This window comes from Biomphalaria glabrata, chromosome 8 (genome assembly GCF_947242115.1).
Source record: "Biomphalaria glabrata chromosome 8, xgBioGlab47.1, whole genome shotgun sequence".
NCBI lineage: Eukaryota > Metazoa > Mollusca > Gastropoda > Planorbidae > Biomphalaria > Biomphalaria glabrata.
The window spans coordinates 669,718-813,896 of NC_074718.1; the positions used below are offsets into that span (position 1 = coordinate 669,718).

The window sequence follows — 144,179 nt, forward strand, 5'->3', positions numbered from 1 at the left end:
GGGAGGTTCTGGGTTCAAATCCTGGTGAAGACTGGGATTTTTATTTTGGGATCATAAGGCACCTATGATTCCATCCAGTTCTAATGGGTACCTGACATTAGTTGTGGAAAAGTAAAATCAGTAGGTCATTATGCTGGCCACATATCACCCTCATTAACTATGGGCTACAGAAACAGATGACATTTACATGATCTTCCTTATAGATCACAAGGTCTGAAAGGGGAACTATAAAATTACATAGCAAAATTATGAAATAACTGTAAAAATATTTAGCTAGATTATGAACTAATCCTAAAAATACTTAGACTAGATTATGAGACTTGAGTATGATTACCTGGCTAGGTATAAAAACAAATGCCAGGGCAATGGTTAGAATCATTAAGAGTCGGCCCAGCCAAATGTCAGAGGAAACATCTCCATAGCCAACAGTGGAGAACGTGACAACAGCAAAATTGAAAGACTCAAAAATGTTGAAGTTTGAGCTGCTGCTTCCTCTCTGAATGTGTTGAATAGTGCAGATACTTGAAGGAAGGAAATCAAAAAGAAAACTTAACTCATGTAAACCTATGTATATTTATGTTTATTACTGACAAAAAAATAAGGCAAGCTATTAACTCAAGAAACTGGGTCAGAGAATACATGGTCACTTAATTATAACTAATTATTTATTCAATTTAACTCACACTCTGTCAAAAACTAACTCTACAGCACAATTTCTAGAGGCTATATTTTAGAATCTGATAAAAAAATTTTTTGGCTATATTACATTTTACACAGCACTATATCTAGTCTAGGTTACATAGCACATAGACACAAACAGATTTATTTATTATTGTTCTTTGGAATATACATATTATAATTAATAAATAATAGCTTTTATATAGCGCTACTTTCATGCTTATAGCATGCTCAGAGCGCTATGTTCCAATCTCATTTGTGGACCAGTGGAGGGGGTATCTGGGAGAAGGTTTTCCGTGATGCCTTTAGGTGCTTTGCTCAAGTTGGGTGTCGAACCTCGAGCCCACTTAATAGGTAGCCAACACAAACGTACTTAGCCTCTGGGCCATGCTTCCCAACATATGTCAAGATCTGTAAGTCTGTTAATAAGAGTAATACTATGTGTACAGAAACAATCAATCTTCTGATCAACACAAACTAGACAGACCCAGATTAGACATATTATTGATCTAAATCAGACAATATGAATAATAATAACAATTGCTAGAGTTCTTAATGTCAAACGTGAAAAAGCTAATGAAAACATTGTTGCTTATGTAATGTGTCTAGAAGAAAGTGGACTCTTCTAATAAACTTGTTCTGAAGCAAATAGTCAAACAAGTTTGTGATACTCGCTATAGCTCTGCATCAGCAATTGTACACAAAATAAAACTAAATGAATCTGAAAATTGACACAAAGAGATGCAGTGATAAAGGAACAGCAACATCAACAAAATACAGATGACATCATATGTAGCATCACCTTGAGTGATAGTTTAAAAAAGGACAGATTTGATTTTGCTGTGTTATTAGAGATCACATTAATGTGAGACACTAGAGACTTATTTAAAGAGATAGGCAACTCATTTATTAAATTTTCCTGAGTTTAATTATTGTGCTTTGGAATATGTGCTTTGTAGCCTAGATATAGTGCTGTGTAATATGTAATATTCTGTTCTACAGAATCTAAAATATAGCCGAAAATAGTGCTATAGGGTTAGTTTTTTATATATATTGAATTGAATACTAGAAATACAGATGGATGCCTGCCTGTTCATATGGTAATCGATCAGGCTGACTGTGTATTTTACATGTTTCTGATATTTCTTCAGATTTGAATATTAAATGTATTTTATCCAAGCCAAGGAGATGATGACAGGCAGAGTTTGAACCCAGGACCATTAAGATCAGCAACCAGGCAACCATCCTGTCATCTAGATGTTGTTCCAAGTTTTAACCCAGCTCATCCTCTGCCATCCAGCGAGAAGTTTGGGCTTGGTTGAAGAAATGGTTATTTCTGAAAGATGCGATAGGGTTAACTGTGTGCGATAACTTGACAAATGTGACCCAGGCCAGTAAAACAGTTCAGCGTACTGTGTTGGTGTACAAGGGACAGTACTGGTATAAATGTTACACATAAATATAACCCATGTGATTTTTGGGGACCAAACTGTCAGTCTACCGTGTATGAAGACCCACAGATAGTGACGGAGATAAAAGGCTAAGGAGAGATCTGAATGGAGGGATGTGTTGAAGCTAGCTAAAGCCCTCCATGGGCTGTAGTGCCATTGGGATGGATGGATGGATGGACAGTGTTTCCTGCAAAATGACTGAAAAATAATGACATTAAAAGAAAAAAAAATATTTGCACTATTCATATTTTACGATGTCTTTTAACAGTATTTCTTTCAAAATAACTATTTTGTATTAAATAGGTTAAATAAGATCTAGATGTAGTGATAAATTTCATCATCTTGACATCATATGTGATAAATATACATGACTTGATCATCATATACATAAATCATACAGGAATGGACTGGATTTCTGGATGCACTAAGATTCTAAATCATGCAACAATACAGGATTACAGGCAGCACTTTGGCTTTCTTACTGTCACAAATACCGTAGTCTAACTGTAATACTTGATCTAGATTCAGATCTAGACTCTAGTAGACTGTCACTTAGTTTACTCATAGTCATAGTCACCATATAGATCTAGATATATCATAGTTTCGGTCAGACGTGAAGACCTCCCGCAGGAGAACGGGGGAAGGGAGCGGGCATGGTTTGAACTCATGACCATCGATAAATTCAAATGACAGTCCAGTGCACAAACCGCACGACCAGGCAGCCATCCACAAATACTAGATCTAGAGATATAAATATATATAGAGAGAGATAGATCTAGAAACTAGAATCTATATACTAATAATGTAATATAGATCTAATATAATATATATAGAGAGAGATAGATCTAGAAACTAGAATCTATATACTAATAATGTAATATAGATCTAATATAATTATATAGAGAGTAATTTATTTAATCCGGACATTACATGTATTTGGACACTAGCTGTTTTTGTGGTCATTAAATCTTTATTTTGATATTTAATATGAAACTAGCATGTCCATTTCCAATGATTCTGACCCAATTTCCTTCCATTTAGTTGTCTTTTTATGTGAAAGAAAAAAGAATTTCAAATGTCTACATCATGTTTTTGTTTTTCCTATGATGACTTTACCTCTTCCTAGGGTTAAGAGAATATTTTTTGGTTGGCTAAGTCTATGCTAATGAGCCCGGCAATACTTATTCTGTTTTTGGAGCTGTTTTATTTGATTCATAAGCCAAGTTGTTTGATTTTATACAACAAAAATAATAGGGTGTTTGAATTAAATTATGATTTATTTCAGACAGCCAGTTTTGGACATCAATGTTAATGATCTTATATTAAATTTGTTTGTTTTTTTTTTTTTTTGTTTTTTTCATAGAGAATAAATGGGCAAATGTTTGTAGTGAGCTTGGTACATTGAATGTAGTTAAATGCCTAGATCCTAGATAGATTTATATAGAGAGAATATAGAGGATTCAGCTATTTAGGCAAGAATGGCTAACCTGTACCTGTATAACCTGTACTATACTACAAAAGATCATCTGTATTTGAAATTATTAAATTAATAAACAAAAAACAAAATGTAGTTAATGTTAATAGTTAATATAGAATTAAAATCGGAGTTTATTGATGCCTAAATATAGAGAATGTCTGAAATAAATTATGGTCTCCGGAATAAAATAATGTGGGTCAAATTTGTCTGCATTAAATGAAAACACATGGCCTCTTTGCCCTTAAATATAATAACAAATATAGGGTAGGGGTACAAATATAAGTAGTCATCCTTATTCTCCTTAAACTTAAACTAAAGAAGATTTTGATACTTATTTCTTTTTTATGTCGAACCATTGTGAAATAATGCGCTGTCAAAGTCAAACTTTGAAATTTTAGCCTATAGGTGTCTGAATAGCAAAATAAACTATTCTAGATCTAGATTATAATAGATCTATTATAATTTATTATTATATAAAATATATTACTATAGATCTAGACAATCACAATAGTCATTATTATCGTAATCATTATACTATGACTATCTCACACTATCTGTCTATACTTTTATACTTTTAGTCTGAGTATAGTCACTATAGACTAGTCACTAGACTATACTTAATTATAATACTAAAATAGTATGACTATCTCACACTATCCGAGTATCTGTCTATACTATTTGTCTGACTATACCATCACTATAGTCACTATAGACTAGTCACTAGACTATACTATACTTAATTAAAATACTACTATTTTATACTATATTTTTTTCATACTTAATAAAATTATAATATAGTTATAGTTATGGACCTCATTCACCAATCGTAAACAAACAACATTTAGCCATGTGATTATCTATATCTTCTATACAAAGTATGCCATCCATAGTGGCTGTCACGTGATACATATTTTTTTATTGTTTTATCCATATTATGCAGTGGCTAAACATGTTTATTTACGATTGGTGAATAAGGTCCATTAATATTATTTATACTATATTTTTATATTATATAGCAACAATATAGTTATAATAATATAAGTTTTATATAGTTTATATATATATAGATCTAGTACTTATAGAGTCTATACTTTATTAAATTATTACAGTATTAAATTATAGTATTATAGTTACACTACTAACTAGTAATAACTAGTTATAGATAGATCTAGACAATATAGTCATCTAGTCAGTAGATCTACATTATACACATTATAAATAGTATTACACCGTTTAGTCAGTTTAGTATAGATTTCTATAGATCTAATCAATCTAATCTAGATCAGATCTATCTCTAGTGACTAAACAGTTGTCAGAAACTATCTATCCCTAAGAAGACAGGCTAAGTCGTAAGAGAAGGGATATTCGGATATATAACTTTGAACGTCTTTGTATCAGTTATTTTAAAAAATCAATTTTATGACTAAATTCACAGGAAAAAACTAATTAGATCTATAGTAGATTCTTATATTAGGCACACCGTATTCGGGAACTAGGTCAAATTTTTATTTTATTTTTTTATTTGGTGACGGTTTAACTTACAAAAAAACTGAAAGCAGATTCTTATTCTGCAACTAAAGGACTATAAAAATAGCTGTGTTTCTTTGAATTACCACTCATAGTCAAGATTTTATTTTAAAATAAATCAGGTCACTTCATGCTCCTATAATAAACGCAGTTTTTGTGCTTTCTCCTTCAGCACACATCGAGCACCGTTAAGAAACACCACTATGTTATTGCTAATAAATTATATCTGTGTTAATTAAAAATTATTTAGATTGTATTAAAAGAAGTAGATTCACTTCTGCAATATGTATTTATAGTATATTGCCTCTCTCTCTCTCTCTCTATATATATATATATATATATATATATAGGCACCCTATATATATATATATATATATATATATATATATATATATATATATATATGCCTACCTATATAATCTATGTGTAGAAACAGAAATAAATCTATATAATTATAGATCTATAAATTAATTATTATAATTTAACAAACATGATATTTTCAACTAGGCTACATGTATTCTCTGTCTCTTTCTTTTAATTCCCATCCAAGGACCCTCTTCTTTTCATAATTTGGATGTTCGTTTTGTTACATCCCCTCCCTCCCATAGATGCTTATAATTCTTTTCATGACTCTCTCCCCCTTCCCTCCACTGCCTGTATGATAGGTTGTGACACTACACGCTTAGTGTATACCTCTCCTCACCACCAGCGCTCGCCTGGCGTGATCACCTGCAGTGGGCATGGTCTCTGGCTTCAAATTAGCAGCCCGCACTTTTTCTTTCATTCATAAATTATGATAAATTATTTATTCTAGATATCTCGATCTAGGTCACATTTATTTACTGAAAAAAATCATAGATTTATTAATCCCAATAATATTTCTTATTACGATTTTGCCTTGTGCACTATAGGAGAATGTGTTTAATTCATTATTATTCATTGAAACACCTCCTTTTTTAATTTTATTTAACAGCTAACAGTATGAATGTGATTGGAATGTCTTTCTAAAGATGTTTGGAAGCTTATTTTGATAGATCCACCAGCCTACGATCAAACAGGCTCATAATATAGCCTTCATCCCTTATACGGGTATGAATTGCCGGGGGAGGTTTAAACAATAGCTTTACATACTTGGTTACCGAGAATCTAAAAAACTGCCATCTGCTTTGGAAAAGCGGAACAAAAATACAGGAACTTATCTAAAATTGGACATGCACTGTCCCGAAACATTGTTTTTAGCTCCAAACATAAAAACAAATTAATTATAAACAAAAAAAGCGACGTGTTTCTAAAAGGAGAATTTGATGAGCTGTGCCTAATATAAGAAGCTACTATAGATCTAATATTAATTATTTCGATAAACTGACCTAGATACAGTGTGAGTGATTCATTTATCATTACAGTTACTAGATCTAGATCTAGCTAGAATTCTAGTAGAATCTAGAGTACTCTAGAGTGACTAGACTACCGTCACTAGAGTTAGTCAGACTGTTAGAGTGACTAGTCTGACTAGACTTTACTCTTAACTCTAGTCAAGTCTGTCTAGTCACTCTTGACTCTAGACTAGAGTCTAGACAAGACGTCTAGATCTAGATCCATTTTTTTTGCCCATTACTTGCCTCAATCATTATTTATATCCATATTCTACAGCTGAAACATTAATATTCCCATTAGAATCTTATTCTATTAAAGCCTACACATATGCCTAAATATGTTCCATTTTGAAGGCTAGCAAAAAAAAAACACGTAATTTTCTAAAAATCTTAAAAAACCATTCCAGCATGCTGCAGACACCTAAAAATAACTTCACTATCGCTCTTCTAGGTCAGAGTTAGTAAAGATATAAATAGTTTAAAAAATAGCAGTGCGTTCGTAAACGAAACAACCCAAAATCGGCGCCTCTAGTGGGCGCCTTCGACATAGAGGTCACGCTCTAGTTGTCTACCTTCAGTGAAGTCCAGAAATATAACAAATATTGATCAATAGTCTAGTCCAGGCCCTAGCATTGAAGTGCATATCACTCGAACAGGCGGCCACCAGGGGCGTAGCTAGGAATTTTCCATCGTTGGGGGGCCCAGGGCTTGACCTCTTGTGAGGCCTCTGTATTTTGCGTAATTTTTTTTTAATGTAAAATACACACTAACTTGGGTGTCCTCTCAAGTGGGGGGCCCGTGGGGATTTTCAAATACTCCCTCCCCCCACCCCCATTTTTTTTTTACAAAGCTTATATCAACTCTGTCTGTTTGGTCAAAAAGTTTTGTAGTTGTTTTTTTTTTCAAAAAGTATTTTTTATATTTTCTTGTTCATATTTTAATTTTTAAGAGATGGGAATTTCAAGTCACTGTCCACTGAAGGAAAACCTAGATAAAAGTCAGCGCTATTGTGTCTCTAGTGCAGTGTTTCCCAAACACTTCGCACGTTCTGAGTATTTAGCGAAACTTTTCGCTTATTTGTTTTTCACTTGGTGGCCTTAATATGGATTGTGTATGTGTGTGTTTATATTGTTACGATCTTCTCTATCAGGCCTTCTGCAAACACTGCCAACAACACAACACATCTAAAACAACTTGACTACAAGAGCTTCAATAAACAAAGTGGCGGTTTAATGACAGATTACAACAACAGCCAATAAACACAATTGGCTACACTAACTGAAATGCTTTTCTTCACAACAGAACTGCCTAACTAATCCCTACAAGTCTCTCTAGCTCGTACAGCTACATCTTCGAGGACTCTCAAGGTACTGCACAGTTTTTCTCTTGCTGTCCTGGACTCAACTGTCCTTTCTTTACATCAGTGTTTCTCAAACTGTGTGCCGCGGCACATTAGTGTGCCGCCGAAGATTTGCAGGTGTGCCGCGGGAGTTTTTAGAACGCCGCACGTGCAGCGTTACACAGGTCTGCTTAATATTAAATTTTTATTTTACGTTGCGATGACATCTCCACTTGCAATGACCAGTAGTAGTAGTGGATCTTTCCATTATGACGGAAAGGGGTGTTAGCTATTCAGGTTATGGAATTGTCCACTATAGGCCTACATATATTATTATAATGAATAAAATGTTGGCCGCCTTAGCAGACGAATTGGTAACGATAATAATAAGCGATGTGTTTCTTGTAAATTGTTTAGGTGTATGCTAATAATAACAAATTATCAATAAGCATTTTTCATTGTTATCCATGGAGAAATACGTTAGCAAGAATGAAACTGCGAAAGCGTTAAATGAAAAGCAAGGAACCAAACGAAGATACAAAGAAGATTACACCAGATATGGCTTCATATCTTCTGAACCATTGCCATTCTGTCTGATCTGCAATGCAACTCTGTCGAATGAGGCGCTTGTTTCAAGCAAATTGAAGAAACACTTGGAAACTAAATATCCAGCTGTAAAAGCGCAACCGAAGAAATACTTTTAAAAACATCAGGGCTCAACAAAATAAACAAGCTAAGACACTTACGAACTACCTAAAGCTGCCAGAAAAGGGATTTTCTTCTTCTTCTTCATCGTTCTCATTGTTATGTTGGAGTGTTCATATGACTAGACCAATACATGAGATGAACTGCGCAGTGGTTTCCAAATCAGGGAGCTCTGAGATTTTGAATTTCAGGATTTTTTGGGTGCCCCTTAGTCTACCCAGCTCTAATGGGTACCTGACATTAGAAAAGGGATTGATTTCAAGTTGGATTTTCTATTCATGACGAGATCTGGTGGTTAATGTGACGTTTCTCTCTGATTTATTTGACAAATTAAATTCAAGGTCCATCGGAAACCATCATCACTGGATCCTCAAACTGAATCATTTGGTGAAAAATTGTCTTTGTGGCAAAGTAAGATCTCGAAAGGAGTCTTCGACTGCTTTCCTACTTACAATGAATGTGCTTCAACTAAAGAAATCACCCCCGAAATTCTGGACACTTTGACACACTTGCAGTCAGCATTGTGGCATTAATTTTCAACAGTTGGAAGTAATGAATATGGATGGGTCAGTTATCCATTTGGAAACAATGAAGCTACAAATTTGACAACTGAAGAAGCAGAGAAGCTAATTGATTTAAAGAAACGATGCCGTTCTTAAGTCAAGTTTTGCCGAGAAAAGCCTGGATGTGTTTTAGATTTCAATCAACAAGTTATATCCTGCAATCAGTTTAAAAGCAATCAAAATAATTCTTCCATTTGCATCTTCATGGTTTTGTGAGTTTGGATTTTGAGCACTGACTGAAATCAAGTCTAAGAAAAGAGTGAGACTTCTTACAATAGACGATGAAATGTGAGTTTGTTTGTCGACTCTGGAGCCTCGATTAGATCACATTTGCTCTAAAGAAACAGGCACACCCTTAACATTAAATATATTACTTAAAAACAGGTAATATTTTTTTTCTTTTTATTATAAAACAACTGTTGCTCTTCGTGGTGTGCTGAGAAACTTTTGTAGGTTTTTTTTTACTGTGCCGCCAGACAAAAAAGTTTTTCTCGCTTTAATAACACACTCTTACATAACACGCACAACAATAGGAGGTTTCTTACCATGGGGAATAACTCTACATACAAACACATACACATCAACACAATGTCAACATCTCTATATTTTATCTTTCTGTCTTTGTGTTTCTCTTCCTCTCTCTCTCGTCGTTTGGTATGCTTTGATTCTAGTATCCTCCCTTTGTTTCGACAAAACTGTATTTAAAAAAAAAAATATTGAAGATAGCATTAGGGGCACGAATATTTGTACAATGGACTGAAGGTGACTAAAGATTCTCTCTTTAGGCACTGGAAAACATTGAAAAAAAAACATAACAAAAACATAAAAATAACATTTTTAAAAAGCACCAAAAAAAAACCAGAAAAAAAAAAAAAAAAAAAAAAACAAAAAAAAAAAAAAAAAAAAAAAAACAATGTTACAAAGACATTAAAAAAAAAAAAACAATGTTACAAAGACATTTAAAAAAAAAAAAAAAAAAAAAAACGGACAGAAGCGAGGATTTCTACCCACTGTTCGCCTATCCGCTTCCACTAACATTTCTACCGAGGCTCCACCTTAAGGTCAGGGGGATCTGGAATTAACTCGGTGTCATTGAACCAGCTGTCTCTGCACCATTTGTCGTGGCGCCTTTATTGACCTCAACCTATCCCTTGGTTTGTTAGCCCGTTGGGGCACCACTCATGATCGCTCAACCGTCTTCCTCCATCCCTGTCTATTCTTTCAAAGACAAGCCCCTCCCATTCTTTTATGTTTGTTTTCTAATCGCTTTCTCTGTCTGCCTCTTCTTTTTTCCTGGTATTGTTCTCTGAATGAAGGAATTTGCAAGTACTGAGGACATAATGGTATTGCCATAATATATTTTTTTACAGTGGTCAGCAGGCCTTCATTAACCTATTATAATGTCTTGACTTACTTTCCTACGCTCTTGCGCACGCTCCATTGGCTTCCCGTGAAAGCGAGAATCGATTACAAGGTCGCCACACTTTGTCATCAGTATATATAACAATGAGATGCCCTTGTACCTTAGCGAACTGATTACTCCATATGTCCCCCAGAGAGCCCTGCGCTCAATGGACTCAACGCTTTTAGTGGTGCCACGTTTCTCCCTCAAAAGCTACGGTCTGCGTGCTTTTTCAGTTCACGGCCTACATTTTGTTTGTTAACAGCGCTTTATAAATAAAATTATTATTATTATTTCCGACCCAGTGCAGTCTTGCCAATGTTGACATTATTTTGACGAGAAACTCGTGCGCTAATGGACACACGCGATGGCTGTGTAGAAGCACGGATATAGTTTTGGGCTGTATGACACGTTGCGGGTTTGACTGCAGACACTTGGTAGGCCTACTAGATTGACACGTAATGTGATATTTGTAATATATAAGATAATTTTTATCGACCCAATCAAATGAAAATTGTTTGTCTAGAACTGACCACCTCAAGTAACTACTGTAACAATAACAATATAGATGCACGATATAGATACACATACGAACAACATTCACACACGAAAAACACATACACACACATAACCAGCGCTTTATAAATAGACTTCTATGAGCTTCTCGATGACAGAATGTTTATTTTAAATGAGGCCAAACATGGCGGGCTCCCTTTAATTATTGTTAACGAAAATCAAGTAAAAATAATTGGTATTTTGTTCATTTTCAGCTCTTATTATGAAAAGATGACCATTATTAAATGTATTTTTTACATATTAATTTTTTTTTCAATGTTATCATTAAGTAAAACACGTGCAAAACATGTTGAACTATTTGAAACATGTAAAAACTAAAAATCGATTTTTTTCCCAAAACTATCATTTTTGAGTGTTTCTCCTGCCCTTAAAGTGGCCAAGTAGACCCAGTTGCGAACTGCATATTTTGCCACAACCTTTGCATAAAAAGCAGGTTATCTGGGGTCTAAGTTCTTTTTTTTTTTTTGCGTCGACTGCGCCTGTCTTATCTGATGAATTACAGACGTTACTTCAAAAGAAAATATAATTACGGCCTGTGAGAATACAGTTATGCTAGTTAATTAGTGATTTAGTATTTGCTAAGTCATAGCTTTTCCTGGCTGATTCAGACAACCCATTCCATGCTCTAGTAACACTATTGAAAAAGGAGCACTGGTACACATTTGTCCTAGCATATGGAACAAGTAATGTGCTTTACTCATCTGTCTTTCTGAGTATTTTATTATGTTTTGTTTTCAGACAAGATAATTTTTATAGACCCAATCAAATGAAAATTGTTTGTCTAGAACTGACCACCTCAAGTAACTACTGTAACAATAACAATATAGATGCAAATACGAACAAGATTCACACACCGAACACATACATACTTACAACCAGCGCTCTATAAGTTAGACTTCTATGTACTTCTCGATTACGACAGATGACCTTTCATGTCCCCCTTTTTTTTTTTTTAACATTTTTATCATCACTGACATAGACTTTGCAGTGGAATAACACAATGGTAATAACCTTATATAGAACACTAAGGCTTTTTACATACGAATGACAAAACAGTTCATAACGATACAGTACACACACACGCTGACCTATTGTATGACTGTGCAGCTGGATGAGTCAACCTTGCCTGGTATTGGTAATGTAGCATTACTTTTTATTTTGGTCGCATGGACATATGCTCATTTTATTAGGATCAAGCTTCACTCCCCCCCCCCCCTATATTATTTTCTAGCTCTGCCAAGCGCATTAAATTAGATCCATTGATTTCTATTTCCAAAAGACTTTTAAGCTAAAATGTCTGTAAAAGCTAAGAAACTTTTAAAAGGTAGATTTAATTGAAAAAATTATTTTGGGTAAGGATGATTTTGGTAACAGGATTTTCTATTGGCACAGATAAAAGCAAACAACTGAAGACAAGACCTCACTGAATGTAGCAGGCCTATATATAGCTGGATAGTCCATAAATTAATAAAATTAAATTAACCATTTAAAAAATGTTCCACTTAATAAACAAACATGCTCAAGTCAACATATGTGAAACACAAACATATATATATGCAATAAATAATATATCACATTTATTATTGTGCGAGCTATGAAACTACGGATGGCTGCCTGGTTGTGGGATATTGTCTAGTGATATGTGTCTCGAAAATCCCGGGTTCAAACCTTTCCTGGCATCCCGTGGGAATTTAGTTAATCCTCAATATAAAAATTAGGAGAGGTAAGATTTTTAACTGGGACCATGATAGCCTACACTTTCTTTTATGCAAAGACCGGAGGCCAACCCAGGACACTCCATATTTCTATTATATTTATAGTATACCAGCCATTAAATACAATAAGTTATGTAGTCATGAATGCATCAATTCAAGTCTCTCTACAGTATCCTGTTCACCAAGGCTAACGAGCCCTATCTGCCTGAAGCTTACTAGTTTGTGCGGTCTATAATATTATCAGAGAGTCGACTTCTGTGTCATCTCCATCAAGTTGAATATAAATAGATATAAATATTAATTTATTATACTTTAAATGACCCGAGTACAATAAATATTTATACTTTAAATGACCAGTACTCATTGCGCTATACATTTAGTATCACACCCATAATTCTTGCACAGTTGATTTTCTACATTTGAGGGCATGGTATTATACCCCACTAAGAAACAAACCAACTTCCACCGGACTCAAATATATGAGCCACACATGAATTAGACTGGTTGTCAAAGGCTATTTGAGATGTATGCCATTAGGAAGCAGATATAGGTAGTGGATTGCTTATATCCATTACCACTTCCAACAATTACAACTTTGCGGACCTTGAAAATAATTTATTGCTTAACTATGCAATGTGATTCTAACTGAATGAGAGTGGATTTGAATGCCTGGATCATATAATTTCAACTGTATAGAAACATAGTCTCATATTATTTTCTTTCATGTGTCAGAGAAGCTCAATGTATAAAAATTGTATTTTATTATGACTAAATAGAAATTTTTATAAAGAATTTTTTACTTCATTTTTATAGTGGTAAAAAATATAATTATCTTAAAGTAGTTAAAGACTTTATTTTAGTGATATGAACACAAGATGTTCTAGATAGTGATCAGAGAAGAAAGTTGCTCACTAACATATCTAACATTGTGTGAGCCTACAAACAAACAAACAGGAGAACAAACACAAAGTAATAACTAGAGAACCATTTGTAATGGACATTGTTTTTATTGTTAAATGCTTTACAACTTATCTGTAAGCAAAATTAATCAGAAATTTGACATAAGAGTGCTGCACCTTTGGCTATCCAGTAATCTTGTGTGTTGCTTGAAGGAAGGTGGACAGTTACAATAAAGTTAGTAGAATGTCCTGCCAAATAAACAAACAAGGAAAGCTATGTCAAAACAGTGGAGTACAAATATTTATAGATCATACTATACACCTAGGGTGCAGCAGCTAAAAAAAACTTTTATTTTTTAATTATCTCTAAAATGTGAATATAATAGACCAGGGCAGAGGCTCCTAACACCATTGCATAAAGAATATTACTGCCTATTATTATAAAATTACATCTATAGGGTTATTAAATCAAAGCCTGAAGCTATGGTCTTGGTTAGGAGATTTTGTCATTCACAAAGAAGCCCCTCACCTGGCAGCTGCTAGTTCCAAAGGAATGACGGATATATACAATTATAACGACTCTATCCAGGATTTCTGCCAACACAACATAACCAACTTAACTTCACAACTCAGGCTCCAAATAATGTAACACTTTAATGTCTGATAAATACACAGCCAATACTGAATACTGAACAATAAATGTACTGCAGTCTAAACTCTGTACAGCTGCACCAAACTCTACAGGCCTTTCCACCTCCTCCTGGATTGAACTGTTTCCTATTGCCTTCACAATGAATCGTGAGACCCTCAATCATGAATCATCTAGATTGACACCTTTGTTCTTAATATAGGGTTCTCAAAGACCTTCTAGAAAGTGATTGCTGATCATAAGACTATCATCATGAATTGCATATGTAGTATTCAGAATACAGATCATTCCTGAAGTGTCATCCCTCATCACAGTAGAACACTCACCGAGTTCTGGCCTGTGCTATCAGTGTCAGCTGATTGCACACACAATTATCCCTACATGAATCAATAATAACAATATTCTAAAACACAAAAACACCCCTAGATGTCAGCCAATCTGTTTTGTATGCTGCAATCTTACACAAATAAAACACTTTTTAAATCTACTTAATATTAAAAACCAATCTATTGAATGGTCAAAGGTAATCTTAGAAATGTCAATGTGAACACATTTCGTCATTAACCCTAATAAATTATTGCCTATTTTAGCCTTCTATTATAATATATAAATATAACTTTATGCTTATTATTTAAAATCAGAAAAAAAAAGTGTAAAATAAAATTAATTATGATGAAATAAGAACATAAAAAATTAGACATTAAATGCAAGCAATTAAAAAATAAATGCTCAAAGCAGGCACTGAAGCCTGATCATAATTTTAAATTCAGTAATTTCTACTACTAAATCGTTGATTTTTTTTTTAAGTTTCTTATTTTTAGCATTTTGTTAACATCATTTCTCAAAATAGTACATCTCTTGTTTCAGTCAACATATAGGAAAGAATAGGAAACATGTCTTAGACTTAGGTCCTCCTGCGCCGTTCGGCGCATTGGGCGGCAAGCTGTCTCCATAATGATCTGTCACTGGCAATGTCTGAAGCCTCCTCCCACCTGGTGTCCACTGTTCTGAGGTCCTCCATGAAGGTGTGTCGCCAGGTAATACGAGGATGTCCCTGTTTGCGCTTTCCTCGTTTTGGCTTCCATGTTATCGCAACTCTTGGTGTGCGTAATTCATTTTGACGTAGAACATGTCCCGCAAACCTCATGCGACGCTCAGTCACAACCTCACTAAGTGTTCGACTTCCAGTTCAGCATAGGATTTCCTTGTTTGAGATCCAGTCTGTGTAACTGACTCCCAAAATCCGTCTCAGCCATCTCTGTTGAGCCACATTTAGTCTTTTCTCAATTTTGACAGATGACTTCCAAGTCTCACATGCATATGTAGCAGTTGGAATGACGATTGTGTTGAGAAGGTGTATTTTTGTCTCGAGTCCAATGGCTTGGCTAGTCCAAATAGGCTGCAGCCTTTGGAAAATGCTCCCTGCCTTTCCTATTCGGCACGCTACATCATGGTAAGCATCTCCATCATTTGTTATGATGCTGCCAAGGTACATGAACTTGTCCAGCTCTTCAAGCTTTGACTCGCCAAGTCTGACGGGGACAATTACAGTTGGTCCAATCCATACTACATCAAAGAAAGCTTCTTATCAAACTTAAACAAACAAAGAAACCAGATAAGCCTACTATACCAGTATTGAAATACATAATCTGATTGAACAAACTGAAGTCATTTTCTGGGCAAACATGTCATCGGCCATTGTATAGAAGTAATGGCATATTGCTATTAGAAATACACTTAGCTCATAATCATAACATAGGAGGCATGGTGGATGACTGGGGTCCAGGGTTCGAAACCTGGTGAAGACAGATTTTAATTTTTTGGGATCTTCTGATGCCTCTGAGTCCACCCAGCTCTAATGGGTACCTGACATTAGTTGGGGAAAAGTAAAGGTGGTTGGTTGTTGTGCTGGCCACATGACACCCATAGGCCACAGAAACAGATGACCTTTACATTATCTGCCCTGTAGACCACAAGGTCTGAAAGATGAACTTTACTTTACTTTATAATCATAACATATACACTTTTTCAGTTTCCTTGAATGTATCCCAAGCAGTGGCATCAAATAGATCTATACCTAACTATTGTCAGACAATCACAAAAACTATGTGCTGAGCTGAGATCTGGACATATATTAAAACTAAGCTGTAAAGAAAATGGACAGCTTCAGGAAACTAATCATGTTAAACCAATGGATGTACTAAAGCTAAAAAAAAAACAGAAAGCAAACAGGGACTTATCAAAAACCTCAATTACAATCTTTACACTGGAAAACCACTAGAAAGATCACATGCACTCAATATACTGTGACTGGCACAGCCAAAATGCAAACACCATTATTGATTTGATGAAACCAATGAATAAATCTGAGAGTTCCTGAAACACAAACAACACGGCTAGAAGCCTCTTAGTAATACTATGACATCTTATATCTCTCTGATGCAGGTCTATTCAACACACAGAGACTGAAGACTAAAATATTTCTGCATTAGAGATTGGCTATGGACTGATGCTTGCACCCTGAATGCCTCAAATGAAGCAGATCTTATCCCTGTACACATTTTGGCTTCACAAACACAGTAGGCATAGAACCAGAAATACTATGACCATAAACTGCCTGATGTAAGGTCATTGATTGATAGGTTGAGCAGTATGCACTTTGAATAGTCATCAACCTAGTCCCGATTTCAAAGCCTGCCAGCTGGCCGTCATGCAGGAGGAATGAGCTAAGGGGTAATAATCTTCATTTCTAAAGGAACATCCAAAACGTATAAAACAAAGAGTCAGCATGCAATAATTTGTCCAGTTGGGGAGCACTGTAACAATATATGCTAATATAGATGATTAAACAAACTTTGTGTTACACATGCTAGTGCAGCATTTGGTAGACTTCAAGAACAAGGAGGGCCAAGGCGAGGACTCAGCATCAACAAAGCTGAAAGTCCACAGTTCTTCCCTCACTTTTATAAGCCATGGTCTCTATAGTCTTGACACAATTAATAGCTGAACTCTTTTTTTGATCTGTGCCTCCTAAGAAAACAGGTGAGAGCTATATCTTAAAATAAACAAGTTAGGTCTTGGAGAAAATAAACCTGTGAGAGCTGTAGCAAGACTTAACCAGACATGCCCATGAAAGCTATGGTAGGAGTTAACAAAAGATAGAAAGTGTTTTGTGAGAACATTGATCCCAGCTGTACAGAAATTTGTTAGCTTGTTACCTGTAGTGGAAAGTGTGCCAGCTCTTGCAGCTGTTTTGTAGAGTGGTGCTGGATAGAGAGATAAATCTGGTTCATAGTCTAGGCGAGGATCCATGTGCATTACAGGCAAACTGGATATCATTTAGAAACAAAGAATTAAATGACTCAATTTGTATTGAAATAATGAAAGCAGTAATTTCTTTTTTTCTGATTTGTTCCCCTCAATATGACTATCAAAATAGAAAGTTGTTTCTTTTTTTTTTTATATTATGGTCAATTGATGGAGGTCATAAATAGTCCTACATGTTTCATACTGCATAGTTCTTTTTACACTTTTATAAGGTTAGCCTGAGGCCAGTTTCTTATGAAGAAAAGCACAGATCTGAACAACATTTTTTAGAACTATTCTACTTGGGTCTGTGTCGCTGGTTCAGATTTTCATCTTCCAGGGAATGCATTTCTAAATTACATTGTCCTATATAGTTGAGTTAATTTTATTTTTTTTTCTTCAGGCTGAATTTTTTGTAGTGTGTATAAGAGTCATGTTCACATAAATTGTGACGAGACTAGAACACTCTTGGTTTCATTTCTGTCATCACTTTCTCTAAGTCTAACAATATTTATTTGCATTATTTTGGATCTTTCATTTTGTCAATCATTTTTTTTATAGTTGAAACATGTTTTCAAACTTGCTTTTTGAACTTCAACGAGCACTGAGATATGACTTCACTTTAGTCAGTAGAAGACAGACAAATTCTATTCAGTCAGTAGAAGACAGATGGCTTCTATTCAGTCAGTAGAAGACAGATGACTTCTATTCAGTCAGTAGAAGACAGATGACTTCTATTCAGTCAGTAGAAGACAGATGACTTCTATTCAGTCAGTAGAAGACAGATGACTTCTATTCAGTCAGTAGAAGACAGATGACTTCTATTCAGTCAGTAAAAGTTAGATGGGTTCTATTCAGTCAGTAGAAGACAGATGACTTCTATTCAGTCAGTAAAAGTTAGATGGCTTCTATTCAGTCAGTAGAAGACAGATGAGTTCCAGTCAAGAAACCTGTAAATAAATACAAGATATAGTCTTCAATAAGTTTTGATTTTTTTTTTTTACTGTTTTAAAAAAAAAATGCTTAAGTACAAGTGGAATCTTTTACACATTTTTCTTCCACTTCCCATTCTTAAACCAAATTGAAAATGAGCACAGTTATTGATTGTTGATGACAACACATGAATCAATCACAAAATTAAGCAAATAGTTATCTTATCTTATATAATACAGACGTTACTTCAAAAAAGAAGATGATTACGTCCTACGTGTCATGCATTTAGTCATGCATATTAACCAATGACTTAAATTCTGCCAAGTCACTGGTTTTCCTGGCTAGCTCAGGCAACCCATTCCATGCTCTAATAGTACTAGGGAAGAAGGAGTATTTGTACAAATTTGTCCTAGCATATGGGACGAGGAATGTGCCTTTATCTTTGTGTCTTTCAGAGTATTTTATTAAATTTTGTATTTGAAGATTATGGTTCAGTGTTTTATGTATGATTGCTACTTTACTTTTGAGCCTTCTGTCCTGAAGGCTTTCTAAATTTAGTGATTTTACTAAGGGTGTTACTCTAGTCAAATGTGAATATTCATTTGTTATGAATCTCACTGCTCTATTTTGTGTCTGTTCCAGTTTCTTAATGTTTTCTTGAGTTGAGGGGTCCCAAACGGAGGATGCATATTCTATTATTGGCCTAACCAAGGTTAAATAACATTTTAGTTTTATGTTCTTATTTGATTTATAGAAATTTCTTTTAATAAATCCTAATGCTTTGTTTGATTTTTTTGTAGTTTCATCAATATGTGGATTCCATGACAGTTTTTCATTTATTATAACACCTAGGTATTTTGCGTTTTTAGTCTGTGTTACTGGTTTGCCATGAATAAGATAAGTGGAATTAATTTGTTTTAGTTTTTTTTAGTTAATTAGCAGACAGCAGGCTTAGTGTGAACAAGACAGCAGTAGGTCTGTTACAAAGGCAGGAAGGATACATGATTTGAGATCTACAGGAAATCTACAGAGGACAGACGTAGACTACTGAAAGAGAACCTAAATGGATCACAGCAATGTCTACAACAATTATGTCTGCATTGGGTGTGGCAAAATATGTAGGGCACAGCTAGGACAGCCTAGCCAAGTGAAATGCTGCACTCCTCCTTGAGACTCAACTACAAGCCTTCTCATTATTAGTCCTAAACGTACTAAGCTAAGTGAGATAAGCCTTGTGTAGAGAATAAGGTGACACATTTTTTTTAAGACTGTAAAACCTTCTATTTTTTATCAGTACTTGATCAGCTCAGTGACTAGTACATTAGCCTTTCATCCTAGATACTTGAGACCTCCATTTCAAATACAGAATCAAGCAACTTTCTTACTTTAAAAAAAAAAAAAAAATTGGTTTTGAAAGGGCAGCACCAAAACTTACTCCCAGATTCAACCCCCTTCCCCAACAGAAACTTATTGGACCATAGTGCACTGAGCAAGCTATTAGCATTAAAGTGGCAATAAACAAAAACAACTAATTAAAGTATTTCCGATGGCACAACTTTATTATTATTAGTCTAGCTCTGTTAAAAATTAATTAGATTATTGATTCAAAATAAGTAATGCTATTAGTTTTTAAAAGTACTTTTTATATTCCTGACATGATTTTGACACTTTAGCTTTGTAACAGCAATCATCTGCAGTTGCCTTAAATCAAGGTGATCATAAATGGGAAGATCAAAACTCATCCTTTAGTATAGGGCAATAAAGTCATACCCAATCATGTTATGTTACAACTTAAGAAACATAATACTCCGAAAAAACAGGTAGCACAGTAATTTATTTTCAAACACATTTTCATGATGTTTATAGGACACATAAAACTTTGTGAAAAGATATTGTAAGTATCTGACATTTAGATCTACAACTTCCCAACAAAATTACAAACCTTGTGGAAAGAAGAAGCCAGACAACCAAAAAGACTTAGGAGGTCCATTATTGATCCAATTGTCAATAAAACAACATCTCATTATCAGGTCTTTAACCCAAGATGCTAAAGACTTTAACGAAGGATAAGCGTTTCTGGCCCATAATTCTGGGACCTGAAAATGTGTATCAAATATACTAAAGTGCTTCTAAACATATCGTTAAAACTATTTGATTATTATTGTTACATAAAACACATTAGTGATTTGAAAAACTCTGGATTAGTTTAAACCATTAGTAAGCACAGTTGATTTAAGATATTCCATAATTTATTTTCATTGAAGTTCTAATAATTTATTTTCATTGAAGTTCTATTTTTCTTTTTTGTTATAATATGTGAGATGTGTGGCTGAGTAACAAGAATTCCGTGGCAACCCATCGAGAGGAGGGGGGTGGGGGGCTGAGTTTTATTCCAAACTTGACCAGACTTGTGTTTGCTGAGTGCCTGAAGGCAACCCATTGTCTCCCCCTGATCCACAAAAGGAATTGGACTATTCAAGAAGCTTGCTATAAAGCAAGAAACTTGTGCTTTACAAACAGAAAGAAATAACCCTAACCAAATTAAAAATCTATTGAAATTGAGTAAGTCATATAATTTACACAACAATGATTTTGTTAGAAAAAAACATAATGAATGGAAATACATGTGTCAGGCTGTATTTTAAAGCCTTGCCTTATCTGTCCTGGCCCCCTGACACAGTTACTCAATTATGTCAAACAAGAAACACCACTACAACAATTCATATATATTGACTTGATGAATGTTTAATCTTATGATACATTGAATGAAGAGTGAGGACTAGAAACTCAAAATACCTAAATAAATGAAAAGCTACCAGTGTCTTGGAATTCCCATATTGACATAATAAAGAAATCAAACAAAAGACTATAGTTTATCATAAATGTTTGCAAATCAGACAGTAATATCACAACAAAATTCTTTTTCACCTTAAACCACTATGCAAAATTGCATCTTAATTTGGGGGTTCCTTCAACATGTGATAGATAAAGAATCTAAAAGATGTAATATAGAGCTATGAGGCATAACACAAATGGATACTTACATTAAACTAAATTAGCACCTTAGGATATCACTAAACATTTAGAGGAATTCCAAGACAAAACACTAGAAAACAAAGTAGTAGTTATACCCAAAAACACTAAACTGTAGCTTGCAAGTACAATAACATTACCTAATATAATAAATACTCAGAGACACAAGGCTAAAGACACATTTCTTATTCCATATGCTAGAACAAATTAATATAAATAATCTTTCTTTCCAAGAACAATTTGAGAATGGAAGGAAGGAAAAGAAAAACAATGAGTTAAAAAAGAATTTTAAGCTCTGTTTCACATGAGGTATTTGAAGCTGCAAATACCTCGGAGCTATTGTCTCAGATGAGGGAACAAAACCCAAACTATTGGCCCGAATAGCACAGTCCACAGCAGCCCTTTCAAAACTTAAAATAATATGGAAAGATAAGGGCTTAGCCCTCGGCACCAAAATCAGACTGATGCGCTCTCTGGTCATGGCCACATTTTTATATGCTTGCGAGTCGTGGACGTTGAATGCAGAGCTTGAGAGGAGGATCCTAGCAATGGAATTGAGATGCTACAGAAGGATCCTAGGCATCACATTCAAAGACCGCATCAAAAACCAAGAAATCAGAGACAGGGTTACTGTAGCAATTGGAGCCCATGACGACCTGCTAACTATTGTAAAAAGATGAAAGCTTAAAACCTTTGGCCACATTACAAGATCTATGGGGCTCGCAAAGACCTTCCTTCAGGGAACAGTGCCAGGGTAAAGAAGAAGAGGCAGACAGAAAAAGCGATGGGAGGACAACATTAAAGAATGGACGGGCCTGCCATTGAGAGAGGTTCTAAACAAGGCAAAAAAAAAAGTGAGGAATGGAGAAAGACGGTCGACAAATCTTGCCTGGTGCCCCACGGTCCAACAGACTAAGGGATAGGTAAAAGGTAAGGTTTCACAAGAGCCAGTGGGTAACAGGATGAATTCAGGTTGGAATTATTATCTTCTTTTTGAACTAAATTTGTATAAGAGAAGCTGACTTTAAGTTGAAGCTTCCAATAAAATGTGTGAAGTTTTTCTGGAAAAATAAAACTAAAATTTAACAGATAGATCTACGTTCATTCTAAATGTAAACAATAAATTACTTACATGGTTATTTAAAAAAGCATTGTATACATTCTCCAATTCCTCACTCATCACTACGAAACCTTTGATGGCTTTTTTCAGTTGTTCTAATGATGTCTAAAGGAGTAAAAATAAATTTTAAAAAACTTGACCAAATTATCTCTTAAAATGAAGCTCTGACTTACTATCATTTCACCATTATCATGAAAATTCCAACAATTATTGCTGGGTATTTTCTATTCTGGTATCCATTGAATAACAGTTTTTTTGCTGTTGTTGAGCTTTGTAAGTGCTGTTCTGAGGTTTTTAATACAAGAGGAATCAGAGTTTTGCAAGCTTTGGAGGGTTGTTTTCGCATCAGTTAGAAAGACAATCTGTGTGGGGAACTTGGATGATTTGCTAGCATGGTAGCAGCTAGTGCTAGTGCTTCCCTTTCTGCTCTGTGACTGTCAGAGAGCTCTCCAGTTGCAATAGATTTTTCTAGTTTTCCTCCATATGGCTATTCGATAAGTATTCCAGCTCCTCCATTTGTGGTGGCTTTATGGGATGAGCCGTCTGTGTAAACTCTGATCCACTGATTGCTAGGATAATTGGTTTGTAGAAAACAGTTCACTATTTCCTTGAGCTCTGTTGGTATGTAATCAGATTTTCTTTTTATGTTTTCAATATGGTCCTTTATAGTAGGAAGAGGGCTTTCGTCCCTGGGTGGAGATTCATTATAGTGTATCGAGGATTCCAGAGTAATTTTTTCAAGTTGTTGAATGCATTGAAAGCCTAGAAAATTGAATGGAGCTACCAACTTGCTTTTACAAGAAATGGCCAGTTAAGAATTTTTGATTTCACCACATGAGATATTGAGGGCGCGGTGGCTGAGTGGTTAAGTGCTTGGCTTTGTGATTTTTAGGACGCCCCTGAGTCCACAAAATTCTAATTTTAATTTAATTCAAATTTTAATTCTAATCCAAATTCTGACTTTAGTTGGGGAAAGAAAAGGCAGTAGGTCATTGTGCTGGCCACATGATACCCTGCTCATTAACCTTGGCCAGCAAAATAGATGACCTTGACATCATCTGCCATAAAGATTGCAAAGTCTGAAAGGGGAACTTATTCTGTGTCAATATCATATCATAAGCAATCTTCTTGTAATTCGCCTCATGAACTATTCGTTAAATAAATCTAGACTTCAGATTTCATTTACATTAAACCTTTTATAATATCAGTAAGGTCTTTGTATACAATAATATAAAACATACTCATTAATTATTCTATATTTAAATCTTATTAACATGTACCTTGATTATTATAAGCAGTTTATTGAATCTTTCAGTTTCTTGCATCAACATTATGGTTAAAGAGTTTATGTGATCTTTGATGTCAGGCTAGTGAATAAAGAAACAATATTTTGAAATCAATTTGTCAATTACTACTAAGCGTATCTAATATTATTGAAAAAAACAACAACATGGTTTTTGATATTTTAAAAAATATTGTATGCACTATTATGTTGTTTTTCTTTAAATAAGAAGCTTTTAATAATGTAGTAGTTTTCACATTCAGCCAGATGTAAGACTGACTTTTAACAATTTTGTTTCACTCAAATGTCATAAGATGTAAATAATAAAACAATGACTTAGAATTTTTCAATGTTTAATACAGTCAGATATTTGATATTTTGGGGTTTTGGCACATCAGCACAATTTAAGCCATGTTGTGCCCATAATCCCTCAAGGGTTATTCTCTCTTCATATTCAAAGAGCTAAATTGTATACATATAAGTCATTTGGCTTTTACATTAGAGTCATAGTATTTATGTTTTTTAAAGCAGTTAAAATAACTGAAAACAATGCTGGGAAATCAACTGGTATATCTTAATGTTATTGTTAATCTATATACTTTGTGTATTTAAAGTCATGGATATTTTTTTTCTTCCTTTTTCAAGAATACTATTTTTGTAAACTATCACAAGGCTTATAGATATATATTAAAAAATTAATCTTGCTTAATACAAAATAATGGCCATACTACAGGTTTCTTTTTTTACAGGTTTTTCTATGATTAGCTTAACAGAGCTATGATTCTACTAGTTAGCTTGTCTATCAAAACTTGCACATTTTAAGACTAGTCTTTCTAAACAGGGAAGATAGTAACATTCTACATATGCATCACACATTTCGACATATTTCTTAAATGCAAATAGGGCTTAGTTTATTTTTTTCCTTTTTTTAAATTTTATTTTGAGTAATGGTGCATCTTTTTTGTCTAGTCATTGTCAACATTCCAGTACAACAGAGACTCATATCCACAAGTTGTACAGAAGTGCTACATCAAAACAATCTCACTCGTACAATAGCAATCTAGAAACTAAGCAAAGTTCAGAACTATGACAATAAATGTCACACTAAGAACTTTGGCATATTAAGAACAAAGAAAGCAATCTATTATGTTAGGTATTATTGCATGCTAAGAACTACTACTATATAAAGCTAGACACTAAAGCATCACAAGAACTAAAAGACTATCATGTAATACTAGGAACTATGGAATGATAGAATCACTAACAATATTAGAAACAGAAAGGCCTACTAAGAATTAAAAGGATGGCCCAATAAATGGGAATATGGAAATCCATTGCTGGTGGCCCATACTTAAATAGGGGTGATGGACTGTAAGTAAATTAAGTACTAAGAATTGAAAAGTACAATTTTTACTTTGAACTAATAATAGTACATACTGTTAACACTCTTTCAATATCCAGTTTGTCAATCCAGGACAGATTCAGCAAGTTCATAAGTAATATCATCAATTGGACATCCCACCGTCAGCTGCTATGATTCTCGATTGAACATCAAGTATTTTAGCTAGATAAATATTAATTTTACTCTTTTAGTTATTATGAACACAAATTTTGTCTTAAATTCCAAACATCTCACCTTTTTTTGTTAATTTATTTGAATACAAAGAATCATTTGATTTATTAGTGCTGCTAACAAACAGTAGGCTCAAGGTAATACGAGAAAAGAACAGATATATAAAGCAAGAGTTAAGTAAACTCAAGTTTTGATCTGGTTTTAATGTTCTTCTTGAGCATAATCATATGTGGTTCTCCTGAACTCAACAAAAAGCAAGTTCCAAATCTCAGTCTCTTGTAATGAAACGGCCCACAATCTGTATCTTTTTAGAGAGAAAAGTGGCACAACTAGAAGAAAGTAGTCCATAGAGCACAAGACTTAATGATGGCTACAATGTTGTAAGCCATAATAAAGCAGTGTAAAAAAGACTATATGACAATGAATTATTTTCTAAACTAAAGTATTTCAGAACAAAACCAGTGTAAGTGTGTGTATATTATAATATAGCAGTAAATTGCGCCTGTTTATGCTAATCTGGTCTGTGGTCCCACATGAAGCTGCTTGAGAATGGATAAGAACCTAGGTGGGCAAACGAGCCTGGTCAATTTCAATGACTAAATTATTCATTCAGTTATCTCAAACTATCACAATAATTCTCTTTAAAGTGACTCTAATTACATGCTTATTACAAAACCTAGAAGAGTAAAGATAAATATTTTTGGCTTAGTGTTTTATAAAGAAACTAAATATATCACACAACATTCTACCTCTGCTGTTATATAGACCAGTGTCTCCCAAGAGATGTAACCACCTTTACAAAACATTTCCATGTTGAGCGATGCACACTTTCTGTCAGTCACTATCACTAAAAGTGTATACAAATAAAAATAGATACAGCTTATTTATAAGAAGAATTGTGAATAAGCAATTTTTTTTTCTAAAAAAAAAATATTTTAAAATGAATTACTTTAGAAAACCGTTGGTGTGACACACCCCAAGAAGAACATCCTTGGGATAAATGTGATCATCCAAAAAGGGCAGGTGACATTCAGAGACCCTATTTTATGAGAGAGAGTGGCAAAGTCAAGACAAGTCTGGTACGGTAGAATCCAGTCCAAATTCAGAAGAAGAGAGTCCAGTACAGGTTCAGTACAGTATAAATTTAGGAGAAATTTAGTGTTGCCAATTGTACAGTATTTTGTAGTCAACTCATTAGACTCAATAAAGTATAACCCTATTTGGAACCTGAGTTGCTATGTTCTCCCAATTGGTGGCAGCTGTTGTAATTTCAATCAAGAAACAAAGGAGAGAGACACAACAATATCATTATTTTAAACTACAACAATATCATTATTGTAAACTATGTTTTAGGTTTCATACTCTAATTTAGTGGGGTTTTTTGTTGGCCTAACCAAGGTTAAATAACATTTTAGTTTTAAGTTCTTATTTGATTTACAGAAATTTCTTTTAATAAACCCTAATGCTTTGTTTGATTTTTTGATAGTTTCATCAATATGGGGATTCCATGATAGTTTTTCATTTATTATAACACCTACACATTTTGCATTTTTTAGTCTGTGTTACTGGTTGGCCATGAATAAGATAAGTGGAATTAATTTGGTTTAGTTTTTTTGTTACTCTTAACAACTGACATTTTTCTGGGTGGAAAGACATGCTCCAATTTGATTCCCATTTCTGTAATTCATCTAATTCTCTTTGTAAAATTTCTGTAACTTGTCTTGTTTTTATTGTTCCATATATTATGCAATCGTCTGTGAATAATCTGACTTTTGTTCCTGAACTAATGCAATTTGGTAAATCATTTATGTAAATTAAAAATAGTAGTGGACCTAAGACTGTTCCTTGAGGTACACCTGAGTTTACTGTTATTGGTGTTGATTTAGAGCAGTGGGGGCGTTTTCGAGATTTTGGGGGGCGCTGAGAGCCAAAGGGGCGGTAGGGGGGGCGCTGGGCACAAAATGGGGCGGTAAGGGGGCGCTGGGCATAAAGGTGGAAAGAAGAAACTAAAGGTGCTCTAAAACAAAAAAAAATAAAAAATTCTTCAACATTAAAGCTGGGAAACTAAATATAGACAAATTATAGTTAACCTGCTTCTAATTTAAGAACAGAAACAGCGTTAGAAATTGAGTTCGGGAATCCCATTTTCTATTTTTAAATTCTTACTCTTTTGCTGTGATCGGAGAGTATTTATTGTCCTTGGATCTCGCGCGTCTAAACGTTTAAGATTTGATAAACAAAGTAGGCAATAGGTCTTTTAGATTATAGTTTATTTTATCTACATATGTTAATATATTGATATGTAAATGTTAATTGCAAAAAACATTAAAGGTAACATTTTATAGAATAATTTAACTTTTTAAAAACAAAAAGCATTGATAAAATGTTGTTACGAAAACTCACTGGTATGTCATGTAATATTTCCTTGAGATTTAGTGAATTGCCACTAGAAAAAAAGTAAGTTCTACTTTGATGGCATTTTCAGATGAGGTTATGAAACCAAGTCGGCTTCACGAACATATTATATAGCGATATCCAAAAATAGTTTAAGAATATTCATGAACAATTATAAAAATCTACAATTAAAACAATATTAAAAACAAAACAAAAAACGGCAAAGCAGGATATGTTTTAATGGCTTATTAGAAAAATGCATAGCTTTTTTAAAATACTTGTGATATTGTTGAAAAATTGATTAAAACTAAATTTATTTTAAAACATATGTAACACAAAAAGACTATTAACTGTTAGAGATGAAATATTTTTCAAAATTGTCTAGTTATGTAGCTTATGAGGACATAAAGGAAACCATTAGTGGTTGGACGATACAATGACTTCATAGGTGATATAGAATAAAGAACAAATCTATTCACATTGTGAGTTATGATACACAATAAAAGTTTAGCCTGCAATTTCAATTCTATTTGAATCTAATCATAAAACTGTAAATAAAATACAAGCCCATGCCGAAAATAGGCGCATCTTTCAACAGTTTTATGAAACAAATGATGAAAAAAAGTGTAAGATTCTAGTTGTAAAAAATTGTTGTACATGGTAGGCATCTAATTTAAATGAATGAAACCAACTTCCGACTGCTAGGAAAGATATTGACTTTTATTGATAATATCATTTTCTCTTTTATCGAGATATTAAATCTATTTTAAAGAGTTTTACAATCTCACATCACTTGTTTATTGACAAATGAATTAGTGCCCAATGACACCTATATCTATTCCATTTACAAAACAATTCTATAAAGAAATTAAGATTCGCTTCGAAAATTAAACAAATATATATATATATATAAATGACAATTATTAAACATCTGTTACCTACGTTCAAAGTGAGTTGCATGAAAAAATAGATTTACAAAACTATGTCATCAGTAAAAAGAATCTAAACATAGGAGGCACACAGTGGCGTATCTAGGGTGGGAGGAGGGGGGGAATTGAAAATCCCCCAAATTAGTGCTTTTTTAATTAATTAAATTAAATATTACGCAAAATGCAGCGGCCCCCAGAGATGTCAAGCCCCCTGGCCAGATGGAAATTCCTAGCTACGCCCCTGGAGGCACAACAGAGCTGTGGCTGCATTTAAATGTTTCAGTAAAATTCCAAAACTGTGGTCGAAATTAGAATGATGTTTTAGCTTTTCAGTAAACATACATGGTTAACATAGATTTAGTGCGAAACAAAGTTAATGAATAAGCAAAGAAATAGACTGGATGTAGCCAATAGAGGAGACCTTCGCCTTGCCTTGGCTAATTTTAAGCTTGAAATTTCTAATATTGTCAGACTGAAGGAGGCACAAGGTTACCATTAGCTTAATTTCATTTTGTATTGAATTCAGTAATAGTAATATTTATATTAAAAAATAAAACTAAATTGACAATTAAACCTAAAAACAGTAGGCCCAAATATTCTTAGAATTTGAAAGAAAGTCTTTACAATTAATTTTTGTGTGTAATCACTGCAAATTATTTGACATAATGTTTGCATAATGATAATATTGGCTGTTTTTGCCTTTCATTCCGAAGATTACGACTGAGTCCAGTGTTTCACATAACTATGCAAACCAAACTGCGACCTACATATTTTCCCGAATTTTATGCAGACAAAGCCGTTGTATCGAATGTTTGTCCCGCAGTTTTTGTAAGAGCTCTCGAACTGTTTCTCTCAGAGGCTATCTGCTGCCAGAGAATGCTGCCAGGTACTTTCCTCTATGCCTGTGAGAGAGAAATGGCGCCTGAATAAATCTTTATATCGCACACGGGGGAGGGGGGCACCTCTGTAACTCAGTCCTCCTCAAAGCTCGTCAGTCATAGGCCAAGGAGTTCACAACAATCGCCTTTGGCATGCGGTCGTCTCCCAAGCAGGATAAGTGTTATTGACAACATAAAACCTAATAGATAGATGATATTTTGTTCAAATTTGCTTTCTCACGCTTCTTCATAACTTTTTCTTAGAGGGGGGCGGTGGCGGATTTTTTAAAAGAAAACATTCGAAAAGGGGGCGGTAGGCCAAAAAAGGTTGAAGACCACTGATTTAGAGCCATTTATTATTACAGTTTGTTCTCTCCCTATCAGAAAATCTTTAATCCACTGATGCAATGGACCATCAATGCCAAAGTATTTTAATTTTTTAAGCAAACTATGGTGGTGAACTTTGTCAAAGCTTTGGAAAAAACTAGTAAGATAGCATCTATTTGCTCACTGTTATCTAAACCTTTTGGAAAAATCATCAATTAGTCCTATTAGTTGTGTTTCACATGATCTATATTTCCTAAAGCCATGTTGGTATGGAGTAAGGACATTATGACATTATGTTTGTCTAAGTGGTTAAGTTTATGATGTTGCTACATATTATGTGTTCTAGGATTTAACATGTAATGCTGGTAAGTGATACTGGTCTGTAGTTTCCTGGGTCAGATTTTTCTCCTTTTTTAAATAGGGGGGGGGGGGTGACATTAGCTTCTTTCAAGTCCCTTGGTACTTTGCCCTGGTTAAGAGATGCCTGAAAAAAGTATTTTGAACACTGGTGATGACTGGTGCTAGCTCATTGCTTAGTTGTTGTTTTTTTTTAGTAATCTAGGGTTAGATTAGATCTAGATCTATAACAGTAATATTATTTTAGGTGTAGAATATTCTATAATTTAAAGAATTTGATGTAGATGTAATTACTAATAATTACTAAGACTAAGGCCTAAATCTAGATCTTGATCTTAGATCTCATTCTATAGTAGCCTTTGCCTTTACTATTAGTATCATGCTATGATTTTAACGTATTTTAAAAAATCCTTTTCATAGAAACAGGTTAGATTACTGTTAGATCTAGACTATAGATCTAGATCTAGTAATTAAGTAATCTAGTCAATCTAGAATCTATATAGATCTAGAATCTAGATGGTAGATCTACTACTAGATAGACTAGACAGTCTAATATAATATAAGATTATAAGATCGATCTAATTATCTGAAAAAAAAGCTATGTTAGCTTGTGAACTGTGTTACCTATACATCTAAATCTAGATATATTCCGCCTTCTCCAAGCCACCTGGTTGACAAAAAAAAAAAAAAAACGTATCTTCGAGCACGCTCAGTGCCTGTCGCACACACATACAAAAAGCATCAACGTACCAGCATGCTTAGTGTTTGTGACCTAATTAACGGCTTGACCTTAGCTACTTGGTCGATCAATAATTGGCTCCTCCCCCTTTTCTCTCGTCATTGTTGTCAATAAAACTAGAGCAATGTTTTGGGGCTGTGTAGATGGCCTAGTTTACAAAGTCCAAGAAGGAACTAGCAAAGGAGGGAGACATGAGAGGAATGTATATGAAAATTAAAGATGAAAAGAACGGATTTCAAGCTAGATCACACATGTGTGAGAACAAAGATGGTCAGCTCATTACAGAAAACAGCAGGGTCATTGAGAGATGGGCTGAATACTTTGAGGAGATCCTAAATACCACTGAAGATGGAGACAATGGAGAATATAAACTGCCACATGGGGGACCAGATCCCTTAGTGAACCCTCCAACACTCATTGAAACATCATAAATAATTAGGACCATGAAGAATCACAAATCACCAGGAGAGGACTTACATTCCTAAATACACAGACTAATATCAAGAATTTGGGAAGAAGAAGTAATACCAACAGAATGGGAAACGGCTCTTATAACCCCAATACACAAAAAAGGATCCAAGTTAAAGTGCTGTAATTACAGAGGAATCTCTCTACTAAATGTGACTTATAAGATACTGTCTAGGCTTATAACTAAGAGACTTGGAAAATATTCAGAAGAAATATTAGGTGACTATATACCAATGTGGTTTCAGACCCAACAAATCCACAAACGACCACATCTTCACACTAAGATGTATACTAGAAAAATGCCTACGGTTAGCGAGGGTGTCATGTAGCCAGCACATAACGACCAGCCGCCTATACTTTTCCCCAACTAATGTCAGATTCCAAAGTTGAAAATCCCAGTCTTCACCAGGATTCGAACCTGGGACCCCCGGTTCGGAAGCCAAGCACTTTACCGCTCAGCCACCGCGCATCCCCTGGCCTAACTGATGTCTTATAATTGATCTAATTGTTTTGAAAAGGCTCAATCTCTTATTCGAATCCTCAAATAAAAATTAAAAAAAAATAATTTCCGCAATATATAAAATGTTCAGAAAAATGGAGTTTATAAGATTACTACTCAATTTAAATTAGGTCTAACATATAATGCATACTAATTAGCTTTTTCTCTTAAAAAACTGCTTGCATAACTGATTTTAAAAATTAGATTTTTCGCTTTAAGAAAAAAAAAAAGTAGCCGTTGCATCAGAACTTTGAATGGTCTAAAATATTGTGATGTCGGATTTTCAATATCTTTTCTAGTTTACGATATCTAAACGGGACGGACGGACATACGGACAGACATTTCGCACAAAAATAATAGCGTCTTTTCCCCTTTCGGGGGTCGCTAAATATGACTATGACAGTATCAGAAGGAAATACCTATATGACACTCTACAGGATTTTGGAATACCCAACAAGCTGACAAGACTTATACATATGACATTAACAACTCAAAAAGCAAAGTCATAATACAAGGAGAACATCACGGGAATTTAGGATTAAACGAGGATTAAGACAAGGAGACGCACTTTCCTGCATGCTTTTCAATTTAACACTGGAGAGAGTTATAAGAAATATACACATAAACACAAGGGGAACTATTACTAACTACTTCAGGAGAGAAAACACGGGTCCACAGCCAACCTCTACAATACCTTGCTTATGCCGATGACATTGCCCAATTGGGTAAAGAAACCTCTGACATTGCTAGAGCCTTCATACAACTAGAAGAAGCATCTCGACCAGCAGGACTTGAGGTCAATGACAGTAAAACCAAGTGCATCACAATGACAAGAGACAATCAAACAGAGGGACAAAATAGTGCGGTTTGAGCGCTGGACTGTCGTTTGGATTTATCGATGGTCCCGGGTTCAAACCCTGCCCGCTCCTATCCCCCGTCGTCCTGGATTAGGAAGTAAACTTTCTTCAACTTTCAACTCTGAAGCAACATCCGAAACATGTAAAACATTTTTACAAACAAACAAACATCACAAACAAACAAATATCACAAACAAACAGATTCAAATTGTTAGAATTAAATTAGATCTAGATGATAGATCTAGTAGATCTGGATCTATATAGCTAGATTATAGTCGTTGCGTCAATTGCTTACACCTGACTTATACAGGTCAAAATAATGCACAAAGTTATGTGACCCTGGTGTAAAATTGATTTTATTTTCGCATTTTAACTTTAACATGCATGATGTAAATGGAAATAAAATAAATTACCCTCGACTAATATAAAAACTGCGATCACAAGTTTCGCCCATCCTAAAACTGTCAACATCCGGCAATTTCACATGTGAATCTAGATCTATATTGACTATATAGACTATATAGATTCTAGATTCTAGATCTACGCGGATAATCTAGACAATTCAGACTCTAGATCTATATTTATAATATTACAATAATATTTATAGATATAGTAGCTGTAATAGTGTAATAGTTCTTGCAACATGTCTAGTCATTTGTATTATCTCATCTTTGTGTTTTATTTGACACAAACTTTTGCTGATTTTCCTTATAAGAAAGGGTTTTTTGACCAATATGTGGACCATTTTAATTTGATTTCATTCTCTAACAGAACATTCAAACAATACTATTTGTATCAAGGTTGGTAGTCTAGTTATAAATAGACATATACTTAATTCTATTAGACAATCTAGACTAATCTAGAGTAATTTATTCTGGACATAGATCTAGAATCATAAAAAAATGATAAACATAAAGCCAATAAAGTATAAAGTTTATAAAGGATCTAGAAAAATCTAGATTCTAGATCTATTATAATCTATATTATTATAAATCTGTTTGGTGTTTACAATTTTAAAGATTAAATTTACTAGACAACTTGGTGTTTTTGTGTTTTTAGCTGGAAAGGTGATCTAGATTAGTAGATCTAGAGATCTACCGCCTTAGTGTCTAATTTAGCCTAGGTCCTAGGTTAGGTAAGTCACAGAAATTTTGGGCTAAATCAGTCACAATCAGTGTAATGTGTACACTAATAAATAACATGACAGTATGATAGTGAGTATGATGAGTATGAGTTACTCAGTATCGTATGAGTAGTCAGTACTTCACTCTCAGTCACTCTGTAAAGTGTAATGTAAAGTCTGTACAGTGACAGTCAACTGTCAGAACTGATACTACTCCAGTAGTAGTCTGAGTAGACTACTGTCTACTGACAGTCACAGAAGACAGTACTGTACTACTGACACTACTGACAGTCACAGACTCACACTTCACAGTACCACTACACTTCACTAGTAACTAGATTTTACTAGATCTAGAACTACTTAGTTACTACTAGATCTAGTACTGTACTATTTAACAATTAACTACTACATTTTAGATATAGAATATAGATCTAGAATCAGAACAAATCACTGGCCACTGTTTTGACTTTTGTGGTCATTACTTTACATAGTTTACATTAATTACAATACAATTATTATAATTATACATCTATAGATCTAATCTTTATTTTGCTAGTGCACTGTGACTGTATTAATAATATTTATTAATATGTAGATCTATATAATGTGCTTGTCCATTTTTCAATGATTCTGACCCTATTTCCTTCCATTTAGATCTAGCTGTCTTTTTATTTTTTATGTAAGAAAGAGTTTTAAGAGGAATTTCAAATTTGTAAGTCAGGTTTTTTTTTTTTTTCTAAGTTACCAGGATGACTTTACCTCTTCATAGGATTAAGACTATATTTTTTCGTTGGCTAAGCTAAGTCTAATGCTAATGAGCCCGCCAACATTTATTCTGTTTTTTTGCTGATTTATTTGATTCATAGGCCATAGGCCAAGTTGTTTGATTTCATTAACAAAATTTAATAGGCCTTATATGGTGTTTGTATTAAAATACGATTTTCTTACCAATATTTATTCCTAACTTGACAACCAGTTTTCAACATCAATATTAATTATCTTATTTAAATGTTTGGAGTGAACTTGATACATTGAATGAAGTTGAATGCCTAGATCTAAACCTACTAGATAGATCTAGTGATCTAGATTTATATAGAGAGAATATAGAGGATTTAGCTATTTAGGCAAGAATAAGTCTAAAAGTCGGTATAGAAGTCACTATCTAGTGACCTAATTTTGGTAGAATAAGTGTGTTCAGATTTTTATTTTTTGTGTTCGTATTTATGCATAATTTTAAAACACCTTTTATGAGGGTCTATGACTGGGGATCTGAGTTTATTGATGCCAAAATATAGTGACTGTTTGGAATAAATTTTGTTGTTTTGAATCAAATAAACTGTGAAAAAATTATAAATTAATTTCTCCATAATAAAATCAGTAATAAGGAAGATGTTTCTTACATAAATAAAATAAAAAAAAAAAAGTTGTCTAAATAAAAAGTATGTATGTTTGTATTTTTACATTTAGAAAAGAAGTACTTTTTAAAAAAATTATTGTATTCTAACTTATTATATAACGAGGAAAATGTACTTATGCCAATAAAGTTTAAAATCTCATTAAATAAATTAATTTTACATTTAGATAGATATAGATATCTAGTAACCAAAGAAATAGAAATGAAATTGCTAGAGTTTTATGAAACATTTGACCTGTATAACTATTTTAGTGTAAAGTACATGTATGCTTGTCTAACCATGTCAGTGTGTTATTTTCTTGTCTGACCACTCAACATACAACTAACAATATTGCATAATATTTAAACACGCAAAAAAAAAACATGTGGTGGTCTAGTCATTATGGAGTGCACACTACAGTACACTAGGCCTACATGTGTATGTCTTATCTGACTAGGTTGTTAAAATCAGTTGGACACACAGTCTATTTTTTGTTTGGGGCAGGGAGGCTGTGTAACTATTTTAGTGTAAAGATAGATCTTCTTGACTAACCATGCCAGTGTGTTATTTTCTTGTTTGAACACTCAAAATTGAGCAAATACTATTGCATAATACACATTGAGAACAAATGCAGGGTGGCCTTGTAATCATCTACTACAAACATGAATCACACTAGGCCTACATGACTACGTTTATCTGACCAGGTTGTTAAAATCAATTGCACACAGTCTATTTATTTTATGAGCAGGAAGGGTGTGGATTAAGATGTTTTTTTTTTCTACATTTGGTTATCCTATTGCTTTTAGATTTATATAGGCCTAATATATAATATTATATGCTTAATATATCACCATCAAGAACTATGGGTATATGAAAAACATAACAAAATTATTAACTTTAATATATAATATATGTATATATATGTAATCAAGTTTCATATTGGTTTGACTTTTGCTGATGTTCTGTATTTATAAAGTTTTTATGTCATCAAATTTTATTTTATTATTGAAATTTATTGGATTTATGGAGAGAAAAAAATCAGTAAGAGTGAAAATAATTTGTGATTAAATTTTAGATGAATCCTGGGATCCTAAAGGAGGACCAATTTTTTTCTATGCTGGCAATGAAGGTCCCATTGAAGGATTTTGGACTGCCACAGGATTTGTACATGAAATTGCTCCACAGTTTGGAGCTTTTGTTGTCTTCCCTGAGCATGTAAGTTTTGTCCAAAAATTTGTGTTCTTATGCAACTTTCATGCTTATAACAGGCTCAATGATCTATGGCCCAAACACTGGACCTGTGAGTGGAGGAGTATCAGTGAGAAGGTTTCTAAGCTGCCTTAAGGCGCTTAGAAAACATAGCTTAGCTTGAGTAGGGTATTGAATTGGAGTCCACTTGATAGGTGCCAAGCGGTTTAAGCCTCTCAGCCACACTTTTTATGAAAGTAATTTGATTTCATTTACTTCATTTTCTACAAATCAGATTTACTGTTAGTCTAGATCAGTGATGCCCAACCTAATTCGACTTGCGGGCCATTTTCATTTCCGACAATCATATCACGGGCCACATGAACGAAAAGGTACAAAAAAAAAGAATCGACATTGACCTGAAATTATTTTATTACAAATCCGTGGATCTAATACACTAATTAATGAGATATTTGAAGTTGTCAGAAAATGGCTTCATTCCTCTACTTCAATTAGATCTATGAACAGCATTGTAGCCAGCTTTACAACCGACTCATTTTCTAGTCGCTATTAGGTTAATATTCCCATCAACCCCCACCATCTAGGCTTTAAAAAATTTAACAATCTTTTATTCGCGACTCAAACCAAGAAAGTCGTCAGATTCTTTTTTATAAAGCCGTTTATATGTTGTTTTTTTTAACATCCACACATTCTTTACAAATAAAATATGTTGGCTTAATATCCACACACAAAAAAAGTAAAATGAGTACGTTACACTCTTCCTGTTAGATTCTTAGATTCTACATTCAGAGTCCATTTCATAAACGCACAAATTTTAAAGGTCATTGACCAATCCATCAGAGAAGATGTGAGGGCCTTAGCGTAATTTTTCTTTGGAGGGGGGTGTTTCTACGCTTTGTGCCGACTTCTCGACGGGCCGGATTGAACCACGTCGCTGGCCGGATATGGCCCGCGGGCCGTAGTTTGGGCATCACTGGTCTAGATTGTTTGGCATCATTAAAATTTATCCAGGCTAACTGCAAACTGCACATGTCCAATAAATCACAGCCGATATGTACGATTGGCAACATGTAACATTTGACTGTACATCGTACCGCCATATCAACTCTTGTATCAAAATCATCCCGGACTTGCACTGGGTTTAAATTGTTCTACATTGACTTTGCATTGGACTCGCAGTGTTCGGCCTGACCTTGAATCATGACTTCATCTCAAATTTTTGAACTGTCTTGACTCTTAACTCCAAACAAAACTACCTTGACTCTGACACCTTTATGCTTTTATAGTGTCCCCGAAGGCTTTCTCAAACCAGCTAGAACATTGCTTGACCCTTCTGGATATCCTGACTATATCTGACTTGACTGGCATGAGTATTATTCACAGAACAGATCTGCGTCATCACTCATCATAGTTGACCGTTGCCACTCATCAAAGTTGACTGTTGCCACTCATCACAGTTGACCATTGCCACTCTTCACAGTTGACCATTGCCACTCATCACAGTTGACCGTTGCCACTCATCAAAGTTGACAGTTGCCACTCATCACAGTTGACCGTTGCCACTCATCACAGTTGACCTTTACCACTCATCATGGTTGACTGCTTGTCTAGTGCTGGCCTGTGTAATTCATGTCAGCTGGCTACACACACACACATAATTACCCCTATCTGCATCACCACTAGAGTTATAACAATATTATTATTTGTCATATAAAGTGTGTTTCTTTTAAAAATATATATTCTATTTCCATCATAATTGGTAACAAGAAATGACAGCTTATTTAGATGGGTAGGGTAGATCCATTCATCATCTATAAATGTATGAAATAAATTACACATGTAATAATAGTCTGTGATCTGTAATGTTTGATTATGAACATATATTTCCTTGGTTATATTTATGACCTTTTTCTTGTATGTATTGCCTAAATTGTAAGACAAATTTCCTCATGGATAAAAAAAAGATAACTAATTATGATTATTATTATTTCCGTAGTTATGTGGTTTGCACTGTTGACTGTCATCTGTACGGTCCTGGGTTTGAATCCCACCCACTGCCATCCCCTAGCGTCCCTACTGTCTTGCTGAGGTTTGAGCTAGGGTGTAATAATCTTCATTTTTAAATGAATGTCGTAACCTACAAGCCAAAATTCAAAAAGCTACTTCTCTTGTTAGTGAAGCGAGGCTATTTTTTTAAAGTTGCATATATAAGTCATTTTAAAAATCTAATTTATTTATATATTTTGATTCATAAAATGTTAACATTTAGCTGTTAAAATTAGATTTTTTCAATTAATTTTTTTTTTCAAAAGAGATTTTATGGAAAATCTCTACCATTTGGTGCAGATAGTTTTAAACCACCTTATCTGGGACTACTCACCATAGAACAAGCGATGGCTGACTTTGCAGTTTTCTTGACAGCATTGAAAGAGCAGTTAAATGTGACTCAAAGTAAAGTCATTGCTTTTGGTGGCAGGTGAAGTTCTACATCTATAATTTTTTATTTCAATTTAGGTCTCACTTTCACTGTCAGTTATGGGTGGTAATAATATAAAGACTTTTGTATATTTCAGCTATGGTGGTATGCTAGCGGCCTATATGAGATTTAAGTATCCGAATATCATTGATGGTTGTCTAGCATCTAGTGCTCCAATACACATGCAAGATATCAATAGTCCTCGTGATTTTTTCTTTCAACATGTAACTCAGGTAGTAGAAATTCACATTGATATAACTGAATTTGTCATTTATTAAATTAGTTCTATGGTAGTATTTCTCTGTCTCAATACTAAAAGTTCCCCTTTCAGACCTCGTGGTCCATTGGGCAGATGATGTTTCTGTGGCCTACAGTTAATGAGGGTATCATGTGGCCAGCACAATGACCAACTGCCTTTACTTTTCCCTAACTAAAATCAGGTACCTATTAGAGCTGGGTGGGCTCAGGGGTGCCCAAAGATCCAGAAATTAAAAATCCCAGTCTTCACCAGGATTTGAACCCATGACCCCTAATTTGGAAGCCAAGTACTTTACCATAACCCCACTGCGCCTCCAGCCTGTTGTGTGGTATATTATATTTAGTCTCTGGGGTATCACTAACAACAATCTTATATTTTGTCTAGGCTTGTACTGGTTTACTGTACCTAGGGGGAGTATTATTATTTCTCATAAAACTTTTGTCTTCATAGCTCAATTCATGATGTAAAATTAACTCTTTGCTAAACATTGATTGCAGACAAAGTAGACTAAGGCATCTATTTTCATTGAGCTTAGTTTCTAGGCTACATAGGGAAAATTGAGAGGTGAAGATAATGCATTCTCTAGCACTTGAAAAGTTGGAACTGTTACTAAACAGGCTAAGGAGTCTACATTGATTTTCCTGGCTCTGTCTCAGTGAAAATTTTCGGTAATTGTGGTAGTGTTTGCAGTTTTGATGTGGAGGCCAAGGGGAACCGTGAGGCTTTGAAAATCACTTACTCCTGACTTGGTGAGGTACATTGAGAAAAGGCTAAATGTGGCTAAAAAAATGGCCGAGACAGATTTTGGGAGTCAGTTACACAGATCGGGTCTCAAATAAGGAAATCCTTTGCCAAACTGGGAGTCGAACACTTAGTGAGGTTGTGACAGAGCGTCGCATGAGGTTTGCGGGACATGTTCTATGACAAACTGAACTATGTATACCAAGAGTTTCGATGACATGGAGGCCAATACGAGGAAAGCGCAAACAGGGACGTCCTCGTATTACTTGGCACCACACCTCCATGGAGGATCTCAGAACACTGGTCACCAGGTGGGAGGAGGCTTCAGACATTGCCAACGACAGATCTTTACGGAGACAGCTTGCTGCCCAATGCGCTGAACGGCACGGGAGGACCTAAGTCTAAGTCAGACTTGTTAATCTCTGTCTTGACAGGTCTGGGAAGCTCTTGACTTTTGTTACATGTGTGCACAACGCACAACAACAGGAGTAATCTCCAGAATTTTTGCAAGAGTGAATTTGAGTCCCCCCCCCCCCACATGCCCTTACTCAAATAAAGAGTTTTGATGATGATGATGAAGACTAAACAAGTTGATTATTAAACTTTATTTTACACGGAGCCAAGTACACAGTAAAGATAACTTTTCTTTTATTTCTGATCTCAGCATCTAGTCAATCCATCTTACAGCTAGTCTGACTATAACAGGCTAGTTATGCTTGTGTAACACTACTAAAATGTATGATTGTTTTCATTCTTAACTGCAGCACACCTGAATATTATTTGTGTGATTGTCAACATTTTTAAATGTGATGAAATGTCCTCTAAAATTTTAAGCAGCTTTGTTACATCGTGACATAAATCAATCCATATTTACTTTAAAAAAAAAAGACATTTTAATTTTGTATGTCATTAATTTGTACTTATAGAAATATTTGTATGTTCTCCGCTCATGGGCATAGCCAGGATTTGTTTATACAAGAATTTAGTTTTTTTGTTTTTTTTCTTTGCATATATATAATTATAATATTAATTTAGCAAGACACTGCTTTTACCGATCTTGTATGCATTATGTATTATAGTCATTGAAATATACTATACATCTTCCACAATATTTGCATATAAGAATTTCAGGGATATTAATGAAAAATGTTATGATTCTGTCAAGATGGCATTTCAAAAAATGAATAATTTGTCAGCATCTGGTCCCTCTGGTAAATATAATATTTTGCTTTTCCCATCACAAGTTTTAATACACTTCAAAATTTTAAAAAAAGTGTTTAAACATTGTGTTTGGTAAAATTCTTAAGTTGCAAAAAAAAAAATTTCAATGAAAGATCACAAGGTGGTTATATTAAATTCTGTTAAAGTTTGACTTGACTTATTTCTGTTAACCCCAGGGGAGCATAGAGTGTTCTTCATGTCATTCCGGTATCCTCAGCTTCACTGATGACCGTCCTATTCCAGGTTTGCTCACTTTCCCTGCAAATTCCATTCAAGTACCTGCATTACATTGGTAGTTGGTTTTCATAAGGTGTATCCAGCTGCACTTTCACTTTTTAAACTTTGTGTTAGCAGCAGATATCTTTAGGTTATCTGTTTGTGAAGGTCTGGAGTATATTTCTATTTGTTTTCATGACTCTCTGTGGAAGCATTTTACCTCTTTTATTACACAACATTTTCATGCTAGAAGCAAACCACTAAGTGTTAAAAGAAAACTTTTGTGTGGGTAGTTATGACAGTTTTCTGTTAAAAACTGGGTTATTATATAATATTATAATAATAATAATAATCTTTATTGTCCGTATGGAAATTTGTCTTACAATTTGTGCATTACACCAAACAAAAAACATTATAACTATACGAAACCAAAGTGTACATTCACACATACACACACATGTATCAAATAAAGTAGTGGAAATATCCTTCTTAAACCAAATCATTTGTCTTTAAAAAATTTAAACAATTTACATCTCTTATTGTTTAGGTCTGCGAGTAATCAGCGAAGAATTCAAATTATGCACTGCACTTGAAGATGACAAATCCTATCAACATTTACTTGGTTGGATAAGAAGTGCATTTACTGTAATGGCCGTGTTAAATTATCCTTATCCAACAGGATTTATGGGCAACTTGCCAGGTTTTCCTGTGAAGGTTTGTTCAATGTAGAATAAATGTAGACTCTACTATTACTGCTGTAACCTTTTCCAGTCGCAAAGTGACTATGGATTTCATAGAAATGAAATGAATGCCTGTGTATTAGTTATGGTCACAATGATTTTAATTACACATCTCTGCCCCTCTACCCAGCTGCTAGGGTGCAGCATTGTCTGCTGCAACCTCATTAAGGGTCATTGGCTCATGATTTTCCTCGGTGTTGATTCCATATGCCTTTGCCATGTTTGTGTATAGCTGCAAGGCAGCAGAGGCTTGAATTTTAATTCTCCTTGGTGATAGCCAGCCAAGGCTAATGAACCTCTCCTGCTCATAGCTTACTGGTTTTGGTACCAGTTACTTACACTGGCTTCTTCTCCTTTTAGTGATAACAGTTCTGCCAGACTCAATATCTGAACCACACACGAAGGCCAAGAAGAGTTGGACTGGTAGTCAGAGGCTGTTTGAGGTGCTTGCCATTGGAAGCGATGTGTAGGTAATGGAGTGCTTATACAATAACAACCTTATGGAACTTATTGTATATAACAGCTTTATTGAGTTTTATTTAATAAGATCCTAGAAAAAATATTCTCAAGACAATCTTTATAGCTGTAAAAATTAAATATAGATTTACATATACATGGGTGTAGCCTATTAGGGATTTAAATATTAACAACAATTAAAAAAAGTGTACTTTATATTTTTTTAAAGCATATATTTATTCAGCATTTAGAACATTTACAGTTATAATTCTCAACAAGGAGACTTGTTTGTTTGCTTGTAAATTGTTTTACATGTTTCGTATGTTCCTTCAGAGTTGAAGATAATTTACTTCCTAGTCCAAACCTCCTGCAGGACGACAGGGGATGGCAGCGGGCAGGGTATGAACCCAGGACTGTCAAGAAAGAACGACAGTACAGCATGCATACTGCATGACCAGGCTGCCATCTGGCAAACTGGCCTACATCTGATGTTAAGTAGACATTTGGAATGTCTTGTTCTAAGATATATGCTGGACTGTTCATACCCTTCACTGCCATCTCTGTTGCCTGCAGGAGGTATGGACTAAAAAGTAGATTTGCTGTAACTCTGAAGCAACATGTAAAACAAACATTTTATATGTATCTCTCAGAGTTTTAAATCTTTGCATAATTAGCTAATACAATGTTTAAATATTTTATGATGAATTATCTTTGCAGGTTGGCTGTGAATTCATTATGAATTCAACAAGTTTACTGGAGGGGCTGGCCAATGCTGCAGGTAAGCAAAGAAATGTTATATGTATAAAGATTAGGGGAGCACCAGATAGTACCTTTTCTTATTTGTCAGGAGCCGGATATGACCAGATAGTAAAATATGATATTTGTCCAAAGCCAGATACCTACATGACTTTTAAATAGCTCATCTTGCTGAACATTTTTCAAATCTTCAAATCTAATTTATTCTTGTTACTTTTATTTACCTTATTGTTTTAAACTCTATTAAGAATGAAAAATTAAAGTTTAACAGCATTTATTAACAGATAGGTCTATCACAAAATTTACCGTCATACCATCATCAAACTTCTGTTTCCTATATAGATCACGCTCAATAGCAAGAATCACCAAAATTTTCAATCTATCTTCGAGAATTATTGACCTGAAGTAATTCTTGATTAGTTTGAGGCGCAAGATGCTTCTTTCACTAGATGCCAGTATTACAAGTATTGTATTATGGCCTTTTTTTTTTTTAAATTGCGTGTAGGATTGGGGTTTTCCATGTTGATAACACCCAATAATGACAATTTTGTATACATTTCACATGATTTTTATGAGGTTTCAGGAGATTTTAATAATTTCAGATATCTAGGAGCTCCTGGAGAATCAGTAGGCAGCGGGAACCCTGTTATGGTTTAATTTAATAATTTACACCTAGAATTAGCGCGGACCTATGAAAGTGCGGTGCCCACTGTGGTCGCATAGGTTGCAGTGGTCTAAGGGTGGTGCTTTCTTCAATCACTAATAACAAACCTATTAAAGACTTTTTTCTGGCAGATAATCCTAAGTAGTCATTGAACTTATCTCACATACAACTAGCAGGAAATGAGAAGGCTGACACACTCGCCAAGAGTGGGAGAACAAACTCACAAGTAAACTCTGCACTCTATCCAGAAGAAATGAAGAAATTAATTGTAGATAAGATAAATGAGAAATGGACGAGCTCCCATCCAAATCACAAGAAAGATGACGCTTACTATAAGCTATCCCGACAAGACCAACGTCTAATCTTTCGACTCAGGACCGGACACGACAGAATGCGACAACACATGTTCCGGAAGCTCAAAATTGGAACCAGTGAAATCCGCCCATGTGGAGTATCACCAGAAAATGCTGACCACGTCCTCCAAAACTGCTCTCTCTACCAAGAGGCCCGTATAAGACATTGGCCCCAAATCACCCCAATAGAAAGAAAACTATATGGAGAGCTCCCTGATTTGGAAACCACTGCGCAGTTCATCTCATGTATTGGTCTAGTCATATGAACACTCCAACATAACAATGAGAACGATGAAGAAGAAGAAGAAGAAAATTGAACTTATTTTTAATGTAGAAGTTGGGCTAAATAGCTGTTGTAAGATAAAGCTATTTATTCTGGTTTCTAATACTTGAAGTTGTTTTATCAAACAAACAGATGTGTTGAAGGAGGGGGCAAGGAATACAAAAATTAATAACTTTTGTCAGCATTAGAAAATAGCACACTCAGCCGTGAAAGCCACTGACTTCATTCTTTGAATTTCGACATTCATAAGTAATGGAACCTAGCAAGTCAGTAGTGACTTTAACAGTGGCTTTAGATCTGCCACAAGAGAAACGTTCTGCAAGTCAGGGAATATCAGTTTGATTTCCTTTATCATGCTAAGAGAAAAAGAGATTAAGCTCAACCAAAATGAAACAATATTTCTTCTATTAAAACCTCTGCCCTTCTCACTTTTATCGTAAAAGAACTCTTTCTTGGATTTGGCGGTTTACTAAAAATCCAATCTAGATCTAGAACAGATCTATCAGTGTAGTACACACCTGGTCACATCTAGACTATTCTAGAATCTAGGCTAGAATTAGATTTAGACATTTCTAAATAAAGATTTACGTAAATTCTGATATCTTAAAAATATTTGTAGTTCTAGATCCAGTCTAGATGAATTAGAACTAAATAATCAATTAATTCCCACTCAGTTTGAAGACTTTTAAGTAACTGACACTTTTAAAGGAACTCCGCTTTATTTAGATCAGTAAGATCTAGTTAACATTTAAATCTTCACGCATCAGCGCTTAAAAGAAAAAAAGCAATACTACATCCTGGTAGATCTAATACGAAAAGTCCATTCCCAGACAGTGACGCACTGATTTACATAAGTCATTAGCAATACTACTTGTTTTTTATTTTAATTATTTTTTTTTGGTTTCTTTTTTGCTTTAGAGGAGGAAATGCATATTTTCAGGTGATAAACCTTACTTGCATATTTTCGTGTCCATTTGGGTACAAAATAGGTTAACACCAAGAAAAAGTCATCACACACTCTAACTATTTCAACTCCAACTCTATTTCTTTTAAAGCCCTCTCTACAACTCTGACTAACTTTCTCAATTTCCTTGCCACCAACTCTGATTAACTAAATAAATCATGTCAATTGTAGAGTGACTATGGTTCATCTAGTGTAAAGTGAGATAAAAGACTATAGACATTTTTTATGGTCGGATCGATGTTGTCTTCGCAGCAGTTCTCTCCATGCAGCTGATGTGTCCAAGAAACAACAAATGTCCAATAAAGTTTGGGATGCAGCACCATATACCTCCACACCCATTCACATGCTCCTGTCTTCAGGATCTCCTCCTTCATGATAGTCATGGTCCTCATCTCAATCACTGAGGTCTAGTGAACCTCCAAAGTTTTAACTCTATCATTAATATAAACAGGAGGCTGAGTGGTCAAGCGCTTGGCTTCCAAACCAGGGTCCGGGGTTAGAATTCGGTGAAGACTGGGGTTTTAATTTCAGGATAAAGGGGAACTTTACTTACTTTTACTTATTAATTAATATAAACAAATATGGTTTATAACCGGCTTATTCATTGTCTTTTTTTTTTTGTTTCAGGTGTTTTCTACAACAACTCTTTACAATGTTATGATATTTATTCTGAATTCATTGAATGTTCAGACCCATCTGGCTGTGGATCTGGACCAGATGCCATTGCTTGGGATTACCAAGTAAGAGCCACAGTTGTGACAATAGTGTTGTTTTTTTTCCTTTTAATAATACTTGGAGGTGTGGTGGTTGAGCGGTAAAGCACTTGGCTTTCGAACCGGGGGTCCTGGTATTATTTTTAAAAAGTAAGTTCCCCTTTCAGACCTTATGATCTATAGGGCAGATGATGTAAAGGTCATCTGTTTCTGTGGCCTACAGTTTACAAGGGTGTCATGTGGGCAGCACAATGGCCAACCGCCTTTACTTTTCCACAACTAATATCAGGGTAGACTCAGAGGCGCCCAAAGATACTGAAATTAAAAATTCTAGTCTTCACCAGGTTGAAGCCAAGCGCTTTATCGTCAGCCACCGTGCCTCCGGTCTGTTGTGTAGTATATTATATTTAGTCACTGGGCTATCACTAACAATAATCTTATATTTTGCCTAGGCTTGTACTGAATTACTGTCACCCAGAGGAAGTAATAGTGTTACAGACATGTTTCCTGTTCTCCCCTGGAACCCAGAGCTGAGAGCAGCTTATTGCCAGAAGAAGTATGGCATTACACCTAGAGATAACTGGACAGCTGTACAGTTTTGGGGACAGAGTGAGTGAGAAGATTGTAAGAGTTAGAATTATAAATAGTTAATGGACACTAAAAAAAGCAAAAACAAATTGTGTGCAAGCAGAATTGTTTAAATTACTATTCATTTTAGCTTTGTAGAAATTGTGGGAATAATTTTATATTAACAGGAAAATACATTTGCATTTAAAACATTAACTATTTTTACTTCATTTTCAGATATTAAGAGTGCCAGCAACATTATATTTTCTAATGGAAATCTGGATCCTTGGATGGGAGGAGGGGTAAGACTCAATTAGTATTTCCTAACATTAGGTCAAATTAAGTGTATAGTTTGTAACAATAAATGATGAATTAGCATCACAAAGCCTAAGTATTCAGATTGGAAATTAAATTACTTAAATGAAATAGTAAATGGTCTTTTGAATGCAAGAATAGACATTTTTGCACTCAAGGAAAATCCATAATTAACAGATAGAAATCACCCAAAAGAAAACAATCCATTTTTTAGCTGCAGTTAGCCTTCATCTTGCATTAGAGAACTTGGAGTATAACAAGACTAACTTTAAACTTTGGTATTATCATGATACCAAGTTTGCAACATTTAAATATCATCAGCAATATTGTTTTTTTATACTCAATGTTATAGGTCAAGCAAGCCGTTTGTTAAAAAATTAGTAATGCAGATGACAGACGTGAATTTAAAGTTTTCCATCTCATTAGTTTATTTCAATTTGTTAGAAATAAAAAAATCATTTTTTTAATTTATAAATGTTACAATTCTATGGAACAAAATTGGTTTCAGTATATATAAATATATTTATTTGTACGCTTTACCAGGTAAATGAAGATCTTTCTGAAAGTCTTGTATCTGTGGCAGTCATTGGTGGAGCACATCACTTAGATTTGAGGTTAGTATTTAAACAAATAGATACTTTTTTTTACAATATATAGCTTTATAGAAATGTGAACTCCTTATCACAAAGAGTGAATGAATCAAGTTTAGGACAGTCAAACATTTGAGGAAACAGCATAATATTTAGAAAAGAAAATGTGTATTTCATGAAATTGGAATTATTGCTGCAACAACAACAATTAATTGCTGAAATAAAAAAGAATATTGCACATATCTTGGTCAAAAGCAGGACTCCTAACAATATAAATGCTAGCTCAAGGGCAATAACTCCAACCTGGGGGGGGGGACATATAAAATTCTGTTAAAAACAAACAAACCAGTATCTGACAACCAACTATTTCACAACTAAACCAGGACAGTACATACTGTACTCCTTACAATCTTTATTTTATCTTTAGGTGCCATTACTGATTAGTCTATTTTATAAAAATATTACGCACTCATCTCATATTGAGACATTAAGAATAAAAACAATTATTTTCTTAAAATAAATTTTAGGAAGCGTACATTTTCAGCAGTAATCTCATTTTTTTTTAAATCTATAAAATAATAATTACAGTACATATTTAAATTTTGAAAAATAACACAAATTGACTTGATGACTTAGTCCCAGCAGAGCATAGGGCTGCAACCACATTTCTCCTCCGAACTCAGTTCTGACCAGCTTTCTTCATCATTCTAGTACCCTCAGCTTCACTGATGACTAACCTCTTCCAGGTTTGCTTGGGTCTGCCCAGTTTCCTCTTTCCTTTTGGATTCCAATCAAGATTCAAGTGCCTGCCTTGCAACATTGGTAGTTGGTTTTTGCAGAGTGTGTCCTATCCGTCTCAACCTCTGGTGCTTTTTGATATCTTGGGCTTTGGGATTTTGCCTAGATCTTGCCCAAAAATTGACAGTAGTTATCTTTTATGGCCACCTGATTCCTAATCTGGCGTAGGCATCTATTAACAAAGGATTTTTTTCAAAATTTGTTTTAGTAGCTCTCCATGTCTCTAAACCATAAAGAAGGGCATACTCAAATAATTGTTTTGAGTGCCAAGCATCGGTTAAAATTACTGTCATGATTGTTTTTTTTTTTCTATGTTGCAGGTCCTCCAATCAGCTGGATCCTCCTGGTGTTGTGTTAGCCAGAGAAAAAGAAAAAGCTATCCTCAGGCAATGGCTTAGTTGACCTAAAATCATCTAAGTTTCATTGTACTTTGAATACATGACTGTGAATGCAGAAATGTTTCATGGAATAAATTTCTTGTCTTGAAACTTTAAAATTTTCATAGAAAATATGTTTGTTTGTTAGTCAAATCTAAGTTTGGGAGTGGGATAAAAGGCAAAGGGTGCCCCCATCAGACTTGGCAAGTCAAAACTTGAAGAGCTGGACAAGTTTACTTACCATGGCAGCATCATAACAAAATGATGGGGGTGCCTACCATTATTATTATAGCTTTTATATAGCGTTACTTTCATGCTTATAGCATGCTCAGAATGCTTTTGGTCCAATCTCGTATGTGGACCAGTGAGGGGGTATCTAGTTGGTTTTCTGTGCTGCCTTTAGGCACTCAGTAAACACAACTCTACCTCGGGTGTCTAACCTTGAGCCCCCTTCTAGGTAACCAAGCCAAGTTCAAGCGTACTTGGCCTCTCGACCACGCTTCCCTCATGATGTAGCATGCCGAATAGGAAAGGCAGGGAGCATTTTACAAAGGCTGCAGCCTATTTGGACAAGCCAAGCCATTGGGCTCGAGACAAAAATACACCTCAACACTGGGAGTCGAACACTTAGTGAGGTTGTGACAGAGCGTCGCATGAGGTTTGCAGGACATGTTCTACGACAAAATGAGCTACGCATACCAAGAGTTGCGATGACATGGAGGCCAATACTAGTAAAGCGCAAACAGGAACGTCCTCGTATTACTTGGCGCCACACCTTGATGGAGGACCTCAGAACAGTGGACACCAGGTAGGACGAGGCTTCAGACATTGCCAATGACAGATCTTTATGGACACAGCTTGCCGCTCAATGCGCTGAATGGCGTGGGAAGGTCTAAGTTAGTCAAATGTTTTACATGTTAGCAATATTCCAGATTTGTGAAGATAATTACAACCTAGCTCAAACCTTCATCAGGATGATAGGGGATGGAGGTGGGCAATCTTGAACCCGGGAACATCAAGACCACCAAACAACAGTCCAGAGCACATACCAAATGAGACAAGGCACTACTTCTATTGGATATACATTAAACATCAAATTGTAAATTATATTTCTTTTGAAATAAAAAGATTTCATTATAAATTGCTATTTGACTAATCTTAACCCAGCCTTAGGTAATTGGATGCTCCCTATGCCAATTGTCGTGCATATTAATCAATGACTTAAACTCCGCCAAGTCATCAATTTTGTTGTCTGACTCATGCAACCCATTCCATGCTCTAATAGCACAATGGAAGAAGTATTTTTACAAATTTTTCCTAGAATATGGAACAAGGAATATGCCTTTATCTATATTGAAGAGTCTCTGTACTGTATTGAAAACTAATAAATAAAATTCAAGCTCTTCCCTCGTGATTGAAGATGAACACACTCATTTGCTCTGAACTCCAAGAAGGTTTGAATTAGAAAACTCATTCACACTCAATGCAAGGGTAGATTTGATCTATTGCCGCATTGCTTTTGCTTTAAGTATTTTTTTTGCTGGTGAATATCTCGTAGCACTCTGACGTGATAAAAAACAAATTAAGTAATGTGTCATAGACTAGATTATAACGTACAACGTAAATTACAAAAGACATGTTTTATAAAACACATCCGATGTTCAGTATTAGCAACTTCTTGTTCTCAATGTTCTTTACTTCAGCTTTTGTATTAAGCAAATTGACCTGGCAATCAGACTTGCGATGTCTATAACACATTATGTTAATCACATTCTCTGTACAGATTTAAGTTTAAAGAGATGGAGATAAAGAGATATGCTTTTTTTTTTTTTTTTTTCAGACCTTTCGATTTATAGGAAGATCGATGTAAAAGTCATGTTTCTATCGCCTAAGCTGTCATGTGGCCAGCACAATGACAATTTACCTTCAGTTTCCCATTCTAATGTCAGGTGTCCATTACGGTTTAGAATACTCAGGTCTTCCTAAAAATCCCGAAATTGAAAACTCCTAGTCTTCACTGAGATACGAACTGGAGACCCCCTAGGTTCGAAAGCCAACTGCTTTACCACTCAGCCGGCACGGCCAAGATGAAAGCTATGAGAGAAAGATGGTGAAAAACAAATCTTGTAATTACAGATGTTAGGCCTACTTTATAGATAATTACGTCCTACACGCATCCCTGGGCAAATAGGACCTATGAAGCTTTGAGATTCGCCAATTAAAAAAAAAAAAAGTATTCAACAGCGGAAAATTACAAAAATCATATACTGAAACTCGATGTTATTGACTCGATGTTCATTGTGCGGAAATATAGGAGAGTCGATCGATCACATAATAGTTGGATGTAGGCTACACCTTTGTGTCACTGTCCATCTACCTAGGTCGCCTTAACCTAATTGTGAAACCAAAACATCTGGCCTTGAAACATGATCTGTAGACTAGTCTAGACTATAGTTATTTTACTGGGATATACCTATTTTTAACTGCCAAGACAGACAGATTTCAGTCGTCAGGCTAGGCAAATCAGTAATTATCATTAACATTGTAGAGCTGTTGTGGAAAGGGACTATCAGAGTTCACTAAAACTATTTTATAATTTTATCATTCATATGGGTGGTGACAACTGACCACGTAGTCATCTTTGAGGCCACTATATTCCCAGGATTAAGAATATTCTTGAGGCCATGAACATTGGTAGGATTAGGAAGGGTTCGTGTTATTTGTCAGAGTACTGCCGCATTGAATTGAATTTTGTTTTCCAATCTCTATTGTAGAAGTGCCAGAGAATTTGAAAAGTAAAACAAATGTTTCCTTCGTCAGCACAATCTAATGTCCTCCACCCCACCCCTTTTTTTTTTACAACTGCGACAATCATTTTCAAATTATTTTTTTTTCTTTTCTAGCTTTAATTAGTTCGTTTGAGTTAAACTGTATTGTGCTTTTGTGAATTATCAACACAGGATTTTTTTCCCTTACGGAAAAGTACATTTTAAAACTTTTTTTTTTCATTCCAAGTCCTTATAAATTGACCCTATATCTTTTTTTTTTTTAACTTTGAATCGATTAACTTTTGTCTTGTGAAAAGTATTAGTACGTGTGTTATTGCACTTATATAAAATATATGTTCTCCTTCAGACCTTGCGATATATAGGGCAGATGATATAAAGGTCATCTTTCAATGGGCCGGCCTTAGGCAATAGGCGGCCCTTGGCCGGCCTAGGCGAAGTGAGTAGGGTGGCCCCAAATGAAATAGAAAAGTAAGGGAGGCAACGGAAGGCACTAGGCAGCTGATCTGTTTTTGGGGGCCAATGTAAACGAGGGTATCATGTGGCCAACACAACGACCAACCACCTTTGATTTCGCCAACTAATTTCAGGTAGGCCTACCCATTAGAGTTGCGTGGACACAGAAGCACCCAAATATCCCCAAATTAAATATCCCAGTTTTCACCAGAATTCGAACCCAGAACCCCGTTCGGAAGCAAAGTGCTTTACCGCTCAGCCGCCGCCTACTCTCAACATGTTGAAGCATTGTTTGTAATATGTTTTACGTTTTGATGAAAAGAAAATTAAGTCATAGCTGACCGAACAAAAAGGTGACTAAAGCTTTTTTGAGATGCTGAGCTTTACTTTCAGATCTAAACAGCAAGTTTTAGCAATGGTTGACGAACTACAAAAAACAGAAAAAAAAACACAAAAATGTCCACCTTATTTCTAGAAACTGGTTTTGCAATGAAGATTAAAGAACCTTACAGAAAACAAGTCAGGAGAACGGCCGTGATACTCGGCTGAGGAAAAATGGCTTTCACGTCAATGTTGCATTCCTAAAAACTTACAAGATCAGTCTAAAGCAGGGGTGGGGGCAACCATTTTTTGTCGAAGGCCGCATTAAAAAAAAATTAGGAATGTATCTAATATGTTTTTACAACCTAGACAAATACAAGCTCTATCTCTGTATAGGCTACTGTCTTTTTATTTACATTCTTACAACCTAATTTCACTTATCTTATTCATGGCAAACCAGTAACACAGACTAAACACGCAAAATACCTAGGTGTTATGATAAATGAAAAACTGTCACGGAATCCACATATTGATGAAACTATAAAAAAAATCAAAAAAAGCATTAGAGTTTATTAAAAGAAATTTCTATAAGTCAAATAAGAACATAAAACTAAAATGTTATTTAACCTTGGTTAGGCCAATAATAGAATATACATCCTCCGTTTGGGACCCCTCAACTCAAGAAAACATTAAGTAACTGGAACATACACAAAATAGAGCAGTGAGATTCATAACAAATGAATATTCACATTTGACTAGAGTAACACCCTTAGTAAAATCACTAAATTTAGAAAGCCTTCAGGACAGAAGACTCAAAAGTAAAGTAGCAATTATACATAAAACACTGAACCATAATATTCAAATACAAAATTTAATAAAATACTCTGAAAGACACCAAGATAAAGGCACATTCCTCGTCCCATATGCTAGGACAAATTTGTACAAATAGCCTACTCCTTCCCTAGTGCTATTAGAGCATGGAATGGGTTGCCTGAGCCAGCCAGGAAAACCAGTGACTTGGCAGAATTTAAGTCATTGGTTAATTTGCATGACTAAATGCATGACGCGTAGGACGTAATCATCTTCTTTTTTGAAGTAACGTCTGTATTATATAAGATATATAACCTAGACAAATACACTCTCTAACTCTGTATAGGCTAATGTCTTTTTATTCACATTCTTACAACGTAGACAAATACACTCTCTAACCCTGTATAGGCTACTGTCTTTTTATTCACATTCTTACGACTTAAATAAATACACTCTCCAACTCTGTAAAGGCTACTGTCTTTTTATTCACATTTATACCAAATTGTATTTGCATTTAATTTTTTACACTTCCGATTGAGGAATTACAATGTCTGAAACTAATTTTACAAATGTTGTTATTGTCTTTTAAATCACATTTAACCACAAATGTACAGTCGTACTTATGTGGTAAAGTATTTCACTGCTTACACTTGTACATGTTCCGCAAGTGTGGAACTAGCTTAGGTCTACTCATGGTCTACTAGTTGTTATTATTATTATTTTTTTGACTGCTTTCAAATTATAGTCAGTCGACATCGACCTGTTCTTATAGGCCTACTTGTTTATTTTCAAATAAAAAAAAAGTCTGTTTACAGATGTATGTGGGCCTAAATATTGTGAAAGTTTATCAGCAACGTTTTTTAAAGTGTGATAATACATCCATAAAACTCCCGCAAAAGAACTGACTTGAACTTCACTTTCGGGTAGTATTTGAGGCTAAATAAGCTTTAGCACTAAATGGTGAGCTGAGGGTATTCAAAACTGGTTCCAAATTCTTGAGGCCTTAATTTAAATTTCGCTTTCTAATTTCCACAATCAAGGAATTCAAATAAGTCTTGTACTTTTGAACCATTTCATTACAGATAGTTTTACCTCCCAGCAAAGAAAAAAGAATAAACAAGTTTTCACGTATTAGCCTGGAGAAACTTTGTTAGAAAAGATTTAACATGCACATATATTTCATGCTCAAACAACCTATTGGATGGCTGCCTGGTCGTGCGGTTTGCGCGCTAGATTGTCGTTTGGATTTATCAATGGTCAGGGTTCAAACCCTGCCCGCTCCCATCCCCCGTCATCCTGCGGGAGGTTTGGACTAGGAAGTAAACTATCTTCAACTCTGAAGGAGCATCCGAAATATGTAAAACATTTTACAAACAAACATTTTATTGCTATGCTTCCATTCTTCATTACAAATATTAGTAACAAAGTCAATATTTTCAAGGAACAAAACATTTTCTTCCTTGTGATCCAACACTCTCCCCAATACCTTCCTCTTACTAAACCAGGGGATTATTACTGTATGGTATTGAACATCTTAGTGTTGTGTTTCCAAATCTTCATACAGGCCTACATATACTTCTCGGAAATGCATGTGGCTAGCTCTGGATCGTTTGATATTCAATTCAGCTTTGCGCTAACTTTCCCGTATAGAGTTTTTGTTTGGGATATTGTTCTTTAATTTCATTAACAAACCAATGATTTTCTTAGTCAAAGGCGCAAGGGCTCCATTAGTTATTACAATCATCTTCTTTTTCCATGCCAACCCAACACTTTTAACACATATCGTCTTACTTATCATTGAATACTGTCCTGATTTTGTGTATAAGACTGAGTGTCGCGGTACTAAAAAGGTTTGAGAACCGCTGGACTACAAGGTGGTCACACTTTGCCATCAGCGCATCTACATAAATAAAATGCCATTGTGCCTTATTGAACTGGTCACTCCATCAAAGAACACTGATGCGCTTCATGGACTCAACGCTACTAGTGATGCCAAGTTACGGTTTTGCGGGCTTTTTCAGTACACGAACCAAAGATTTGGAACTCACTCCCCTTTGACCTCAGACAGACAACATAGCTACACTATATTCAAGAAGAACATTAAGACATCTGTTCAAAACCTTTTTAGATTAGTTTGTCATTTTAGCAGTCGTGATTATGTTTGTAATTTTATCACAGCGCCTTGGGCCTACATCATATTTGTTAACAGCGCTCTAGAAATTAAATTATTATTTTTTAAATTACTTTCTGTAAGTAAATCTTAATGTCAGTTAACTTCTTAGCTATATGTAGTGCTTTTTTTTGTGACGGTAGGCCCTACGCACCGGTACGGCGTACCGACACATTTTTAAATTTGGGGAAAAAATATTACTTTTCTTGTATTTTAACGTTTAAAATTATCATTATTTATTAGTAGTTAAAAGTTAGGCAATCCATCACTAAATACCGGCACCTATTGTTTAAAGAAAAAAGCATTGTCTATATGTCTACTTTAAAAAAAAGTGACATTTACAGTCAGTAAATACATGCACGCACATGCACACTTTTTTTTTATGCAACTTCCCTCTTGCATACATTATAAATTATTAGACTGAACTTTCAGTTTAGATAAAAAAGATGTAAAAATATAATCTAGTATATGCCATGCTTGTAGCCTAGAGATCCACGTATAATACTAAAATTATCGACCCTAAATTATAGGCCATAAATGTATAGAGTGTAGCCTATTATAAATGTGTTTCATTTACGATTGGTTAATGCAAATTTAAAGGACCCTGACTATCACTTGACACACCGAGTCTAACTTACACACAGTAACATACACACGCCAACTTTCTTCCCTTTCCATCCTCTCTATTTCATGCATCACCTATATAGGTAATGACAACGCCACGCCTACTACACGCACACGAACACATCAACTGTGTTAACTGTGTTAACAGGTGAGAAACTCCATATATAGACTATAGCAACAGACTGTATTGACAGATTACAATGTGTATATTTCCGGTGTGCTACTGTGCTTGAAATGTGTAAATGTGTAAAATTATATGCATGTTACAAATTTTTGTAACAATTATTATAACGTTCATGTGGATTATTTATTGCTACTCTGCTAATGTTCCTAATATAGTACAAATCTAGTTGAGTCAGTTGAGCATGACTAATGCTAAAACAAAACATATAGTCTAGATCTAGATCTAAGAACAAAAAGGTAAAGTTTAAATATTTAGAAAGTAGACCAAGTCCTAGTCTAAATTTACCAAAGATTTAAGTCCTTGGACTAATAATGCCCTATGCAGAGTGTTTTTTAAGAAATAATTATATTATAGCAATATTATATTATTTGCTTTTGGGACTCTTGTGTTTCAAAACTTTTAGATCTATAACAAATGCCCATACACAGGTGAATTTACATAGCTATAATTGTCGCGAAATCGCTTTGGATTTCTCAAAGACAAATATAATACTTAGAAAGACACAAAGATAAATGCACATTTCTTAATCTCATTATTTCATACGCTATAGGGCAGTGTTTCTCAAACTTTTTTGTCTGGCGGCACAGTAAAAAAAAAAAAAAGTTTCGCGGCACACCACGAAGAGCAACAGTTGTTTTATAATAAAAAGAAAAAAAAATACCTGTTTTTAAGTAATATATTTAATGTTAAGGGTATGCCTGTTTTTGAGAGCAAATGTGATCTAATCGAGGCTCCAGAGTCGACAAACAAACTCACATTTCATCGTCCATTGTAAGAAGTCTCTCTCTTTTCTTAGACTTGATTTCAGTCAGTGCTCAAAATCCAAACTCACAAAACCATGAAGATGCAAATGGAAGAATTATTTTGATTGCTTTTAAACTGATTGCAGGATATAACTTGTTGATTGAAATATAAAACACATCCACTTTTCTCGGCAAAACTTAAGAACGGCATCGTTTCTTTAAATCAATGAGCTTCTCTGCTTCTTCAGTTGTCAAATTTGTAGCTTCATTGTTTCCAAATGGATAACTGACCCATCCATATTCATTACTTCCAACTGTTGAAAATTAATGCCACAATGCTGACTGCAATTGTGTCAAAGTGTCCAAAATTTCGGGGGTGATTTCTTTAGTTGAAGCACATTCATTATAAGTAGAAAAGCAGTCGAAGACTCCTTTCGAGATCTTACTTTGCCACAAAGACAATTTTTCACCAAATGATTCAGTTTGAGGATGCAGTGATGATGGTTTCCGACGGTCCTTGAATTTAATTTGTCAAATAAATCAGAGAGAAACGTCACATTAACCACCAGATCTCGTCATGAATAGAAAATCCAAAGTCTTTTTTTTTCAGCCTCCAAGAATGAAATCAGCTCAGCCTTGAGTTGGACGGCGCGCTTTAACACTTTTCCCCTGGAGAGCCAACGAACGTTGGTGTGATACAAAAGACATTTCTAGTCTGAATCCATTGCTTCACAGAGCAGAGAGAAAAGTCGGGATGCAAGCGGTCGAGATTTGATGAAGTTTACAACTTGAATCACTTGATCCAGAACATAAAATCTTTCGGTAAAGATTTGAAGGCAAGAGCTTCTCTGTGGATCATGCAGTGAACAACTTATACATTTGGATTTTCTTGACGCACAAGAGTGAAGAATCCCTTTCTATTTTCCTGCATGGAAGGACAGCCATCGGTGCAAACGCAGACAGTTTTCCCACTGTAGTTTGAATAGCAAAACATTTTCGTTCACCACTTTGAAAATATTTTCGCCTTTGGTCGTAGTTGGTAAGTCTTTTCAAAATAAGAATTCGTTGACACATTTTTCATCCTTTATGAATCGAATATATAGTAGATTCTTATATTAGGCACACCGTATTCGGGAACTAGGTCAAATTCTTATTTTATTTTTTTATTTGGTGACGGTTTAACTTACAAAAAAAACTGAAAGCAGATTCTTATTCTGCAACTAAAGGACTATAAAAATAGCTGTGTTTCTTTGAATTACCACTCATAGTCAAGATTTTATTTTAAAATAAATCAGGTCACTTCATGCTCCTATAATAAACGCAGTTTTTGTGCTTTCTCCTTCAGCACACATCGAGCACCGTTAAGAAACACCACTATGTTATTGCTAATAAATTATATCTGTGTTAATTAAAAATTATTTAGATTGTATTAAAAGAAGTAGATTCACTTCTGCAATATGTATTTATAGTATATTGCCTCTCTCTCTCTCTCTCTCTCTATATATATATATATATATATATTAAACAATAGCTTTACATACTTGGTTACCGAGAATCTAAAAAACTGCCATCTGCTTTGGAAAAGCGGAACAAAAATACAGGAACTTATCTAAAATTGGACATGCACTGTCCCGAAACGTCGTTTTTAGCTCCAAACATAAAAACAAATTAATTATAAACAAAAAAAGCGACGTGTTTCTAAAAGGAGAATTTGATGAGCTGTGCCTAATATAAGAAGCTACTAGCACCTGGGCTTTGCCACTAATGTCTGTGGATTCATCAACTTGAAGAGTCCACAGCAGAGACACGTCATCGTCAGTCCCGTCGAAGTGTTCGCAGATTTGATCTTGTAAACCTGACGATAAGTCTTCAATTCTGCGCGAGATAGTATCATTTGACAAAGGAACTTTTTTAACTTTTTCGGCGGCATCGGGTCCAAGGATAGTTTCAACAACTATTGCTAAAGCTGGTGCAATGACTGATTCAGCCTCTGTGTGTGCTTTCTTGTGTTTGGCTAATAACTGAGCAACCTTATAACTTGCAATCAATCCCTTTTCTGGCAGCTTTAGGTAGTTCGTAAGTGTCTTAGCTTGTTTATTTTGTTGAGCCATGATGTTTTCAAAAGTATTTCTTCGGTTGCGCTTTTACAGCTGGATATTTAGTTTCCAAGTGTTTCTTCAATTTGCTTGAAACAAGCGCCTCATTCGACAGAGTTGCATTGCAGATCAGACAGAATGGCAATGGTTCAGAAGATATGAAACCATATCTGGTGTAATCTTCTTTGTACCTTCGTTTGGTTCCTTGCTTTTCATTTAACGCTTTCGCAGTTTCATTCTTGCTAACGTATTTCTCCATGGATAACAATGAATAATGCTTATTGATAATTTGTTATTATTAGCATACACCTAAACAATTTACACGAAACACATCGCTTATTATTATCGTTACCAATTCGTCTGCTAAGGCGGCCAACATTTTATTCATTATAATAATATATGTAGGCCTATAGTGGACAATTCCATAACCTGAATAGCTAACACCCATTTCCGTCATAATGGAAAGATCCACTACTACTACTGGTCATTGCAAGTGGAGATGTCATCGCAACGTAAAATAAAAATTTAATATTAGGCAGACCTGTGTAACGCTGCACGTGTGGCGTTCTAAAAACTCCCGCGGCACACCTGCAAATCTTCGGCGGCACACTAATGTGCCGCGGCACACAGTTTGAGAAACACTGCTATAGGGCCTAAGCGTTCCTTCCTCTCTAAGCAAGTGCCATATTATTAGAGCATGGAATGGGTTGCCTGAATCAGCCAGGAAAATCATTGACTTAACCCTAACCTTAATATATGCAAACTGTAATCTATAATATATATATATATATAATAAGAGGTTCCCCTATTCAGACCTTGCCATCTATAGATCAAATTGTGTTAAAGTCATCTGCTTCTTTGGCTGATTAATGAACATATGTGGCCAGTACAATGCCCAACCGCCTTAACTTTTCCCAATAAAAGTCAGGTACCCTAAAAATCCAGAAATTCAAAATCGTAATTAACCACTCAGCCACTGTACCGTAACCCATGTCTCTGTGTGTGTGTGTGTGTGTGTGTCTCTCTCTCTCTCTCTCTCTCTGTATATATATATAGTCTATAATGCTCTTTCTTTCAACTCAACTTCATATTGATGAGTAGCAACCCCGCTCCTGTTCGCAACTCTCTTCTCCCTTCATCCGTGGTTCTACTTTCCTACTTAAAAAAACAAAAACAAAAATAATAAATAAATGCCCTCGAACTGGCCATTTGTATCTCTCTATGCCGTCGTCAACTCTATTCAATGGCTTCAGTTGACATTAGACAAGACGTGCTATACAAACGGGCTGAACGTATTGACTTAGATTCAACTCACAGATGACACTTAGATCTAGGGAAAGGGGAAATCTCGGTTGTCTGTTTTTTGTTTTTTTTTTAAAGCTTGCTATTAACAAGAAAACTTAGTGGCGTTACCGTTAGTGAATAAGGTAAAAAGTACGCAATAGATATATATCTAGATGTATCGATCTTAATCTATAGATCGAAAAGAATGTAAACGAGTGATTCTCAACGTGGGCCGTGTGGATCCCGAGAAGTTCAGGGAACTGCCATATATGACTTAAAATTACCAGGAAGACCACTTGGACTTTTCTTGCAAGGGATGACAGACACTATTTGTAGAATGTGGAAAAAATACCTATTACTTTTGCCTCACTATTAAATATCTGCTGAAAGTGTTACTGAATCAAGAGGGTCGGGCATTGCAGGTTGTTTTGCTATCCCCCCCCCCCCAACTTTTTTTGTTTGACTCCGCCCCAATTAAACGGCGTCTAAGATTATAAAAGCAGTTAGCGAAACAGTCAAGACATGATTAACATGTAAGAATTCTTCGTGTCCCCTTCACCATCAAAGTCAGCATAGACTTTCTAGTCCAGAGGCGTAATGAGCAAAACGTGTGCCCGGGCAAGAACCTTATTGGCGCCCCCCCCCCCCCCCCCCATGTTCCATGTACATCACATAGGCTTATAAATACAAAATATTTAATAATAATATAATGGAAATCTCCTTAGAATGTATTACCTAACAAAAATACCTACAATAATTTTTTTTTTGGCGCCTCTCTGCGTATGTCTCCCTGAGGGTGGCGCCCTGGGCATCGTGCCCCTTGCCTTTCCCTCTACTGTCCTCTGCTTTGTACACACCATTTTTTTTCCACTCCTAAAGTACTATTTGTAACATTTGTTTAAAATATCTCCATTCAGTTTCCTGGTGTGCGTGTTTTTTTCCCCCATAGGCTTATTGAATAGACTATTTTCTTTCGACGAAAAAAAATAATTTGTCATTTTTAGGTTGGGTGGAAAGGTCATATGCTCCTCTTTAGTGAGAGAAATAATACAGTTAACTTAGTTGCCCTTCTTCAGTTGTAACGACTATGGTTCATCTCGTAGGATGGCTGCCTGGTCGTGCGGTTTGCGCGCTGGACTGTCGTTCAGATTTATCGATGGTCCCGGGTTCAAACTCGCTCCCATCCCCCGTCGTCCTGCGGGAGGTTTGGACTAGGAAGTAATTATCTTCAACTCTGAAGGAACATCCGAAACATGTAAAACATTTTACAAACAAAACATTTTACAACACCTTTTCGTGTGATTGTGGAGCGCTATTTTGAAGAGACACTACCGTCCGCACATGTCGTAGGTTACGGTAGCTTTCGCTTTGGTCTAGAGCTAAGGTCCATGTTTTTTCTCTGTCCATAGCTTTCTTGGTCACCACATCTCTCCACGTAGTGCGGTCTAGGGCTATGTCTTCCCAATGGTCAGTATAAATGTTCACTGTTTTGATGTCCCTTTTGATTCCATCCACGTAACGAAAGGAAAGGGGGGGGACGACGACAAGTTTTTCTTGAGCCAGACGCGAACTTTCCCGTAAAGAATGACTTTCGGGATACGATAGTCCACCATCCGGCGAACATGGCCAGGCGTCGTTGCCTTAGGATTACGAAGATGCTGGTAAGACCCATTCGCTCAAGGATCACAGTATTGCACACTCTCTCATGCAGAGTGATTTTCAAGATCGTTCGGAGGCAGGGCGAATGGAATGAATTTAGTTTTCTCTTTTGCTTTGCATAGGTAGTCCACGACTCACTGTCGTACAGTAGCGTGCTCAGAACGCATTCCTTGTAGACCTCCATTTCGATTACTGTTTTGATTCTATTTTGAGCTACCGGTTTGAATTGTGGATCCAAGGTAGCAGAATTCATTTACCATATCTGGGATGGGGGGTGGTGTTGTAGCACGTTTGTTTTCTTCATGCTATTGGGTAGCCCATACTCTTTACATGCCTGAGAGAAGCGGGACATTAGTGGCTGAAGTTTCTCTTGTGTGTGCCACTACTGCTGCATCATCCGCGAATAGCACATCTCTTACGAGGGTGGTTCTGATTTTCGATTTGGCCCTCAGTCTGGCAATATTCAGAAGTTTGCCATCAAACTGGAATGGATGCCTTCGTCATATTTTGATGGAAGGAGACAATTACATTTAGCAGTTTGAGTGGGCAGCCTATTATTTGCACATTTTTTAAGAGGCCATCTCTGCTGACTTGGTAGAAGGCCTTAGTAAGGCTGATAAACGCAATGTACAAAGGCTTCCTTTGTTCTCTGCACTTTTCCTGAAGTTAACGGATATTCGGATTGAGAACATTGTGTCGATTGTAGATCGCCCCTAAGTGAAAGCCACCTTGTGATTCTGGATAGACCCTATCAGAAAGTTTTTGTAGCCTGGGAAGTTTTACTCGGGCAAAGACTTTCCTACAATACTTAGAGAGAAATTTCCATGTAAATGTTACAGCCGCTTCTGTGACATTTGTTCTTGTACAAGATGATGATTTTAGCATCCCGGAGGTCATGTGAAACAGCACCTTTTTCCATTTGCAAAGCAGTTTGTGTAGTGGTTGACTTAATGTGGTTTTGCACTGTTTCAGAAGATCTGGAGGGATACTATCGAATCCAGTGGCTTTGCCGGGAGCCATCTTGTCTATCGCATTGTTCTACTGTGGTGGGTACTTCATCTAGCATTGTGGGTAAATCATTGGTAGAGTTGAGAGCCTAGGCAGAGACTGAGCTTGTTGTTGTGGAAACACAGATAACTAATATTAGAGAAATCCTTTTAAACCCTAATTTAGAACAAATATGTATTGATTCAAGCTAGCACCAATATTTCTTTATTCTGAATTTAAATAGAAGCAATTGCCGCTGTTAATTGACCTAACAGCACAATTTCCATATTATCATCATAATCATCTGTATTTTTTTTTTTTTTTTGTTCCTCATGGAACTAGAACCTCAGTAAAAAATATGCTACTCTCCACGGTCTCTTGATGGTCTTTCCTGTCCTCTCAGCGTCATCTAGTACACTGCGTCGCCATGTTCTTTTTTAAGGTCTTTTGGAATGGGTTGCCAGAATCAGCCAGGAAAACCAACAACTAAGCAGAGCTTAAATCAATGATTAACATACATGACTAGATTGACACATGAAATGTCTAGGACGTAATTATCTTCTCTTTTGAAGTAACGGTCTATAATCTATAAAAGAAACAAAAAAAAAAAAAAAGATAAAAAAGGCTGCCTCCTATCTCCAGTTCATTAAATGTGCAGAAGTCTGCATAGCCATCTCTACATTTTCATTTATGTTGTCAAGTCCATGGTTGCTCATAATTTTCTCCCTCCTTTGTTACTTCCCCCTTTAGCATTCGGGTCTCCCATGACGACCGATAATCTATTATGGGTACTTGTCGCAGTTGGTTAAAGAATATATTTTTATCCGTATTTGCAAGATTGGTGGGAATATATCACATAATCATATGAACATTTTTTAACTTGGACAAAAATTTGGCTCTAATTATTCTTTCTGAAACTGGTTCAGCAGAAGTTTAAATGTTTTTTTGATTAATTGGAATGCTACTCCATTTTCTTGGAAATCTTCTTCTATTTCCTTTCCAGAGAAAAAGAAGGTTTCTCCTGCTATTTCCTAGGTAACGTGTGCAAATCTGTTTTCAGCAATGTACGAAAATTCCATGTTCCCAAGCTAAGAGATGCTTTCTGTACAAAGAAAGTACAAGACAGGACATCGGTTTAAGTAGAGTGGTCGGCCTTACAGAATTCCTTTGTTTTATTCCCTGCACAACTTATTAATCTCCTTCGTGGCGCTCTACTCTCGCATCTATGTTTAGTGTTTTCGCTGTGGTTTTTGGTATTGTTTTTCATTGACAGGTTGTAAGACTCTTGCACAACCCCTATGTCCCAGAAAGTGGGGATGCACCTTTTGTCTGGCTTCACCAGTAGGCCTATAGCTCTAAGGGTCATTGAGGCACGTGGCGCTCTACTCTCGCATCTATGTTTAGTGTTTTCGCTGTGGTTTTTGGTATTGTTTTTCATTGACAGGTTGTAAGACTATTGCACAACCCCTATGTCCCAGAAAGTGGGGATGCACCTTTTGTCTGGCTTCACCAGTAGGCCTATAGCTCTAAGGGTCATTGAGGCACGTGGCGCTCTACTCTCGCATCTATGTTTAGTGTTTTCGCTGTGGTTTTTGGTATTGTTTTTCATTGACAGGTTGTAAGACTATTGCACAACCCCTATGTCCCAGAAAGTGGGGATGCACCTTTTGTCTGGCTTCACCAGTAGGCCTATAGCTCTAAGGGTCATTGAGGCACGTGGCGCTCTACTCTCGCATCTATGTTTAGTGTTTTCGCTGTGGTTTTTGGTATTGTTTTTCATTGACAGGTTGTAAGACTATTGCACAACCCCTATGTCCCAGAAAGTGGGGATGCACCTTTTGTCTGGCTTCACCAGTAGGCCTATAGCTCTAAGGGTCATTGAGGCACGTCAGCTGTCACACCGCGCTAATGTATTTGCATCAGGTGACTAAATATTCCCGATTCAGGGTAGGATCTTAGTCGGATGTGTTTCAAATCATGCATGTTTGACATTCCTCCCGAAGTGGAACTACGAAACTGTAACCAAACACTAAGTTTATCATCAAACTTTAAAAAACAAATTAAGCGTATTGTATTTCTTTACGACAGCAAGACACGAACAACATATTCCTAACAGGATAAAAGAAACTCTACAAAGTGTCATAGGCGCATTCTTCAAATAAACAGGATCTTAACTAAATTGTTCTTGCAAAAAACTTCTGCCGGGACATTTACATTTTCCCTTATTAATAGACAGTTTCTTAGTTGACTTAGTAGGCCTGATTAATGTACACCGACCAAGGTAGGTAGGCCTATAAAATAGGATTCTGGCTTGCCGAAGTAAGAGACAAGGGAAAAAAAAACTGCAACACTTGATCATGTCATCAGATAACGTGCATATACCTTAGAGCAGTGATGCCCAACCTAATTCGACCTGCGGGCCATTTTAATTTTCGACACTCGTGTCGCGGGCCAGATGACCGAAAAAGTAACAAAAATAAAAACAGAAATGAAATTGACTTTAAACTAATTTTATGAGAAACCCATTTCAACTAATTTTATGAGAAACCCATGAATGTAGTACTTACATTAACTAATGGGATATTTGAATTATTTTTTCACGCGTCGGAAAATGGGTTCATTTCTCTACTTCAAATCTGAGCAATATTTTAGCAAGTTTTACCACCGACTAATTTTCTTGTCTCTTTGTGTTAAATATTCCCATCAATACCGCTATATTTGTTTCATAATGCTGTTCATATGCTGCTTTTTTTGGTTAAAAAGCCACACTTTCTTTATAAAACAAATATGTTGGCTTATTATCATGTTCCAAACAAAAAAAGTAAAGATCCGTTCACTTTTTTTGTTACATTTTACATTAAAGTGTTCAATGTCGTGGTACCAATCCATTAGAACAAAGAGAGCCCTAACGTAGGTAAAGTTACACTTTTCAACCTTATTTTGGGGGGGGGGGGCAGGAGGTGTGGGTGATTTTCTTAATTTTGTTTTGGCGGGCCGGATAGAACCACGTCGCGGGCCGAATCTGGCCCGCGGGTCGTACTTTTGGGCATCACTGCCTTAGAGCTTATTACCTTTAGGATTTGTCTACTCAAATAACTAATCGTCTTCAAAGGGAATTGATCTTCTCCCGAGACTTATTGCCCTTTAGACACTTATGATTTGGTTAATAAGATTTCTGATATTGTTTTTTTTACTATTTTAACTGTGAATAGACCTTGTTTTTAATGATTTAACTGTATAGAATTTAGCTCTTGTAAAGGAGAGTAATCCTTGAAGGATTACGGGCACGACATGGCCTAAATTGTGCCGATGTGCCAAAAAACTCAAAACTCAAACCCAAAATAGCAGGCTTAAGTAAACCATATATATATATAACTAGCTTAATTAGGTCATTTTGGTAAAACGGTATCAAAAGCATTAATCGGGATACAAAATACTCTGGGTAGCTGCGTGCTAAATATTAAGCATTGTTTATGTTAGTTTTTTTTTTTAAATAATAATTTAGAAAAAAAAAAAAAGAAATTTAAGGATTTGAAAAATCTCTCAATCTCTTTAACAGTAGGCTACTCTACCGGTAGCTATAGGAAGTTTTTTTCTCCGTCTGACAGAGTCTTGATTAGCTTTTTTTTTTTCTTCCTGGTGCCAATTTCATCAGACTCCCTCTCCATTCAGAAAGTGGTAGGCCTACACGTTCTAGGGAAACTCTAACTAAGCTTTCCCAGGGGAGTTTCCACGTAGTCAATCATACCGCACTATTTACCAAATAAAAACGAAAAATAAATAAAAAGTAGGCCTAAGTGTTAGATCTAGGTAAGACGTTTTGCCGCCGAGCATATTATTCTATTGTCACGTTAGCGGAGATGTTTTGAAATGTTGGCCTAATATTCAAAACGTTTTGAGTAGACAGTATTGCTTATTGCATACCATACGCCTATCGCAAAAAACGGTAGGTCGGGCTATATATTTAAAGGTTTTCTTAGACGACGCCCTTTAACTTACCGTAACTTAAAATATTTTAATTTGAGAAACATTGGTAGGCATAATAATTAATATAAATATAATCTCAATTTCGTTGGTTAATATTGTAACATGAAATGAAAATACAACTTTTTTGCTCCCCCCCCCCCTTTTTTTTTATGACTTCGAGTCCCACGATTTTGAGAAACGTTGACTTGAACTAGACTGAAGATCAGGTCCGTCAACATTTTTACCAACTAGGTCTAATTCATTTGTTAAAACTTGGGTTTATTTTAGCAATCCATTCTTGTGTTTTAGTTTAAATACCCCATCACAATGGCATCTCAACCCTTATTTTCACAGGTAAACAAAACAAAGTTGTTCAGACTCTAGACTAGATTCTAGATCTACATCTAGAATACTACTATACTAGACTATAGTATAGTTACAGTATAGTACTAGAGCTCTAGATTCTAGATCTATTAGTAATTAGTATTAATAGGGTAACAATTAATAGTATCTAGATATAGATAGTAGATATTATAATAGATCTACTACTAGACTAGGTCACTAGTCTAAGTCTAAGTAAGAAGTAGTGTAGTCTAGGTAATTAACTGAGGTGACTAACTTATTGAAAGTTATTGAAATTGAAGTATTTAATTAGATCTAGATGGATCTAGATTCTAGATACTATAACTATTAGATCTAGTAATTTACAAGTTACAAGTAATGACAATACAATACAGTGAATAGACTAGAATTCAGAATTGATTAGTTGATTAGATTTGATTAGATATTCTAGACTAGAATGATTCTAGAATCTAGACTCTAGACTAGTAATCTAAATCTACTTATCTCAGTCTTTCAGTTTCAGTGACAGTCAATTACAATAGTAATAGACTTTATAGACTAATATAAATAGTCACTCAATTCTAAATCTAGTAGTAGTAGTATCATACTAGTGTCTAGAGGTCTAGTAGTTAGTAGTAGATCTAAGTGGTAAGATCAGGTAAGTTTATTCCAAGACTAAGTGAGTAAGTCTGTAGACTAAGACTGACCAAGTCTAGAACTATTTAACTATTTGGATGGCTGCCTGGTCGTGCGGTTTGCGCGCTAGACTGTCGTTCGGATTTATCGACGGTCGAGGGTTCAAACCCTGCCCGCTCCCATCCCCCGTCGTCCTGCGGGAGGTTTGGACTAGGAAGTAAACTATCTTCAACTCTGAAGGAACATCCGAAATATGTAAAACATTTTACAAACTTTTAAGACTGTCTTTAGACTACTTAGATATTAAGTAGTAAGTAATAGTCTTTATAAGTATTTTAGACTAGTGTAGATCTAGTAGTAGTACTAGATTCTAGTAGTAGTAGAATCTAGATCTATTCTATATAGTATAGACTCACAGAGACCAGAGAGTGAGAGACGTATTACTACATGATATATAAAATAATATTTTATCTAGATCTAGATCTATATATTATTATATTATCTAGATCTAGTCTAATCTACAGATAACACTATCATCACTATGTGACATGTCACTATCACGACTATGTCTATGTTGTATGACTAATGTTGATGATCATCATGATTTATTAGTCATGTCATTATAATTATAAATACTGATACTCACTGTGACTCTCAGTCTCAGTGATACTAATAGATCTACAAAATAGATGCAAAACAAAGATTTAGAGTCTATTAGATAGTCTATGTCTATGACTATTTCTAGATCTAAATCTAGATCTTTATAAAAAAAATGTTTTAAATGTTTAAGATTTTCCTTTAGAGTTGAAGATAATTTTCTTCCTAGTCCAAACCTCCTGTAGGACGACGGGGGATGGGAATGAGCAGGGTTTGAACCCTGGACCATCAATAAGTCTGAATGACAGTCCAGTGCGCAAACTGCGTGACCAGGCAGCCAGAATCTAGTAGTAGTAGACTTAGACTTAATTTGAGTTGCTGTAGTTACTGTAGATGTAGTGTAATTGTAGTGATTAAGTGTGTAGAATCAAGATCTAGATGTTCTAGATCTAGGTGTAGTCCTAGATTTACTTAATCTATTCAAGTCTAATATCTAGATCTATAAATAATAATATTATTATTATAATTTATCGACTGGGTATATATACTATTTAATATAGATAGATCTATTCTATATTAACTAGATTCTAGATTAGATCTACTAGCATCTAGATTCTAGATCGTAATCTATTATCATTGTCATTATCATTCATTAGGAGTATCAAATATATATATATTTAATACTCAACCCTTCTATATGACTCTGAGACATGGACTATATATAAAAAACAACTAAGACTTCTTGAGCGCTTTCACCAAAGATGTTTGCGCTCAATCATGGACACTCTGTGGCAGGACTGCACTACAAAGAGCGATGTCCTTGCAAACGCCGATATGGACAGCATAGAGGGACTTCTTATGGTCAGACAGCTCCCTTATGGGAGACGAATGTATGCCAAAGGCAGTCTTTTTTAGTGAGCTAAAAGGTGGTCGATGTAACAGAGGTGCCCCACGGAAACGCTTCAAAGACCAGCTTAGGTATCAACTTTCCTTGGCTGATATAGAAGATAGCTCCTGGATGCATGCGGCGTCGGAACTAGACTGTTGGAGGTCACTCACGAAGGCCCGGGATACACATTTGAGACCAAAAGAAAATCTGCTGCCTAGGACAAACGCAGACGACGAAAAGAAAATCTAAATCGACCACTTGCAGACAATGGTTATGCTTAACCTGGATGTGGCAAAATATGTAGGTCACAGCTGGGGAAATACTAGCCACGGGAAATACTGTATTCCTCACTAATCTGCGGACTCGAAGACAAGCCTTATTATTATTATATATATATACACTTAATACAGTAACTTAACTCATAACATACATACAGTTACACAGTAGTATACCATAATAGTGCCATTAGAGAATGGAATGGGTTGCCTGAATCAGCCAGGAAAACCAACAACTTTGCAGAGTTTAAGTCATTGATTAACATGCATAAAATTTGATTGACACATGAAATGCATAGGATGCAATCATCATCTTTTTTGAAGTAACATCTGTAATATATAAGATAAGATAATAATAAACTATAATTTATACTAGTATAATAATTTAATTTGAAATAACTAGAATTAACTAGATCTCTACTATCTCTCTCTCTCTTTCTCTCTTTATATATATATATTATATTATTATTATTATTATTATATATATATATATACAGTGCTTTTTAAAAAAAAAAAAATAGGTGCCGGTACTCAGTGATGGATTGCCTAACTTTTAACTACTAATCAATTAATAATAAACGTTAAAATACAAGAAAAGTAATACTTTTTTCCCCACGTTTTCTCTGCTTCTATTATCATCTTGTTTTATTTTGTCTAAGCATTTTGTAGTTTATGTGAAAGGAGGCAAATATCTATTGTCTGCGAAATCCAGATCCCCCAAGATGTTTTGTCAATTGTATGCCTGTGTTGTCAGTTGTTGGCTTTCTCATTATCCAGTCTAGTACCTATAGGACGATTGTTGGGGAAAGCATTTACCTTGCCTAACTCTCATTTTCATTTCAAAGAAGTTTGTCAGCTTTCCATTGTTAATTATTTGGCATTTGGAGTCTTCATATAGGCTCTGATGAATTTATCTAGTATACCATAATGTATCATCGGTTTTTAAATGACATCTCCGTCTACACTGTCAATATGCCTTTTCAGTCCACAAAGGTTAAATAGAGGGAGGTCTGCTGTTCTCTGGATTGTTTTATTATATTGCAGAGTGAGGTTTTGTGATCTGGGTATGAACTGTCTTGTCTAAAATATGCTTGTTCTCTACTTAGTTTTTTTGTCTAGTGCTTCTTTTAACTTATCTTAGGTGACACAACCAGATAATTTTTTTGCTTCTTTTTTTTTAGAGAGGTTAATGCACATGTTAACCTACTTGTTAATTATTCCAGTAGTTTGTGTAACACCTATTCAGGCCTCTAGGTTCCATGGAACACAGTTTGGGAAACACTGGAATAGAAAAAAAATCCATATTTCCAATGGTTTTACTTGTCGTTTGGCCCCATGGGGGTTGCCACCCACAGGCTGAGAACTACTGATCTAGATCTAGTTAACAATTTCTAGATTCTAAATTATTCTTAAATAAAAAAAGATTAGATATAAAATGTTTAGATCTAGATAGATTCTGGGTTTATTTCATTAACATGTGGATATTCTTCTGTGCTTTATTCATTATGGAGCTTTGTTTATGTAAGGACACAGAAAACTATCACAACCAGAATAAAACAATTTAGTAGCATAACAACAACAGGACAACTGAAAAATACAATATATATATATAATTATAATAAGGTTTGTCTTCGAGTCTGAAGATTAATGAGGAATGGAGTATATCCTGTGGCTATATTTTTCCACATCCATACCAAGCATAACCATTGTCCACCGGTGGTCACTGTATATACGTTGTTGGTTGTAGCTGAGTAGTTTATCCTAGATATAAACCTGGAAACATAACAAATATAAAACAGTAGGGGGGTGGGAACAAGTAATCTTTATGCTTGATAGTTTACTTTTAATTAGTGTTATTTGCCTTAGTATTAGTTCATTTTATACATTAATTCTTTTTTTTCAAAGTCCAACACATGATCTAACTACATTTTAATTTCTATTAATAGACTATTTTGTTTATTATTTTTATGAATCAACAACTTTTGTTTTTCTTCCTTACATGACTTATTAACCCATTTGTAAAATACAAAATTAGGTACTATTTCAAAGCTTTGTATACATTAGAACAAAAAAAAAAATAAAAAAAATAGACTTTGAACAAATTCAGTACTTGTTATTTTAATTGTTGACTATAAGTTATTATTCTTGCATCTTGCAGAGAAACCAGTAATACTCAATTAAAATCATAATGTCCTCTAGGCGTGATGCTACACCTGTAGAGTTATGTCTCAATAAAGTTAAAGAAAGACAGGTACAATTCCATTTTCTTTAGAAGGAAATCAAGATAACAAATATATGTATGTGTATGTAAATATGTGTTTGTATATGTATATATATATTTTATTTATTTATTTATTTATAGATAGATTTTACCATACCCGTCACAGACAAATCCTTTGTCAGCATGGCTCAATTTCAGCTTTTTTTTAATATTGTTTCTGTGTTGTTCTTTTTAAGTTTCAAATGTTTTGAAGCTACAGCTGTAGCTTTCAGAAGCGTGAGCTGCTGAGTATTCTTTTTTATTCCTATAAGATTTTTTTACCTAAACAGGTCTTTATCGTTTCGATTCCAGATTTATCTAGTAAGGCTAGTGTTTGAAACACTATAAAAGGTACACTAGCTAATTGAGGACAGTTTTTTTTTTTAATTCATTAAATGGAATACTTCCATTATTACCTTTCACCCCAGTGTATTGTAGCAGCCCTTATGAATGTAGGACCTCCAATGGAATTGCCTAATATTGACACATAAAATTCTCCCCCTTTTTAACCCCTACTTTTAGTCTATATCTGTGCTTTGCTTGTTGAAAAAGTTTATAGTGTTGTTGTTTTTTTTTATTGATCCCCTTGTTTTTTTTTTTGTTTTTTTTTGTAACCTTTAATATAAAGACCTGCATTTTAATAAACACCTCCTTCACTTTGCTTTCCACATGAAATAGTCCGAAAGGGACACATCTTATTTATATCTTATTCATATAATATTTTTTTAGATCTGTGTGCATTAGAAGGTTGACAGTTGGTGTATATGTGCATGTGGATTGGTTTGTGCACTACGAAAATCCTCATGGCTTAGCAGGCACCATACTTTGAAGAAATGAAATTAAAATAAATTATTGGCTAGTAAAGCTGAAGATGTCTTGCAAAGGGAGAAACCATTAAGAGTCATGACTTAGATTCTCAGAGTTTCAGAAAAAAAGGGGAATTAAAAACCTTTGCATAATGTAAAAGCTCAAAAAAAAATTAATCCACATTTTCTGAATAAACTGTGATATATATATATATATATATATATACACACACTTTCACAGAAAAAAACAACTTTTGAATCCATATATAAATTCTTACATTACATAGGAGTGATGTAATATTATTTGTATTACAGATTAATAATAAATTCCTGCTCACACTGCATTCAATGAAGTTCAGTTAATATTTTTGTTTTTATTAGCAACAACTCGATGAGCTCCCTCTGACTGACCACTATATTAGCACACAACAATGCCTCCAAGAACTAAGGAATGGATCCAACACATTTTTAGAAGTGACTCAGAAGGTGGAAGAAATCAAGAAAAGCAGAGTGAGTAAATTATTATTGTTTGTCAACCCAGTCCCTTTCATTACTGGCACTGGAATCTAAAATTCAAACTTAACCTTTTTTTTAAAATGTGTTTTTTTTAAACTCTGTTACATGTTCCTTCGCCTTTCCCTATTCTTAATCTGTTGGACAGTTAGGGCGCCACATAAGATTTGTCAACTGTCTTTCTCCATTCCTCTCTGTCTTTTGCCTTGGATAGAATCTCTTTCAATGGCAGGCCCATTCATTCTTTTATGTTGTCCTGCCCTCACTTTCTCTGTTTGCCTCTTCTTCTTTTTCCTAGTACTATTCCCCGAAGGAAGGTCTTTGCAAGCCCCGAAGACCTTGCAGTACTTGTAATGAGGATGCATATTTTAAAAATTGCTTTGTGTGTTTATTTTATAGCTCTACTAATATCTATTTTTTTTACATGTTTTTTATGCAAATATACAAGTTTTGGTCCAATGATGAAATAATTTCTTGTATATTTTTATTTCAGGGCCACACTCACAATAAAGAATTTGACAATCTAGAGACAGAACTGTTACTTCTTCTTCTTCTTCATCGTTCTCATTGTTATGTTGGAGTGTTCATATGACTAGACCAATACATGAGATGAACTGCGCAGTGGTTTCCAAATCAGGGAGCTCTCCATATAGTTTTCTTTCTATTGGGGTATTTTGGGGCCAATGTCTTGTACAGCATCTTGACATGGTCAGCATTCTCTGGTGAAACTCCACATGGGCAGATTTCACTGGTTCCAATTTTGAGTTTCCAGTACATATGGTGTCGCATTCTGTTGTGTCCGGCCCTGAGTCGAAAGATTAGATGTTGATCTTGTCGGGATAGCTTATAATAAGCATCATCTTTCTTGTGATTTGGATGAGAGCTCATCCATTTCTCATTTATTTTATTTACTATTTGTTTCTTCATTTCTTCTGGATAGAGTGCAGGGTTTAATTGTGAGTTTGTTCTCCCACTCTTGGCAAGCTCATTTCCTTCTAGTTGTACATGAGCTGGTATCCATTGAATAACAGATATTTCTTGCAACTTATAACATTTTTATCTCAGATATCTTTGTCTTACTTAATATTTACCTATACTACAAGATTACTGTCTAAACCACAATAAAACAAGTTGCCTTAATTACAGTATTGTTTGCTTACTGTCAAAATACTAAAAATAGCCATTTATATCACTAGCTATTGATAACTAATTATCTATGATTATCATTATATCATTATATAAATAACTACCTTCTATTCATTATACTAATTAAAATAGAGAGGCAGGATAATATTCAATGGTTTAAAAAAAAAAGAACATTTTCTGGGATATTTGAAAGTTATTAGGGAAAATAATCAAATTTACATATGGTGTCAAATCACATTTTTTTCTAGCTGGGTACAAACTGTTTCTATTCTGATCTTATGATTATTATATTTAGGGTTTACTGCTTCATGGAATCAGACTTCTAAAGCATTGAAGTTAATAAAAGAACATCTTTAGCATCTTTGCTTAAACCAAAATGTTTTGTAAATATATAAGATGTAATGTTTTGTAATGGTAGCTTAATTGTATTTGGGTTATAGCATTTTCAGTGTCATAACACTTAACAGAAACTGAAGTAAATCTTTTTTGTTTCAACTGAACAGTTTTATGCCATAAATCCATTTTCTTTTTCACTCTGCTCTAGAATGTTGAGTCAGATATTGAAGCCAGAGCTTTGTATCTAAGTCAAAGACCACTAGTGTTTGATAGTGTTTATAGAGAAGATGTCCCAGCACAGTCCAAAATTCATAAAGTAAGTATAATATTTATTAAATGTTGAACTTTTTTATGTATAGAATTAAATAAACAAAGGGTTTACATTAGGTCTAATGCAAGATATATTCTAGGATAACAAATCTATATACCAGTGATTATAGACATGAAGACTGTATATCAAAAGGCCCTAACTTAAAGTCAGTATACCGTTGTTTTTAGAGGAAAACTTTAAAGACCAGCTCCTACAAATAAATAGTATTTGCTACTCTGTGAAAATGTGTTTCAAAAGTAGACAATTTGTTTACATTTTTTTTCTGTTCTAATTAGGACTGTGTCTCAGCTATACGTAAGAGTTGGTCTTGGATTCAAACAGTCAATGAATGTTTAGGTATTCACATTGAAAATGCTGCTAACTATCATCAGGTAAATATTCCTTTCGCTTTGTGATATTTTTTCTATTAGAAATTGCTAACTGGTCATTGGAACACTAGAGATGATGCATAAAACTAAAGTGAAATCTCATTCGAAGCAGTAGACTAAGTGAAACATTATTACAAGAAGTAAATGAGACTGACACTAAAGTTTGAATAGTAAACTAAAGTGACAATATCAGTAGAAGTAGACAACCAGATGACATTTTAATACAAGCAGAAAACCAAAATTGCATGCCAAGATTAATACTAAATCAAACAGTATAATCAGTAAGACATAGGCAATAATTGCATCTTAATTGTACCAAGATGCTGTGATATTTTGACCAAGATGTTCTGATAGAGTAGCATAATGATTAGACATTTCTATTCTAATATCCTGAAAGTTCTACCATGATGTTCTGATAGAAGTACCTTAATGATTAGACTTTTCTATTCTAATGTTCTCAAAGTTCTACCATGATGTTTGCCACCTGGAAGAAGACATGCTTTCATTCTTGCTTTGGATGGACAGTTCAACAGCTAGAGCTCAAGTCAAGACTCAAGATCCTGATGTCATGTTAAAACATTTCAGAGTAAGATTATTTATCATTCAGATTTGTTTCAGATTATAAAAATTAAACAAAAAAAAAGTTTTTTTCAGATTGCAGATCAAGACTATGTCCTTTTTAAATTATTTTTTTATGCAGAGCAACATATTTCACATTAAGATTACTCTTTAGTAAAATTATACAATTTTAAAAAATCTTTATAGAAGGTTTAATAAATATAAAGAAAGAAAGTGTCAGATGCTGATGTACAAGTTACAAAATAATTCTTTTGCTAATCATTTTTATTTCAGTTAATAATCAAACAATTGTTGGACTATCAGGGCCAGTTAGATCTTCTGACAGAGCGAAGCAGAGATATTCACCCAGTTCATTACCGCAAAGAACTGCCAGAATGGCCTTTGAAGGCTAGAGCTCTTGTCCAATATCAGCACAAACATGTGAGTTTGCCATGGCACTCGTTCATTAATTATCTCTGAATAACGTTGTTATTCATCTCAGTAATATGTTGACCTACATTTGATTTTTGCTTGTCATCACTTTCATTATTTACCTTTCTTATCAGATACTTACTTATTGTTTCTAATAAATTTTGTTCCCTCTTATGAATCTTTATTACCCTAACCCATCTCATGAAAGTAATATGTTGACCTACGTTTGATTTTTGATTGTCATCACTTTCATTATTTACCTTTCTTATCAGAGACTTACTTATTGTTACTAATAAATTGTGTTCCCTCTTATGAATCTTTATTATCCTGGAGGAAAACCAAGTGTCAAAGTTGCATCTATAATTGTTCTGTATAGCTAAAGTCAGCTTATCATCATAATTGATATTGAATTGTTTAGGCAATTGTTTCAGTGGTTTAAATGATAGTTGCTAATATCAACCTGCTCTTGTACAATGAAAATTCTACAGCTACAAAGGACTTGTTTGAAGTCTTAAGACCTTTGATGCACTTAAACTGTTAAATGGCACAAGAGTGAGGGCCAATTATCTTTCTTACATTATTTGAACTTCAACCTTTTTTAACAAGAAATTTTTAACAAGCAATATCAGACATTCCTTAAAAGACCCAATGATATAGCCACTGTTCAAAGATTTATTCATGTCTGTTAATATAATTCTTTTTCTTATTAGTGACTCACTTTTGTTATTTCTTCATTCCCAGTTAATAGTGAGTCTGTTTTTGAAACAAAAAAAAAAAAAAATCATTCTAGTTTAAACTATTGAGATACAGCTTTGTTCTTTTACATCATTCCAAATAGAGTGAGTTTCCTTGATTTTAGCTTATTTGTCAAAGTTAGTTGCAATAGTAGTTTGTTCATGACATTGTTGGGACCTTATCCAAATAGCTTGTTTTAGGACTTACTTACCCTGGTTTATGTGTATCAAAAATATCAGTCACAATTTTATTATGCTTGAAATACAGTTGACCTAAATAATAAATAACCAGACAATATTTAAATGGGGAAAGCTTTACAAGGAATTGTGTGGCATGAAAAATCTTAATTGTGTTATAAAAAAATTTTTCTAAAAAGGTTTGATGTCACTTAGATCCCATGGTACCAGAGCAGGTTTAATTAATGATTAGTTGTAGCTAAGTCTTCTTATTGTGGTTGTATTTGTTGGGATTAATAGTAAAGATTTTTGTTTCCTATACATTCAGGTGTCATTAGCAAAAGGGGACTTTGTAATGATTTTGGAAAATTCTGATGCTGAAAGATGAAAGGTAATTTTTAAAAACTTTTTTTGTATAAATCTAATGCATTAGCAATAACAAATGTCAATATTGTCTTCTAATAAATACATAACAATCTAAGTGAAATTTTGTCCTAAACTGTTAATACTATTACATCTCTGTGTGTTTCAGATCAAAACTTTAGATGGAATAGAAAGTGAAGTCCCTGCTATTGTGTTGGTCATTCCTCCAGCTGATCCTTCCTGCTTCCAACAGATAGATAAGTAAGTGGATGAATGTATACATGTTAGTGAAATTAAAACTAGTTGTAAAGTAGGTCAAGCTACAAACTGATTTTTATTTTCTATCCACAAACCTAAATTCTTTGTGAAGTAGCTCTAATAATCTCTTATTAGTAAAGATTCACACACTTTCACGGAAATACTGTCTTATTATTAGTATGCACTTTCAATGAAATCATTTTAACGTAATCTTTTTTTTATCTTTGTTGATTTTAGATTAAGAGAACAAATCAAGGTCAATAGTTCTATTGCAGCTAAAAGATTAAGGTCACATTTGATCCAGTTTTTTAAGTTCTTCTATTTCCCAGACACAGTCCAAAGATGTAAGTGCACAGTTGGACATGTCATTTATTTATTTATTAATCATCTTTTCTTGATTTCTGTATTTCTGTAAAAGCTCATACAATAATATTTTTTTATATATTTTATAATTATGTTTTTTCCGGCTTCTATCAGTGTAGCATCCAACAGACCAAATGGATGATTGAGAATTTGTCTGTGTATATGATAAAACTTGATTCCATCATACAAAAAATTCACCATATTATAAATGTACATTTTTTTTTGTATTGCTCAAATGTTTAGCTGGAAGGTTTGTCGGCCCAACAAAAGTATGAATTGATGAAGATGGTGAATGAGGCAGCAGACGTCTTGAAAGGAGCTGATTCAGAGTTCCTTCAACTCAACAATCTTTTCATTTAATTTAGGAAGCTCATCAGTCATATCAAACCAGGTACAATACAATAAGCTATAATGTTTGTACAGTAGATATTAAGAACTAGTGTTGCAAACAGAAAAAGATTAATTTTTTTCCTTCTCTTCTTCTTCTTCTTCTTCTTCATCGTTCTCATTGTTATGTTGGAGTGTTCATATGACTAGACCAATACATGAGATGAACTGCGCAGTGGTTTCCAAATCAGGGAGCTCTCCATATATTGGGGTGATTTGGGGCCAATGTCTTATACGGGCCTCTTGGTAGAGAGAGCAGTTTTGGAGGACGTGGTCGGCATTTTCTGGTGATACTCCACATGGGCAGATTTCACTGGTTCCAATTTTGAGCTTCCGGAACATGTGTTGTCGCATTCTGTTGTGTCCGGTCCTGAGTCGAAAGATTAGACGTTGGTCTTGTCGGGATAGCTTATAGTAAGCGTCATCTTTCTTGTGATTTGGATGGGAGCTTGTCCATTTCTCATTTATTTTATCTACAATTAATTTCTTCCTTTCTTCTGGATAGAGTGCAGAGTTTACTTGTGAGTTTGTTTTCCTTCTCTTGATTAAACTGCTCTTACCAATGAAATAATATTGTTTTTAATCTATGAGGAAATTTTTTTTACATATGCCTAGTGTATTTTGGAGTGGGAGCAGGGCTGGGTGGGGGATGTGGTGTGCCTTTGGAAACAGCATATTAAATAACGTGGTGCATGAAAGAAACACAGAACAAAGAACCAAATCAATATGTGTTTGACATACCTCTGGGTGGCATGCTTGCAAATGTCACTGATCAGAAAGATTTTTTTTTTTTTTTTGAGATGTGGATCAACTAATGATTATTTCACTTGGCACTGCAATGCTGCTAGGTGGAGTTGTCATATTGGTTCATGTCCTGGTCAGTTCTGACATTTAGTTGGCTATATTTAATTCACCATTTTCATTAATACAATTTGTTTCCTAGTGCTGGCTTTTTAAAGTAATATGTATGCATTCTTAAGTGTTTCACCACTAAGCTTATAAAAAAAAACACAATTTTAACAATTCTAGATGTATAATTAAAAAAAGGGACAAAAGTGAAAATTTGGGTTCAGTAAATTCAGTTAATTTGCTCTACATTTCATTGTGAAGTTATTATTATTATATTGAGCCTTTGTAATTGTTTATGATATGAATACAGTTTAAATCACTAATGAACAACTATATTACCATGTACATATGTTGTTTTTTTTTTTAAGAATTATTTGGAAAAAAAAACAACAACTAAGTTGTTACTAAGTCCATAAAAATTAATGTGACTGGATCCCTAACGCATATTTTTCCTTACTCAGGTGATGCTGGAATCATAAACAGTACGATACAGAGGTGGAACAAAACTGGAGCTTTAGTTCGTATGTTTGTAGTAAGTCATTTTTCTTTGAAGTCATTTTGTTGGGACGAATCAACTTATTTGTTTGGATTATTTTGTTTTTAGAAAAAGTTCTTGTAAATTCTTTTGTCTACACAAGTCAGTTCAAGTTGTAGTTCTCTCTACTGTACAATGGTGTTTCTAGGTTAGGGTATGTAATAAAATTTTGGCTTATTTTCTTGTCTAGGAACTTGGCATCTACTCCAGACATTATTCTGAAGAACTCTCAAGTCAAAGAAAAGAAGAAATGTTTATGGTTAAGGACTTGGGCTCCAATTATACTTACACTTCAAAAGCTTACTTTGAAAGGTCAGTACTGAGATATTTTATTGGTTGACTAGTTATATTGATTGATTGGCCAGTGATATATAATGGCTGACCAGCAACAACCTGGTTTGCTGGTGGTATTTTATTGCTTATCGGTGTAACTTGTTGGCAAGGCAGCGCTTCATCTTAACTGTTGCACCGCCTAGACAACATTATTAAAAAAGCATTCAAAAATAACATGCACAACACTACCATATTTAAATTAACTTTTTGAACAAAAATGTCTAAGAAAAATCGGAAAAATCTTGGAAGACAACTGCCACCCTCTCCATCATAACTACATCAAGTCGTCACGAAGTGGGCGACTTCTGTCAATCAAGACAAGAACAGAGCAGTACAAAAACTCGTTCGTTCCTTATTATGTCAGACTTTATCAACACCTCTCATTGATCAGGAAACATGAAAAGAACCAAGATGTGTGTAGTCGCTGAAAGCAATCTTAGTCTTAACAATATGTTTTAACAATTGTATTTTAGTTTAAAAAATTATAATGTACAATGAACAGTGATCATTACTACTTGTATTTTAAGGTTGACCATTAGCATCATTAGTTATATTTTTTGTGGACCATGACATAATATTTCTGATAAGAGAAATATATTATTGGCCATTATATGGTGACTAGTAATACTAAGGAATGACCATTGATATTGTGTTGGGAAATTGTATTGATTATTATCATTAATATTGTGTAATTGATTAGTATTTTGCATGATTGATAAAGGATGTCTTATTTCTACTGGTTAGTGACTCACACATATGAATGCTTCATGATGCTAATTATTCTATATATATGTAAATTTGTATAAGTATATAAGATTACAGTTATATTTGCAACACATTCTTTTTTTTTTCCTCTATAGAGTTGTGCCTACATATGAAATTGATATAATAACTAAAGAAACCAAAATGACAGCATTCAAATCAGATTTGTATATCTTTGAGAGAAACAGAGATAAGACGTTAGCGAGTCACACGATTAAAAAAACGAAAGCTGACTCAATTCAAGCAGCTGTTGGGGAAGATGTAGTAGATGGACTCCCAGATGTCAGTTTCCAGTCCACATTGAAAAATTTTGCAATTTCTGGAATTGTGGATCCTCGTACCAAACAACAGTTAACAATTTCACAAGCTTTGGCTAAGGGAGTTTTAAATACGGACTTTGGTACTTATAATAACTTGGAAAAAGGGGAAATTATTCCCATCATTGAAGCTATTGCTCGGGGATATATTAGTGTGGATTATGAAAATCATGAACAGGCACTGAATGAATTAGAGACCAAAGTCTACACTGTGTCTGGTGTTGTCAACCCTAAGACTGGAGAAATTGTCAGTGCAAAAGAATCCATTAACTCAGGCTTGTTCAATCTAAAAACAGGTGAGTCTAGAATTCATTTCAATTTTGCAATTTCAATGTCACATTTTGAATCAGAAGTGTTCTCATATGACTGAGAAAATCTCAGGAATTTTGTTTCTGTTTAAAGAAGTCTGGATTCTATTAAAAAATAGTCTGGGAAACAAACAAAAAAAATAAAAATTTCCTTTAACAAAAATGAAAACCAGGAAGTTTTTTTTTTTTAAATTCAAGTTTCCAAAGTGTGTTTCATGTATTTTACAAATTTTATGATTTGTCCCTTTCTTATGGAAATTGAAACATTTTTTATCATGCCAAAGTTTGATTTACTTAAAAATGACAACGTCTCACAAGAACCCTTATTCAGTCAATATCATTATTTTTCTTCCATACTCTTTCCCTTCCACCAGTTTATGAGCTAATCCTTTGCATTATTTCTTTCACCTTGCTTGTTTGTTTGTAAAATGTTTTACATGTTTTGGATGTTCCTTCAGAGTTGAAGATAGTTTACTTCCTAGTCCAAACCTCCCGCAGGACGACAAGGGACAACGGGGGGATGGGAGCGGGCAGGGTTTGAACCCTCGACCGTCGATAAATCCGAATGACAGTCCAGCGTGCAAACCGCACAACCAGGCTTCTACCCAGTGCTTCTCTGCAATGTTTTCAAGTCATTTTCATATTAGTTTTTTCTTACATTTAGTTCCCTTCACATTACCCCCCCTTTTCTGGCCATAGTTTACTCCTTCAATATTTTTTTAGATTTCAAGTTGGTGTCTTGGTAACAAATATCAAGTTTTTGTTTTGTTTAATGTCTTTGGTCCAGATTTATCATTGAAAGCATTGAAAATGTGGACTTTGCACCTTTTAAACTCATTTATTTACTCACAAAACTCAGGATTGCATAGTCATCTTATAACAAACAATTGAGTCATTGTGCTGTGTGACTCTCTTATAAACCTTCAGTCATAGAAACAGATGACCTTTACATCATCTGCCCCCATAGTCGCAAGGTCTGAAAGGGGAACTATTTACCATCTATGCATCTTCACATTCAGGAAATATAATCACAATGACCAATCTCTTTATAATGTTGCTATTTTAATTTTAGTTTAACATATGCAAGACACTTTTTCTTTTTTGTAGGGTTTGAAAGAAGAAATCAGTAGGAATGAACCTGAACTTCGAAATGTGATTAGCCAAGCTGAACAGATTATGCAAGAAAATGTTAAAACACAAGATAATCAGAAGGTCAAGGATGAAGTAGCTCAACAATTTCAGAAACTCAAATCTAGCACCACTGACCTGAAAGTCAGATTTGATATGGTCAGTTGCTGTCATTAGTAGTCAATCTGTCATATTTTTTAAAGCAAGTTTCACTTCCCACTCTCCAAACATTCCTCTGATTGTATTCTGCAGTTTTGAATGTGATCTTTCCTCCTTCTTTTGCTGGGTGGTTTACTCTAACATCTAATTGGGGTATAGTATGAGCATGTGGTTGAAATTGTACCTTCAGTCTATCACATTGGAACGCTGGTACCACCCCTTGAAATGGAGTTGTATTTCCATTTGTGATTTGTTCACTGATGAGTTCTGGTGAGCATGCTGAAGTAAGTGATTCCAAATATAAAGTGCCCATCAAATGTAGAATTGCCTTTTTTTAAATATGTATTTGATTCATTTGTTTGAGACAAGTCTGTGGAGAAATGTCAACAGTTTTTGCCAAAGATGTCTACTCTGTAACCCTTAATCTTCTCTCTAAATTACCATTTTTGTCGATTTGATGTTTCATTTTTAGGTTCAATATTGATGCTATTTTTAACTAGATTTCTTCACACATGGTCAATTCAGAGAATATTGATGAGTTAAAGACTAAAATTAAGAACAAAACTGAATTTGCAAATCCTGTTAACAGATACTGTCTTCCCTATTCTGTCATGTATGTACAGATACAGCATCTCCTTTGGTCTATCTTGTATGTCTACACTTCAAAGTAGTTGATTATCAAATATTATATTAGTTATTTTGATGGTATACAGCTAATACATATATAAATGTTAAAATTATCAACTTTTCTGTTATGCCATACATTATATTGCTTATCTTTGCAACAAACTCAGGTCAACACAGAAACAGACAATCGTAGTCAAAAATTGAGCCAAATGGGCAGAAACTTAGAAGAATTGTATTATCAAATGGAGGAGCTAGACCAATGGTTAGATTCTGCAATAGAAAAAACTCAAGATTTTCAGTTGCCGTCAGTGGAAATTGACATACAGTACACATCCATGAAGGTTGGTTACAGTCTAACTATTGAGTTGTTTTTTTTTATATTTCCATGAAGATGATTACTTTGATTGATTGCAGGCTGGTCACAATCTAGTAACCAGATTTATTTAAAAAAATGTTAATCATCTAATTTTCATTAATTTATATTCAATTTGCTTTGTTTTCAGGAACTCTTAGAAGAACTCAAAGAGAGAGAAGAGGATTTGAGTTCAATTGTCAAGTCAGCAGATGCTTTTAAAGAAAACATTCAGGTGACTAAATCAAAGATGATGAACTCAGAAAATAAATTAAAAGCACATTTAAGTATTTTAAAAAATATGGAGATGGATTCCCAGTTCAAATCTAGATGTAATATTTATTTTTATATTTATTTTCTAATGCTTTGGAACTGGTGCCGAAAGTGGAAAATATGTCACTAAAAAGGCTTATGTGAAGAATTAGTTCTTATTTATTTGAAAACTAACAAGCTATATAGTTCTCAGATTCTATTTTAAAAATTTGTTAAGAAATTTGAACCAATGAACTAACACTTTTATTTACTTTAATTCTTTGGCAAAGTTTTTGGTAAATGAAAACTAGAAGGATACAGTATATTAATATCACACCAAAATAATATTTCAGATATATTCCGTTCAATTTTTTTTGTTTTAAAATGAGTGGTTAAATGTAAAAAAAAATTAAATTAATTTTAAAATAATATCATTTACCTCTGTACTCCTAATTTTAAAACAAAATAACATAATCTCCTAGTCTGTAAATCAGAATAATAAGATTTCAATGCACTGGTGAAAACCAAAACCATATCTAACAGTCTTAATTAATAATGAAAAAAAAAAGTAACTGGAATTTCAATTTCTGATCTATTCTTTGTAAGCCCTGGTGTGTATTTTTATAAGATGATTAGGGATCGATCAGTTAAACATATTTTATGATCTGACAAAAATCAGTTGATATTAGCTAAATAAGTTGATGTCTGCACATACATAGGCATTTAAGAACCAACATATATTTGTGCACTAATCAATTTTGCACTAATCATGTTACCACAGCTAAGACAAACGAATTTTAATTTTAATTAATTTTTTAATTCCAACAGGATGTAGACAAAGATGTGGAAAGTTTCCGCAAGAGGCTAGACATCTTGCCCACTTTGAGGGAAGCTGGTGATGCTGGTGTGCTAGACGATGAGTTGGAGAGTATTGAAGCCAAGTTCAAGGACATATCTAAAGAGTGTGCCAAGCAGATGGAGCGTATTGGCACTTTAGCTAAACTCAGCAAAATAGTCAATGAACATAAGGAGAGGTGATTTATTGATTTTTTTGTTTTCTGCCTGACCTTCCATTCAATACTGAGAGAATTAAATTGATCAAAACGTAGAATTTTCTTGCTACATAGCACCATTATTTATTGCTTTGTTGTCTTTTTCTGATGAATCAGTATTTGACTAAGAGTATGATTGTCTTCGCAAATAAGAATAATGTTTTATTGATCCATTGAAAAGTTTAGAAACAAATATTTGAGCTCAGCATTTTATTTTCAAGAGAACGAACGCTTAACAAATTCAACAAAAAAAAAAAAGATCATTCACATTATCCCATTCATACTGGTGAATTAAATGTTCAGGCAATGAGTAATAAAAGCATTCCGTTTCTGTTCTATCCTCCATCTTCACCTACCCCTGAGTCACATAATGTCAATTGTCTTTCTCCATTCCTCTCTTGTCTTTTGCCTTGACTAGATAGAATCTCTTTTGATGAAGCCTGTCTTCTTTAATGTTTTTCTTCCCAATGCTTTTTCTGTTTTTCCCTTGTACCCCTTTCCTTGCAGGAAGGTCTTTTCAAATCTTGAAGACCTCTATTTATACAGTTTAAGTTTGCTTTTTCTCGCTGTAGTCTTCAGGACATCATGGGCCCAGTTGCCATTGTGATCCTGTTTTGAATTTCCTTATTTGTGATGCCGTCGTTGAAAGTATACATAGGAACTTTCTATAGTATCTAGATTCCATGGCTAGGATTCTCCTCTCTAGATGTACTGTTAGAATTCACTTGGTAATAATCCATATGATCAGTTGTACAGAAGCACATTCATTCCAGAATTCTTAACAGACAAATCAATGCATTTCTGCTGGCTTTCTTTTTGAATTCTAAAGTTTGTGTTTTGTTGAACTTGCTGTGAAAGTCCTTGTCAGAACAAGCTGGTTATGAAGTTCTCTTCAATTCTTATTATATCATTTCTTAACACTTTAAAAATGGGATTTTTTTTTTTAGTATATAGACTATTAAATCTCTGGGGTTTTTTTTTCTTGAAGAAATATATATATAACAATTAGTGCTAAGGGTTTAATAGCTTTATATATAGATTCAATAACATGTGAACTGTAGCCAAAATGTTTCTTTAATCAAAATGAATGCTGTTACATCAATGGTATCCTAAAAGTTTTTCTTTATGCCTCTTGTAAGTTGTTTATTTGAAAATATTTGTAATATTTTAAGTCTTTGCTTCCACTATTAGTACATTTTAAAAAAAGGAGTATTGATGGTTGAAGTTGTCCCTGCCAGCTTCCCCATCAGTAGTGCTCTCCACATAGAAGTTGTTGCATCTCTTGATGTAATGAGGCTTATTTCTTCAGTAGTGCTCTCCACATAGAAGTTGTTGCATCGCTTGATGTAATGAGGCTTATTTGTTCAGTAGTGCTCTCCACATAGAAGTTGTTGCATCGCTTGATGTAATGAGGCTTATTTGTTCAGTAGTGCTTTCCACATAGAAGTTGTTGCATCGCTTGTGCTGTGTGACTCCACATAGAAGTTGTTGCATCTCTTGGCTTATCTGTTCATACTTTTGATTATTTCAGACTGTCCCAAGCTTATCCTGTCATACAAGAAAATCTGAACAAGTTAATAGAAGATGAAGACTTTGGTCTGGACCCTCATCGAGCTGCAATAGATAGAGACAATCTAAGAAATATCAAATCTGATTTGATTGGTCAAGAAAGAAAGCTTAAAGGTATACAACTTTTAAAGCCTGCAATGCAAAATAATATTTTTTTGCCTGTTGACAAAGTATTCATATTCTTTACTGCCATATTTATTGAGTCAGGGATCAGTAGTGCCGCAGCTTCTGCCAGGCTGTAGCACAGTGTGCAGCATTCTGCCTAAGGGTCACCAGCTCCTGAATTTTTCTCAGTGTTTTCTTCCGAAGCCTTTCCCGTGTTTGGGTATAGCCGCAAGGCGGGCAGGTTTGGATTCAGAGTTTTTCTTCTCCTAGATGGGTAGCCAACCAAGGCTAACAAGCCCCTCCTGCCTGAAGCTTACTGGTTTAGGCGCCAGTTGCTCGCCTTTGCCCCTTCTCCTGTTAGTGATAACAGTTCCGCCGGGCTTAGTATCTGAACCACACACCAAGGCCAGGAGTTGGACAGGTTGTCAGAGGCTATTTGAGACATGTGCCATTGGAACCATTTTATAGGTAATGGTGGTCTTAGAACCATTACCACTTCTGGCGTTAACAACCTTGCAGAATAAATATATTAGTATTTATTGAAGAATGTATAATTGTCCAGAAGGAAATGTATATTATCAGTTAAAGACTGTATTGTTTTTGTGTATTAGTGAATAAATTCAATGCATTTGATGGCTGTGACAAACAGCTTAAGCCTGACTTGATACTTTCTTTTCCAAAAGACTTACTGGCTGCTGGGGATAGACTGGTGTCTGGTCTTCTGGACTCGGAAAGAAATGAGGAAGCAGAAGAAGTTCAGGCCATGCTGGAGTTTCTGCGGGAAGAGCATGACAGATTACAGGAAGACATCTCTGAGCAGGAACAGCAATTAGATGCAGCCGCCGCGGAGCAACATAATGTTTAGGGTATGAGCTGTAGTTATAATTAGACTTTGACTATCTTAACATGTTTTGATATAATGCCTTAATCTTCTTATCATAATTAGTTCCCATGTTTTGTTGGAATTATTCACTTTGCTCAATTGTTGGGCTCTACTAAGTTTCATTTAAACAATTTTTTTTTTGTTTCTTGTCATTTAATGTTATACAATTAATGGGAAATGCATGGCCTTTTTATATACTACAAACTTAATTTATATATTGTATAGAAAAGAAATATTTTAATTTTTATTATGACAACAAAAATGAAAACTCATAAACTGTACTTTTAGACTAAAAACTAGTAAATACTTTATGATCCAAAATCATAAAATGCATTTGTTTAATGATATTTATCCTTTTCTTCATAAACATAATAAACAGCACATGTAAAAATACTTAAAATGAAAATCTGAGGCATTTTATGTCACTACCATCAGAAAATGTATGATAAATAATTAGCAGAAAACTTAAGCACCCCATGTATGATAAATAATCAGTAGAAAACTTCAGCACCCCATATATGATAAATAATTAGTAGAAAACTTAAACCCCACCCCCCACTTTAAATACATCATACTCTGTCAAAACATGTTGAAAGGGAAAGAATCTGGATGTTAACAAAAGGAAACTATTCAAGATCATTTACTTAAAAACATTTAGGGAAGAAAAAACCCCACAACAAACGAGTTTAAATGCATTGACAATGATCAAAATGAGGAGTTCAAATCAACAAAGGGTTAATTAGAAATTTAAATTGTTCTCATTTATTAGTTTTCCTAGTTAAAAGTTTGATAATTTTATAGACATTTTTTTCACCAGGTATTCTGAAGTAACTATTTCATAAATCTACTTTGTCATTTTTTATTAGGTCCTTGGTCAACATCCCAATTGTAATTATTTAAATCTGTTTAGTTGTTCTACAGTTAGTGTAGCTGTTTAAGTCATATTGTCATTCATTAGCCATTGTAATCAATAATAGAAGTCTTTTTTAGCACTTTAATTTCTTATTGTAGGATTCCAAATTTTATGTTAGACAGGCACTAGTCTAAATGGTATAATTTGAATTTTGTACGCAGGTCGACTTGAAGGCATTGAGATGAGCTTGAGAGAATGTGAGGAACAAGTTGCTAGTCAAAGGGACATAAGTCTAGATAAGGAAAAGTTATCTCAACAAATACAGGATCAGAGACTAGTTAATGCCAAAATAGCTAGTAATCGAAGTCTGTTGGAAAGGTTAATATTAATTCTCTAGTCTTTATTTGATGAGAACATTAACTATAAGTGACTTGCTTATGTATAATATACATACGATTTGAGATACTTTGTACCCTTAAATAAAAACTCGATAGTAAATTCAGCTTGTAACTGAACAGATTTTTTTACAAAATGTACAAAAGAATTCTTTATAAGTCATTGAATTTAAAAAAAATGGTTAATGTGGGAATGAATTACAATTTTAGGAGAAAAAAAACACTAAATGCTAAATGTTCATTTGTTAATCTGGTTGAAGAGTGATTGTCTATAGTAAAATTTATTTGTTCATTTTTTTTTTTATCTAGTTAGCAGGTTATAATTTTTTTGTTTAAAAAACACTAGGCTACTAGTTTTTAAAGCTGGATAGAGTATTTTGAAAGCCAAAAAATGTCTCAGTATCATCCATTGTTGACGGAAGGGGTGTATGTGTACAATTGTAAACTATTTATTTGTCTTATAAATTGTCAAAATAAATGAGATATACTCCCACAACTTCAAAAGATCTAGAGTGTAGTCTTATGTTTAATCAAACACCATTCTCTGAAAAGACAAGAAAATCAAAATTTCATCATTACTTGTTTGTTTGTTTTGTAAAATGTTTTACATGTTTCGGATGTTTCAGAGTTGAAGATAGTTTACTCCCTAGTCCAAACCTCCTGCAGGACGATGGGGGATGGGAGCGGGCAGGGTTTGAACCTGGGACCAAACTAAAGTCCAGCGCACAAACCGCACGACCAGACAACCATTGTTAGTGTATGAGGTTGTAATAGTAGGACAGTACAGTGAGAAAGAAACAAAAATAAATCTGCATTATTCAGAAAATATTATATTACTAACAGGACAAAAAAGAATACCTGTTTGGATAAAAAAGTTATTTCTGCAAAAAGTAAAAGAACTAAATTTGCTTCGTTTTTGGTTACATTTTGATTTTCTATGAAAATAATCCTGCAGCGTGCACATTTTTTAAAATTTCAAGTGCATTTATATGTTTTTGATTTACCCTGATTTATTTAATTAAAAAGTTGTAAAATATTCCCCGGTGTAGTTTCATTCATAGATGGAAGTAAAATATTGCCTTTGGTTCTATATAGATTATGTTTAGATGTTGAAGGCAACAATGAAGCAGAACAAAAGTTAAAGAATCTTATGGAGCTAGCTGAAGCACTTGAGACTCAGGCAGAGGAAAGGACTCAAGAATTTGAAGAACTTTTGACCAACATAGTTGAGTATGAGTCTAAAGCTGTAGAGTTGGACAGCTGCGGCTCTCTGAGTCCATCAAAACTCTCAAGCCAAAAAGTGGAGCTCCTAAACCAACAAAAACAAAGGTAAACATTTATTGTTGCCAGAGTCGGCCAGGGAAACCACTACTTAGCAGAGTTGAATTCACTGATTAACATGCATGACTAGATTGACACATGAACATAATTATCTTCTCTAAGGAAGTAAAACATCTCATTTATAAGCTAAACATTAAAATTATTTCATGCTTGTGGGCTGTTGAAGTAGTATTTAGAAAGCAACTAATTAAACAACTAAAAAAATGAAGGTTTTGTCTGAAGACCCAAAAACATTGAGGTCAGCTTTGTTCAGTCACCAGTCAGTATTTCAATATTGTCATTTATTGTTTAGTTTTGATCTAGTTTCTATTTAAAATTTTATTTATAACTGTGATTTTTGGTTTATTTCACAAATTAGAATTTATATTTTATTCTGTGGATTGAATTTAAAATGGATTCCATTTACTCTAAATAAGTCTTCCCATTCAGTCAGCATGGCAGGTTTGAACAAATGTTGGTAAAAAAAAAAGTTAAAAGTTGTTTCACTTCAGTGTATAATTCAATGTATCCAATTGTTGAAAGATAAAAATAATACAAATAGTCAAATTGAGACATGTCTCTGCATTAATGTGGTTCATCTGTTTCTGTGACCTACGGTTAACGAGGGTGTCATGTGGCCAGCACAACCACCAACCATCTTTACTTTTCTCCCAACTATTGTCAGGTACCCATTAGAGCTGGGCGCCCAAAGATCCTGTAATTAAGAACCCCAGTCTTCACCAGAATTCGAACCCAGGACCCCCGGTTCAGAAGCCAAGTGCTTTACCGCTCAGCCACCATGCCTCTTATTCCAGATCATTACTGGCAATTATATTTCTTTCTTTCTAGATGAGGTGTTCAATCAAGATCACTTGTTTGTTTCAGGTAGAAGGTCTGTATGAAGGTAAGGCAGAGAAAGATGGAGAGATGGAAACGTTAAGACAGATGTGTGGTCATTTATCTGAAGCTAATGGGGTCAAGGATAAATATGCATTAAAAGAACTGCTGGCTGATGTAGAGACCAAATGGAATGACCTAACAGAACTTTTAGTCCAGCAGGTCTCTTTGGAGGTCAGTCTGTGGTTACAAATGAAGTCTACAAATATTTTGTTATACATTAGAAATTTATTAATTTTATATAATATATTTTATCTTAGATGTTTCACATGAAACACTGCACTCATTCTTAATCTTTGAAATTAAAGACAATTGCCTTTAATTGTATTAGATATGGTTTTACAGCCTTTAAGAACTTTTTCTAATAAGCATGCTTTTTTGGTGAGGATTAAAGAAAAAAAAGAGGATATTATCTTTTGTAACACTTTAGTTGACAAAAAGGAGAAACTCCTGAGCAGGTTTGATGATATTGTTAGAAAGAACTCATTTTTTAAAGTCATCCTTCAAGGTACAGTGGAGGGGGGCAAGAAACAATGGTCCTCACAAAAAAAGCTGGCTGAACAACATAAAAGAATAGGCCTGCCTCTCTCTTGATGTCCTGCTTAGAAACAGTTGCTGAAAAGTGGAAGGATTAGGTTAACAGAAACCCTGTGATGAAAGTCAAGGGACAGATGATGGTGAGGAACTGTGCAAGCCTTCCTGTGCAACAAACATTTTGTTACGAAACAAGATTTCAAAATATGTTACGAAGAAAAAATAATGGAACTCCTGTTTTCTCATATGTAAACTTGGAATGGATGATGCTATGTTATTCAACTGCTTGTCGAATGATTATACTATTACTGTATTCACTATTCTGTATTCATATTTTATAGGCATTGATGTGTAGTCTACCAATTTATAGTTTGACCTTCAGGAACTAGAACCTAGACTTAGATTCAGACTTTAGAAATAGACTTGATATGGGCTGTTTGGTTGTGGATGGCTGCCTGGTTGTGTGGTTTGCACTTTGGTGGACTGTATATGTGGGAGGTTTGGGCTAGGAATACTTATCTCCATGTAAAACATTTTTAAAGGGCTAGATAAACATCTAGATATAAGTGAACTCTAGTTTTTTTTTTTGTATGTAGCTCACAAATGTAAATAATGCATAAATATATATACAGTTAATAAAATCTTAGCAAAAATGAGTTTCACTACTGATATTCCAGTATTTGTACAGTTTTTTTTCTTTCTCTAAAAAAATACATTTAGGATTTTAAGAACCTAACCATGTTATTATTAAATCATATTGATTTAAATAATTAAGATTTTAAATTAACTTTGCAAAAGTTCAACTTTTGTGTGTGTGTGTGTGAAATTGTCATTCATTGTCTAGTCCAATTCTGTTTTAGTCTTGATTCTTAAAGAAAAAGTTTTTATTTAGACTTCAATTAAAATGCAATTTTATTTTTTACTTTTTGTAGGCTTTGTCCGAAATTGATGGCATGTTGAAATATTTAGATAAAGCTGAAAATGAAATCAATACAGCCGAATCTATCAGCATCGATCCTGAGACTTTGAGTATACAGTTGAGAGAACACAAGGTTAGTTAAATAGTCAGTCAAACATGCAAGTCTTACCTTAAGAAGTCACTGTAAACTAGTATTCATCAATATTTAATTTCTTTACAGATATTCGACACTGATTTAAAAGGCAAGCGCAATGCTGTAAAAGACATTATCGACAAGTGCACACATATGCTTAGAGAGACAGCTAATTCCCAATCAGATGAGATCAAGTTTCGTCTAGACACCATTACACAGCAGGCTGACCTAGTTTGTCAGCTGAGTGCTGATAGACTTCACCAGTTAGAGGCTGCTCTACCATTAGCTACTCACTACGGAGAAAACCAAACAGAGGTCTGTGCATAGCTGGATGAGATGGAGGCAGAGCTTGTTGCTCAGGGTGAGCCTGGACTAAATCTGGAGCAAGTGAAAAAACAACAGGATAATTTAAAGGTACAAAATTAAGTAGTGATAGGATTAAAAATTTTATTTAACTCTTTATCTCTGTAATTATTTTCCATGTTCTGCAAGAATTTTTCATTTTTTACATTTTAACATTATATCCTGTTATGATTAAACTTCAATAACATTTTTGTTTGTAATCAGAAGACGTTACTTTTGGTATAGGAGAATGCATGCTCTTTTTATATAACACAAATACACGTTTATAAAACTCAAAAATTAATTTAATGGGGTCAAATCAAGGATGGTCTCATTAATTAGAAGGGAAAGAAAATTATATAAATTTCTTCCTTCAAAAAATGCTACTTTGTGGATGCAGCATACATATAAGAGTGGAAGTCATTTGGGCGGCATCTTCTAACACTTTCAAGCTTAACTAGTCAAAATAATACAATAATTTCTTATGACACATTATCCAGTTATGGTCTTCAACTTAATCAATTGTAAAGTTAGTTATTTGGGAGCAGAGGTTTATCATGTTTCAGAAGCTGATATATAAGAAATAAGCAAATACTCATTGAACACTTGTTCAATATTATTGCATTAGCTAGTGACAGGGAGTTTATGTTTATATATTTACATATTCTTGTCTCTTTTTAGGCCAATCAGCAAATAATTGAAGATCGCAAGTTATTTATAGATGATCTTAACTCCACTGGCCTTGAACTTATGGATATCTGCGCTGAACAAGATGCAGTGGACATTCAGAATAGGTTACTTGACATTAACAAGAGATATGAGGGTTTGAAGTCAAAGGCTCATACTAAATCAAGGGATTTGACAGATGCAAAACGAAAACTAACCCAAGAGGTTTTTTTTACATTGTTTTTATGTAATATTTGTTTATTATTTGTAAATATCTGTATTTTATTTATTGTTTTCTTTAAAAAAAAAAAGAATATTTTGTTCTGATCTTCAAACAAACTATTCAAATATATATATTAGAATTACACACTGTCTATGCCTATGATTTATTCCCAGGCTTATATATTATTTATTTTGGCTTGAATATCTTTTTTAAAACTTCCAAATAATGTTCCCCAGTACACATTCTAGCCTGTAAATTGTGAATTTCAGTATCTATTATTCTGAATCAGAACTGTCTGCTCTCTTTCTTTTTTTTTTTTCCTTTTCTCTCTCTCCATCTCTTTCCATCTTAGACCCCCACCCATTTTTTGCCTGTGCATCATATGTTATCTGACATATGACTTATGATTTGAATTGGAATGATCCATTTTATAACATCCTACCTCCCTCGGCACACACACATGCACGCATGCTTTTGACCCATGAATTCTAGTATCACTTCTCCTTTCCCCCTCCTGCCCACAACAACAAAAAAAGCTAGTCCTTAGTACAGAATCTGACTTTTCTTGGAATAGCTAATACATTCTCTGTCAAAACCTTGTCTTACCAAGCACCTTAGATGTAAAAGGAATCTGTGTTCAAAAATATTCATGTAAATCTGTTTAGCCCTTAAAGTGCTGAGCTGTTTTAAAATGAGTGCATACAAAAATGGAAATTATGATTCTGATGTTTAGAGGCTAAACACGCATACATAAGTACTTCAATGATTGATGTATTTGTAATATATAATAGATATTAGATACATTAGATTGCAATCTTTCAATGTTTGGGTGAAGCTTTATTCAACTGGAACTAAAAATGTTTCAGGCTGGAGATACATTAGATCATTTAAAGGATGAGTTGGATGGACTTCATCAAACTGTCACCAATGCTGATCCTATTCCATCGTCTCCAGAGAAACTGAGAAATGAAATTGATGAAAATAAGGTATATATATATATCTATCTTATATATACTAACATGAACACACACACACACACATATATATACACACAGACATACATACATATACATATATATATATAAATATCTTGACTGATCATTATATATATTTTGAAATAATATGTTAATCTTGTATATCCTTAACAAAAATGATTGCAACTTATTATTCTGCCAAAGTCATAATTTCAATGAAGGAATTGATATGAAATCAGTGCATGGTGGTAAGGTATGCAGTTTGGACTGTCATCATGATGGTCGTGAGTTCAAACACTGGCTGCTACCATCACCTGTTTCTTCTGGTGCTGCCAACTAAAATGATATTCCTTCATTCAATTTTTATAGAACTTTTTTTACATGTTCTACTCAGGCTGTGTTAGAAGATCTGGAGCATCAAAAACAAGCTTTAGCTAAAGCTGAAGATGTTGCTAAAAATCCCAAGGCTTATGGTGTTGAGGATCTTACAGATGGTAGGAGTATTTTTTTATTGTATGAAAAAAACAATTTGACCCTCAATGTCAATGCTTATGTCTTTACTAGCATGTTATAATTAATTGTAATTATCTTATAATCACAGCATTATTAAAAAAAAAAAATTCATTCATTTTACTAACTTATAGGTCCACATTTAAGGAAATCTGGTTTTGGAATAATGGTTGCATTAAATAAAATTTGTTTTTTTAAGACCTGTGAAATAATTTCTATAATCTCATCTATGCATGTGGTCCTGTTTTGGGCATAGCCCACCAACCAGCTTTTCTCCAAGTTCTGGACAAGTCTCGTCAACTGTCCCCACGTCTTGAACATCTTCCTGACATCTGCATTCAAATCTCTGCTCCATGTTTTTTTGGGGCCCTCCCTGTTTCCTCTTTCCTTTGGGGTTCCAGGAGAGAGTTTGTCTTGTTAGGTTGGATGCAGTCTTGCAAAGGAGGTGGCCAATGCCAGCATCTCTGAAGGATTTCTTCATGGGCTACTTCTTCTTTGCCATAGTTCCTCATTAGAGGCAGACTGAATTTTTTTCATGGTGCTGACATTGTTTCTCCCACTCAATGCTCTATGGAGCAGACATTTCTAGAAACAGTTTCCAGTATTTTTATTTGTATAGCTGTGGTGTTTAATTTAAAAAAAACAAAACTTTTTTAACCTATTTACATTGCACAACTCAACATCGGTAGGTTTTTTTAATCCCCATATTCACACACATTGCAACAATAAAAGCAATGCCAGTGTCAATATGAAATGCTATGTCATCACAATCTCTAATTTCCAGATTACATGAGCAAAAATTAACATCACAAAAAATATTGTTTTTAAGCTTCACGTAGGTAAAAAATTATACAATTTGTTGTTTTTTTGTTAAATCTAACTTTTAATACTTACAAACCATCAGCTTTTGTGTGCAACCTTGGGTTCCATGGCACAATCGTCCGTCATATAATGAATGTCTGATCATGTGTAAATATTGTAATAGTTGGCCTCCTTGAGTCGTAGAGTGACTGTAGTTCATCTCAAACACTTTTTCATGTGGCTGTGGAAGCCTACTTTGAAGAGACACTCCCGTCCACAAATATTGTAATACAAAATATAAAAGTTATGGATTTAATTGTGTAGTATTGTTTCATTTCATCCTTCATAGTTTACATTGAATCACTTATCACCTATAGGTTAAACTGTCACGTTATCTCCTATATGTTAAACTGTCACTTTATCTCATATATGTTAAACTAAGTCACTTTATCACCAATATGTTAAACTGTCCCTTTATCACCTATAAGTTAAACTAAGTCACTTTATCACCTACATGTTAAACTAAGTCCCTTTATCACCTATAAGTTAAACTAAGTCCCTTTATCACCTACATGTTAAACTGTCCCTTTATCACCTATAAGTTAAACTAAGTCCCTTTATCACCTATAAGTTAAACTAAGTCCCTTTATCACCTATAAGTTAAACTAAGTCCCTTTATCACCTATATGTTAAACTAAGTCACATGGTACTGTCTTTACTTTTCACTAGCTGAAGAACTGCAGCACAAATACAAGGAAATATGTGACATGTCTAAAGATATACGGTTGATGGCGGAGGCTCGAGACAAGAATCTGACAACTGCTCTGAAACTGTCTGAGAGATTCTATGACATGTCAGTGGATGTGATGTCAGGACTAAGAGATCCTCTAGAATACACTGCTGTCTAGCACTGTTACACTCATGTCTAGATAATAGCTACAAGGGATGGGTTTCACTATAAGTTGGTTTGTTAAAATTTATATTTATAATATATATATATATGTACAGAACTATTTATGCAACTAACTGCTGTTAAAAGTTAGGATAGTGATGTGATCAAATAGTGTTGAGTGACCTTTTGGTTTTTCATGGGACAAGAAAACAGAAGACACTGCATGCACAGAATAGCTCAAGTTTTGAAATACATAGTTCAGTGCCTTCACATCAAACTAGTGATTGTGTTTAGAATGTATTGTTTTAACATCTTAATTATAGTTGTTGAACTTTGGTCTCCCACCTAGTAAATTGATAGGATCCACTGAAGTCAGTTGTATATTGATCAAGGCAAGTATCCATTAGAGTATGTACATAGTTGAGTGACAATAGCCACTAGAGTATGTTGTTTCTGATGTTACTATCTTTCTATCCCATAATTCTCTTGGTGAGCACATAATGTAGTGATGCTATATTTTGTACAAACTATTAAACTATCTCCATACAATCCTCAGGTTTTTGTTCTCTGTGTTTATATAATACAGACTGGATTCAATTACAAATGGCATTTGTCATTAAGGCTTTTATTAAAAGGCATGACAAAAACAAAGTCTGTTACATTTTAATCAATGTGCTGTCAAAGTTTTAGTTCAATTTAGTTTAAGAAAATGTATTTTGATTAAGTCTGATAGTATTCTAATAAACAATGCTTGCTAAAAGTTAAAAAAAAAATAGACATTTTCAAATAGTGTTTTAGTGGATTAATGAATGTATTTCTCTTTAAGGCTTTGGCAGTTAGTTAATACATGAAAATATCAAATATAACATGACAATCCAGGGTAAATGTTTGGCATAGACTATGCAAAGATCATACATGTAATATAGAAATTTTGTTTGATAATTAGCACTAAAAAAAGTAAATGAAAGGTTTCAAATGATGGATAAATAGAATCATCAATAAATTGTAATGTATATTTATATATATATAGACCAATATAATTCAAAAACATGTGATCTAGATAGAATAGGAAGCACTTGGAATCAACAACTAAAGAACAATAAGTCTGTGATAGAATAACATCATATGTTTACACAGCATTCTGTACATAAACAATAAATTGATGCCTAGAGGCTGATAAATAACAACTTATAATTATTCTTTCTTTTAAATTGTTATTTTGTATGACGATGTCATTCAATAGTATAGGTAAGTGCAAAAGGTCAGACTGTTATGGGTCATGTGACAGTATCAAAAAGAAAGTAGCCAACAACAAAAACATTACTAAAACATAAAAAAAAAACTCAACCCAACATATAACAATCAACAACACAATGTAACAGTCACTCATCACATTTATGCTTTCTTCGCAAAGTATATTCATTGCAAGATCCTTTTGACCTATCCACCATAATTCTTTTTTTATCCATTAAGTCAAAAAATTCTTGCAATTTAGTTGCAAACTTAAGGTCATCATTCTTTACTGAACTATTGCCAGCAGGTATAGCTGATCTGTTTTCTGTGAGTTGTGAAGAGTCATGGAAATTTTCAGTGTCAGGAAGACAGTTGTTAGCTCTCCAACTCAACACTATATCCTCTGCTTTTAAACACTTCTTTAATCTGACAACTGGATTCAGAAAGAGGCTATTTTTTTTAGACTTTTTATGAAACAAGAAACACAATTCCATTTTAAAAAACATGAAAGCATTGATTAATAAAAAAATGAAAGACACTTCAACAGAATTAGAAACAATCAAAATCAATAAATTCAAATTATTTTTACATTATTAAGTTTTTATTTATTACAATATTTATTGACCTTTTCAAGCATCAGTGCTTTCTCTTCTATTTCCACATTTTCTGACAAAAATTCTTCCTGTTGCAGAGCTTCAAAATTTACTTTACTGGCCTCCTCCTCTTTCTTTGCCTCTTCGTCCTTTCTTTGCTGAATCTATTGAATAATAAACATTTTCATATAAAAGAGATTCAATTCCAGTGAAGTTCTACCTACGTCAATAAAGGAACAAGAATTTTTTTTTTGAGTTTATTGATATAAGAAAACACTCAACAAAGCCTTGGCACAACTGATGCTATAAAGACAGAGTGCTATAGCAGTAATGTATAGCCACAGAGAAGTAGATCGGGCTCAATGCAAATAATATATTTTTTTAACCATTTAACACAACATGTTGTTTTATGGAGGAATTGGCAGAGAAATGGTATAATTAATAGTTACTTTTGCACCAGCCAGCATTGGAAGTGTCTTTTTGTGTAGGACAGTTGTTAGGGTAAAATTTTTGTTTTGGTCATTGAATTTCATTGATTTTGGTATCTGTTGTGGTTATTTTGCAGATGGAACAGAGCTACAGTTCAGTTAAAAAATAAATCTAGATCTACATATATTTAGTTATTTAAAGAGAGAAAGGGGCTGTAAAGAAAGATCTGGTCTGCTTGACAGTAACAGTTGATGCTTGATCAACATTATTAAAGTATTATAATCAATATCCAGATGTTCTTGTTAATCAAGTTTTGAAACAACTAAGTCTAAATAGGGGCAAAGGGGGTACTGGAAAGGGGTAGTACCTTTGATGGTCCGGTATGCTGCACTATTAGGTGGATGCCTCACTGGTCCCCTTCCGACCCCTAAATCTCACACATGTGGCTCCAAGCGCCATGCCCTGGAAAACCGCTTCAACTGGCGGACTAAACCATGTGAGAGGGTGGTGATAACATGGCACCACTGGGCGAAAGGCCTTCTAGACTAAGGTCACCAGCCAGGGAGGAAGAGTCCCAGGATGGACTACAACGGCCACATGTTCAGGACCAAGGCGAACCACCAAATTAGAGGTACTCAGTTGTGGTCAAGCATAGAGAGGGATGGGCGCCGCCATGCAAGTATTTAGCCCTCGTTACACCAAATGAGATAATGACAGTAAATAAATCCATACCGGCTCGGCCATAGCCCGGGTTACCAAGGGCCGCGTCTACAGTCACAGACCAGGACGGAGGTGAGAAGTGTATTACTGGTCCGTGCAAAAATAAAATAAATACCAGGAATAAAATCAGCATAGGAACATGGAATGTGAGATCACTAATAGAGGAAGGAAAAGTTGAAGAGCCCACACATGAAGTTAACCTAATTCATTTCAACATCATAGGACTCTCTGAAATGCGCTGGAAAAACATAGGGGAAACAACCACAGAAGAGGGCCATAAGACTAAGACTACAGTGGACTACAAGATGTCCACAAACAAGGAGTAGGATTTCTTGTACACAGGAACTACAGCAATTGCGTTGAGAACTGGTACCCTATATCTAGTCGACTCATTTCCATAAGTTTAAAGGCATCACCCTTCAATATCACCATCATTCAAGCATACACTCCTACATCAACATATGAGGATGAGGCAGTAGAAGAGTTTTATGAGCTATTATAGGAAGTGGTCAATAAAGTCCTGAAAAAGGACATCCTTGTTGTACAAGGAGACCGGAATGCCAAAGTAGGAAGTGACTCCTACCAAACCTGGAAAGGCACTTGTGGAAGATAAAGTAACCTCTCAACGAATGAACGAGGTCAACGACTTTTAGAATTTGCGAAATACAACAATCTCTTACAGGCTAACAAACTAGGATGCCACAAAAAATCGTGTATAACCACATGGCACAGTCTGAATGGAGAATACCACAAACAGATCGACTATATCAGCGGTTCTCAACCTTTTATGCTCGGCGACCCCTTTTTACAATCCCTCACTCTTCCGCGACCCCCGCACACACACATACAGCAATAGAAGAATAGACAATAACAATCCTTATTTTCGATGGTCTTAGGCGACCCCTGGCAAATCGTCAATCGACCCCCAAGGGGGTCGCGATCCACAGGTTGAGAACCCCTGGACTATATCATGGTGCAATTGCTATAAAATGATTTTGATCTAGATTTTCTTTCTTTTTGTTTTTAAGTTATAATTAGCCACAACTGAATTAATTGAGACCACTTAATTATGCCAGTCACTCCCCCATTACTACTATCAACTAATAGAAGTTAAGCAAGGAAGGTGATTCAAGTATATGCCAAGTCACCCTGTCAGATGAAACAAGAGAATCACCTAACAACACCAGTATGGGAATTTTGTGGGACGCAGCTGAGAAGCACCGAAACCTCCCGGATACCCTCTCTCCCCAATGGTCCACAAAAGAGATTGGACCATAGCACATTGAGAATGCTATATATATATAACACATATGAACCAGAGAGAAACACTTATACAACATGATGAAGGAATAATATGAATGAAAGATGCACTATAAAAAAAAAAATGTCACCGTAACTACCATGTTTACTCTAAAAGAATGACAATTAAAACTTAAAATTTGTTTCCATTTCTAGGAATTATAAAGTTTATTCATATTTCACCTGCTGGATAGCAGCTTCATATTCTTGTCTGATTTCTCCATGACAGGAAATTTGTTGTCTTTCCTCTGAAACAAAATGGGAGCTTTTCAATAATTTTGTTCAGCTCTGAAACAAATGGGAGATTTTCAATATTTTTTTATCATTACTCAAGGTTAAAGCCATTGTCTTTGCATGAATCTACCTTTAGTCTGGTCTGTTTCATTCTAAAGGTGGTTAGAATCACAGTAATGATATTTTTCTGACCATTGTCGAAAAAAAAAAAACGCTGGCTAAGACTGTACATCTATTTAAAGGGCTTGCAAAACTTTTTCTGCAGGGAACAGTTCCAGGAAAAAGAAGGAGAGGCAGATAAAAGATGCAATGGGGGACAACATTATGAACTGTACAGCCCTGTCTATGGAAAAGCTGCTTATTCTGGCAAAAGAAAGTAATGGAGAGAATTGACCAACAGTTCATGGATGCCCTAAAAAGACTGAAGGATTACTGAAGGTGTTTTTATCTTTATATTCTATATTTCTCAAACATCCTTGATGGGATTTTATTACTATTTTTGATACCTAGAAAAATAACAATCCAAAAAACATTAATTTCATGTATTTCAACTTACGGGCTTCAAAATTATCTTGATCATCTTCACTGTTGCTTTCTTCACTGGCTTCCAGCCTGCGCCTCACTTTTTCAGGGAAGGCCTCTTGGATGTCTGTCCACTTTTCCATGTTTATCAATTTATTTTCCTGGCCCAAACTGAAATGCGCTTCCTGCAGACTGGACATGAGAGGTTGGCTTTTTCCACTGTTTCCTTGTAACATTGTAAACACAGTGAGTGATTGCAGGGGAACGTTACAGGTAGGATGATTAAGCTAATGCATACTGGGCACATGCACTCAGATTCAGACAGCATTTTTTTCCCTGTAATTATAGATAGCAAAGCAAATTAGAATTTGATCTGAAAAAAACAACTTTTTTTTTATTTGATTGCACAGACATGCCAACCCCCAAGACCCAGAATGTGGAACACTCAGGTTGAAAATGTGGAATTTTGGGCCCCAATGTGGAACATACACGCGGTTATGTTTGTCAGCCATATTGTACACAATAAAGAAAAGTCTTGATTTTTGTGATCCATGTCCTTGCCTTATTATTTCTCAGGATCCTATGCTTGAATTAGATTTTAAAAAAAACTAAATGTAGTTTTTGTATCTATCATGCAAAAAGCTTGCTTTGTTTACCTTTAAAAGGAATTCTCGGTTCACCAGGTGTCTGCGTCATTTTGGAAGAGTCACATTGTGCAGTAGCAATCACCGGAGCAATCTAAAGCATATTTAATTATAAATAGAACACAGCATTGCAAAAAAAAATTGGACAAGATTTGTAATAGAGCAAAAACATGTCGAGAGACTATTATGGCAGTTGTGAAATGGGGGAGGGAAGAAGAGTGAATGATGAATGTTTACATAAACGCTATTTTACAAAGTGAAAATGAACCTCCTGCAAAGCTAAATTTACCTTTTTCAAAGTCTCCACATATTTGACTTTCTGGCGATGGTTTTGGTGACCCATGTTTTTAATGGCTTCTTTGGTCAATCTTTCCATTTGCTCACTTGTATATTTGTCTCTTTCTGATGATTAAAAAAAATAAATAAATATCACTTTTCAGTTGTTTTTGTAGTAGATATCTAAATATATTTTTTTAAGACTAATCTTAATGACACGAGTAAGTATTGCTACATGTTGCACTGAAATATGCTCATCTATTAGATTTGTATTAGATTCTTTGTTGTAAAACATATTATTAACAAACAAAAAATGCTCAATTCTAATTAATAACTAAGAAATTTGCTAATCGCTGAGTAATTATTAAAAAGAAAATATACAAACATAAATGCTACAAACCCAACAAGAATTTTTTTTCCATTTCAAAATTATCCAAGACATCTCTGAAAGGCTCTATTTTTTTAATCAGTTTCCAGCTGGTGATAAAATGTAAAACAGTTTTTGTAAACATTTTTTTTTTCAAGTGCAAGTCATTCATTCCATTTAGTAGACTAACTGTTATAGGTTTAGGACATGATTAATCAGGAATTTTCTTTTACAACATCTAATATCACCACCACAACAAACAACAGAGCCCTAAGAGAAACAGGTAATTAAAAACAATACAAAATTGTCACTTTGTTGGGACGTGGATGAATGGCACTTTAGCTACCTATCATGTGGGCACAGAAATATACCAGATACCTCTCTTACAATAAGGCAAAATCTTCTCCCAGATACCCCCCCCCCCCAACACACACTTACCACACACTAGTCCACAAGTGTTTGAACCAGAGAGCACTGAGCCTGTTATAGCATGAAAAATGCGCCATACAAAAGTAAATTTTAAATAAAAAATTTCTTTTTAAAGATAAAATGTTAACATCTTTTAACTGAAGCGCTGTAGCTGAGCGGTACAGTGCTTGGCTTCTGAACTAGGGGTCCTGGGTTCGAATCCTGTGAAGACTTGGATTTTTAATTTTGGGATCTTTGGGCACTTTGAGTTCACCCAGCGCTAATGGGTAACTGACATTAGTTAGGGAAAAGTAAGGCGGTAGGTCGTCATGCTGACCAGTTGACACCCTCGTAAACCGTAAGCCACAGAAACAGGTAACCTTTACTTTAATCTTTTAACTGAGAATAATTTTTAAACATAGTGTACCAGGAGAGAAATGTACATCAAACAATAATTATGGACTTACTTTTCTTCCAGCTGTGATGACAAAGCCTCCTTGTCTTTTTCCAAATGGACAATCATAGTCTTGAGCTCCTGTATTGTTTGATTCAAGTTACTTCTCTCATTCTCACAGTGCTCAAGCTTCTGCGTCAGTTCTGCTACTGATGAGTTCAAAACGGAGCAATCTTTCTTGAATTGTTCCCTTTCATCAGCTAAGCGAGAGGACATTTTTGCCTTTCTCAAGGTCATTTCTAATGTATTCTGATTCCACTAAAGTATTAGCTAGATTTCTAATTTCAGCTTTCAAATCTGCTATTTCTTTCTCGTTATTCAAAATAATTGATTTCATCTGTGAGTTTTCTTATTTGTATGAGTTTAGAGACTCCCTTTCTTTATGCAGTTGAGACAAAACAGTTTCACACTCTTGCTTAGTGTAATCTAATTTCTCTTTTAATTCTATGGTGTCGTTCTGTAATTCTGATATGGTAGCTTTCAAATGGTCTTTCTCTGCCTGAGATTCTTCTTGCAATGCAGATATGGTCATTTTCATCTGATCTTTCTCTACCTGAAATTCTTCTTGCAATGCAGATATGGTCATTTTCAATTGGTCTTTTTCTGCCTGAGATTCTTCTTGCAATGCAGATATGGTCATTTTCAATTGGTCTTTTTCTGCCTGAGATTCTTCTTGCAATGCAGATATGGTCGACTTAAGCTCAAAATTCTTTTTTGCTGACTTGACTCTCTCAGCATCTAGCTGGGAAGAAATGCTATCATTTTCTAAATGAGCATTTTTAGATTGCAGTTCTAGTACAGTTTTATTCAAGACATTGTTCTTGCCTTCATAGTTTGTTACTGTGGTCTGTAATTCTAAGATTGAAGATGTCAGTACTGAACATTCGTTATGAAACTTTTCTCGCTCCTCCATCATACTGGAAGAGATGCTATCCCTCTCCATTTCCAGGCTAGCTTTTGTATTTTCTAAATATGTAACTTCTTCATCCAATCTTGAGATAGTTGACTTCATTTCTAAATATTTCACATTTTTTTCATTCAGTTGCGTTGAAAGAACTTGACATTCTTGAACAGAATTAGTTAATTGATTTTTCCAAGCTAAAGACTCTGTTTGCAAAAGAGCAATAATATCATTTAGTCTGACTTTTTCTTCCAATAATTCTGCTACATGTCTCTCTGCCTTTTCTTTTTCATCTTCCAGCTGGCAAGACAAGACTTTTCTATCTTCTTCTAACCCAGTGTTTTTCATCTTTAACTCATTGATGGTTTCATTTAAATGATTTTTTTCCACTTGAAAATATTCAATATCATTTTTTAGCTCTACAACTGTTGACATTAAAATCGATAAGTCTTTCTTTGACATGCCTCTCTCCTCATCAAGGCGAGAAGAAAGGCAGATTCTAGCATTTTCTAATTCTGACATAGTCTGAACTAAAGTTGTTCTTTCAGCTTTTAGATCTGCTAATTCAGTTTCCATTGATGAAACAGCTAACTTCATCAATGAGTACTCCTCTTTGAAAGTGCTGACTGAGATCTTTTCTTCCTTCAGTTCAGAAGAAATCGCTTGACCCTTTTGTACTGAATCTTCTAATTTCTTTTCCAACTCCAATGACAATTTCTGTACCTCTGATATCATAGCATTCAATTTCTCTTTCTCTGCCTCTGATTCTTCAAGTGCAATCTGTGATTTGTCTCTTTCGAATTCCCATTGGGAAGAAATAGCTTTCTTATCATTCTCTAAGCTAGCATTTTGTTTCTCTAGCTCATCAATTGTTATTTTGAATTGAACCACTTCCGAGTGAAACTGTTCACGTTCCTGTTTTAGTTCTTTTATTAATGACATAAAAACTGAACATTCTTTTTTGGACTTTTCTCTTTCCTCCTCTATGCATGAAGAGAGGCCATTTTTGTCTTTCTCAAGACTAGCTCTAACGTTTTCTAACTCTGATAAACCTTGGACTAAATTAATTTTTTCAGTTTTCAAATCTGCTATTTCATTCTCCATTTTTAAAATGGTAAAATTCATTGCTGAGCATTCTTCTTTGATAGTGCTGACTGAACTCTTTTCTTCCAAAAGTTGGGATGAAACAGAATGAAACTCTTGCTCAGTATTTTCTCATTTCTTTCCCAATTCTAATGTCTCTTTCTGTAACTCCGTTATTCTATTGCTTAACTTGACTTTCTCTGCCTCTGATTCCTCTAGTAATACTGATATGGATGATTTTAACTCTTTCTGTGACTTGTCTCTCTCGGCTTCAAGCTGAGTAGCAATGATATCTTTAGTTTTCTCTAGACTGGCATTCATTGTCACTAGCTCTTGGATTGTTCTGTCCATTTTATTGTTTTCCTCATCATAGATTTTCCCCTCCCTTTGCAACTGTGTTATTGTTGACATTAAAGTGGCACATTCTTTCTTATACCTTTCTTTTTCCTCATTCAAACAAGAAGAGATGGCATCCCTATCTTTCTCCAAATTAGCTTTAGTGTTTTCCAACTTTGAAATGATTTTGGCTAATTTGATTTTCTCAGATTCTAGTTCTTTCACCTCATTCTGAAGTTTGCAGACATAAGACTGAAGTGACGAGCATTCTTTCTGTAGATTCTTTACAATGTTCTTTTCCTTTTCCAGCTGAGCAGAAATAGCATGGCTCTCATGTTCAGCGCTGGCTCTTTTGCTTTCCAAATCTGTATTTTCCATCTGCAATTCTGAAATGGCTTTGTTTAATTTGTTCTTTTCACTTTCTAGCTCTTTCAGGTTTTTGTTACATGAAGACAACTTCTGTTCCAAGACTTTATATTCTTTTTCCAATATATCCTTTTGTTTGTTGGCCCCCGTGAGGAGAATGTCCAAGCTTTTGATCTGGTCCTGCGCTTCTTTTAGTTTCATGTGCAACGACTCTATGTGTCCAGGCATTTCATTTTTGTCTGTTAGTCTGTACCCTGTTTGAGGGGGGAAAAAAAAAGCCCTGAATAGACATCATTTCCAATGAAATAGAAATTAGTCTTATAGTGATTAATAAAAAATACTGTAAGGAATAGTTCTAGTATATTTAACTTTTTGGTCTTATTAATTATTAGCTTTATTCTAATAGTAATAGATCTAGTATTTACATATATTATCTTTTGTTGCTAGAGAAGACACTAGAGTACAAGTTTATAATCATTGATCCATTGTATATCAATTACCAAAAGGTTTTTGCTAATAATTTCACTTGATTTAGTTCCCTTTTCAGACCTTGCAATCTATAGGACAGGTGATGTAAAGGTCTTCTATTTCTATGGCTAACGATTGATGATTGTGTCATATTACAGCACAACGACCAACTAATTTTGTTTCCCAAATAATGTCATGTACCCATTTGAGTTGGGCGGACTCAGAGATATCCTAAAAATCCAGAAATTCAAATTCCCAGTCTTGAATATTCCAACCAGAGGCCCCTTGGTTTTGAAGCTAAGCATTTTATCCATCAGCCACCACACCCAATCATATTATAAGATGGCTTTTAATCTGCTGCACAAAATTATTACCCTTAGTTTACTTTTAATAACTACTTTTAGTTTATTTAAACTATGTTTTATAGAATAATTTTAATGTCGGATAGAGTTCCAGAAAAGAACAACATGGCCTGGAGAGTGTGAATGTGCCATAACTGCAACCTGCAAAACAGTTTTTGTTGTCTAAAACAGTTTTTCATTGGATGACCATTTAGCGGCAATAAATCAATAGGCCTGAATTATGAAACAGAAATGAGAATTTGGGGTCTAAGCTATTAGATTAAGCTTGGGTTAACAACAACCATAAATACATGAAATAAAAACTTTATTATTTTCCAAAAGTTTTTTGTTTCTCATGCTTATCTAAACATACAAAAGGTTATATTTACCTGTTGTTTAATGCATTGAATGAGTGAGTTTTAATGAATTTTCGAGTCAATAGGAAATGTGCTCATCTTCGATCACGAAGGAGGAGCTATTATATATATATATATGGAAATGACTCCCAACTAAATCAGAAAAGTTTTGAATCCAACTATTTGACTTTGCAATCCTCATGCACACTCATTCACACTAAAACTCTTTTACTAATTTAAAAGTCAATAATCTTGTAACATTTAATGATTATATTTTCCCTTGCCCAAGTCCATAGATTGTTGAAGTCTTTATTTTACCTATGTCTTTATAAGTCCTTCCACTTTGATCTAATCTGTTAAGGGATCTTGTTCTGTTGAGGTCCAAGTCTGCAAAAAAAAAAAGTAAACATATTATTCAATTATTTAAAAACTACAATTGGGACTTTTCTTTTCTTATCTATTGTAAGCTAATTCTTAGTATTTTTAATAAGCTAGCATAGATTTAAGATTTATAAATATTATACAATGGATACAATACAATATATCTTAATAATAATAATAAAAATATATAAAAGGCAGACCTTTAATAGGACCATGGTGATCACCTAACAGATTGTAACTGCCGACTCCTGGAATATTATCTAATGACAAAGTAAAAACAAAGTCATACACCTTTTTAGCATACATAAAATATTCTTTAGAAAATTTACAATTACAATTTAAATAAATCTCACCATAGGCAAAGTTTTTAAAAGCACTCTATACAGTCCAGTTGTTCCATCTTACTATGTAACTCAAGTAAGTGACTAATCTTGTCTCAATATATAGAATAGGTCTAGATTTAGAAAAACAAAAAAAATAATTAAGACCATTTTATAGATCTATAGCGATATAACAACAAGATATAGTTTTAGTCAATTCTAGTCTGGATAAAATGATGAGCTATTTCAGCAACAAATGTAAATTATATTAGATTTCAATACTGGGACAATTGACTCTTGATAGTTCAATGGTTCTGGGACTGGAAAATGGGGGAGGGGTGGATTGTCCATAACATCTGATTACCAAAGGTTAGCTGAACTTAAAGGAATTTAGAAGTACAGGTCAAGTATCAGTAGTTTCAAATATTTCAGTACTATTGTCTCTGATGATGGAACCAAACATGGCCAGAATTGCACCAGCCACAGCAGCACTTGTTAAGTCAAAACAATATGGAAAGACAAAGGCAAAAGCTAGCCCTCAACATTTAAATCAAACTGATGCAATTCATGGTCATGGAGTCACATTCTTGTATGCTTGCAAATCTTGAATACTGACTGCAGAACTAGAGGATGCTAGCAATGAAATAGGGATACTAAAGAAAGATCCTCGGTATCACTATCACATACTAAGATTAAGAGATCAGAGACATGATTGGTTCAGCTATTAGAACTCCACAATGATCTGCAAACGACTGTCACTGTCAAGTAAACAAATAAAGCAAACTAAAACTCTATGACTATGGCCATATCACAAGGCCTGACAAAAACCTTAGGGCTCACAAAAACTAGAAAAACTAATCAGGGCCGAACATGTACACTTTACTTTATTATACTAATTTAGTAATTATAGTTATAGGCTTGCAACGGTAATTTTACTTTAGACTAGCTTTTATTTAATTAAATAATTACATTTATTATGCATAATAATCATGCTAAAAAAAAAAGTAGACCAACTTAACTAGACTACTGCATTTGTTTCATTGAATCTATTATAAAACTAATTGCATCACAGTGGCATGATTTACACGAGCCCAGTCAGACATTGTGTTTGAAATATTTTGGTTAATTGTATCCAGGCACTCGTGTAAATCTGCCTTGTGAAAATTAGAGTACACTTCTGTCAAGTTTTGAATTGCTTGACAGATGTGATTCCCGTAGTCCTCAGCCGTCCCACCACTCAGGTCATCTAAAGCAATTACTTAAGTATTAGACTTGGTGTTGAGATGCACTGAGTTGACATGTACACCTTCTTGGTTTGTGGCATCAAACCCAAGAATTAGGCCAGGTGTAGTCATGACAACTTCAGCGGCTTGCAGGTCTGATATAACACCAAGTTCTCTTACACAATTTTCTATAGAACTTTTGTCAGGGACAGAATCACTAAGGATCCCCATTCTGTGTGACAAACTATCAATTACAGAGGGGATTCTTTTGGTGGAGACATTGTTAGAAATACAATCATAAATAATTAATCTGGCTATTACATTATAGGTTTTTTTGTCTTTTTTAAGGGACCTAGCATTAATATTTTCTAATTGTAAAACTTCTTCAAGGACCAGTTTGTCACACTCAAGGCCCTTAATGATTGTGTCCCTCTCAGACATTTCTTTTTTGTAATTTGATTTAATTTTAATTATTGAATGATTATATTTTATTTTTTGTTTCTATTAATTTCTTGTTCAATTTAGCTATTTCTTCTTTGCCAGATTCAGATTTATGTTTTTTTAATTCCTTTTTAAGTTTTATTATAGTTTTGTTTTTCTCTCCGCTGATTGCTTAAAGTTTTTAATTAATTTAGGATGAAAATTGACTTGTAATTTGAGTTGCTTTATTTTTTCTATGTGTTCTGCTTCTTTCCTCACTCCTAGACTCGGAGAGCAAAGATAAACGCCTTTTAAAGGCTTTTTTCTGGATGTAAGTTCCTCTCTTATGTTTGAAGCAGGGGGAATCAATGCATTTGCTGGTGTAATTATGGTTTCTACAACTGGTGTTTAAATGTTGGAATCAGGATAAGGGACAGTATGAGAGGGTAGTTGATAAAATATTTCAGAGCATTTTTCTTTTATATCTTCAAGATGTCTTTTTAAATTTCTTTTATACTTTGTATTAAATTTTAAAATTTTGACAAGGTTTGAGATGAAGGAATTCCATAAGAAGAACAGTTCTGAGCTTTTGAAACGAACGAACTAGTGCAGTTCTTTTCATTTTAGGCATGATTTCTAAAAATAAAACTTTATATTGTTATAACCCTAGTGGCGGACTGAAAGGGTTAATGTGTGTGCGGCCTACTGACACACATGATTCAGGCCAATCACACAGGTCAAGGGCTGTTGAACAAGGGACATTACTGCTAATGCACGCGATATGAACAATGTTATGGTAATGTGACCAAAAAGCCTTTACAGACGAGAGACAGTGTGTTGTTAGAAAGGACAGTACAGTCCAGGACAGCAAGCAGTAAGGACTGTGTGCTATGAAGTGAGTCCTCGAAAATGAAATGTAGCTGTACGAGCTAGAGAGACTTGAAGTGATTAGTTAGGCAGTTCTGTTGTGTAGCAAAGCATTTGAAGTTACTGTAGCCAATTGTGTTTATTGGCTGTTGTTGATGTAATTGTAAATAAACTGCCACCTTGTTACTTGAAGCTCTTGTTGTCAAGTTCTTGTGTTAGACGTGCTGTTGTGTTGTTTAGCAGTGTTTACAGAAGGCCTGATTGAGAAGATCGTAACAATATTAACATTCTGCTGAATTTTTTGTAATAAAACCAATTCCCTAGACTTAGCAATTAAAAAATTGTAAGGCATTTTCTATTTTACTTCTTTCTGATCTGAAATATTCCTACTCATAGTACTCTAATATATAATTATGCCAACTATGACTATAGATGTATTGCATCATTATTATTGCTTTCATTTATGTGCAAATTATTATTATTTAGTGTTATGTAAAGAATACAGTAAGTTAATTGGGAAGAATACATAGCAAAAAGCAAGCCAGATGATGAATAATGAAAGATGAATGACTAATTTAAAAAGTTAATTTTACAATATAAATGTATATTATAAATATTAGTAATGTTAGTAGTTAGTAAATGAAGCTTGATTTTAAATTACATTAAAGCTATTTATCACTTAGGATAATTTATCATAAAAAAAATTTTTAGATCAAAATTAATTCTGAAAACTTAATAAGTTACACTAAATCAGTAAATGATTACATGTTGTTAATAAGACTAGATCTAGATCAAAATAATGAACTAGTAAGTAAGTTATGAATAAGAAAAAAGTTATTTATTTTAATTAAAAAAAGACTATTTCTAGGTAGTCTTAAGTCTAGTCCATCAGATCAGCTGATTCACTGGATTCAGTTCTCAAGTAACAAGTTGAACTTGTGTAGGGATGTGAAAAAAAAAATCATTTTAAAAAACATTTTTGTTACTACATCATTAAAGTATTTCATTAGAGCTTTCCAATGATGTATAGATTATGACTGTATGTGCAGCAGTTAGAAAGTTATGATTTTTTTGTACTGTTTTTACCTTACCAAAATTAACACTGAACCCAATGGAACTGTGTGAGATCATCATCATCATCAAACTCCATTAGAGTGAGGGCTTGAGAGGCTCAAATCCTCCCTTGCAAAAGCCCTGGACAGAAACCCTGCTGTTTTGCGTAGTGCATAAATATCGCCATAAAGGTCAAGAATTTTGGGTTTCCCAGACTTGTCGAGACGGAGATCAGCAAGTCTGGGGCAGTCAAACAGAATATGAGGCACGGTTTCCTCTTCTTCCCCGCAGCGGGGGCACCGTGAATCAAAATTTGGCCATAGCCGCAAGAAATATGAGCCAACAGGACAGTGGCCAGTCCTGCACTGTGCTATAATAGCTTGCTCAGGCCTGGACAGCCTCCACCACGGGGAAGTGCGGTCAGGGCACCTCATGCGCTCTCAGACTCCACGGACTTTTTGGAACTTATCCCAGCACTCAAACCACTTTTCCATTTCTATTTTTTTGTATTATAGCCAGGGCTTGATGCAAGCTTACAGCCTGTTCAGTGGGTGGAATTTGCCCTCCCTGGTTGGCCAAAGAGTCTGCAATTGTGTTGCCAGTCACACCTATATGACTTGGTACCCACTGCATTATTACAGGGGTGCCATAGCGTTGTTTAATGTTATGTGAAGCCATGATGACAGTGTTGATATTGGAGGGCCATGGTCCGGGGCTTTGCAAAGCCTGTAGTACAGATTTTGAGTCAGTGACCACAACAATCTGTGTTGCCCTCAAATGTCCCTCGCCGATTTGAGAGTCATGGTCTCCGCATCAAAACTGCAAACACTACCACATGGTCCAAAGATTTTGACTGTGTAAGAGCCTAGAAAGTCGATGTAGGCTCCATAGCCTGCTATTCCAGAATCTATTGATGCCGACCCATCAGTGTATGCAAAAATAGCACTGGGCATGAAGGTATTAATGGTTTCCAGAGATAGGATTTAAAGGTCGTTAGATGAACGACTTAGCTTAGTGGCTTAGTGAAAAAAACTGAGATGAGATGATGTCACTGGCTAAGCAGGGGATGTAACTGGATAAGCAGGGGGAAGGCTAGTCAAGACTTCCTCCCCAGGTCAAAAGTTGTAAGATCAGATTGAGTTTAGTAGATGATACTCATAGATTAAGATTTACTTTAATACTTTATTAAGAAATTTAATAGTAAGTAGAAGTAGATCTAGTATTAGTAGATCTAGTAAATTTCTAGCTCACAAATCAAAGCTGATTTCATTATTAGTATTTATGATTCTTACTAGTTTAGAGTGTAAATATTAAAGTAAATTAAGAATTAAGGGGTCTTGAGCAACAAGAAATGCCAGATGATTGTTTTGTTTTAGTTAGCAACATTAGTGTCAGAGTAATCTCCCTTTACCAACTATTGACCAATTATTAAAAAATTGTAATCAAGAGTTATGAAAGAATTTTTTTTTTTAAATCGGTATGTAGACTCCAGCTAGTGAATTTGAAAAAAAAAATCTATTGGAATATATGCAGAATATTAGGCTTTACAAAGCCTAATATGTTTTTATTTTTGTTCACAAAATTTTTCTAGACATAGACTATCATCACCAAAACTGTCCATGGCCATTATTTTCTTTGTTAAATGGCATTTTCCACTTTGTAAGCGCCACTAAAGACTTTATGGCCAGGCATGATATCTAATATGAAAAAAAATTAACCTTTGTTCTCTATCCTAAGGTCTGTATTGGAGTATTGGTGAAAACAAAAAAGTGATATTTTCATTATAACTAAAAAAAAAAAAAAAAGTAATTGACTTTAAAAAAATTATCATTATCATTAAGCATATATAGGGTTTTTGTTTAAACTAGTAAATAACACATCTTTAAATCTCTTGTCTTTTGTCTTATATCTCATTAATAAAGTATATTGAAATATTCTAATTCCAAGTGCAACCTGTGTAAAAATAAAAAAAAAATAAAAATGTTAGATTCTATATCATGTTTTCAGGTTATTTTCTACTCCACTTTTCTGTTTATTTGTTTTTTTCTCATACCTACATTCGTCTTATGTGACTGAATTTATTGTCTCTAAGACTAATGATTTTATCTTTAATAGTTTAATAAATAATTAAAATATAGATCTATATTGTCTTTAATTATTTACCATTTGTTTCATTGAATCTTTTGATCCTTGCTCTTGGGAAAGCCATCTTCTGAATTCTGATCTTGATCTTCCTTGATTCGATATTAGATCTATCATCTATGACATTAGTTAGATCTAGATGCAGACTAAGCGGTAATTTCCGCTTTTAGCTGGCGTATTTACGTCTCTAGGCAGCACCTGGCAACCACTGGCCAGATTTTTGCGATGCCTCAGCGCTGAATCAATGCTAAAAAATTTATTTCCAGGGGGAGATAACCTAGTTGATTTTTAATATCGCCAGCTGAAACCATACTCGAAGAGAGAGGAAATAAAAACATATAGAAATAATAGAATTAATAGCGCTGTAGAGCCGACTCACAGACCTATATAAATATCGCCAGCTTATAGCGGATTGCAAGAGAGAGAAAATAAAACAAACAGAAATAATAGGAATATTTACTATTGCAGTAGAAGTAGTACTTTAAAAAAAGGAATAAGGGGGGGGGGGAGTAAAATATTATTATTTAAAATTGGAATGACATTAATAAAGCGTAAATTTAGGTACCTATTTTTTTTCATAGAAAGCTAACTAGAATACTTTAAAATCTAGACTCTTGCCTAATAGCACTCTGACTCTAATGCTCCAAATCACTATGAAAGATCTAGATCTAGATTCTAACTCTCTCTAGTTTGTTATTCTTGAATCACTTGATAAACAAAGCGGGTTCAAAGAGCTTTAATAACGTTTGTACCAATCAACAGTATAACTTCCCATCACAGACCTATATATTTTATGTCTATGACCTATAATTCCAATCTAGACTCTATTATATAAGATAAGATAAGAAGACTCTATTCAGATATAGAAATTGTGAAGGAGAAAGACGATTTATTGGATATTTTCGTACATGACGAAAATTAAAAATAGATAACTTGGTGGAACTGGTGTATAAAATAAAGGAAGTATTGATAAGATATCTTTTAATAAAGGTATATTTCATGCATATATATTTATTTTTTGTGTGTGCAGTTTCTAGGACTGTGGAATCAGTTTTTCTAAGCTTTGTTTGTTTGTTTATGGCAGTAAATAATTTCAATATGAAAGAATCATCTTCTTTTTTGAAGTAATGTCTGTATTACATATAAGAAGATAAGATAATCAATAGATTTTTACTTCATGGCTTTTACTCTAAGACACTTTTAAGTGGTAAGAAATGAGATTTGATACGAAGATCATCTGCCTATAGCTCAGAACTACATTACACACCTGCATTACACACCTGCTATCATGAGAGCCACAGACATCAACTAAAGTATGTGGGAAGAAATAGCCAAAGACAGGAGTACATGGAGACATACTGTGCGTGCTGGAATGATCATCTCTGAGAGCAAAAGAAACGAAGTGGCCTTAAAAAAGAGGGAAAAAAGAAAGCTGCCCTTTCCGCTAGCCCTGAATCAGATGCATACACATGCATGAATTGTGGCAAGTATACCGCTCTAGAATTGGCTTGATTAGCCACACCAAGTTCTGCCTCGTCTCAAGACTAAACCAAAACCAGTGACTCACCTGGGCGCATCCATTGCATTTCGAGACAAAAGGAGCCATATATATATATACACATATAAATATATATACATTTGAGACCAAAAGAAAATCTGCTGGCCGAGGACAAACGCAGACGACGAAAAGAAAATCTAAATCGACCACCTGCGGACAATGGTTATGCTTGCCCTGGATGTGGCAAAATATGCAGGTCACAGCTGGGGCTGCGCAGCCACGGGAAATACTGTATTCCTCATTATTCTTTGGACTCGAAGACAAGCCTTATTATATATAATAATAAATTAAATAAATTCTGCCCTCTTACGTAATCTTTCGTAATCTTTCGTTTCGAGGATAGTGTAAATCTTTTCTGCCTTGTATAGAGACCCACGGAAATAATTTAATCATTATTAGGAGACGGCGACGTACAAGGTTCTATAATGTTATATAAATACGCATGTCATGTCTATTATTATAGGCATATTAGCTACGTCATCGTGCATGTTTGTGTGTCTGTGTGTATAGGCCCATGTGTGTGTGTGTGTCAATGTCGGATCCGGCTCAGACCATACTCTTCAAAGCAGATTCAATATATGTTAAAAAAAAAAAGCCAGCACAACGACTAACCGTCTTTACTATGGAAAGTGTTAAACCAATGACTTGGCAGATTATAAATCATTAATTAACATACATGACTAGATTGTCACTAGGAAGTAACGTTTGTATTTTATAAGATAATAATAATTATGCTCGTCTTCAAGACCGAATAATAATAACAATAATAATAGTAATAATTTTATTTATAAAGCGCTGTTAACAAACTAAATGTAGGCTAAATGCGCTGTAATAACATTACAAACATAAACACGAGAGTTACAATGACAAACTAATCTAAAAAAATGTTTTAAACAGATAGATCTCAATGTTCTTCTTAAAAGTGGTGTAGCATGTTGTCTGTCTGAGATCAATGGGGAGTGAGTTCCAAACCTTTGGTCCGTGCACTGAAAAAGCCCGCAGACCGTAGCTTTTGAGTGTTGAGTCCATTGTCGCAGGGATAACAAGGAATGCTTAAAGAGCCCAAAATTAAAATTACCAGTTTTCACCAGGATTCAACCCTGGGACAACTCAGTTTGAAACCCAAGCGCTATAGCACTCAACCACCGCGCATCTAGTAAATAACTTCATATTTACTAATTACAATTATTCTTTTTACGCTTGAATAACAAGTAAAAAAAGACATTATTTCCCCTACCTATATAAGAACGGAAAAGTAATCCACGTATGAATTATGTCAGGATTCAATGACTGGATATTTCCTTTCATAACAACAAAAACACACTTTGATATGGGTCAGTGATGTGTTCTCACTGTCCAGAGAGCCTTCCAAATAAGTTGTTGTACTGGATGACTGAGGCCTTAAATCCACCCCCACCCCCTCTTTCCCTTTCCAAGTTTTAGCTCACCCTCTCCTCCTTTCATTTCTTCCCTCTTTTCCTTTCTATATTTTTAATTCACTCCGTCACTCTCAGCATTCAGGCCATCTTCCTTCACTTTCAACTTAAGTCTGTTGAACCTTTGGGGCACCACACAAGATCTGTTGACCGTACTTCTATATTCCTCTCAGTCTCTTGCCTTGAATATAATTTTTCCCAATGACAGGCCTGTCCATTCTTTTATGTTGTCTTACCATCGCTTTCTCTCTCTGTATATCTATAATAAAGCCCGCCTCTTGCCTTCTTAATTTACCCCCCCCCCCCTCTTTATAGTTAAGAGCTCCCAATCCTCTCTGCATTTAATGCCCTCCTCTTTCCCATGTTATTCATCAAATTCTACTCACCACCTCCCTCTCTACTTCTTTAGTCGTCCCCTTCTTTCTCTATTTTATTTCTTTCTGCCATATATTAACACTTCTCTTTTCTTTCTATTCTTTCAAAAGAAGAAGAAGGAACAAAACTGGGATGTTCGTTCTTAAATGAGTGTCGTCACTGTTTATGTCTGATGCAATACTCGACAAGGTAAATACCCGCATTTTGATGTAGTAACACAGTAACACCCTCGTTCTGTTCTTAAAGCATCAACTTTTGATGCTGTCAAGTTGTGGTGAAGAGCTCTTTGAATATTAAAAAGACACGACAACTACACCATTAGATCGATAGCTTAAAGCGCATTATCATAGAAGGAGATCTAGATCTATGGCTTTTTGGTTTTTCTCAACAGAGGCGGATATCCCATCACTTCAAGAAAACAATCTTACATCTATGGCTTTCTGTTTTATCTTAACAGAGGCGGATATCCATAATTCCAAGAAAAACATCTTTGATTTGTTACATGAGTGGCAGATAAAACCGAGAAGCTACCCTGGGGGATTTCAGTTCGAATCATGACATGAGATGCGCTGTCTTTGGTGAGAGTGTAATGGTAACATGGAAACCTTCTCACAGATACCCCCCGCCACACACACAGAGGCACACACACAAAAAGAGAAAGAGAGATGGAGAGACAGAGAGTTAGAGAGAGAGAGAGGCCCATTATAGAGATTGTATCACAATTCACTGAGCTGGCTACAGTATGGAAGTTTCTAATTAAAAACAAAACAAAATAGAAAATATTTGTGAATTTATTTTCAGTTTACAAGAAAATTAAAAGTAGTCTGACTATGACTTATATAACTTTAACTTATTTACCATCTTACCGAGGCACTGTGGCTGAGTGGTAAAGCGCTTGGCTTCACAACCGGAGTTCCCGGGTTTGAATCCTCTTGAAGACCGGAATTCTTAATTTCGGAACTATAGAGCGCCTCTGAGTCCCCCTCCCCCCACAGCTATAATGGGTATCTGACATTTGTTGAGGAAAAATCAAAGCCCTTGGCCGTTGTGCTGGCCACAAGACACCCTCGTTAACCATAGGCAGAAACAGATGACTTTTACATCCCCTGCCCTATGAATTGCAAGGTCTGAAAGGGGAACTTCCCTAAACTTTACAACGTATTTTATATCTTATCAGTCATCATCACTTATCATCATATGTTTCAACGTATTCATTCAAGATTTCATCTTATAATTTATCTCATTTATTGTAACTAATCTTTCATTATAGCTTACCTTTTATCCTGTCTTTTCATGTATCTTATCTTATCTTATATTCATCTTATTTTTATCCCTAACCTTATCTTATGTGTATCTTTATATTATCTTATTAGTTGCAGACTTCAACTCTACTGTCGTATGTTTTCCTGATTCTGGCAACTCGCCACAAGCTCTAACGTTAGGAGTAAGAAGGAACACTTATATAAATCTGTTTTAGTTTATGCATTAGTGCCTTTACCACTCAAACCAACGACACATAATTTTTAAAAAGAAATAATTGAAGTGCTAAGTACAGAATGTAGACGCGTATAATTCTTCTATTTTTTTATGCTGCTTATGTATATAACAATTAATATTACAAAAAGATACTTTGGACATTAAAGATTTGTAAAAATTAGTTACAAATACGTAGGAAAGTGTCACTATTTGTTCAACCATCACAATATATGTCTACCATTTCAAATTATATGATAGCTACACACATTGTTATATCAAAATATAACAAACGCTATATTAATGTTAGAGATGTGTATACCACTCTCTAAACACTAATCACTAGTTAATAGCAAACGCATGGTGGTCAAGAGTTAAGGCGCTCGGCTACTGAACAGATTTGTCTTGGAGTTCGAATCTCAGAGAAGACTGTGCTTATTAAGGCCGCCCCTGAGACCACCAAACTCTTAATGGTAAAGTGGTTTGTCCTTGTGCTGACCACATGACACCATCGTCAACCGTCGGCCGGAGTTCCGATACTTATAAATAAAACAATATAATTGTTAGTTCCCCTGGGTCTGTGACAGGTGGGGAAATGTGACGTGTGTTTGGCACGTTTTATGTCTAGGGGATGATTATTTTTAATGCTATCACACCCCCACTTATCAACATATGAATCGGGAGCAGACACGCAACGAGACAAAGCAATGAAAGATAGATACAAAAGTTAAAATAAAGGAAATTTATTTACATAAATATACATATAATAATAAAAAGGGGGAGGGTTTGCATCTATCTCTAATATATTCTATGTTTAATCATCACTCTTGCACGTAATAAGAGAGTATGTCACTTTGTCCTCTGACTTAGCTGGTTGTCCTGTTGATGTCGCAGCTGGCTGTGTCCTGGCTTGAGGTTCTGCAGCTGTAGGTGGCGCTCTAGCGGATAGAGGGACGCCGGCGATATAGTTCTTGCGGAGTCTCAGTCCCAAGTTCTAGTATCTGTAGTGGGCACAGTATGGCGGGTGGCCGGATACCGTGGGCACAAGGTTACTGCGGGCAGAGCTGATCTGCCGTGGGCAGTGTAGGTAACAGGATATGTCCAGTTAGTTGCAGAGGGTTGGCGTAGCTATGACGTCTCACACAGATCTGAATCTACGGGAAGTCGCGCCTAATAGCTTGACAGGTGGGCTGTCGAATAGGCGGGCAATGCCGATAGCGCCAAGTGGTAGAGTTGAGTAGATCTCAGTAGGCAAGTGCAGCGCTGAATAGCACTAAGCACAACTGCAGGTAAATGGATCGTTGAGCCAGTAACTAGGCAATAGGTGATAGGCAAATAGGCAGGTAAGTGATCCGATAAATAGGCAGGTCTCAGTAGGACAGTGCAGTGCTGGATAGCACTCAGCACATAAATAGGCAGACACCTGAGGGAGGCTGCGGATAAACAAAGACAAGTTAGGACATGTCTCTCATGCATCTTATCGATGCCCTCGACTGAGGTGCATTCGTCAGATTGGTAAAATTGCTTTAGAGCATAATTGGGAGAAGATGACAAATGGGGTTTGGAATAATAGATGGCTGATAGTAGCAATATAAAAACGTGCATAAAAGGGGAAATAATAATATAAGAATGTACACAGAAGGGGAAGTAATAATCTCAAATAAACAACACAGGTGGATAGAGAAAGAAAAAAGGGGGGGGGGTGAGTTGGGCGGTGGTCAGTGACCCAGATGGTTTGTTTACATATGACCGTGGGTCGAGAACAATGGAGCGTGCTTGAATGTCCCTTCAAGCGGCGCAATTCTCCTTAGAGTAAAATGAGTAAAGGGGAGATAATTCATATATCTTCTCTAAACGCAGTATCAGTGCGCTAGTAAAATTATCACGGTTGTCAGCCGAGATAAAGGAATAACATAAGATGTACAAATATATACATGGTTGCATCAACGATCAATTGAGCAACGTAGCATTAATAGATTAATGCAATACATAAATAAATACATAGGACATGTTTATGTTTTCTACTTACGCCAGTGAGAAATACACAATGCACTAATTAAATATAAATGAACTAAGCAAAATACACATGATAAAATCCAATGGAAATATACACAGAGTAATTAAGATGGAACTTGTGATTAAGTTCGGCTTACCACCAGGTATTCCTCTAGGAGAAAGAATAAGTGATATAGTCCAGACTCGATAGCTCAGCTTGAATGAGAAAGAGAGGGTGATTTGAGTTGGTTTACTATATATATATGCCTGAAAAGTGTGGGCGGACACCGGAAATGTCCTAGGCTAAGAATTAGCTTACACGTGGGTGAAGTCCGACAAGAGTCACACCTTGGAGTACCACGCGGTGTATTGACCAGGGTAATCTCTTAGATCAAAGAGAGACGTGGGGGGGGGGGAAGAGTGACCTACATTCCACCCAAAGGGGGGGGGGTGTCAATCGCGGCGGACATCCGCGGATAAGACTAAAGAGAACGTGTCTATCTTTGCCCCGGTCAAGGGCAAATAATTGAAAAGACGCGCCTTAGCTATCTCCAAGGTGGTCAACTAAGTCTAGCCTGGAGAGGAAAAGGTGTGGCGGGTGAATGATTTAGGGGTAGGATGGGGAAATAATTAAAATAAAATAAATAAATAATGAAAAATAATAATTAATGCTGTGATAATTTAGAGTGACTCTGACAGCGAGTTTTTGACTTGTCACAGGGTCTAACTATTTACATTAATGATGGGTATCTTTTTCATTCAATTAAAAACATTAAAATGTGTCAAGCGTTGAGATTATCTCATAGGAAAAACAGGTGTGGTGGCTTAGTGGTAAAGCACTTAGCCTCCAAACTAAGGGGTCCAGGATTCGAATCTTGATGAAGACAATTCGAATATCGGTATTTCTATGAAGCCCCTGAGACTTATGCGTAACTTATGATAGATGGGGACATTTATGGTGTGTGTTTGTTGTGCTGGCCACATGACATCCTTGGTAACCATCGGCCATAGAAACAGATAATCTTAACATATCGCAGTGGTAATTTGTTTTTTTTTCTCACATCAAAAAGTTGTCTGTTGTACATTATTTAGTTATGGCAAAGTATGTAGGTCACAGCTGGGGCTGCGTAAACACAGGAAATACTTCATTCCTCATTAATCTTCGGACTCGTAGACAAGCCTTATCATTAGTTTGCTTATGTTTCAAAGGAACATTTTCTGTATAGGTTTTTGTTCAGTGGGCTATTTAATTACATGATATACAGGTTATCCAGAAATAATTATTTTCCGCGTTCAGATTTAATTATTCATTTTCGCCACTTATATTTCTCTGCCCTGTTACGATTAAACTTCAATTATGTTTTTGTTTTAAGTAGAAAATATTATAAATGGTATAGATTTTTTATATTACACCAAATAAAGTTAAAAAAAAAAAAAAATTAAGTTAATTTTTGGGGGTCACATAAACGATGGTATCATCAATCAGGACAGAAAGAGTTAAGCAATGAATAAAATGATTCTCTGTAAAGGCTGCTATTATTTTTTTATTAACAACAATTAGCATTTTAATTTTCATTAAATATACAAGCAAATATAAATATGCAAGTATACAATTTTGAATGAGAAAACAGATTTAGAAGAAGAATATAACCAGAGATAATATGAACATTTAGAAAATATTACCAACATTATGTCAAACATTTAAATATATTTAACTAACCAAAAAAAAACCCAACAAGCTAACATAGGAGTTCAATGGTGCGATGCATTACTATTTTTAGTAATATCAAAATGACATGTGTTTTCTTCCTCCTTAAAAACAATTTCCAAGGCCTTGCATTAGTCTTAAACAAAATGACAGGCTTGTTTTGTTTTGTTTGACATGTTTCGGATGTTCCTTCAGAGTTGAAGATAGTTTACTTTCTAGTCCAAACCTCCCGCAAGACGACGGGGGATGGGAGCAGGCAGGGTTTGAACCCTCGACCGTCGATAAATCCGAACTACAGTCCAGCGCGCAAACCGCACCACCAGGCAGCCATCCAAGTGAGTGCCTCGGGTAATCAAAAGGGAGTCCTCGAAGAATGAGGAACATTTGGCTGATTTATTTCAGTTGTTTGTTGCTTCTCTAAAAATAAAAAAGGAAAGAAAGAAAAACAACATTTAAGTAGGACAACATTCAAGGGGGACAAAATTAGAGTGTTGCAACATTTAAGTAGGACATTTAAGCAGGACAACATTCAGGAAGGACAACATTCAAGCAGGACAACAATTAAGTAGGATAAGTGAGACCAGGAAAAAAAATTATCGAAATAGAAATAGAATGATTAAAAAAAAACCATTAAAGAAGGACAACGTTCAAGGAGGACAACATTCAAGGAGGACAACATTCAAGTAAGACAACATTCAAGTAGGACAATAGAATGATTTAAAAAAAAACATTAAAGGAGGACAACATTCAAGGAGGACAACATTCAAGCAGGACAACTATTAAGTAGGATAATCGAGACCAGGAAAAAAAATTATCGAAATAGAAATAGAATGATTTAAAAAAAAACATTAAAGAAGGACGATGTTCAAGGAGGACAACATTCAAGGAGGACAACATCCAAGTAGGACAAAATTAAATTAGGACAACATTCAAGTAGTATAATAGAATGATTTAAAAAAAAACATTAAAGGAGGACAACATTCAAGTAAGACAACATTCAAGGAGGACAACATTCAAGGAAGACAACATTCAGGTAGGACAACATTCAAGTAGGACAACATTCAAGTAGGACAACATTCAAGTAGGACAACATTCAAGTAAGACAACATTCAAGTAAGACAACATTAAATTAGGACAACATTCAAGTAGGACAACATTCAACTAGGATAACATTCAAGTAGGACAACATTCAAGTAGGACAACATTCAAGTAGGACAACATTCAAGTAGGACAACATTCAACTAGGACAATATTCAAGTAGGACAACATTCAAGTAGGACAACATTCAAGCAGAATCTTCCAGATTGAAAATGGTTTATATGAAAGAGTAGAATTATCTTAAAATTAAAATTAGTAGCAGCGAGACTTGTAGGTATCTGTAATTTAAAAAGTATAAAGCAAGCATATTGAAAGGGGACTTTCGAAGAGTTCTAAAACGGTTTAGGACTAGAACCATAAGTTCCCGACCGCAGAACGAAGGAGCTAATAGGTTCAAATGTGAACCTTTCAGATCTACGGGGCAAACACCTTTACTTATCCACAACAAATGCTAGGTATCCATTAAACATTTAAAGTCCGTCTTCACCGGGTCTTGAACTCAAGACCCCTTGTTTCAGAAGTCAAGCCCTTTACCATTCAGCCATCACGCCCATTTTTTTTAATCAAAGATAAGATAAGATAAGTAGATAGACTAATAATCTTACCATGAAATTAGTCAAATAACTTACAGCATACTTTATCTTTAACTTTGCCAGCTCTGCTTCAACTAACTTTAGTATTTTAGTCACGCCTTCTTCACCCTGGGCTGTAACAGAGATATCATTTTAGTAGTCTTATCAAAAGTTTATCACTTTTACTTAAACATTGTGGTATTACTGCTTCATTGCACCCAGGATTTATCCAGGTAAAGAGCACATCGCTATGGACAGAGGCGTAGTGAGCAAAGCGTGCACCCGGCTAAAGGTACACTATTGGCGCCCCCCGCCCCATGAACATCACATAGAAATATAGACTTGTTGATAAAATTTATTTAATAATAATAGGCCTACTGTTGTAATCCTATTGGCGACGCGATAGAGTTAACTGTGTACAATCAGCTGACACATGTGACACAGGCCAGTAATACAGTTTAGCGTACTATGTCGACGGACAAAGGACAAATACTGGTCTGACGTTTGCACGTAAAGATGGCCCGTGTTGCGGTCATGTGATCAGAAGCCTTGGTGGACCAGAGACAAGTGTGTAGTGTAGTGTAATTTCAGTTTAGAACAGCGAGGAGGCCGGGACTGTTGACCATGCAATCGGTCCTAGTGGAGTCCTCGAGTAAAACGTACCAATCCAGGAAGAGATATAGAGACAGTAGTTTAGTTTACTACGGCAGTACGGTGATGTACAGTGTAACATTTGTAGTCAGTTTATTGTGCTGCCAATTGTGTTGTACTACTATATTTTGGAACTCTAGTTGTCAAGTTCTTGAGTTTGATGTGTGTATTGAGCAGTGTTTGGAAAAGGCCTGATTAAAAGAGAGCGAGAATCGTACTAAATACAATACAAATAACCTTATAATGTATTACCTAACAAAAATATCTACAATAATTGTATTTTTTGAAGCCTTTCTGTGTGTGGCGCCCAGTGCATAGTGCCTCCTTGCCCCCCCCCCCCATCACTACGGTTCTGGCTCTCAATAAGCTCCAGTAACAGAATACACAGGTGTGCCTCAAGGAAGTTTTAGGTCCACTGATGTTTCTAATATACACATAGGACCTACCCAATGGCATTAATTCAGGAACAAAAAGTCAGGTTATTTGCAGATGATTGCATAATATATAGAGCAATAAAAAAAACTACACAAAATACTTGTCACACAATTGTAGATAGGTCAAGGTTATTCACAAAATGTAGAGAACTTTGCACTCGAATTACATCCCCCTTTATGACGCATAAAAAAGTTCCCCTTTCAGACCTTGCGATCTATAGGGCAAATGATGTAAAGGTCATCTGTTTATGTGGCATATGGCAACAGGGGTAACAGGGTTGTCATTTGGCCAGCACAACAACCAACAGCCTTTACTTTTCCCCAACTAGTGTGAGGTACTCATTAGAGCTGGGTGGACTCAAAGGCGCCCATAGATACCGAGAATAAAAGGGCTAGTCTTCGACAGAAAGCTGGAACCTCTGGTTTGGAAGCCAACCGCTTTACCGCTCAGCCACCGCGCTTCTGTTATGACACATTGAAAGGACAAAAGTACCACACATACCTTAATAGCAGCTGCTGATCTGAAAAAGGGGAGGGACTTGGTAGCATGAACTATCACAGCGCCAGACAGAAGCCAAGGGATAGATGATAAACATATCATGGAATCCCAATAGGGTCTTTTAACAGAAATTTTCATACATCGAACAATCCCTAAACTAAAACTCTAATTAACTTTTGTTAGCCCAACATTAAATTTAATTTGGGACAACCCCCTACCCCCACCACAAGTCGCTAAAAAGAAAGATAATAAGATACAAAATAAAGCTACGAAACTAATAAAAAGGAATAATCGCTTTTTTACGTCACCCGGGCCACGTGCGGTCCGCCGGAGTGTTTTATGCGCCAACAGAAATCAGATGTGCCCACAGTTTATACATTTAAAAAAATGCAAATATATTAAAAGTAATAATTATAAATATCTATAGAAATCATTTAAATTACTGATTCTTATCTGTTATGAAAAGAAGGTAAACAAACATTGTCTCTACATGTCATTCTTAAAAGTTTAAAGTAAACGAAGATTATTCTTATTGGCAATATTTCGAAGTATTCAATCAATTACAAACTCAGACCAATACTTATTTCATACTATGAAGAACTGTGTTGAAAGTGTTGGGTTAGCTTGGGACAGGATGGCGAGTGTAACAACAGATGAAGCCCGTGCTTTGACTGAGAAAAACACGTTTTTTTTAAATTAATTAAAGAACAATTTGATTAAAGCTCCAGAGTACACACTTCAAAGAGGTGAGGTGGCTGAGCGGTAAAGCGATTGGCTTCTGAACCTGGGGTCCCGAGTTCAATTCCCGGTGAAGACTGGGATTTTTATTTTGGGATTCTTGGGTGCCTCTGATGGGTACTTGACATTAGTTGGGGAAGACACCCTATGACACATATATATAAAAGCTTAGATTCAGCATAGTTATATCAATTAGCAGTTTGGGTCAGTCTTAGTAAATGTGTAATAGATCTAGACTAAAAAATAAAATGCATTTATAACAATCAATTAATGTGAGGAGGCACGACTACGTTATTTCAAATTCATGGCTCAAGCCTTCTCAACATTGTAACCACTCTGTTAGAGGAGAGCTTATGATCATGGACGCTTGTAATGCCTATTGTTTCTAAAGTCTCGACCTACTTTTAAGGTTTATGTTCACTAATACTTAGACTATGACCTAAAAATTGGACTGATTCAGCTTTTTAAAAAAATTAATTCTTGTGTTGTCGGGTAAAAGGAAATAATTGTGCACTATTTCAGTTTGATCCGAAATTGAGTGTGGTAGATATAACGTGTACAAACTTTTACCAGACGGACACACAAACAGACAGCGTGAGTTGATGTAAACGATCTAATAAAATTATGTAAAGGCAAAATATTGTTGTAACCCTGCCTTGCACCAGTGCTTGAGGTGCGCACTAGCGCACTAGTGAACGTAAACAGGAAGATACTAGAATGGAGAGAAGAACAGTGCATCAGGGATTGTGAAGAGTCTTAATCTTATTTTATATAATACAGACGTTACTTCAAAAAAGAAGATGATTACGTCCTACGCGTCATGCATTTAGTCATGCATATTAACCAATGAATTAAATTCTGCCAAGTCACTGGTTTTCCTGGCTAGCTCAGGCAACCCATTCCGTGCTCTAATAGCACTAGGGAAGAAGGAGTATTTGTACAAATTTGTGCTAGCATATGGGACGAGGAATGTGCCTTTATCTTTGTGTCTTTCAGAGTATTTAATTAAATTTTGTTTTTTGTATTTGAAGATTATGGTTCAGTGTTTTATGTAATGTGTGGGAAACTAAGAGGCCAACTTTTGTGCTGCCTGAAGGTTGTAGTAATGACCTGGAGCGAAGCGGGGAAGGCTGTCGTTGGTCTACATTCGGGTTAAGTAACAAAGGACTGGTATAATTAGTAGTAAGACTCTGAGGAAGCCTAAGGGTGTTATGTGTTTGCCCTAGTGAATAAACACACGTATTTATTTCCTGTTAAACTGTGTTGAGTTGCATGCCTATTCGTTGAGTGCCTAGCCGAGAGTTGCAACAATATTTTACACCAGTGATGCTCAACCTCACTCTGACGGCGGGCCATTTTAATATTCGACACTCGAGTCGCGTGCCACATGAAGAAAAAGGGGAAAACATTGAATTATACAATAAACCAATTTTTATTAGAAACCCGTGAATCTAGTATTTACATTAATTCATGAGAAGTTTATCCAAAACTACTTTTAAATATCCGGCTGTATAGTTGAGACGCCAAGTCAAAGAACTGAATCTAGAATTCTAGATGTTCGTCTAAGAGACGACACGATTACGTAGAATTGGTATCGCACGATTCATCACTGAACAAGTGTGTCCCACAAATACGTGCTTGTATTGGGAGCAGATGAAGAAAACTGCACAGAACCGAGTTCGGAGGATAGGTGTTGCGATCCTTGGCTCCCCTGGGAGTGCACAGGGTTAAGTCAGTAAGTCAATTATTGTGATCATCCATAACACTTGTTGCAGAGATTTCGAAAAGTTTATGCAAGAAAGATGGATTAGAAATAAATAGTCTGCATCACTTGAAATTATCAAGTAAGGATGTCTAGTTTGTAAGTCTATCAGTTTCAATTGTAGCTCTGTCTGAGCAATTGACAATTGGCCCCTGATGGATTTTAGAAACGAAGAATATTGTTCAATCTTAACATGATCATCATCACATGGTCCGTAGATTTTGTTGGTGAATAATTTAATGAGACCACAGAGGCTCGGTTCGTTTGACCTCTAAAAACTATTGCTGTCAACCATAGTTTTGGCACCATCAGTAGTCACTCCCACTAATTTCTCTAAGGGAAAAAGATTCTCTGTGATGGTTAAAACTTTTTTTGTCATAATTTTGCCTCTGGCGATTCCATCCATGCTCCAAATAAGTACTTCTTTTCTGATTTTAAAACTGTTGTTTTTATCGCGAATAATACCAAAATTTTTAGCGGTATCAGATATGTTGGTAGACTCGTCAGCGCAACAGAAAATAGACATGCAGCCGACATATTTCCTTCTCATTTTAGGTAAATATTCTCATCAATCCTCCACTTTAGGTGTAATCCAATAATGGCGTCTCAAACCCTGAATGCCACCTTATTTATTTATTTGTTTGATTTCCTAAAGCTGTTTGATGTTATGTTTTTTAAAGGGAGCTACTCTTTCTTTATAAAACAAATATGTTGGCTTAGTATCGATACCAATCCATTTACTCTACGTAGGGAAAGATATTTTTTAATTAATTTTTTTTTTTTTTTTTTGGACACTGGATTTTCTTCATATTGTGCCGACGTTTCGGCGGGCCGGATAGAACCACGTCGCGGGCCGGTTCTGGCCCGCGGGCCGTATTTTGGGCATCACTGTTTTACACCATGCTGGGACTGAAAATTCTGCACAGTATTGCTACTTTCTGGTCCACGGCTACTTCCTCTGCCTCCTCATATTGTGATGTTGCTAGTTCAGGCTGTCTTGAAGTCAACCAATTACTCTGCAATCGTTTGGGTGTAATTGTTCGGGTGTATTACGTGCAGTTGAACGACAATCCAAACAAGAACTATACAACACCGATTGTAACTAGTGAAGAGATGTAGTCAACACTGATGAACAATTGTACATGGATTTATTCTGATAAAAGGCCACAGTAGAAGTCTCTGTCACTAAACACGTCGTTACCCTGGAGTGTTCTATCGCTAACTGATTTTCCGGTCTCTAACCCAACATATCCCAAACGTCACTAGTCCCGTTCAATATGCGTCTACTATGGTGCGTCGCTAAATAACTAAAATAACTAACCTATATAAATAAGGTGTCTAACAGATTCCTCCCCCCCTTGAAAAAAAAATATGTCAATATTTTTCCACTACTGTCAAGTCTTACAAGGGCATTTTCAATTTAAGGGGAAGACCACAAACATAAAATCTTGACATCTTCATCTTGACATCTTCATCTTGACTTGACAGTTCCTCATATTCATGTCAATGTTCATAACAGTTCATAACATTCCAAAATCATCTTCATTAGTACACAGTTCATCATGGAGGAAAATGTGGCATCTTATGGGCACGTTATACATTGGAAATGTTCTTCACTGGCAGTAATCTGATAAAATACAATATTTCAAAAAAACAATTATAGACTTTATTTACACATTCAATAAATTTTTTTCTTACCACCCTTTTATACGCTTTTGTCCATTTTTCTTTTATACTCACCCTTTTCCATAGAACTAACTTTCGTCAATGATATATGAAATGATTCACACAAAAAAAAAAATATCCATACTTACTTTTAAATGCTTAATATCAACTTTACTTATCTCCCTTTTCCATAACATATAAATGGTGTCAATATATTAATATATATTACATACTCAATATAATCATAGTTTATTTACAAAATTATTTCATTTCAATGTCATTCTAGACAATAGATCAGCTACAATATTCACAGATCCACTAATAGCTTTCACTTCAAATTTATACTCCTGTAGTGCTAAGAACCATCTATAAACACGACTGTTTTTCATGCTCTTTTGCTGTATATACTGAATAGGTTTATGATCAGTTAATAATATGAATTTCCTTCCTATTAAATAGCTCTCTAGCTTAGTAATTACCCATATTACAGCTAAGGCTTCTCTTTCAATGACACTATATTTTTTCTCTGCCTCTGACAATTTTCTGCTTACATATAATATAGGATGTAAGTTATCATAGTTCTGCATTAAACAACCACCAATAGCATTACCAGATGCATCAGTTGTGACATAAAATATTTTGTCTTTATCAGGTAGTCTTAATATTAGTTCATGACTAAAAACATCTTTAATTCTGTCAATAGCTTTCACACATTCCTCATTACAAACTACTTTTTGAGGTTTTCCTTTTTTAAGTAAGTCATTTAATGGATTCACTATTTCTGCTAAGTTCTTTATAAACTTTCTGTAATAATTTACTATTCCCAATATACTTTTAATTTGTCTTTTTGTTGTAGGTATTTCAATATTAAGTACTTTCTTTATGTTATCTTCAATAGGGCTAATCATGTTGTTATTTACTTTATGTCCTAAGAAAATTATTTCCTCCAATCCTATTTCTACTTTTTCTGCTTGAATTGTAAGTCCACTTTCTTTTATTATTTTGAATACTTCTTTTACATCTACCAAATGTTCCTCCCAACTATTATTAAAAATACATATGTCGTCCAAATAGCAAATAACATTTTCTTTGTTTCCAATTATCATGTTCATCATTCTATTAAATGTGGCAGGTGCATTTACTAATCCAAAACTCATATAATTCCATTGAAAAATACCATATGGTGTTACAAATGCTGTGTAAGGTTTTGCATTTTCTGTTAAAGGTATTTGCCAATAACCTTTAGTTAAATCTAATTTAGTAAAAAATTTTGCTCCATTTAATTTATGTAAAATATCCTCTATATTTGGCATTGGATATGGGTCAAATTCTGTGATGTTGTTAAGTTTCCTATAATCAATACATAACCGTATATCTCCATTCTTCTTTTTGGCTATCACAATTGGTGAAGCATAAGGAGATGATGGTTCAATTATACCTGATTCTAGTAAATTGTCTATTTCTTTCTTTACTTTGTCTTGTAAATGTAGCGGTATTCTATATGGCTTAAGCTTGATAGGTTTTGGGTCTGTTACTTTAATGTCATGTTTAATAATATTAGTTTTTCCTGGTATACTGGAAAAAATTTCTTTGTATTCCTGTATTATTTTAGCTATATCTTTTGACTTTTCCTTAGTTAAATTATTAAGATTAATCTTTTGCCAAGTTTGATTCTCTTTTGTTTCTATTACAGGTATTTCCTTAATATCATTTTCATTGTGATTTTCATTTGTTATTATCATCAAGCATTCTTCTCTTTCTGAAAATGTATTTTCTATTTTCTCCTGAATGTTTTGTATCAACTCATCTTCTCTATCATGATACAGTTTCAAATTATTTATGTGATATGTTTTAATTTTCCCATTTATTTCAATTTGATAATTCACATCATTAATTTGTTTTATCACCTTAAATGGACCTTTCCATTGTTTACCAATTTTATTTTTCAGGTCAATTATCAATATTAATACATTGTTTCCTACTTCTAGTGTTTTCAATTGTCTTTTCTTATTTAGATTCTCATGAGCACTTTGTTTATACTTCTTGTTGTTGTTATATGCTTGAGTCCATATTTCTTTCAATTCTGTTGTGATTGCTGTTTCACTGTCATTATTTAATTTATTCTCATTGTCTATTAGATTTTCTTTAAAAACATCTAATTCATCTCTGGGTTTTCTTCCATGTATTATTTCATATGGTGAAAATTGTGTTGCTTCATGGATGTTGTTTCTATGAGCAAATAGTACATAGTTAATGTAATGATCCCACTTGTTCTGATTATTCTGAATTATCTTTGTTAGTGATCTTTTTAATGAACCACCATATCGTTCACATAACCCGTTACTCTCTGGGTGGTAAACCGAAGAGTATATGTGTTGTATATTGTATTGTTTAGTCCATTTCTTAAATTGTTCTGACTTAAACTGAGATCCCTGATCACTCAATATAATTTTAGGTATACCATGTCTTGTAATTACTTTTTGAGTTATGGCATTAATGATATTCTCTGCACTTGTATTTGATAATGGGATTGCCTCTGGGTATCTACTAAACATGTCTATTACTGTTAGAATGTATTTGTTATTATTTTCAGTTTGAATTAAAGGACCTATTAAATCAATAGATACTTTCTGAAATGGTGCTGTAGGTTCATCCATTTCTTGAATAGGTGCTTTATTCACTAGACTTTTGTTAGATCTCTTTTGACATATGTCACATGAGTTTATGTATTTGTTTATTGTTGCTTTCATTTTGGGCCAAAATACTTGTTTTGACAAATTCCTATAACATTTCTTTACTCCCCTATGTGCTGCTAAATTATTATCATGTGTCATGATTAAAACATCTTTCCAATATTTCTGTGGTAAGACAAGTTGTTTTATTTTCTTGTTATCATTACTTGTTTGTCTAAATAATATTTTATTCTCTATACAAAATTTCTCCATTGGATTATTATTGTTTTTATCTAATATTCTTGAATATATTTTCCCAATAATATTGTCATTCATTTGTTCTAATGCAAATGTGGGTGTTGTTTCTTTTTCACTTTGAGATATTTGTGTTTCAAGACTATTTTGTGTTTCATTTTCTATCTCACTTTCCTTAACATCTGTATTTTCTATTTGTATTACATTACTGGTTTCTTTTTCTTTATCATTACTTATTACATTTATTGTATTTTCCTGTTTCTCATCTTGTTTATCCATTGATCTTGTTATTACCATACTTGTTATATTTTGTGTTTCTATGTTTTCATGATTTTGTCTTATGTTTTTGTATTTGTTTTGCCAGTCTTCTAATTCTTTTCTTGAACATTCTTTAACTCCTTTTATGTTTCCTACTAACATATCATATCTCATTTCTGGTATTGCAATGCCATCACAATAACCAGTGAAAAATGGAGTTTCAATGTATACCCTTATAGCTTTAAATTCCCTTACAGTGCCATCTGCTAATTCTACTTTCTTAGTAAACCCTTTATACCAATGAGGTTTGACAAATTTAGTTTTTACTGCCAAAGTGTTACAACCTGAATCCCTGATTAATTCTACCGGAATTCTATCTACAAACCCTGGGTACACTGCAAAATTGTTCCTATTTCCTTCCATGAAATATATCCTATCTGTACCTTTGTTTTTGTATTCCCTACTGTAACTCCTATTTCTATAATTTCCCCTGTCATTCCTATCTCTACTCCTATATCTACTGTTATTTTGTTCATTGTATCTATTTCTACTTCCAGACCTACTATTCCCTCTTCTACAGTTAGCTGCTATATGACCTTTTCCTTGACATTTAAAACAGGTTATTTCACTATATTTTCTATTTCCACTACTTGATCTGTTTCTATTTCTACTTCTATCAACATTTTCTTTGGTGTATCCTATTAAATCTACTTTGCTCTTATCCCTATCAGAAAATGGTTTATTTGGATAGGCATTTTTGTATACTCTCATTATCTCTGTTATTTCATCTATAGTTTTTGGGTTTCTTTCTCTAATAAAAGATTGTAATTGAGGATCACATTTATTTACAAAGTTGTCCACTAGAATAACATTTTTTAATCCTTCATAAGAGTTTGTCACTTTTTCTAATTTTACCCACTTATTGAAAAAATCCTTTTCCATATTAATGGTAGTTTGGGGTTCTATTCCTAATGATGGTATATTGTCAAAATATTTCTTTCTAAAAGTTGTAGCATTATGACCATAGGCATTTAATAACTCTCTTTTTAAAACCTGATAGCTATCATCAATATGATGGTCATGATTTTGGCATATTGTTAGAGCTTGACCATGAACAAAGTCTATCAGTATTTCAGACCATTCTTCTTCAGGCATATTAAATGTAGACATTTTTGCCTCATATCTTTTCAAAAAATCACCAATGTCATCCTTCTGTTCATCAAAACTTTGTATCTTTCTCTTTAGCCATGTCTGTGAATTAGGGTTGTCTCTTTGAGTGGTATAATTATTTGAGTTATTTGTGTTATTTCCTTGTTCAGTTTGGGCTCTGGCTTGTGCTGCATCCAGTCTCATCTTCTCCATTTTAGCTTCATGTTCTCTAATTTTTTCTCTCTCTTTGTCTTGCCTTTCTATCTCTTGTCTTTGACGTTCTGTTTCTTCCCTCACAACTTGCTGTACATAAGCTGCTAAGTCCTTTCCTTTTAACTCCATAGCCTTTCCATCCTGCATAGCTGTTTCCTTAATCTCCTTAAGGTCCATATATGATGATGTAGCCATTGTATTTTATATTTTATATATATTTACTTAGCCTATATTAGTTATGGCTATACTTTAAACTTATTTTATATTTAAGTTTTTTTCAAACTTTTATATAAGTTTTAAATGTTATGTCTCTATCTATAGATTTAGTGAATGAGTAAATCTATTCTGAGCTATTATGGTTATATTCAAATCTGTATATTAGGTCCAGTATCACACAAATTTAAATCTAGTATATTATAGTATGTATAATAATACTATTTAGATCTATAGTTATCAAGAGCACTATGACTTTTAGATCTAGTATGAATAACTATGATCAATTTTAAAAACCTGGTATGACTGAAGTCACAGTGAAGTGTTTAGAGTAAATTCAAAGACTGTCTAGAGTCTAGATCTAGAGTAGATAAAATAGATTTCTTAGATCTAATCCAGAACTTATGGTTCTATTTAACCATATGCCATATAAAACAGATATGTTTATACAATGTCAAATATATCTTCAACAAGATATATATATCTAGAATGTACTACCTTCATTCATCTTCCAATTAATAATATTTCAAATTAGAGTCTAGATGATTTAATTGTACCAAAGAGATGTACAACAATTTGCAGATCTAAATTTAGCCAGACGATAGTGTTTGACTACATAGCCAGTTTCGGCATTATTCTCATGGCAAAATCATATTTGATTTTAACCGCTCAAACTAAAAATTATTTTAGTCTGATTCACAATGAAAGAATCCTACCCGCACTTTCTATCATTAAGTGAAAAAAAATACAGATCTAATTAAATTAATAAAAATAAATAATTTAAAATAATATAAACAAATGAAATAATAAAATGAGACTATCACTATGGGTTGGGATATGACAATAAGGCACACAATGATAACGTCACGAAGTAACCAGGCGACAACGGATATGACGTTTACACAAACAAAACAAATTACAATCCTAAATGTATAATATAGCTTTTCATCTAAATTACGTCTTCTACCCCGACGGGTTTTAAGGCGCACCACCTGATTTTACTCAGGCTAACGTACCAAATTTAGACAAAATCTATTTCTAAGGGCAATCTAAACATATACTAATAAGAAAAATGGCACTTAGCTTTTGATAAGAAAGATCCCTTTGTTCGGACTCCCGAATATGCTAGATCACAACAAATTCTACTGCCTCTCTTCCAGTTCTGACTCTGTTCTCCGGTGCTACCAGTATCCCACGTAATGCCACAGATGTCCTGATATGCCACAGCAAAATGTTCCAGTTCCTTCGACGACTGTTGATGACCGTATGTGTAGTTCCGACGACTTTGTGTACACAGTTACTGACGAATAGGTTAACGGTTCTTCTGGCGATGACTTGACTTGTGTAGACGACTACTGACAAATAACAGTCTCTTGACGGCAACTTGATCTGGACGACTGACGAATAACGAATTTCTTGACGATGACTTGATCTGGGCTGACGAATAACGACTTTTTTGACGATGACTTGATCTGGGCTGACGAATAACGGTTCTCTAAAAATAGTTCACTGCTTCTGCTGCTACTCTGGTAGTACGACGAAGTTCGCTGTTGTACGTTGCTTCACTAGACCAAACTGTCCAATGTAGACTAGGTGAAACCAAGGTCACCTCCGACGACGTTCCGTTAGACGATTAACGGTTTTCAACGAAATTAAGTGGGTGTAGCTGTTTCCACAACTTCACTGCTAACAAGTCTAGGTATGGTCTAGACCGACGAATACTAAATATATCAATGTTCAGTACTGATAAAGATTACTTCACTAACCTTCCAAAGGTTAAACACAGTGACCGTTATAAACGTGGCAAGCAACCGGTTCAATGAGCAAACTGCTCCACAAGAATCTCTCAAAGGGTAAGACGACAGAGCGATTTAGTTAGCTATCAAACTTGTAGTACTCACAATACTTCTGACAGCGGGCAAACTGTCCTTCTCGAAACTGGCGAGGTAAAACTTGATACTCGATGTGGCTCCTATGACGAAGAAAAAATATGTCCAACAGGTTCACTAACGATCTCTCACCCGTTATGAATGAACGGTTTCTCTGGTTGTAGGTCGATTCAGCATATGAAGATCAGGCTTTGATAATATACTGGTTAAGCAGACCAGACGTTGCGATGATTACGGTCCTGACGAAGGTCACCCTGAGTTAACGGCTCGTTGAACGTGCGATCAAACAGGCGACGACTGCATGTAGATCTAGAACAAAGTCACTCTGTGATGCTGCTGTGTTCAGCCGTACTCCGATGAAATCTTATAACTTCGAGTGCACGACCCTCACCTGAGTAAACGTTCTGCTTCTAGGTCCGGTACGATGTTCGGCTTCGAGGTTCGGTTAATCCGGGCTTCGGGCGTCGGGGGTCGCCACTGTGATGTTGCTAGTTCAGGCTGTCTTGAAGTCAACCAATTACTCTGCAATCGTTTGGGTGTAATTGTTCGGGTGTATTACGTGCAGTTGAACGACAATCCAAACAAGAACTATACAACACCGATTGTAACTAGTGAAGAGATGTAGTCAACACTGATGAACAATTGTACATGGATTTATTCTGATAAAAGGCCACAGTAGAAGTCTCTGTCACTAAACACGTCGTTACCCTGGAGTGTTCTATCGCTAACTGATTTTCCGGTCTCTAACCCAACATATCCCAAACGTCACTAGTCCCGTTCAATATGCGTCTACTATGGTGCGTCGCTAAATAACTAAAATAACTAACCTATATAAATAAGGTGTCTAACAATATGCTAAAAAAAAAATTAAGTTAAAATTATTGCTAACAGAAAATTCAGCTGCGGTTTCAAAGAACGAAATTGATTAATTAGTACTAATTTGTTAATTTCTCGATTTATTCGTCTATTGTCATCGACTATGAATAATTATGCTAAAAATACAACTTGACCCGAGAATGGGAATAGGGAGAAAAAACGTGCCAAATGACAATGAAGGGATGAAATCCATAAATACAGCATTAAGTTGCATTTATTTCCCTTATTTCGATATAAACAAAATAATAAATCACCAAAAATTAAGTACCTAATTTGATAATTTTTTAAATTGATTCATGTCTTGTCAGGTTCAATAAATAATTGTGCAAAGTTCTAACTTGATCCGAGAATGAGAAATGGGAGATAAACGTTCAAACATTTTACCAGAGAGACAGACTGAGAGAGTGGGTTGATAGAAGCTTCGGGCTCAATACCCAGTTGGGAATATTCATCTCAAGAATGTCTTCAAACCTATGGTTGGGATGTCAAACTAAATACTTCAAAACAGTACTGAGAAAAGAGTTGATTAATAAACAAAGGTTTCCGTGCTGCAGTAAACACAACTCTGCCCGAGTCGGGTTTCGAACCTCGAGCCCCATTTATAGGTAGCTAAGCCAAGCACAATTCAGGCGCACTTAGCCTCTCGACCACGCTTCCCATCATTGGATAAGCATGCTTTTAGATAAAAAAAAAATGTTCATTATTTTCATCTTACTGCGTAACACCTATGGAGGTACGACGACTACAGTTTGTGAACTGCTGGTTTACATAACTTACCAAACAGCTAAACTTGTGCCAAGTGTTGCACCTGTATTAAATTTAAAAACAAGAAAATAAAAGATAAAATTGAAAAGAATAATTGGGTTTCCATATGCACATAGTGGGAGGCTCGGTGGTTGAGTGATAAAGGGCTTGACTTCCGAACCGGGGGTCCCGGGTGTCTCAATGATGTTCCACCTTAAATGGTTTCATAGCGACTTAAATTAAAACTTTGTTACATAAAAAGCTCAAATAAAACAGCTTGTTTGACAGGGAAGGAAGGGTCATATATTACTAATAACCAATACTGTACCTTCTATAGATCTTGTTAGACTCGGCCATATATATATATTACTTTCATATATACAATTAAGCTAATTAAAATAAGTAAATAAGATGTTAAAATTTAAAAATAAACAAAATTCTTTCAGCTAACAGGTTTACAATTCAAAGATTTAGCTAAAGTACAGATCACTGATGAGAAAATAAATTTAAAGTCTTGACATGCTTAAATGAGATCCACTATCGTAGACCCCCATTTTAAAGTTATAGTTCCCTAATTTATTTTTTCACTTCCGTAGACCCCTTGGAAGTCCTCGTAGACCCCTGGGGGGTCTATATAGACCACTTTGGGAATCCCTGACTTAATGCAAAGGCTGAGTACACACCTCCAAGTAAATTATGACCTGAAAGAGAGGTTCAAGTCAAAGCCAAAAGTTACAATTTCACACTTTAAAAACGTTGCAAATTTTTTACATTATTTTGGTCCACATACAATGCTATGGATTGTTTACAATTTTTAAATAAGCATGTGTAAGATCAGGTCGATGGTGATTGAATGTGACAGCAGTCACAAGGATAACAACTCCGTTGAGTACAAATACTGTATATGCGGCCCCCGTCCCCTATTTTTTAAAATGCGGCCCTCGATAGAAAAAAAAAATCATCTTAAGAAGAAAAAAAGAGATGCATAGGCTCTATGAATGTTGAAAAGAGATGACCTACCTCCGATTACTGATCTTTTCTGTATATCTCTCACCTGTTTTTGACCTACCAAAGGTCCTGAAAACAGTGAAGGTTTGTTCCTGAACTTATGCAATTTGATAATTCGTTTATGTAAATTAGAAGTAGTAGTGGACCTAAGACTGTTTATTGAGTTACACCTGAGTTTACTGTTATTGGTGTTGGTTTAGAGCTATTTATTATTACAGATTACAGTTTGTTCTCTCCGTATCAGAAAATGGACCACTAATGCCAAAATATTTTAATTTTTTAAGCAAACTATGGTGACGAACTTTGCCAAAAGCTTTGGAAATATCCAGGAAGATATCATCTATTGCAGCGATGCCCAAAGTACGGCCCGCGGGCCAGAACCGGCCCGCGATGGGGTTCCATCCGGCCCACCGAAACGTCGGCACAAAAAGTAGAAAATCCTCCCCCCTTAAAAATAGTTGTAAATGTATCTTTACCTTCGTTTGGGCCCTCACTTTTTTGTGTGATGGATTGATACCATGACCTTTAACGAGTGTGCGATTATGAGTTTATGAAATGGAAATCTGAATGTAGAATCTCCCAGGAAAAGTGAATGGATCTTTTTGTGGAACATGATAATAAGCCAACATATTTGTTTTGTAAAGAAAGTCTGGATGTTTCAAACAAAAAAACAACAACAACATATACAGTGGCATTGTTAAACAAATATGAAGGCCTTCTTGGTTTGAGCCGCGTCTAAAAGATTGGTTAAACTACGCCAAGAGATTGGAGGACCGATGAGAATATTTACCGAAAAGAGACAAGAAAATAAGTTGGTGGTAAAGGTAGCTAAAATGTTGCTCACATTTTAAGTAGAGAAATGAAACCATTTTAAGACGCGTAAAAAATGATAGACTGTAACTATCCTATTAATTAATGTAAGTACTAGATCCAATAGTTTCAAATAGTTTCAGGTGAATTTTGATTTCATTTTTCGTACCTTTTTGTTGATGTGGCCCGCGACACGCGTTTCGAAAGTTAAAATGGCCCGCAGGTCGAATAAGGTTGAGCATCACTGATCTATTGGGTCACTGTTATTTAAACTGTTATTAATTCAACATTTAACCAAATGGAAAAACAGTAGTCTTTTAACATATGTAATCAAACAAGTGGATCCAAAGATTCGTGAATGAGCCTTGACGTTTAGACTATAGTGGAGACTACGAGCTAGGGTTTTAAGTGTGGGGATATAGAGTTCTGACATGTTTCATCCATGTTTGGTAATTATGACACAGAGCCCCAAATTATCGGAAGCTCTATAATTCACTACACGACAGTGTCAAACGAGAAGGATTCTCTAAATTCATTTATAATAAATAACAAGTATATGTAACAATTCAATGGTCAATATTTCTTTGCATTTTTTGATGAGCTACACTTCAAACATCAGCAACACGCTGGTTGGTCTTTACTACTCCAAGTACTCCGGGAACGGAGCTGATGTGTAAGTAACGTCATAGGCGGAAACAGGGGATGGGGAAAACATAGGCGTAGTGGCATCTCAAACATCTCGTAGCGGCATCTCAAACATCTTGCAGTGGCATCTCAAACATCTCGCAGTGGCATCTCAAACATCTCGCAGTGGCATCTCAAACATCTAGCAGTGGCATCTCAAACATCTCGCAGTGGCATCTCAAAAAACATCTCGAAGTTGCATCACAAACATCTCGTAGTGGCATCTCAAACATCTCGTAGTGGCATCTCAAACATCTCGCAGTGGCATCTCAAACATCTCGTAGTGGCATCTCAAACATCTCGCAGTGGCATCTCAAACATCTCGCAGTGGCATCTCAAACATCTCGCAGTGGCATCTCAAACATCTCGTAGTGGCATCTCAAACATCTCGCAGTGGCATCTCAAACATCTCGCAGTGGCATCTCAAACATCTCACAGTGGCATCTCAAACATCTCACAGTGGCATCTCAAACATCTCACAGTGGCATCTCAAACATCTCACAGTGACATCTCAAACATCTCACAGTGGCATCTCAAACATCTCGCAGTGGCATCTCAAACATCTCGCAGTGGCATCTCAAACATCTCGCAGTGGCATTTCAAACATCTCACAGTGGCATCTCAAACATCTCGTAGTGGCATCTCAAACATCTCGCAGTGGCATCTCAAACATCTCGTAGTGGCATCTCAAACATCTCGTAGTGGCATCACTAACATCTCGCAGTGGCATCACTAACATCTCGCAGTGGCATCTCAAACATCTCGCAGTGGCATCTCAAACATCTCGCAGTAGCATCTCAAACATCTCGCAGTGGCATCTCAAACATCTCGTAGTGGCATTTAAAACATCTCGTAGTGGCATCTCAAACATCTCGCAGTGGCATCTCAAACATCTCGTAGTGGCATCTCAAATATCTCGTAGTGGCATCTCAAACTGGCATCTCAAACATCTCGCAGTGGCAACTCAAACATCTCGCAGTGGCAACTCAAAATCTCGTAGTGGCATCTCAAACTGGCATCTCAAACTGGCATCTCAAACATCTCGTAGTGGCATCTCAAACATCTCGCAGTGGCAACTCAAACATCTCGCAGTAGCATTTCAAACATCTCGTAGTGGCATCTCAAACTGGCATCTCAAACATCTCGCAGTGGCATCTCAAACATCTCGCAGTGGCATCTCAAACATCTCGCAGTGGCAACTCAAACATCTCGTAGTGGCATCTCAAACATCTCGCAGTGGCAACTCAAACATCTCGCAGTGGCATCTCAAACATCTCGCAGTGGCATCTCAAACATCTCGCAGTGGCATTTCAAACATCTCACAGTGGCATCTCAAACATCTCGTAGTGGCATCTCAAACATCTCGCAGTGGCATCTCAAAAATCTCGTAGTGGCATCTCAAACATCTCGTAGTGGCATCACTAACATCTCGCAGTGGCATCTCAAACATCTCGCAGTGGCATCACTAACATCTCGCAGTAGCATCTCAAACATCTCGCAGTGGCATCTCAAACATCTCGCAGTGGCATCTCAAACATCTCGTAGTGGCATCTAAAACATCTCGTAGTGGCATCTCAAACATCTCGCAGTGGCATCTCAAACATCTCGTAGTGGCATCTCAAACATCTCGTAGTGGCATCTCAAACTGGCATCTCAAACATCTCGCAGTGACAACTCAAACATCTCGCAGTGGCAACTCAAACATCTCGTAGTGGCATCTCAAACATCTCGTAGTGGCATCTCAAACTGGCATCTCAAACATCTCGCAGTGGCAACTCAAACATCTCGCAGTGGCATCTCAAACATCTCGCAGTGGCATCTCAAACATCTCGCAGTGGCATCTCAAACATCTCGTAGTGGCATCTAAAACATCTCGTAGTGGCATCTCAAACATCTCGCAGTGGCATCTCAAACATCTCGTAGTGGCATCTCAAACATCTCGTAGTGGCATCTCAAACTGGCATCTCAAACATCTCGCAGTGGCAACTCAAACATCTCGCAGTGGCAACTCAAACATCTCGTAGTGGTTCAAACATCTCGCAGTGGCATCTCAAACATCTCGCAGTGGCATCTCAAACATCTCACAGTGGCATCTCAAACATCTCGCAGTGGCAACTCAAACATCTCGCAGTGGCAACTCAAACATCTCGCAGTGGCATCTCAAACATCTCGCAGTAGCATTTCAAACATCACGTAG

General features: G+C 35.0%; 8 protein-coding genes and 2 long non-coding RNA genes across 28 annotated transcripts in view; 3 read left to right on the forward strand and 7 right to left on the reverse strand.

The window, feature by feature from the left end:
- The window catches only part of LOC129927616 (uncharacterized), a 25,912-nt gene extending 25,391 nt beyond the window's left edge, over window positions 1-521 (reverse strand). For all 9 annotated transcript variants that reach the window (XR_008779213.1, XR_008779221.1, XR_008779214.1 and 6 more), the window contains exon 1: window positions 335-521. The gene's annotated coding sequence lies outside the window, so the exon portion shown is untranslated. The remainder of the gene's footprint in view (window positions 1-334) is intronic.
- A 13,272-nt stretch (window positions 522-13,793) lies between these two features.
- Window positions 13,794-31,220, reverse strand: LOC129927650 (dynein axonemal heavy chain 6-like). 4 transcript variants are annotated; one of them, XR_008779278.1, is made up of 8 exons: window positions 31,111-31,219; window positions 26,351-26,448; window positions 25,466-25,592; window positions 24,027-24,113; window positions 22,759-22,851; window positions 20,536-20,689; window positions 17,573-17,682; window positions 13,794-13,954 (listed from the first exon to the last, which is right to left on the reverse strand). XR_008779278.1 is itself a non-coding variant. In XM_056037565.1 (7 exons), exons 3-7 carry the CDS (start codon window positions 25,532-25,534, stop codon window positions 18,573-18,575), a joined length of 441 nt encoding a protein of 146 aa, XP_055893540.1. In that variant the 5' UTR covers window positions 25,535-25,592; window positions 26,351-26,448; window positions 31,111-31,220; the 3' UTR covers window positions 18,558-18,572. The 4 variants fall into 4 exon arrangements, 3 of the variants coding, with proteins under 3 accessions (XP_055893540.1, XP_055893543.1, XP_055893541.1); XM_056037565.1 differs by lacking the exons at window positions 13,794-13,954; window positions 17,573-17,682 and adding an exon at window positions 18,558-18,610 and having other exon boundaries at window positions 31,111-31,220; XM_056037566.1 differs by lacking the exons at window positions 13,794-13,954; window positions 17,573-17,682 and adding an exon at window positions 20,317-20,336.
- A 2,244-nt stretch (window positions 31,221-33,464) lies between these two features.
- Window positions 33,465-49,383, forward strand: LOC106064052 (dipeptidyl peptidase 2-like; the record flags this gene model as incomplete). Its single annotated transcript, XM_056038004.1, has 13 exons — window positions 33,465-33,535; window positions 33,821-33,849; window positions 36,642-36,781; window positions 39,088-39,251; window positions 39,349-39,484; window positions 41,375-41,462; window positions 42,236-42,402; window positions 43,602-43,662; window positions 46,532-46,644; window positions 47,070-47,226; window positions 47,422-47,486; window positions 48,043-48,113; window positions 49,208-49,383. Coding segments are annotated over 13 exons (1,344 nt in total), but the record flags the coding sequence as incomplete, so codon positions are not given.
- A 7,129-nt stretch (window positions 49,384-56,512) lies between these two features.
- LOC129927647 (desmoplakin-like) lies at window positions 56,513-80,503 on the forward strand. 5 transcript variants are annotated; one of them, XM_056037556.1, is made up of 12 exons: window positions 56,513-56,579; window positions 72,248-72,340; window positions 73,537-73,665; window positions 75,359-75,466; window positions 75,757-75,852; window positions 76,313-76,435; window positions 76,702-76,848; window positions 78,079-78,141; window positions 78,283-78,374; window positions 78,609-78,715; window positions 78,978-79,125; window positions 80,432-80,503. In XM_056037556.1, exons 2-8 carry the CDS (start codon window positions 72,278-72,280, stop codon window positions 78,136-78,138), a joined length of 726 nt encoding a protein of 241 aa, XP_055893531.1. In that variant the 5' UTR covers window positions 56,513-56,579; window positions 72,248-72,277; the 3' UTR covers window positions 78,139-78,141; window positions 78,283-78,374; window positions 78,609-78,715; window positions 78,978-79,125; window positions 80,432-80,503. The 5 variants fall into 5 exon arrangements, with proteins under 5 accessions (XP_055893531.1, XP_055893529.1, XP_055893532.1 ...); XM_056037554.1 differs by lacking the exon at window positions 56,513-56,579 and adding an exon at window positions 56,586-56,851; XM_056037557.1 differs by lacking the exon at window positions 56,513-56,579 and adding an exon at window positions 67,309-67,330.
- Window positions 80,504-82,075: 1,572 nt separating this feature from the next.
- On the forward strand, window positions 82,076-103,387 carry LOC129927646 (uncharacterized). 4 transcript variants are annotated; one of them, XM_056037549.1, is made up of 12 exons: window positions 82,076-82,213; window positions 83,333-83,512; window positions 84,307-84,480; window positions 84,643-84,726; window positions 85,572-85,777; window positions 87,327-87,478; window positions 88,153-88,335; window positions 89,427-89,583; window positions 90,696-90,929; window positions 91,806-91,991; window positions 93,284-93,403; window positions 93,491-93,732. In XM_056037549.1, exons 2-7 carry the CDS (start codon window positions 83,402-83,404, stop codon window positions 88,332-88,334), a joined length of 909 nt encoding a protein of 302 aa, XP_055893524.1. In that variant the 5' UTR covers window positions 82,076-82,213; window positions 83,333-83,401; the 3' UTR covers window position 88,335; window positions 89,427-89,583; window positions 90,696-90,929; window positions 91,806-91,991; window positions 93,284-93,403; window positions 93,491-93,732. The 4 variants fall into 4 exon arrangements, with proteins under 4 accessions (XP_055893524.1, XP_055893527.1, XP_055893526.1 ...); XM_056037552.1 differs by lacking the exons at window positions 82,076-82,213; window positions 83,333-83,512; window positions 84,307-84,480; ... (2 more) ...; window positions 87,327-87,478; window positions 88,153-88,335 and adding exons at window positions 94,427-94,636; window positions 95,501-95,620; window positions 96,003-96,102; ... (1 more) ...; window positions 102,585-102,757; window positions 103,252-103,387 and having other exon boundaries at window positions 93,491-93,817; XM_056037551.1 differs by lacking the exons at window positions 82,076-82,213; window positions 83,333-83,512; window positions 84,307-84,480; ... (2 more) ...; window positions 87,327-87,478; window positions 88,153-88,335 and adding exons at window positions 94,427-94,636; window positions 95,501-95,620; window positions 96,003-96,102; ... (1 more) ...; window positions 102,585-102,757; window positions 102,951-103,061 and having other exon boundaries at window positions 93,491-93,817.
- LOC129927649 (hyaluronan mediated motility receptor-like) lies at window positions 99,670-105,227 on the reverse strand. Its single transcript, XM_056037564.1, has 7 exons — window positions 105,004-105,227; window positions 104,162-104,238; window positions 103,775-103,887; window positions 103,498-103,579; window positions 102,876-103,177; window positions 102,269-102,333; window positions 99,670-99,801 (listed from the first exon to the last, which is right to left on the reverse strand). Exons 1-5 carry the CDS (start codon window positions 105,225-105,227, stop codon window positions 102,990-102,992), a joined length of 684 nt encoding a protein of 227 aa, XP_055893539.1. The 3' UTR covers window positions 99,670-99,801; window positions 102,269-102,333; window positions 102,876-102,989.
- A 112-nt stretch (window positions 105,228-105,339) lies between these two features.
- On the reverse strand, window positions 105,340-107,016 carry LOC129927642 (repetitive organellar protein-like). Its single transcript, XM_056037539.1, has one exon. It carries the CDS (start codon window positions 107,014-107,016, stop codon window positions 105,340-105,342), a length of 1,677 nt encoding a protein of 558 aa, XP_055893514.1.
- A 90-nt stretch (window positions 107,017-107,106) lies between these two features.
- LOC129927645 (hyaluronan mediated motility receptor-like) lies at window positions 107,107-115,717 on the reverse strand. The gene is made up of 4 exons (XM_056037548.1): window positions 115,269-115,717; window positions 109,423-109,482; window positions 109,160-109,228; window positions 107,107-107,930 (listed from the first exon to the last, which is right to left on the reverse strand). The coding sequence occupies exons 1-4, from the start codon at window positions 115,312-115,314 to the stop codon at window positions 107,107-107,109; spliced, it is 999 nt and encodes a 332-aa protein (XP_055893523.1). The 5' UTR covers window positions 115,315-115,717.
- Window positions 115,718-123,641: 7,924 nt separating this feature from the next.
- Window positions 123,642-140,742, reverse strand: LOC129927654 (uncharacterized). Its single transcript, XR_008779283.1, has 4 exons — window positions 140,501-140,742; window positions 139,514-139,544; window positions 125,496-125,596; window positions 123,642-124,209 (listed from the first exon to the last, which is right to left on the reverse strand). It is a non-coding gene; the product is annotated as an uncharacterized LOC129927654 (long non-coding RNA).
- LOC129927653 (uncharacterized) lies at window positions 130,678-138,715 on the reverse strand. The gene is made up of 2 exons (XR_008779282.1): window positions 136,470-138,715; window positions 130,678-131,173 (listed from the first exon to the last, which is right to left on the reverse strand). It is a non-coding gene; the product is annotated as an uncharacterized LOC129927653 (long non-coding RNA).
- Window positions 140,743-144,179: the final 3,437 nt, after the last annotated feature.

Excerpts from the sequence above, each read along its gene's own strand:
- LOC129927646 (XM_056037549.1), top strand. The coding sequence starts at position 83,402 with ATGCAAGAAAATGTTAAAACACAAGATAATCAGAAGGTCAAGGATGAA. Across the intron at positions 84,727-85,571 it reads CTTTTAAAGAAAACATTCAG|GATGTAGACAAAGATGTGGA; the intron begins GTGACTAAATCA and ends TAATTCCAACAG. Across the intron at positions 85,778-87,326 it reads GTCAATGAACATAAGGAGAG|ACTGTCCCAAGCTTATCCTG; the intron begins GTGATTTATTGA and ends TGATTATTTCAG.
- LOC129927645 (XM_056037548.1), bottom strand. The coding sequence starts at position 115,314 with ATGGCTTTCCCAAGAGCAAGGATCAAAAGATTCAATGAAACAAATG. Across the intron at positions 109,483-115,268 it reads AAGATTCAATGAAACAAATG|ATAATATTCCAGGAGTCGGC; the intron begins GTAAATAATTAA and ends CTTTGTCATTAG. Across the intron at positions 109,229-109,422 it reads TCACCATGGTCCTATTAAAG|ACTTGGACCTCAACAGAACA; the intron begins GTCTGCCTTTTA and ends TTTTTTTTGCAG.
- LOC129927649 (XM_056037564.1), bottom strand. The coding sequence starts at position 105,227 with ATGACCTTGAGAAAGGCAAAAATGTCCTCTCGCTTAGCTGATGAAAGG. Across the intron at positions 104,239-105,003 it reads TCATCACAGCTGGAAGAAAA|CTGGAAACTGATTAAAAAAA; the intron begins GTAAGTCCATAA and ends TTTTATCACCAG. Across the intron at positions 103,580-103,774 it reads ATGTGGAGACTTTGAAAAAG|ATTGCTCCGGTGATTGCTAC; the intron begins GTAAATTTAGCT and ends AATATGCTTTAG.
- LOC129927642 (XM_056037539.1), bottom strand. The coding sequence starts at position 107,016 with ATGAATTTTACCATTTTAAAAATGGAGAATGAAATAGCAGATTTGAAA.
- LOC129927647 (XM_056037556.1), top strand. The coding sequence starts at position 72,278 with ATGTCCTCTAGGCGTGATGCTACACCTGTAGAGTTATGTCTCAATAAA. Across the intron at positions 75,853-76,312 it reads ATGCTGCTAACTATCATCAG|TTCTACCATGATGTTTGCCA; the intron begins GTAAATATTCCT and ends ATGTTCTCAAAG. Across the intron at positions 76,436-76,701 it reads TCATGTTAAAACATTTCAGA|TTAATAATCAAACAATTGTT; the intron begins GTAAGATTATTT and ends TTTTTATTTCAG.
- LOC129927650 (XM_056037565.1), bottom strand. The coding sequence starts at position 25,534 with ATGATATTACTTATGAACTTGCTGAATCTGTCCTGGATTGACAAACTG. Across the intron at positions 22,852-24,026 it reads AACTGCTTATAATAATCAAG|ACATCATTAGAACAACTGAA; the intron begins GTACATGTTAAT and ends TTACTCCTTTAG. Across the intron at positions 20,690-22,758 it reads ATGCTTTTTTAAATAACCAT|GTCCCAGAATTATGGGCCAG; the intron begins GTAAGTAATTTA and ends ACACATTTTCAG.